The sequence below is a fragment of the Lepidochelys kempii genome, chromosome 5, assembly GCF_965140265.1.
Source record: "Lepidochelys kempii isolate rLepKem1 chromosome 5, rLepKem1.hap2, whole genome shotgun sequence".
Classification (NCBI taxonomy): domain Eukaryota; kingdom Metazoa; phylum Chordata; order Testudines; family Cheloniidae; genus Lepidochelys; species Lepidochelys kempii.
Window position 1 is genome coordinate 109450737 of NC_133260.1, and position 103306 is coordinate 109554042.

Sequence of the window (103306 nt, forward strand, 5' to 3'; positions counted from 1 at the left end):
AGTTTTAGTCAGAGCTGATTTTTATTAACATAGTATTTCTACAAGACCTGTTTGTTTCACACTCAGCAGTTTTACTTACATGTATACTGCATGAGTTTACATGTGTATAAATAAATTACACAGACAGACAAATACCAGTTATAGAATTTGTAAGTATGTGCAGTGCATACACACAGATATATTAATCATATATTTTATATTATACTTATATAAAATACACATGTACTACACATTCTATATCAGCTTGATCCAAAGTTCATTATAGTCAATGGGATTCTTTTCCTTGACTTCAGTGAACTTGGGATCAGGCCCGATATATGCAAGATACATATTCACATGCATACACACATGTAATCAAATTACTTTTACAAAGCTATTGGGGTATAAGGAATATGTTTATGAGCTAGCTCTACTAAAATGGTCAAAATAATAGGAATAGAGTAATTGTAAGTTTGCTGGCTTAGTGGACACAAATATGTAATCAGAACTGAAAAATTTAGGGTTTCACTCAGAACTTGCTGGAGCTATTTGAGCATACTGCTGACAGCAGCCAATCTGAGAGGAAGTAATAGACATATCTGCTTTAAATGTGCAATGTACAGTTCTGTAAGTGTCCAAAAAAAGAGCAGAGGAATTTGAAAACCATGCTTGTGAAGACAAGCATGCACACATTTTTCTTTGGAAAGAATACCCAAATTTTAAACCACAACACAGAACTAATATTAAATGTTAATATTGAAACCTTTGTGAGCAACACCTGCCCCCTAGATAAATGTATTCTGACAGCAAGTTAAATTCCCAGTTACTTTTAGGTTTTCATTTCCTTAGTGAAACAAGAAATGTAACTACCTGAGCAGTGCTGTTATTTGTAATATTAGTATTTTCTCCAGGAACTTAAACAGAATTCTTCTTTTCCATAAAGAACATTAGAAATGAAAAAGGAACATGTATTCAAGTTGCAGCTACGACAGATCTGTGGGCAAAGGTCTCTGATTCAAAGCAATCCAATTTAGTAGCACATATAATTAATATAGTACACAAACTCCTCTATATGTCTATATTATAGACTGCTATATACCTGATTTGATTGACAAATAAAAGGATCTATTCACAGCCTGGGATGGATTTATAAAATAAGATTCAAACAAGTTCACGAGATGGTAATATTTGTAAACCTTTTAGTTAGTCAAACAGAAACAAGCAGTTCCATTGCATGGTTCACATTTGATTTTGTAGGTAAGCATGCACACTGTTGGGATTTGGATTTTTAAGAATGTAGGTAAATTGAACGATAGCTTGTAAACATAACCTTGAGCTACCCTATCCACTTAGCCCGTCTTCCCCTGAAATTTATAGAATGAAAATAGTGTGCTTAGATCCATGAATAAGCACAGCATGTTCAATATGTCCGCTGTTGCATTGACATTTGTTTCAAAATCATTTAATTAAAAGTCATTATTGAGAACAAAGGATTCATTAACAAGTTGCACATCTGAACAATTGATGGAGACGTGTTGTGAATTTCATTTTAATCCAAAGTAGAAAACTGCACAGATCTATTGGTGCAAAATATTGACAGACTGCAACTCCCTCGGAATGTGATGAACAGTTTTGTAAAACCAAAAAGTACATTAAAACGTGGCCATATTATTAAACCTAAGATTGGAATCACCCTTGCACATTATTAATGTTAAGCTATATTATGTCTTTTTAAAGCACCTTATTCAAGGTTATATATGCTATTAATAAAGTCTGCAATATTAATGTTGGGATGATGGCTCTCTTGCAAGTATTTTCTTTTTTAAATTTAAAGTATAGTGTTTTAAGGTGTAAAATAAAGTGAATTCTTGATAAACGTTTTTCAATTCTGTTATGATCAAGGCATTAAATTAAAAGGAAATGTGCAGTATTTGCAATAAATCCGAGCGTTTCAATAACCACTAGATTATTTCATTTATTACTGATCTATGAATTCAGTACCTTTTAAGCTATTAAAAACCATCAATTTTTTAACTCTCTCTCTGATATGCACATACACAATTTTAATATTTTGAGATTAGAGTAAAGATTTTGTTGGGTTTTTTCACTGCCTATTAGAATAGACAACAAATTACCGGCAACATACAAAACTGTATATGGTAAGCTGTTGGCAATACCCTATTAAATGCAAAAATTAAACGCAAGAAGAAGTATTTTGTGTTCAAAAGCATCATAATATTCATGAAGTCTACCTCGTTACTTCATAAATAGAAAAATTTATTAAAACACCAGAAACTCGGTCTTTCTGTACATATAGTACATATAACTCTATGTGTTATATTCTAAAGAGATTGATATATGATTCCCCCATCATAAAGTTATATAAAAAAATAAACACACTATAGAACTAAGATATACACAATATAATGCAATTTTAAAAACCTCACATGTATCTAGTTGATAGTTTATGCTATTTAAAAATATATTTTCCCTTACACTTGTTTATTGCTGCCTCAATAAAAGTTTCTCTCCCTTGTGTTTTAGTAAAACATGCCCATAGTGAAGAACCCACAGATGGAGAAAGTGTATCACTGCTGTTTGCTTGATTTTTTCCTCATCAAATGAAATTTGCTATTTTTGCTGCAAAATAGAAGAGTCTGAATGAAATAGTAAGATAGGGAACCCTTGAACAGTACTATAATACTAAAGCTGGGGACACAGACTTCAATTATTAAAAACTCATTTAACAACAACAATGAGAGAGAGGGAAAGAGAACATTGTTTCCTTGATAATTTTAAAAAAAGAAATTTAAACTTCTTTAAAAAGGTGTTATTTTTAGGCACATTCACACAAAAATTGATTTTGAACATCCATGCTGCATTATGATTTTAAAATACATAGTTTATCCATGAGGAAAGAAGAACATGTTTGTAATAACAGTTTGTTAATTAACTTTTTTATAACTATAAGCAAGGATCGTAGTATAATATTTCATATATATAGTAGTATATATATTTAATATATGTTCTGCATGAAGCATTTGCAGTTCAACCCTCCCAATCATACAGGAAAGAAAACAAACTCATGAAATTTTTTTTTTCACTCAAAACTTCATGATTTATTTATGCTGCATTTTACGGACATAAACTTTGTGTAAATAATGGACATATAAACAAACTCTGGCATTAGTAATTTGTACATAATGAAGTTCAAACATGAGAAATAATGACCTACTACAAGAGAAAATAATCTATGTTTGTATGCACCAATTTGCCTCACGTCCTACAGTTATAAACATATAAATCAAAAACATGAACTGAAATAAAAAGCATCTACCAACAATCACTTGATTCTCAACAATATTAAGTAAAGATCAATTTTTAACTCCTTTTTAAAAATACACATGCAAGACACACTAATGGTATAACATTTACGTTAATTATCTGTATTTTACAGATAAAATACTGCATGTAGTGAAAGTATTGATCTTTTTCCCCCTCTGGAAACAAATTCCAGTTTACTGAAAACTATCCGTAGAGAAACTTTTATTAAAATAAGGAACAGTGCTCAACCCTCCCCCCCCCCCAAACCTTTGAACAAGCAAGATTAATTAAATCTGCTATGCAAACATTTTAGAGTATCTTCCTCTGAACAGCCACTTTAATAGCTCATTTCAATCATATACGTACATACAGTACTAAAGTCTGATTAAAGTTTTAAATATGAACTTAAATATACTACCATAAAGTATTAGTCCCATTGACAAAAGCTGATTCACAAAATAGCTGATCACTCGCTTTCTTTTCCTGAGTAACTACTCTTTTTAAATTAACATGATAGCTCAGACTGCAGTAGCTCAACAAGTAGCAAAGACAGAAAAACTCTCCTTCTCTGCATTGAAAATGTACAGAAATGATCACAAGCAGCAAACATAATTTAAATTAAATACTCCCTTAATATATGGCACCCTCATTGAAGGCTCATAGAAACCTCCACCATTAGAAAAAAGAATAAAGTTCTTGCAAAGTAGAGTAGGAAGGCAATAATAATCAGACAGCTTCCTTCTGTCCAGGCACTGGGATGTGCTATCCACTGGTGCTCCCCATACCCACCGGCCAAGAATAAAGTGCCTATTGTCTCAGCACTGTACTAATTGTGAAAAAAACAGCCCATGCAGTAAGCATAATAATTATCCAGACAAACAAGCAAAGGCAATCAAGGAAAGAATGAAAAGGGTAAAAATACATGACCAGACAAAGCAACCCAAGAATGAAATTAATATTCAAAATGGAATGTTAGCTAGCAGAAGGTCCCCATTCATGGCATAGCTTTTCATACAAGAGACCTTTTGTCTACAAAAATCAGTATATGAAGAAAACTTCATGTAGCACTGGTGAGAAGTAAAGCTTTTCTTTCCAAAATACTTGCTCCTGGCCACAGTATTTTGATCTAAGTAAAATTCTGACTCCTTTAGCCAGTAGCGATAAAAAGTTGTCTGTCAGGGTCCACTCCTCCCTGGATGCTTTCTCTCTCTCTCTTTTTTTTTTTACCCTTCATTTGCAGCTGTATAAATATGAACAAAAAAGCCACGCTTGCCCACACAAAGAAAAAAATGGACTGAATATGCATAGCCTCATTAACTAAATTTAATTATGCCAAGCGGCATATTAATCAGTAGTTGCTCCAGTTACTGTATTCATTGTAAGGGAGGAGGACTCCAAATAAAGGGGAAGCGTGGGGGACAATTGCATACTGATTAGGAAGCTGCTCACAATGTGATACAATACACTTTCTAAATAATCATTCACAGGAAACAGAATAAAGAGGCAGATTTTTCTGTTTTAAGACCAACTCAAGAACAATTAGCCAAGAACATGATGACATAGCTGCTTTCTTTTTCTGTGACTGCTTCTACCTCCACATTCTCACACCAGCCAGCTTGGTGCACACTGTAAAATTTGCATTTTGCCTTTTTTTTTTTAAAAGAAGAAAAATCTCATGCTGCCCTTGCTGCCTTTTTTAAAAGAAGGCCCATGCCCCCGTCACAATAGAAGAGAAACCCTATCTAATGCACTGTGAAGTTTAGGGATTCCTCAGAGTCACTGAACTTGTGTTTGAAACTTTTGCACAGACTCTGAACTTTATAACACGTGAATTGCAACAATGAAGGAGGAGTTCAGAAAAGGGGGAAAAAATCTTTCGGGGAGAAAAAAACATTTTCACGCCAACTTACCATCCACCAGGTCCTGGCTGACATGTCATAACATAGCTGCCATTTTATGGAGCTGTCCGATGCTTTCCCTGCCATTATGCTGTCAGCAACCTTCATCAGATGCAGCTCAATGGAAGATAAGACACCTAATCAAGAAAACATCAGCAGTGCCTTGCTGGGCTACATGTAGGCCAATCCTTATCACACTGCATCATGGGAAAAGCTCCTTTATTAGCAAGAACTCCAACCTCACAGATATAAAGACAAGGATCAGGTTGGTTTCTTTTTTTTTTTTGTCTGAAGGGATTGGTGAAACTAGCTAGCATTCTTTGTGTATCATGTGTACAAGAGTTTAGTATCTTGCAAGTGGGCGGCTAACTGCTTTGCTGGGCTATGCAGACTAAAGTTTATTTGCATTCTTCTGTGTTGTATATTGTTTGACATGGTCCGCGGTCAGCTCTGAGCAGATGGGGGTGGGTATAATTGCTCAGAATTAATATCTCCCCAACAAAGATATAACAGTTTCATTGACACAATCAGGGCACGGTTCAGATGTCACTGCGCTCACGCGCACACACACACTCAGAGAGGAACACACAGGTAGCAGCTGCAGCTGGATTCAGCTGTGGTTGCCAAGGGCTACACACTCTATTCTCATACCGGACATATGGAAACAGTTTAACTCTTTGCAATCAGAGTTTAACAAGAAATCAGCAGACTGGGAGGGTAAGTCATCATGAAGAGTGGGGGTGTGGCCAGGATTTCAGTGCTAGCGATAGGAGGTGATAAGGTGGGAAAAGCTCACACACTGCCCTCCCACTTGATTCTGCATGAGTTAGCCAGGACAAATATGGGGAGGAGAAGGGTTTTGTTCATGCCTTCCTCCCACACCACAGCTTCCGATGATCTGTCTATTATTGTACCTGTCACTTGCAGAAACAGACAGACATTTTTCAAGCAAGATTTCCTCTCTAGAGATGCTACGACTTCTCTCTGCCTATTTAAAGCACCAGGAGGTTCTTGGATGAAAGGTGATATAAAAGCCAATTCTGAAATTAGTTCACATTGTTGAAATACAAAAGCACATATGTACAAACAGACACACATGAAACCAAACACACCTGTATGAAAAAAGTACATTACAGGGGATACGCAAAGCAAATACGTTTTTGCCACATCTCCATGAATCAAAGTTAGTTTTGCACCTATATTGTCAACAACTGGAATACATTGCCAAGGGAGAGTGTGGAATCTCCACCATTGGAGATCTTTAAGCTCAGGTTAGACAACCACCCTCCAGGGATAGTCTAGATCAGGGGTGGGCAAACTTCTTGGCCAGAGGGCCACATCTGGGTATGAAAATTGTATGGTGGGCCATGAATGCTCAAGAAATTGGGGGTTGGTGTGTGGGCAGAGGTGAGGGCTCCAGCTAGGGGTGAGGGCTCTGGGGTGGAGCCATAAATGAGGAGTTCAGGGTGTGGGAGGGAGCTCCAATGTGGGGCAGGGGTGTGGAGGGGCGTGTGACTCCAGCTGGGGGTGCAGGCTCTGGGGTGGGGACTGAGGGGTTCGGAGGGTGGGAGGGGGATCAGGGCTGGGGTAAGGGGTGGGGGTCAGGTTCCGGTTGGCGCTTACCTCAAGCAGCTCCTGGAAGCAGTGGCATGTCCCACTTCTGGCTCCTATGTGGAGGTGAAGCCAGGCAGCTCCCGTTGGCTGTAGTTCTCAGCCAATGGGAGCTGAGGAGGTGGTGCTTGGGGCGGGGGCAGCATGTGAAGCCCTCCTGTATAGGAGCTAGAGGGGGTACATGCCACTGCTTCTAGGAGTTGCGTGGAGCCACAGCACGTGCAGAGCAGGGCAAACCCCCGACACCACTCCCCAGCTGGAGCGCCAGAGTGGGGCAAGCCCTGGACCCTGCTCCCCGGCAGGAGCTCAAGGGCCGGAATAAAACATCTGAAGGACCGGATGCGGCCCCCGGGCCGTAGTTTGCCCACCCGAGTCTAGATAATACATAGTCCTGCCTTGAGTACAGGGGACTGGACTAGAAGACCTCCTGAGGTCAATGTTCCCTCTAATTTCTGACAGGCCATGTGCGCAAAAAATTTCTTCTGTGCAAATTGTTGTGCTTCTGTGCAAATTGTTGTGCGCACGGTGTTTCACCATGTGCACAGGGTTTAGGATTTGTGTGCGCACGCACACGCGCACAGCTTAGAGGGAACAGTGCCTGAGGTCCTTTCCAGTCCTATGATTCTAGAACCCTAAAAATGGTCTCAGTTTGACTGCAGAACCTTCTTTAGATAAAAGCCACATTTCAGGAATAATTTTTAAAATATAGTAAAGAATAAAATAAAAATAAAACCCAAATCATGCTTAAGATACCGTCAGCATATACACAGGTTGTTTTTTCAGTTGATATTGTGCATTTCAATGGTGCACATGCAGAACATTTTAGTCCGTAAATTTCACAGTTGAAAAGCTGCTGCAGCTGATGAACTCCTTAGGGCATTATTTATATTTACCATGCACTACGAGAAACAACACTAAGCTGTGGGAGTACAGGAGGTACCCTGGTACTGTGAAAATAGCATACACACTGGAGATTTTCATAACTGAAACTCATCCTTTTCATGGGACATGTTTGCTTCATTTCCTCTCTCTTTTTGCTTATTCTTCTATAAAAGTTGCTTCCATGGATAAGCTGTCTCTCCGCTGGGAGAGCAAGGGAACAGCTGCCACTGCAGTTTAATGTCCACATAGTTCTTTGGCTGATGAACAGGAGGTACGCCTGTGTGCAGAAGCTGCATGTAACACCTTTGATCGTCTAGTGACCCAGTAGACGCATCTGGCACAAACTTATCACCTTCAGCACACTGCAATCTACAAGAACCACTGGAGCCACAACATATTGGTTGGTTTTACTATGCTTTGGTTCTGAAACAGTCACCGGTCTTAAAATGGCAATGGTTCAAATTGATTTCTGATCTGAACTAGAGTTACCACATCATGAAAAAACACTGTCCCAAAGCCAAGTGCATTAAAATGTTACAATTATTCCATCTTCACAATGTTTTCTGTTGAATTGGTGTCAATTCACACCACCAATTTTCTGCTTTGCAATACACCGATGTGAGGAGTTTCCATGAGGGGGGGCACTGTTACAGCCAGAAGGATGGAGAAGATGGCCAAGAGAAGATGGCCAACAATCAGAGAGTGCAGGCTCTAGAGTATACCAGGTTAGTCAAAGACCTACTGGCCCTGGAGACAGGCATTCCTGTGAGGATCCAGCGATTAGGTACACAACAGAAGGAGTGGACTAATGGAGTTGAGAGTGGTGCAGGGGCACCCAGCTTATACAAGATGACTACACAAGAGGGACAAGTCATCCAAAGGAACAGGAAATACAACACCCAAGAGCGACTACAGAGATCATCACAGAATGGAGAGACAGAAAACCATCCGGAGGCCAACTCCATAGGGAGGGAGAAGACTCCTCAGAGAGATGGTTTGCTGCAACTTGGAGACAAGTGACAGGAAGAAAGAGATAGGTCACTCCTAATGTGGTTGTTTGTTGAGGAAGCCAAACTATCTCAGAGCTGAGTCTGTGTTAAAGACAAGATTCCAAACTGGTTACGTGTGAGCAACATCCGGCCAAAGGGATTTGTGTGTTTAATTATCTGTGTTTAATGTTTATATTAAAATGTTTGTAAAATGGGGAAGCGGTAACATGATCAGTGATGCTGAAGTCAGATGGGACCATGTTTCTTGGAGGGAGTATTATTGAAGAGGCACCAGAAAAAACAGGGAACAAGAGGAATTAGGCTAGAAGCAACTCAGCCACATGGACAGAACAGTTTGCAGGGTTTAATAAAGTTCCACTTTTTCAATTTAAACTGCATTCAGCTTCACTCTTGGCAAATAAAACAAATGGGAGTATAACAAACCTCTGATGCCTAAAAGGAACTTTGCCTCTATCAATCACAAACAGGCTTAACTCCAGCCTCAGAGCCTAAGTTCCAAAGTAAGGAACCTCCTTCCCTTTGGGCTATGGCTAATCCTTAGGTGTGGTGCAGGCTCATGGGAACCATGCATTCGGACTGCTCCCTGGGCCTGTCTCCCAGCTCTTTACTCAGACTCTCAGCATGCTGTGCTCCTGTAGAACCAGGGCATCATGTGCTTTTTCTTGCAGCCTGAGTGCTCATCCCTCCTCCAATCAGAGGGAGGAAACAGGAAATATGGGTGGAGAAAACATCTTCTCCAGTCTGCCAATCAGAGCACTAAGGGCAGGACCAATCTTCATAGTATTGCTGCTGTCCTGTGGAGTGTGAGCTTCACACCATCTGCAATAATAAAGCCTGTCCTATTACCTCCAGTTCCTAGGGGAGAATAAAAGTGTCTCTAGTTTTGCCCCACGACAGCTGTCCAGGGTAATGATCAGGACCCTGTAACCCAGAGTTGGCATCCCTGTTCCTCTAACGTGGATTAGAAGCTGAAGTCTATGTCCTCAAGTGCCCATGGACACAGGTGTCTAGCCTGCAGCAACTCAGAGCTTACTAATTCCTCTTCCATCAACATTTAGGTTCACCTTGAGTTCATCAGGCAAGTCATTACTTTAACTGCATGGGCACTGTACCTTCCTAGGGGATTCTGGACCCTGTGACCTCAGAAAGACATCTGCCTTAGTCAAGTATCAGAAGGGTTGCCGTGTTAGTGTGTATCCACAAAAACAATGAGGAGTCTGGTGGCAGCTTAAACAGATTTATTTGGGCATAAGCTTTCATGGATAAAAAAAACCCCACTTCTTCAGATAGGGTTTTTTACTCACGAAAGCTTATGCCCAAATAGATCTGTTAGTCTTTAAGGTGCCACCGGACTCCTCGTTGTATCTGCCTTCGTCAAAATTCTACATAGGAACAGAACTTTTTTTGTGCTTATGTTGGTCACAGGAAGAGGAGGCCACTGGAGGGACTAATGGGGCTCACTATTCTGATGTGATCAAGTACCCTTCTCCCTTTTGGCTTTCTCCTGGACTCCCTAAACCTCTTTGTTCTTCTCCACCATGGTCTTTCAGTTCTAAACTGCAACCAGGCCATGGTGGTTTCTGTGGTGGCTTAGCCTCTACGTGTTATACCATCTGTTGTACAACCTTTACTACTGTAGATGACTGCTAGTAGCACACCTTAGCCCACAGCTCCACAGCCAGACTCGTTACTTCTCAAGCGCTGTTTTGTCCATAAATTCCTTCTATTGTCCAATAGTCAGGCTTGAACCAATAAGTCAGCCTGTCCCTCTAGTAGTGGGCAAAGGTATGTGACAAAAAATCCATAAGGAAAAGGGCACACTCTGGAACTGCTGTCTGTACCTCTCCTCTGAAATCTTCAGCTGGTCCAGAACGGCAGCTGTGATGCTCTGGTAGTCTGTAAGAGCTTCCTCATCAAGAGCTTGATACACAGACTGTGCCTTTCCCACTAGGAAGGAGACAAATGGATAGTTTAGGACTAATCTCATATACTCAGAAGTGGCCAGGGCACCTCTTTAGATTATCATCTCGTCCCATCTTGGGTAGGGATATCTTGGGACAGCCAGAGCAGTGTGTCCAGGTGGAAAGGGTCTCTCCAGCACCTGTTCCCAGAATGCTTTCTGCTAGGGTGCAGCCTAAGCCTCCTGATGTTGTTGCGGCTATTCTTGCATCCATTTTAAGAGATCTCCCCTTTTCCTCTTTTTTCAGGTGGGGTTTCAAAAGTGCCATGTCTCTCAATACCACATCCCATATAAATTTTAAAAAATTGTTTTCGGACTGATTCTGAATAAAATAAAATTTAATTTTTTTTTCTTTTTTACTTTCTTTCTTTCCTTTTCTTGTTCTGTGTGGAAAGGAAATTCTGCTTTCTGTGCAGCCCTAGTAAAAAACAAACCAAACAAACTCACCCTCTTTCAGGTGTTTATCTCTGTTAATAAAATAAATGCCAGACTAAGCCTTCTGCTCAGTTTTGCATTATTTATTATTATTTGTATTAACATCAAACTTAGGAGTCCCAGTGGTAGACCAAGACCCCATTGGGCTAGGTGCTGTACAAACACAGAACCAAAAGATGGCTCCTGCGTCAAAGAGCTCACAATCTAAGTATCTTTCTAGGGTTTTCCCCTCAGGATTTCTAAACCCAAGACTCTAATTTCCAAAGGGTCATTCCCACAGTGGAATTAATGAGCTGCACCTGCCACAGAGTATCTGCAGTTGGTCCGATGGACATCTGGAAATATACACCCTTGAAACTCAGAGACCCAAACTAAACCCGTAGATTTAAAAAGTGAATTACAGAGGCTGAAATCACCATTTGGATGTGTGAAATCCAGAATGGGAAAAAGTCCTCTGTGTTCTTGGGAACAAAGAAATATTAGGAATTGGATCCCTTTCCCAACAGTATTAAGAAACTTTTTCTATTGTTAATTGAGAGCAGAGCTTCACTTCACACCACTTTTGAGAATAGGGATGGGAAAGGTGGATTGAAGTGTCATGGACTAGAAAAGGATGAAATAATCTACTGCATAAAGTCCATCACCCATTTGTCAGAGGCAAGTCCTCCCCCTGCTTTCAAGAAAAAGACAGGGAGGGAGAAGGGAAAGGGAGTAAGTGGTCAGATGAAGGCTTACAGGCATATGCCAAAACCTGCTGCTGTGCTGAGGAAATCAAAAAGAGGTTCCAGCTGGAGAGAGGTTTTTTTTTTTTTTTTTTTGCTTCTGAGGCCTGGCTCTGTACCTACCAAAACAAACAGGACAAGGAAAACCTCTCAGGGTACATCTACACTGCAATTAAACACATGTGGCCAGCCTGTGTCAGTTGGCTCAGGCTCACAGGACTTGGGCTACAGAGCTATTTAATGGAGGTACAGACGTTTGGGTTCAGGCTGGAGCCCAGGCTCTGGGATCCTCCCCCCTCGCAGGTCCCAGAGTTTGGGTTCCAGCCCGAGGCCAAATGGCTGCACAGCAATTTTATAGCCCCTTATCTCTAGCCAGCTGACCTGGGCCATCTGCATGTGTTTAACTGCTGTGTAGACGTACCCACAGAGACTAAAGGCTTCTCTTCACTACCGGGGAGATCGATGCTGCTGCAATTGATGCAATCGATTTAGCAGATCTAGTGAAGACCTGCCAAATTGACAGCATATCGATCTCCAGTCAACCCCTGTACTCTACCTGATGAGAAGAGTAAGGTAAGTCTCTCCCGTCAACCCCCCACGGTGTAGACCCCACGGTAACTCGACCTAAGGTAAGTAGATTCCAGCTACGTTATTCACGTAGCTGGAGTTGCGTAGCATAGGTTGACTTACTATGGTAGTGTAGACATAGCCCGAGAAGAGTAAGGGAAGTCGACGGGAGAGCATCTCCCGTCGACGCAGTGCAGTGAAGACACCGTGGTAAGTCAACCTAGGCTACGTAGCTGGAGTAGAGTAACTTAGGTCAGCTTACCCCGACAGTGAAGACAAGCCCTAAGAAAAGCATATTTAGCTAAAAAAGCCTGTGAATGTATCTCTTGCATCTGAGTTGTTACTGAGGATGATGATGATGATTTCTTCCCCAGAAGGTCTAAACTTTCTGGCTTCTTTATTATGCAGCCTTTTCCTAGACTCTACTTCATCTTCACAGCTCACACCAGTAGTGGAAACAGGTGGGACAGGCTTGAAAAATAACCAAATCACTGTGGAACAGGATGAAACTTAAGAGAGAAATATCAGCGTTACTTGAAGTCAGAGTGATGAAAATTGGCATTATTCACAAGTGTCTGCCAGACTCTATTTACCCCCTATTTCTGGGGACTGGCACTCTTGCTTGTTGCTGGGGCTTCAAAATATCAAAGATCTGGTGTGATCTCTCCAGTACTGTAGAACACTCCAGATTAAATGCACCAGATAGCCTGGCAAGCAGAACCTGAAACCTCTTGAAATCCTCAACAGAAGATATAAATGATGATTACACGGCCAAATATTTAAGTGATCAGGAAAATTGATAAAGAGATTGTCTTATGGTGTCTTTTTCAAACTCCTCCTCTTTACTGTCACCACAAGAGCCTGACAGATATCCGGACTTAATGTGCGCATAAAAAGATGGAGCATTTGCTGAAGGAACTCATAAAATGACCTGAGCAGGAGCTTTGTGTAAGCTCAAAAGCCTGTCTCTCTCACCAACAGACATAGGTTGAATAAAGATATTACCTCACCATCTTGTCTCTTGAAGGAACTCCTGGCAGTTTCAGGACTAGAACTCTGGAAGCAGCAGTAGGTTGGCCTCTTAAAAAAAATAAGAGCTCTTCCTCTGGAAGGCTGGGCCCAGAGCTGTCCCTCTTACAAAAGAAAGGGCTCTGGCAGACCAAAAAGAAAAAAAAATGTATGAATTATGTTTTAATTTAATGAATACTTAATAATAGGTAACAAAAATGGCTAAGGTTTCAACACAGAAGTTTCTTCTTTAGAGCCAAGCAAAACCACTACCTAAGAAAGCATTACACTTCTACAAAAGCTTCATGTAAAGAATAATAATAGCGGTGTCATGGATAGTTACTGATATCTGTAACCCACCAGCAGGCAACAATAATTAAATACAAATGAATAAAGCAATTAGCACAGTCAAATAGTTAAACGGCAGCCATTATGTTTTCAAATTACAAATCAATCAAAACCAAAACCTTTGAATCCAATATATTGCTTGAATGTAACAGGCATCTCAGGCATCACAAATCAGCTTGCATTTCTGTATGCCACGAGGCACTAGAAAACAAGCGTTAAACCTGTCTGTGGAAGGGGAGGGGTGCATCCAAAAGCTAAGGCATTTTGCACTGCACATTTGGCCGTGCATTCTGAGCCTTTAGCAAATATCTCGCTGTGTATCACGTATATGCTCTCGACACTTGCGGTAAATGTCAAGTTCATGTTTCTTTGAATGTATTCGGAATAAAGATCTACAAATTCCTGTATTTAGTAAAAAAAACTGCTAACGTTTATGAACTTTATAATTTGTGAGTTTCTTAATGATTTTTGTAACCATTTCCATTAAGAAAGGGATAAGACTGAACAACTGCAAATCATGATTTGCAGAAATGCTTTAAAGTGCAGTTCTACAATGGGAAATAACTCTACAAGTGACATTGAGGACCCCATATTTATTTTATCCCAATAATTTTTGTATGATCTGCTGAATTCACGTTAAAAAAATTGTTTAACTGCTAGCCCTGTAAACTCAACTTGGAGCACAAGCATGATTTGTGCATCATTACCAGTATAAAATTAGGCCCTGTATATTCAATGTTGCATAATTTATGAACTCTTTGTCTGATTAGGGATGCAGGAATTTCCATACAGGATCAGACCCATGATCCATCTACTCGATTCCTGTTTCTAACAGTAGTCAGCCCCACATGCTTCAGAGTAAGGTGCAAGAAACCCCAGTTATATGTCTAAAACAGTTAACACTGTTTAACTAGCAGCCCTACAAAATCAACAAGGGATCTAAGTCAAAGCTGGTTTCTTACTTTCTTGGGCATCACCACTAATAAAGATTCTGCAAGCCAAATTAGGCCCTCATTGCCCTCAAATGGATTTGTACAGGTGTAATTGAGAAAGGTTAGAATCCAGTTCCCTCGGAGCTGTGTTGGCTTTGTAGGGCTAGCAGTAGTAAAGAAAACCTTTTCGCTCTACAGCAAACAGAATACACAGTGATCAGATATGTTGAGCAATGTGAAGTACTGTTTACACAGTTGCTTTTCAGCCCTGCATTTTAATAAAAAGCATCAGGTATTGATCACTGCCCTATGTAGAACCTCAGATGGTCTGATATACTGTGATAAAATTATTCAAAACTCTATGTAGTTAATACATTTAAGTACAGGATAGCAATATAAACATTAACAATGTCATCTGCTACCATCTGGTAAGATGCTTAGGGTCATTAACCCTCTATTGAATTAACAAATGTTAGAATGTACCTGGGACCTTTAGCAGTGCAGCATGGCCACTCTACTTGCAGCATTCAGCACACATCATGCACGTAAGACTAGCTCAGTGACACACCAGTTAGAAACAGATAACCTTTGCTCTCTTGTTCACCAGGCTGATAGAGCTCAGATGCATTGTGAAGGTGGCACTGGTCTGTGCTAGGCTGAAAGCAGCAAATGATACAAAAATGGAGAGGGCTGGATATTTCCAACTGTACACCTGCAAATGATTAGCCCTATGAAAACTTTGCTGGGGTCTTTTATTCACATTCATAGCTGTTTTAAGGTCTCTTCCAAAAGACCTTCACACAGTGAATTGCATGGAGCTCGTGAGGGACTGAGTAAATTCTGTCAGGACACAAACTTGGGGTTCTAGGGATTCTAGGTAGTTTAAATGTGAGGTTTCAACGCCTTTGTCACACCCCCCCCCTTAACAATAATCAATAGACACACAAACTCTATTTTATGTTGCTGACCCCCAGTGACCACTGACCATTTTGTGAAGAACTAGCCCACACTTAACACAGTGGGTAGCATCTGAACAGACTTCAAGGGAATGGCAAGATTTGCAATCTGGAAGCTATATTCCTTCTCACAAACTATTTTCAAGCACTTTTTGTAATCTATTATTTGATCTGATAATTAATAGTTCTCAGATTACACAGCCTTGGTTTTCTACTCACCTGTCACTGTAACAAGGTATGGAAGCCTGTATTTATACCTTTATAACTATAATGAAAAAGTTCATTTTTGAAACAGCTGTCAAAACTTTTACCAGACCTAAGAAGGATGACTGAGCATTTAATGTAACAGAACAGACTCATTATTTTAGTCCAACATGCAAGGATATTGATCTACTTTTTGTGTTTGTGGGTGTGGCAAGCAATATATGTCAGACTTCATAGGTTATCCGGTTTCATCTCTGAGCTAGCATTATGTGAGTCAGTCCATGATTCTTCATGAAAAAGTAAGCATGGTACACAGAAAGGGGAAGAATACATTTTCACATAAATTATCTTTTAAAAAATATGCTAGAAAAGGAATTGAAGTAAGATTCTAGGAAATTTCTCCGCTCCCTTGCTCCAAATAATTTTTCTGAGCATTTTTAAAAAAAAACATGTAAATTTGAGGGTAGTCTTCCAAATTTCAATTCTCCAACAAGAAAAAGTTGTGTGGGGAAGACAAAGCACATCAACTTTTCAGTCATCACAGGAGTAATCTGCATGTATATTTTTTAATGACCTAGGTCACTGTTAGTCACGAGAAGTCTACAAACCATAGAAAGGCAGTACACAAGCCATCCCAGACATTACTCTACATACACTGCAAACCATGAGTAGCAATGGGAAAAAACAGAGTCCAGCTATTAGATGTGAGAGTTGCAGCTTGTGGGTAATTTATTTGAGCACTATAAAAAAATACCTTTTAAAGTTGCAGCATGTTGTTTACAAATCGAGGTGATACAGAAGTCCAGTCATTAGAGTTTTACTTCATGATCCTGAAGGCAGAGATACCCATTCATTGATCAGTACTATTTTTCAGAATGAGCCTATTTTCCCCAAGTAAGAATGAGGGAGAGAAAATATTCAATGCTGCTTTGTTATATTTTGTTTGAAGTGTTTTGAAGACAACAGAACAATTCTTTAGGATTTTTTCTAAATATCTGGCAAGTAAAACAGAAGGGCCTTTTCTCTGGTGCAACCACTGTGCTGCATTCCAGCCCTCTTCCTCCTCCTCAGATTACTCCAACTCAGCAACATGGGCTATCATAACAGGGGGGGAAACAAACCATTTTATTTACTGAAATGTCATTTCCGTAAATACAACAAAAATGTCAGATGTCGACATTTATTTGTTGTTAGTAGGGGTGGATCTGAGGCATGGACCCACTTGGCATTTCACTTCCAGAACATTTGGGATTGTTCAAATACCAGGTTTGGTTTTGGGCCCCTCTTTGAGTTAGTCTGAGTGTTTTGATGCGGCATTGCAACCTCTTCTATAATCTGGTTCTGTCTCAATGCACTTGTCCCCAGTCATAAACTGGCTTGGATACAGGGTCCTGAGAAGTCCTTAGCCTCATAATTCTAGATATAGGTCTCTTCCCATTCTCTGTCCACCAAGCACATTCTGTCCAACACCACAGAAAGCCTCAAAACCATCTTCCCTCTAGAGAGCTGCAAATACAACAGTGATCCTCCCGTGAGTAGGAACAGCAGCCAGTCACAGCCACTCAACTATGAATAGCTACCCTTCCTACAGACAGTGGTGAGCTGGAGCCAGTTCGCGCCAGTTTGCGCAAACCGGTTGTTAAATTTTGAAGCAGTTTTAGAACCGGTTGTTAACCCGCTTCCCTGCAGAGGGTGCTGAGGCTTTGATGGGCTCCGGCCAGGAAGTGATGTAATTCCCCCTCCGGCCGGCGGGGGCGCTGCGGGAGCCATGTGGGCTGCTGCCTGGCCCTGGGCACAAGTCCTATTGCTCCTTCTGCTCCCCTGGCCCTGGGACTCCCGATGCTGCCTGGTGGCTCGCTGGCTGCTCTGCTGGGCCTGGGCTGCGTCCTGCTGCTCTCCCCATGAGTACCCACCACCCTGCCCGCAACCAGCCCCTGCCGCACCCCCTGCCCTGCCTCCAGCCACCCCCGCATCCCCTGCCTGCAGCCAGCCCCTGTCTCCAGCCACCCCTGCACCCCCTGCCCGCACCAGCCACTGCCGCACCCTGTGCCTGCAGCCAGCCCGTCTCCAGCCACCCCTGCACCCCCTGCCCGCACCAGCCCCTACCGCACCCCCTGCCTGCAGCCAGCCCCTGTCTCCAGCCACCCCCGCACCCCTGTCTGCAGCCAGCCCCTGTCTCCAGCCCCTGCCACACCCCCTGCCTGCAGCCAGCTCCTGTCTCCAGCCAGCCCCACACTCCCTGCCTGCAGCCAGCCCCTGCCGCACCCCTGCCTGCAGCCAGCCCGTCTCCAGCCACCCCCACACCCAGTGCCTGCAGCAGCCCCTGCCGCACTCCGTGCCTGCAGCAGCCCGTTCAAGCCACCCCCGCACCCCCTGCCTGCAGCCAGCCCTGCCGCACGCACCACCTGCCCTGCCCACAGCCAACCCATCTCCAGCCACCCCCTGCCCTGCCCGCACCAGCCCGTCTCCAGCCACCCCCTGCCCTGCCCGTCTCCAGCCACCCCTGCACCCCTGCCCGCAGTCAGCCCCGCCGCACGCACCACCTGCCCTGCCCGCACCAGCCCCTGTCTCCAGCCACCCCCTGCCCTGCCCGCACCAGCCCCTGTCTCCAGCCACCCCCTGCCCTGCCCTGCCCGGCCCGCACCAGCCCGTGTCTCCAGCCACCCCCTGCCCTGCCCGCACCAGCCCCTGTCTCCAGCCACCCCCTGCCCTGCCCTGCCCGCACCAGCCCCTGTCTCCAGCCACCCCCTGCCCTGCCCTGCCCACACCAGCCCCTGTCTCCAGCCACCCCCTGCCCTGCCCGCACCAGCCCCTGTCTCCAGCCACCCCCTGCCCTGCCCACACCAGCCCGTCTCCAGCCACCCCTGCCCTGCCCGCACCAGCCCGTCTCCAGCCACCCCCTGCCCTGCCCGCACCAGCCCGTTTCCAGCCACCCCCATGCCCCGTGCCTGCAGCAGCCCCTGCCGCACCCCCTGCCTGCAGCCAGCCCCTGATTCCAGCCATCCCCGCAACCCCTGCCTGCAGTCAGCCCCTGCTGCACACACCCCCTGCCCTGCCCGCAGCCAGCCCCGTCTTCAGCCACCCCCACACCCCCTGCAGCCAGCCTCTGCCACACCCCCTGCCCTGCCTGCAACCAGCCCCTACCTCCAGTCAGCCCCTGCCCTGTCTCCAGCCAGCCCCATACCCTCCTGTCTCCTGCCAGCTCCGCACCCCCTGCCCTGCCCGCAGCCAGCCCTGCACCCCCTGCTTCCAGCTAGCCCTGCCCCACATCCCTGTCTGCAGCTGGCCCCAAGTCCACTGGTGCCCTGCAGTTCCCAGGGCAGTAACCCTGCACACCTGCTTCAATGAGGGGGGCAGGGAGCAGCTGGGACCCACACATGTGCACATCCTAGGGTGACCAGACAGCAAGTGTGAAAAATCAGGATGGGGGTAGGGGGTAATAGGAGCCTATATAAGAAAAAGACCTCAAAACAGGGACCCGTCCCTATAAAATCGGGACATCTGGTCACCCTAGCACGCCCCCACGGAGTGGCAGGGACCCACACATGTGAAACAGAGCTCATTTCTAGTTCAGGCCCATCTTTTTAAAAAAGAACTTGAGGCAGGGTTAACATACATCCGTATTTTCCCGTACAGGTCAGGCTTTTTGGTTTGTAAATTGCCGTCCGGGAGGAATTTTTAAATTTTAAAAATTCCTCCCGGGAAAATACGGACGTGTGGTAACCCTGTTGGTACAAAAAATACATACTGGGGCACATCCCTTAAATCAGACCTTTTTATAGGGAACCAGTTGTTAAGATTTTGACAGCTCATCACTGCCTACAGACACATTTGCAATGTGCTACCTGAAATTGCAGCTGTTCTCCTGTGCCATAGAAATCAAAGCAATTCTGTTAAGCCATCAACTCATCCTATGTATTTATTCCTGTTAAAGAAGAGGGGAGAAAATTCTACATTCTTCCAAGTCCTTAAGGAAGTACACAAAAATGTTGACCGATTTTCAAAAGTGCTGAGTATTCACCAGCTCAATGAGACCATTTTTAGGTGCCTACATAAGGTCCTAGGAGCCTAATTTTAGAATTTTTTGAAAAATCTTGGCTTAAAAGTATAGGGTGATAATACATTCATACTGTCATAACCGTTAGCTGCCGCTATCATACTGTCCTCCTCACAGTAGCTAATCTTTCTATTTGTATTATTATGGCAGAACAAATATATTTACAGGACATATGAATAGTATGTTTTGGTCGATATTTAAGATACCATTTATTTGATGTGATATTGAGTCCCTTTATAATATATTATGACAAGGCTGACACATATTGTATACTTAATTTAGGAGTAGTGCCACATCCTGATAGGAGATTTGAAACACATTGTGACTTCATGGTGGACTTGGAACTTTCTTCTTTCTGTTAGAGATTCAAGTGATATAAAAATCAACAAGGCTGAATAGAATGAGAAAGGGAAAGCTTGTCATGGCATCATCAGTTTTACTACTTCTCAGCAGCAGTGAAATTGAAGAAACTCTGCAAGTTGCAAAGAAAGGCATGCTATACTATTAGGACACCATGATGCAGGATTACCCAATAGGCAAACTAAGCATGTGCTTAGGGCACCAACAAAGCAGGGCCCCCCCCCAAAAAAAAGAGACAGATTTCTTTTTGTCTGGTGGCAGTAAGTTTTTTCTCAACAGTCCAGTTACTTTATACATTTTTCTCTGCCTCAGCACACCGATGGGAAGTTCTTAAAACATATTTGGGCAATGATCATGTGTTGAAATCTCTTTCTAATATTCACTGGGAGGCCCATGCAGTGGCAACAAATGCAATTCTGGAGTCCTACTCAAAGATTGTGGATGCATTAGAAAGTATAGCTGAAGACCAATCACAAAAGGAAGAAACTATACGATAGGCAGAAAACATTGCAAACAAGATGAAAGAACTAGAGTTTGTATTCATGTTGACCATGTGGAATGAAATTTTACAACACTTTTACCACACAAGTCAAGCTCTCCGAGAAAAAGAACTGGATTTGAAAACATGTGTAGACCTCTGTCAATAATTAACAGACCACTTACACACTTTGAGGAATGATTTTGAAAGATTTGAAGACATATCAAAAGATATCTTGCCTGATACTAATTACAAAGAAGCCCAGGCCAGCAGGAAAAAACAAGCAAATGATAGCAGTGCAATAGAAACAGCATTGAATCCTGGAGACAAATTTCACGTATCTACTTACTACGCTATAATTGATACATTTGAAGCTCATATGAAGAGGAGAGGTGATGTGTACAAAGTAGCATCGAGTAGATTTTCTTTTCTAAACGATATGGACTTATCTGACGAACAATATTCACAAGGTTCCTAAAAGCTAGTTGACTCATACCCTGTTGACTTGAACATGAATCTCTGTGGAGAAGTACGGCAGTTCCATTGTTATATGCACGCAAAGTTTAATGAAACAGGAAAAATGAAATTCAGTCACATTGATTTTATGAGAATCAGCCCATTTGTTGCAGTCCCTGTTGCAGTCTGTGTTTCTCCGTCAGTTTGAGTGTCAGCCTCAACCCATTCACCCTTCCTCCTTCCTAAGGCCAGCATTTTAAGGTTTAGGATCCTAGGCTGTCAGCCTTGGGAAGTGTACACCACGCCTGGATGGAGCCAGTTAGACAGCTTCTTCCTAAGCAAAGACTCTTGCTGTTTACCTGAAGTTGTTGGCCTCAGGTTTCTCATCTTTGCAATTGTTCCATTTACTGTTGTTTTCTCCTTTGACAGCTTCCCCTTTAATTTAACTCCTGGCAGTTAGATAGGTTCACTTTCAAATTTAATTTTAAATTACAGGTTTATTTTTAAAAAACTATTAACCTATGTCAAGGCCTAAATTTTTCATCATCTATTAAAATAACAAATTAAATACAAAATATAATATTAAGCAGTACATAGTAGCTGTGAAGTGTTAAAGAAAATCAAACTACCAGTGACTGGTGGAAGTCACTGGCTAAGCACCTGGAACTAGAGTGTGCTGAAGTGCTAAACCAACTTTTGATAGCAGTAGCCTCTTCTGCAGGTGCAGAGAGAATATTTTTTTCATTTCAGTTTATTCAACCAGTTCTGAACAATGACGAGTTAATTCAATGTTAAGCAAACAATTGAGAGTTGAAAAAACAGGAACGCTTGTTTTCCTCTTTCAATCTCTGAACAAAAACTAGTTGTGAAAGGAGATCTTCTAGTTCTAAAGTCTTGAATATGATGACCAGAAACAATTTGCTAACTACAAGTAAATACTTCCTCGGCTTAATAATCAGTTAGTTTTAAATTGAAAACATTTTGATGAACTTTTTTAATGCATCCAGCATATTTAATGTGGTATTTAATAAAAAATCCCCAATGCTGTTTTTGTGCATTTTTAATTGAATTTAAATTTTCATCCAAATAGAGCTTGACACAAATTGCAAATAAAAAATTAGTCAACTAGTAAATAGTTAAGCTCTATAATTGCTTAAACATGTATAGATACATTAGACTCTTAGTCAGCAAATAGAAGCACCAAATGTAACGTCAAGGCTGTATTTAGTTGCAAACCAACATGTTTTAATGCTTACCAACCAAGGAGAAACAACCTTTCTTTAGGAAAATAACTAGACAGCACAAATGCAAAACATGATTTAAAACAATTATTTTAATCAAAGTTTCATGCTTGCAAATTTAAATAATGATTAAAATAAGTGATTTAGATCACTCCATCCTGCTCTGAGTTGAGTCTGTTATATTAATTTTGCATCGTTATGTATATGTGACCAGAGACACCATCAACACATTTTCTTAATTTAAATCGACATCCTTGTTTCACAATAGCTAGGCAGTCGAAAGATTTTAATTTTCAGCTGGTGCTATAGTTAATGGTGAAACTACCTATCATTATCATGGTTTATGGGATCTGTCACCAAACCTGAATTAGTCTTTTCCTATATAATTTTCCACGATATGCATCTGATGAAGTGAGCTGTAGCTCACGAAAGCTTATGCTCTAATAAATTGGTTAGTCTCTAAGGTGCCACAAGTCCTCCTTTTCAATTTTCACCAAGATTCCCATAAGCAGTCTAGCCTGATGACCTACACACTGGTGACAGAACAGGTAACTGTTCCTAAGGTGAGCAGGGGTTGGATACATCACAATGGCAATACTGTTGGCCTATGGAAAAGGGAACAGTATAGTGGACATTATGTTTCACTGCCCCATGGCAACTTGAAAGTGGTTTTATAGGTTCACGGATGTCTATCTTCCCTGCCCTAGGGACAAAGTGTGGTAATGCTACTTACCAGTCCATTTGTAACTACCAATGATGTTAAACACCGGCTACTAGGGATAAACATTTTTAAATAGTCAGGCCTGGATAATTTGCAATCAAAGAGTCCTAAAACAGTCTGAAGAGACCTCTGGCCTGCTGATGTTAATTTTTAATAAATTCTGAAGTAACAGGGAAATGCCAGAAGCCTAAACAGTGCTAACGTCATGCCAATATTCAAAAAAAGACAAGCCGGATGACTTAAGTAATTATAAGCCAGTTAGCCTGAAATCAATCCCAAGCAAGATAATGGAAAAGCTGATATAGGATTCAATCATGAAAGAATTAAAGGGTGGGAATATAATTAATATAAATCAATATGGGTTTATGGAAAGCAGGCCTTAACAAACACACCTGATTTAATTCTTTATGACTTTGGTTGATAAAGGTTACTGTGGAGTTGTAATATTCTTCCATTTTTGTACTGAACAGCATCCTGACTAAAATATTAGCTCTACACAATATCACTGAAACACACATTAAACAGATTAAGAACTGGCTAAATGACAGATCTCACAAAGTTGTTGTCAGCGAGGAATGATCATCAAAAGGGAACATTTTAGTGGGGTTCTGCAGGGATCAAAACTAGGCCCAATGTTATTCAATATTTTTATCAATTATCTTGAAGTACATATAAAATCACAGGTGATAAAATTTGCAGATGACACAAAGATTGGCATGGTGATAAATCATGATCAGAGCTGTCATAGAAAAAGTTCTGGATCACTTGGTGTGTTGGACCTATTTGAATAAAGTATGCTTTAATATACCATATGTTTATATTTATGCAAGGCCATACTTTTAGGAACAAAGAATGGAGGTCAGACCCACAGAACAGGAGACTGTATCCTGGACAGAATTGACTAAAAAGGCTTTAGGGGTCATAACGGACAAGCAACTCAAAACGAGCTCCCAGTATGATGCTGTAGCAAAAAGAGCAATGTGATTCTAAGCAGGAGAGTAGTAAATACAAGCACTGAGGTTATTTTACCTCTGTATATGGTATTGGTGAGACTGATAGTACAATACTGTGTCCAGTTCTGGTGTCCACATTTTAAAAAGGATGGTGAAAAAACTGGAGAAGGTACAGAAATGAGCCACAAAAATGATTTGAGGGCTGGAGAAAATGTCTTACAGCGAGACACTTAAAAAAACCTCAATCTGTTTAGTTAATCAAAAAGAAGATTAATAGGCAACTTCATTACAGTGTATAAGTACTTCATGTGGAGAAGTTACCAGGTACAAAAGGGCTCTTTAATCTAGCAGGAAAAAGAACCAATGGCTGCAAGTTAAAGTCAGACAAATTCAATTTAGACTAAGGTACATAATATTTTAATAGACAGTTTGGTTAGCCATTGGAATAAGCTACCCAGGGAAGTGATGGATTCTCCATCTCTTGATGTCTAGAAATCAAGGCTGGATGCCTTTCTGGAAGATGTGCTTTAGTCAAGCATAAGTTATTGGGCTCAATGCAAGGGTAACTGGGTGAAATTCTATGACCTGTGTTATAAAGAAGGTCAGCCTAGATAATTTAATGGTCCTTTCTGGATATAAAATCTGACATTCTATCCATCTGTTGTGATGGAGTAAACAGGGATTATAGAAAATATTGCCTAGGCCCTAGGGTGAAAGGGTGGGCAAGACCTTAACGAACCTTGACTGGCTAAACTAACCCTTTGCTTGAGTAGCTTATGGAGACATGTTGCATTCCTTTGCCCCATCAACTTAAACAAAATAGCTTGAGTTTCAGAGACCATCTGTAGGTAAAAACAAATGATGGTCAAGGGAATGGAGAATTTTGCAATTACCACTCACCACTGATTGTCCGCATCACATATTGCTTCAGTTAGGGCCCGCCCAGAGAGCCATAGCCAGCGGGCACCGTGTTGCAAAGGCCAGGGGCTCAGACTTCCCCTCACTGCCTGCAGGGTGCAGCCTGGCATGGCAGGAGCCTCCGATTCCCAGCTCCTGAGCAGAGGCCCTGTGCTGGCCACCCCACATGTGCTCCGAGTCCTGTCTCTGCACTCTGCGACTGGGAGCCCAGCTCTTCCCCACTTCCTCCCCTGAGACTGTCCCAGCCCTGCCAGTCCTCTTTCCGTGGGCGGCCTGAATGAAAGCCATGCTGCCCATTGGAAGGTGAGTGTGGCATCTCGGCCAGCCAATGGGAGCTGCAAGTTGCCAGCCTCTTCTAAGTTGGTAAGGGAAGGGGACTGGGAACTAAAACTGCAGGGCAAAGAGACCAATAAGTCTTAGGGGGTCCTGACCCTGTGCCCTACCTCCTAGGGGTCTCCCCATCTCTGTTCTCCCAGCTCCCAGCGTACCCTACCTTGCCCCAGCTCCGAAGGGACCCCCCTCTCTGTGCCTCCAGCTCCCAGAGAACCCCTCCCTGGGCCCCCAGGTCCTAGCCCCCACCACCAGCTCCCAGGGGACCCCTCCCTGTGCCCCCAGCCCTCCCCCCCAGCTTCCAATGGCCCTCCCATGCCTCTAGGTCCCAGTCCTCCCAGCTCCCACTCTTTGTGCCCCCAGAGCCTAGGGGACCCTTCCCTGTGCCCCCTGCCCCCCTCCATACCCATACAGCTCACAGGAGGCCCCTCCCTCTGCCACAAAGGTCCCAGCCTCCCAGTTCTCAGGGTGTCGCTCATGTTTTCAAGGTCCCCCTCCTGCATGCCACACTGACCCCACAGTTCCCCAGCTCTCAGGGGCTTCCCCTTTTTCTTACTCATCCCAAAGGGAGGTGCTATTTCGGGAGCCAACCTTCCACCATCAGCACCCACCCCAGTGTGCTGGAGTATTTTAACCTCTCTCTCCCCCAATGACCCATCTTCCCTGGGACTGGGGAGGGGCACTTGAATATTGGGGATGCTCAGTATTGGGATGGGGAGAGATCTGCCCTTCTAGAGCACCATGTCACGACATCCCCCCCCCCCCCCCCGTATCCCCACACCAATGTGATTCTACCTATACACCTCTGGTTCCCTCCCCTCTTTCTGGGGCTCTTAGGTCACAATGCTCCTCTGCCATCACACTCCTGTGGTTCCCTGCTGTCACTGTACCTCCCCTTGGGCTGCTGACCCTCTGGCACTCTAGCAGAGGAGCTGGATACCGTGCTGAGTGGAAAAGTTTGGGAGGTGCAGGAGAGGTACAACTCTGCCCCAGAGCCCGCTCACCCTGTCAGAGTGCGGAAGACTTCCTATTACATTGTCTTGGCTGTCCAGCTCAACGACCAGTTGAAGGGGGTCCCTGAAGCACGGGCTAGGGGAGTCAGTTACTGCTGTGGGATTTCCTAGGATGCCCATCACCATGGCATCCAGATGAGAGTCACTGCAGGGAAAGACTGGCCCTATGTGTGGGTGACATGCTCAGGGGGGTGCTGTGGGTAAAAGGCAAGGAGGGTGGGGCTGAAGTTCAAGGTCATGGAAGGGAGTTTGGGGCAATGAGGGGTGGAGCGGAGAGGCAGCAGGGGCTGGGGTAATGGTGGTGGAGTGGGGAGCCTGGGAAGGCAGCTGGGGCCATGGGCGCCAAAATTCAAGTGTATCCAGGGTGCTATTTTCCCTAAGGCTGGCCCTGCTCTTCTCCCTCTTGACTACACTGTTCCCCTGAGAATGGCAAGCACACACAGTTCCCTGTGGCATTACCTAAAAGACTTCTCCATGCTTCAGCAAGCAGGAGGAATAAGGACATTGGTGTTAGAAAAGCAATGCATCCAGAATATTCTGTAGAAAGGCTGCTTCTCACCAGCAAATGCATAAAGCAATCCAGTAAGCAAAAGGTTTCCTCAATTAATCTTTAAGAAATCAATGTTATAAGCTTGCATGCGAAGCAGCATCCTTCAGAACCTGCTTGAATGTGTTTTTTGTGCTACATAGGCAAAAATGAGACTGTATGATATTTGTTACCAAAAGCCGGCATCTCTTCTCCCACATTCTCTCATCCCCTCTCCACCTGATCCTATTGGCTGGGGACACACTTGGTTAGTGCTTTCAAGTGATATGCTTAGTCCTCCAAATGTCATAGGTTACTACACATGAATGGAAAACCTTAGCCTCCCTTAGGTCCTCCTTTCCAACAGGTTGCCTTTCCTTCAGTGGAATGTGAATACCTATCAGTCAGGTCTGGCTCAGACTTAAGAGAAAATCTTTCTGCTCACGACGCTTATGAATTGTTCTTTATTTTCTCTTGCACAAAGACATCCCCCTTGCACTCTTTTTTACTCAGGCTTTGGTTTTAGTGTTGCCAGTGGAGTGTGGTATATAAGGCTCCCATTGTTTCTATGTTTTGAGGAGCACAATGTGCCTGCTTTAGATAAAAGCCCTGCCTTTTTCTTCATCAAAGCAACATTTATCTTCCCTCAGATCACTTTTTCTTTCTTTCCTTTGCAATCAATACAGCCATCAATCAATAAATACTATATACTAAACAAATACATTTCTTGCATTTTTCAAAATCACTCCTATAATTTCTCAATGTATATTACACAATGTGGGGAAAATATACATACACCATTAATTAAAACGCAATAATTATTGAACCCAAAATTATTATATGTAGCAATTCATTGCCAGAGGTTTTCTAGCTTTCTTTTTAAATAGTAAGACACGATTAAGTAATGAATAAACTTTACTGTGCAATTAGTAAGACATCTGAAAAACCTAAAAGGAATTTAAAGGGGAGTATAAGATAAGACTGACATCAATGATGAGAGTTTGGAGAACAAGTTGCCAATGTTTGCACATTAAAAAAATGTAGATACTCATCCTATCTAAGGCCTCCATCGCCATTATGATTTCTCAAGAGGATAAAGATATGTGATTCCAGGATGCAGCTTCTTTCCCCCATCCCCGACAGAGTATACAGAATCTATACATCAGAACTATATTCCAGAGAGTATTTCTCAGTCCCCTCAGGAAGAGAGTTTGGGATTTTTAGGCCACTATATAGACGACAAATTATATTGCCCAAGGTTTTCAAAAGGTGCCTAAAGCTAGACTCCTAAGTCTATATTTTGGTACCAAAATAAGTGGTCTGATTTACCAAAATGATCAGTTGATTCCACAGTAAATTGCCAATAATTATAATTTACACGGCAGTATGAATTTCTGATATCATTAACCTTTCCTGTTCATATTTTAAAACAAAAGTTTTTTAAAAAGAAAACCTCAAAGCCTGTAAACTGTGCCTCCAAGTAGTTTATTGTCCTCCCTCCTCAAGTACCTTCATTTATTTGTTACGACGACTAGTTAGATCTTGTCATAAATTAGACTGGAAGCTCTTTGTGGCAGCTCCTAAACACGAGGTCCCAATCCTGACACATAAGAGACAAGTGGATATAACAATACGTTGAAGGAGGGAAAGAGGAAAGAAAAGGGTAACAAGGACACAACACATGTTCCCATAGGCTGGTTACGTGCATAATTTGATGGTTTCAAGTAATTTAAAATTGTTTTAAAAAAATAAAAATACAAGGGTAGTATTTTCAAAAACATTCACTGTTTTCCTAACAATTACTTCAATGGGAGCACAAGTAGGCCAACACTGAGCTCTTTGGAAAAATCTCTCCCTAAGTAAATAACATAGATATTAGCAATCCCCACTGACAATCCAACTAGCCATAATCAGTTGGACAAGTTCCCATAAGCAAGAAAAATGTTAAATAATGCTAAAGAGCTGCTATTAGTGGCCTACTAATATATAAAGAAAGTAAAACACCTAAGCGAGAAAAATGGATAAAACTTCATGAAGGAGTTTTTCTTGATAACGGGCAGACCAGGGTGAAAAAGACCATGATTTATGACAAATCTCTAAAAGCCAGTTTTGTCATGGAAATCACATGCATGACAAGCATGCCTCCTTAAATGTAGCTGCCAGCCAAAGGAATGGAGAATAGTTGATCTTGCCATTCTTTTTCTACTCCAAGTCTCTTTAACCAGTGAAGAATTAAGCCTTCTTGCTTTCATGGGATGAGACTACAAAATGTTGTCATCCAGAATTAATGTGTGAGCCCTCTACCTGTAAACTCGCTTTGATACTGGTTTAAATATGGCAAACAAAATATAATATGTGTGAGAAAATCAATTAATGAGCCATAACTAAACATACGACCAAATCATATTGATATGAAAATGCTTTGAAAAAAGTTATCTATGTATCCTTTTGCTCTTTGGACCATTAGATGTGGCCCTGAGCCTTGGCTCCCCCAGGGCACAGATAAATGACAGAGTTTGCAGACATTATATGCTTAAGTAAAATGACACGCGTATCCCATAGTTTCTATGGTTTCCTATTAAAAGACACACAAAACCAACACAAATTAAAACATTTAAAATATGAGGAGGAACAGGGAGAGGTAGTGTACAGATGTGGTCTAACACCACTCCCTCCAAAATGACAAACAGCTCTGTAAGAAAGCAACAGTAGAAAGCGGACACTGGCAAACATTTTGTGACCTACTCCATTGGAAACTTGAAGTCAAAAGAGTGGTCAAATATTAAGGAGTAAGCTTTCTTTAAAGTCTCCACTATTTCCCCTCTCTCCTACCCAAGAAACTTTGTATCATGATATTGATGCCAATGGAGCTATGACAATTTTCACCAGCTCAGGGTCTGTCCACCGCCCCCCCACCCCACAATATGGAACAGTCATGACATTTTAATTATGCAGCTTCATTCACTCTAAACTTGTGAGAACACTATGACACAGATAGCCCTTTTTCCTATGTCACAGTAATGATTTGTCCCCATAATTTTGGTATTTATCACAATATTGTAATTGATGCCAGGTGTCAAAGATTGCCAGCTCACGGCGCACGCAAATCTCCTAAACTCAAGCCCCATCCTAATATCAATTAAAATCTCCACAGTAATCTGTAGAACTAAATTACGCTTACCAAAGGTTTTTAGTTAGCCCTCATTACTGTAGAATCTGAGCACCTCATAATCTTACCCACATAACACCCTGGGAAGGAGAGAAGTATTATTATCCCCATTTTTACAAATGGGGAACTGAAGCTCAGAGACTAAGGCCCAGATTCACAGAGTTACTTAGGCGCCTAATTCCCTTTGAAATCAGCTGAGTTAGGTGCCTAAACACATTTGTGAATCTAGGACTTGTCCAGAGTCATATGAGAATTCTGTGGCAGAGGAGGGAATTGATCCCAGGTCTCTCAAGTCCCAGGCTAGCACTTGAACACTACAGGACCATCCTTCTATTCAATACCTGTTGCTGTTATAAAGAAGGAATAATCATACTTTACATTTATATAGATCACAAACTATATACTTACACCACTTGGAAGCAAGGAAAAGACAATTGGAATCCAACACTGTGCAGGTGGGGATTTGGGCCAAGGACACACGCAAATGTTAGCCTCAGGTTATTAAAAATAGAATCTGTGCAGCATATCCTATCCATATCATCATCAACATCTTGTTGAATGCTATATCTGGGGATAAACTATAATACTGGGGCTTGAAATAATCATTATTTCTCAACAGCACCTGTTCATTTCAATTATGTACAGTTCTATATTTCTGAAACACAAGATTTTGGTTGACTGCATACAAAGTCTATTTCAGAATGTGTCTGATCTCAAACTAATGCTTTGGTAAAGGGAGTATTTTTGAGAAGGGAAGTCTAATGAGAAAAATATTGTGAAACTAGAGGACATACAAAGAATGTGCTGTGACTGATAGAAGTTCTGGTCTGTTTTTTTTTTTTTTTTTTTAAATTAGCTGAGCTGTATTTTATTCAAACTAACACATCCTTCATCCTTCCTCAAGCCTGTTTACTCAGCTGGATGTCCACAGAGTCCAATTTTCCCTCCAATTGCCCTTGTACACTAATATAATTGCTGCTCCGATGGGTAATTGGTCAGCCTACAGCAGGGTTTGCATGCATTTGTTCATCTGTACTACCTGGCAGCCACTCAAACAATTTACAGCCTCCAAGTATTATTGAATACTTTGTTTCATTTCATTCATAAAAGGACTAGACATATCTAGAAATCTTTCAAAAAGCTTTAAGCATTCCAAATATTGCAGCATATATATTCTTCTTTTTTTTTTTAAATAGAAAAGTGGCAAAAGGTCTGTTTCCACATATCAGAAAGGAGAGAGACAAACATGATTCACTTGTTTCTAATTTATAAAATACTAAAATAAAGTAGTAGAGATCAACCAGATTTGAAATTATTACATGGGGAAAGAGCCCAGTAAAACTCCAGACAAGAAAAAACTGACATTACTAGCAATAAGTAGGAATTGTTTTCTCTGGAATATACAAACAATATAGAATATTAGAAGGTGGTTTTATGCTTTTGTGGAAGGATCATTATACAAGTGATTTTATTAATTATTATTATTAATAAAACAATCAGGTTTTTGGTTTGAAATAGAACAAGCAAGTCTTGTGTCATGAAACATTATCAAGTAGTAAACCATTACTCAAGAAGTACCACAACTCAGCCATTTTAATAATTTCCTTGCATATCCGACAATCACCCTTTTTCTTTTACTCATGATTCTTGCTGTGGAACCATCCTAGGAGTTGGAATGAGCAATTTCCCCTCTCCCATCTCCACTATGGCTCTGTCTACTGTTAAATCTAGTTTGTTTCAGGATTCAATTTCTTCCCATCCACATTTTACTTAACAGCTTTATTTTTTTTTCCCCTTTCCTCCCCATATTCTTGTGTAGCCATTACCATATCTCACCTCTCACCTGGATGGCAGAACTGTTGCCATTCCCATCAACTAGAAGGCACATTAATCAAGATAGTGTCCTTTTGTAAAACCAGGCTTCGTGAACGATGCTGGATTGTACAGGCCCACAGTTCCTTAGACGTGGTAAGTCTAATATTTATGGACTTTTTGCCTCACAATGCTTCCACAGCCAATATCTATTTTATAACAGAACAAAATATGCAACTTCTCTGTATCTGGAACTCTGTGACATCAATGAAAATTATGCACAGGGCATGGCTGCAAAATCAGGCCCATTTAAGCAGTACAAAAGAAAAAAAAACAATATTCTAAGAGTGGTACTCCTAAGACCTTGCTACTGCAGGAAAGAGAGTTATGAGAGAGGGAACAAGGTTAGACGCACTGCAGAATAAATAAAAGAAAATTTAGCCATAATGGAGGCAATAAGACTCTAGAATACATAATACTTTCTCTATTCCTGTTCATTTTTGGATCATACCAACATAGAAACATGTTTTACATGCAGAATTGTTAAAGCAAATAAATATGATGCAAATCTGAAACAGACTGAGAAAACATTAGCAAGGTATTTACAGCAAAATAAATAAATAAATAACGCAGCAATTTAAACTGTAAACTGATTTTTAAATGATGGCCAGAGGAGGAAAAACTGAGAATTTTTTATTTTTATTTAAAAATAAAATTTCTAAAAATACAGTACATAATACACATAAATACAAATAAAAATATCCACAATTTAACTTAAATCATTCTGGAAAGAAAAATAGAAATATTACACAAATGAAACAATCATCAAAATGAATACAAATCATTATTTATGAAGTGGATACACATTTCACGTTTTGATTTTTATAAAAAGAATACCAGAGCAAGTGTCCCTGTTTTGGTACCGTTCTCCCATTCACCTCAGACATCATACATTAATTATTTATGTATTTCTTTTGCTAAACTTCAGCACTAGTCATTCTCAACATGTCTAATGTAAACAGTATTAAAGTAATAGTAAACAGTCAAGGTAAAATAGAGAACAAAACAATAAAAAACACCACCATGCAGATTAAGTGACTTACAAAATTTGATATAGTTTGCTACAGAATATATTTTATTATGGCACTTGGGTTGAAAACCATTAAGGAGACAGAGTATCTATATAATCTTCAGTATTGCAGACCTGGGAAAATCAGTTTACGCAAATTCAGAAAAATATTGATTTTTCCCACAAATGTGCACATATCATGAAGTTTGCCTCAGATTTCCTGTATACCTTGTGAAGTGTATATTCTACTTTAGGTCCAAATTATACTTAAGAGGTATACAGGTGGAACTCTACTGAAGTTAATGGGAGCAACAGAGCAGATTTTGAACCTCAGGTTCTAGTTCAGCAAGGGACTACTCATGTGCTTCAAAGTAGTCACATGCTTAAGTATCTGCGGAATCAGGCTCTTATTGTCTGAAATGCTCAGCTACGTTGTGCTAGTTTTTAGTAGTGTTTTGGAAGATGATGCTTTTAAAAATATCCAGGATGGGATAAAGGCATAACAGAACAGAATGGCTGATTTGGGCTTTGAAGGCAGCTCTTGTAATTGTCCAACAGCACTCTCCACAATTTTTTTTTTTTTAAATATAAACAGTAGCATCCCCTGATGCCAAAAAGGTTTTGAGATCTTACCATTTTGACCAGTCCAGATCATAATTAGCCTTAATCCAAGAGAAATGACTATTTTCCCCTTTATAAAGGCAGGGGACAACTGCCAGCATGTATTCTGCACTCTTAACTATCTTCAACCTGAACTACAGACACAGAAAGTAAACATAAGGTGCTTGATTTACAGTATATTGTCTACAATGACAATACTATTTTGATATAAACAACATACAGATGAGGCATCTATTGCATTTCATTTGGTTTTCATATATCTTTGAACAGTACTGAAGTGAACTGTAATCGGTGTATTTTCAGACAGATTACTTTGATAATTTGATTAATTCAATCTGTGAAGACAGAAGTCGTTTCACTGTTGTATTTTTTCAGTTACAAAATGTTTTTATAATAATTTCAAAGCCTAATAGTGTATCTATATTCAACAGGGAAACTGATTACTTTTCGTGGTTTCATTTTGAACAAGTTTAACCATGCTTTGCTTTGCTTGTCTGCCTGGTGTCGTTCTGAACATGCATTTGTTACCTCCTGCTAACTGAAGTAAATATTCCTTATTAGTTCATGAATTGTCTGATTTAACATTATGTATGACTTTCCATCATTTTTAGATGGATTTCTAAACAGATCAGATCTGTGTTTTATTGGCGAAGAGAGAGAAAATAGTGGCCACTAACAGTATCATTGGCTAAAGCTACACAGATGGCAATTTCTTCCACATATCTGGAATTTTTTGTTAAGCTTTCAGAGATTTTGCAGAGAACAATATGAACAGTCTGCATGCTTTACTAAATTATAGCCCTTTAGCAACCAGTTCCTCTTCTGCTTCTATCCCAATCCACTCTGAAAACTGTAACGCTTGCCTAGATGAGGTGGATACATTTCCTGCTTCATAGGAAAGATGGGAAGTATGCAAGAGACTACCCTGGCTTAACCAGGAGATATTCAATGATCTAAAAATCAAAAGAGAGAGTCCTACAAAAAGTGGAAACTAGGTCAAATTACAAAGTATGAATATAAACAAATAACACAAGTATGTAGGGACAAAATTAGAAAGGCCAAGCACAAAAGGAGATCAAACTAGTTAGAGACGTAAAGGGTAACAAGAAAACATTTTACAAATACATTAGAAGCAAGAGGAAGACTCAAAATGTGGAAATGGCAGAGGTGCTTAATGACTTCTTTGTTCCGATTTTCACAAAGAAGGTTGGTGGTGCTTGGACGTCTAGTGAATGCAAGTGAAAATGAGGTAGGATCAGAGGCTGAAATAGGGAAAGAACAAGTTAAAAATTACTTAGACAAGTTAAGATGTCTTCAGGTCTAACCAGGATCTGATGAAATGCATCCTAGAATACTTAAGGAGCTAACTGAGGAGATATCTCAGCCATTAGCGATTATCTTTGAAAAGTCATGAAGACGGGAAAGATTCCAGAGGATTGGAAAAGGGCAAATATAGTGCCCATCTATAAAAAGGGAAATAAGAACAACCTGGGGAATTACAGACCAGTCAGCTTAACTTCTGAACCTGGAAAGATAATGGAGCAAACAATTAAGCAGTTAGTTTTTAAACATTGAGAAAATAATAAGGTGATAAGTAATAGTCAGCATGGATTTGTCAAGAACAAATCATGTCAAAGAAACCAGATAGCTTTCTTTGACAGGGTAACAAGCCTTGTGGATAGGGGGGAAGCAGCAGACATGGTATATCTTGACTTTAGTAAAGCTTTTGATATTGTCTCACATGTCCTTCCCAAAAACAAACTAGGGAAATGCAACCTCAATGGAGCTACTATAAAGGTGGGTGTATAACTAGTTGGAAAACTGTTCCCAGAGAGTAGTTATCAGTGGTTCACAGTCATGCTGGAAGGGCATAATGAGTGGGGTCCCCTCGGGATCAGTTTTGGGTCCGGTTGTGTTCAATATCTTCATCAATGATTTAGATAATGGCATAGAGAGTACACTTATAAAGTTTGCGGATGATACCAAGCAGGGAGGGGTTGCAAGTGGTTTGGAGGATAGGATTATAATTCAAAATGATCTGGACAAACTGGAGAAATGGTCTGAAGTAAATATGATGAAACTGAATAAGGACAAATGCAAAGTATTCCACTTAGAAAGGAACAATCAGTTGCACACATACAAAATGGGAAATGACTGCCTAGGAAGGAGTACTGTGGAAAGAGATCTGGTCATCATAGTGGACCACAAGCTAAATGAGTCAACAGTGTAATACTGTTGCAAAAAAAAAAAAAAAAGCGAACATCATTCCGGGATGTATTAGAAGGAGAGTTGTAAGCAAGATATGAGAAGTAGTTCTTCCACTCTATTCCACACTGATTAGGCCTCAACTTGAGTATTGTGTCCAGCTCTGGGGACAACATTTCAGGAAAGATTTGGACAAACTGTAGAAAGTCCAGAGAAGAGCAAGAAAAATGATTAAAGGTCTAAAAATATGATCTATGAGGGATGATTGAAAAAATTGGGTTTATTTAGTCTGGAAAAGAGAAGACAGAGGGGATATGATAACAGTTTTCAAGTACATAAAATGTTGTTACAAGGAGGAGGGAGAAAAATGGTTTTTCTTAAACGCTGATAGGACAAGAAGCAATGGGCTTAAATTGCAGCAAGGGAGGTTTAGGTTGGACATTGGGAAAAACTTCCTAACTGTCAGGGTGGTTAAGCACTGGAATAAATTGCCTAGGGAGGTTGTACAATCTCCATCATTAGAGATTTTTAAGAGCAGGTTAGACAAACACCTGTCAGGGATGGTCTAGATAACATTTAGTCCTACAGTGAGTGCCAATACTCATTTGCAATACTAGAAAAGATAGGATGCCGCCAACCCTGTTAAGTCTTATACGTTCATTCCACAACAACATGAAAGCAACCGTCCAGTTTGATGGGTCCACTTCGAGCAGCTCTTAGATGAAAAGTGGAGTAAAGCAAGGATGTGTTCTTGCCCCTACACTCTTTGGAATCTTCTTCTCAGTACTCTTGAACTTTGTTTAAGGACATGAAAGATGGAGAGTATCTCCACACAAGATCAGATGGGAAACTCTTCAACCTGTCCCAACTTAAGTCAAAGACCAAAGACAAAGTGCTAATCAGGGAACTTCTATTTGCAGATGCTGTTGCCCTCATCACCCACAATGAAGATCTGTTACAATAAATCATGGACCGCCTTTCAAGTGCCCGTCAGGCATTTGCTTTTACCATCAGCATCAAGAAAATGGTTGTATTAGGAAAAGGGGCTCCACAAGACCTTTCAATTACATTAAATGCAAACCAGCTAGAAGTAGTCCAAAAGTTCAGCTATTTAGGTTCTACAGTGACCACCAACCTCTCACTGGATGAAGAGCTAAATGTTCACATTGGAAACGGTGCCACCACCTTTAGCAGACTAATTAAAAGAGCATGGAACAACTCAAAGCTTATCATCAAGACCAAAATGCTAATGTTCCAAGTTGCGTCCTCAGCACTCTCAGGTATGGTGGGGAAACATGGATAACTTATGCTCATCAGGAGACAAGATTAAATGGTTTCCACCTATGTTGTTTACCCCACATACTCAACACTAAATGGCAGGAAAAAGTCACCAATGCAGAGGTTCTTCGAAGGGCAAACTTACCATGTGTGACAGCCCTGCTCAAGGAAAGATGACTGCGCTGGCTGGGCCACCTGAATAGGTTGGAAGACTGACACATACTCAAGGACATGCTATACGGGGAGCTATCAGAGGGAACAAGAACAACAGGATGTCCCAAGCTTTGCTATAAAGTCACATGCAAGCAAGATAGGAAGGAATTTGGAACTGATCCTGACCAATGGGAAATCTTGGCAAGTGATTGTAACAAGTGGCACCATCATCTCCATCAGGGTATCAAAGCCCTTGACAGAAGCTGCCTCCTACAGCTTGAAGAGAAAAAGACCCCATAGGAAGCAAGCAAGATACATACACTTGCAATAACTGCCAAAGATCATGCAAATCTCGGATTGGACTATTCAGTCACATGGGACATTGCAAACCATCTACATCATAGGCTTCAATTCCCACCGCCTCTCGCAGACGAAAGGATTCCAACAAACATGAGTGCAGGGGACTGGACTAGAGGACCTCTTGAGATCCCTTCCAGTCCTATAATTTTTTAAATGATAGAATAAAGTGTGTCAGTGTAACATGGATGAAATAAATCTTATATTGTGCATAAAGAAGAATTTAAGTGACTGAGATCAGTGCCACATAATTTGCTCTCAAAATCCCAGTTTGTTGAATTACCCTGTGAATTAACTGAATTGTGTTAGAATAATTCAATTAAATGGCAAAAACATACTTTACTATCTGGCATAATTACAAAACCATCCATAATGAACATTTAAAATCAACTATGCCAATAAAGTCTGGATATGGAATTTTGTTAAACAGAAACTGGTCTGACTGAGATTAAATCTAAATTTACAAAGCATATGTATGTGAGAACATAAGTCTCCCAAGTGGAACAAACCATAAAAGTTTCTTCTTTGGTGCAACAGTCAGGATCTCCCGTTACTGAATGCCACTATAGTAGTACCAGGACACTGCATACAGTACATTTTGTCAGGAAATACTGACTTCAGGCACACACAGTTTAAAAATAACTTGAATATTATGTGTGTGTCAAAAACAATGCTGAAGATGAACAGTTAGTTCCTGCTGTGTCTTACTACATCATGAAAAAGCCCTATCCTGAAGAACAACCCCTCACTCTCACATACCTTGGGAAACAGGCCAGTCCTCACTTACAGACAACCCCTCAACCTGAAGCAAATACTCACCAGCAACCACACAACAAAAACATACCTAATGTTTGTAGGTATGACCCATGAAGACACCTTTCACTGAGAGCCTGTGGATAGATGGAGTGTTTGGTCACATTGCTTTTTAGTAGCAAACTCTTGGCTACAGAATGTAGTATAAGGTATGATGGCCTGGTGATTGAAAAAGACTGATACTAACTGGTTTGAAGGACAAATGCAGAACAATAATTTTGGTTCTCAGAAAATTAAATCAACATTTCTGTTCTCTCAGTGGCAGAAGTATGGGTGAAACAGGAACTTCTTATAAGCCTTGGTAAAGCAATTAATTAGTTGATTATTCCATTATACATAACAAGGCAAGAGGTGGGATACGCACTACTTCACACGACTCTTGTATCTTTCAGTATTGGATATCACTGAGGTACATTTAGGTGTTTATTTCACAATAGTTTAAATTGTAACTATTTTAATGCAGATTAAGTAATATTATTTATCCTCAGTGGGATATGAGACATAGTTCTTTTGCCATATATATGTGGAAGAAGTGACTTATTTCGCAGGAGGTCAATACTCCACCATATTTGGAAAAGATCAGTTAGTCTTTTTAGTAGGGGGATGTTATATCCAGTTGGAAAACTGGGCTCAGGACTAATTATAAGCACTGTTTGTTAGCTCTGTCTTGTAATACAGTTGGTTAGTTAAAGAAAGCTACAGTGGTCTCTTATTATTTGTGGTTGGCAGTAAAATCAAGTTTGGGGAAAAGAAGGGTATAGAAATCATAGACATATTAAATGATATGATGTATCTTCTACATGACAGAAAAGTCTGCTATTGTTGTACTGATGCCAGAAAGGCTGGCAGATTATATACAACTTATAAAATAAGCATAAGTTTTGCTGTGAACTAGTGAAGCCATTTACGTAACTAATGTTTCACTGACTTATTACAGCAAATTCTCCGTAGCAATGATGCTCAGATACCATCTTCATGATCAAGGCTCCTTACATAGATAACTAGAGGTTTGCTACAATACAAACTGCAACAACTATTTGCTCATTACTGAAGAAAAATATCATTTGCATATTTACTGAATAAAACTGGGCAGCACTGGATGTGCTTTTTAAAGAGTTCTGTGTCAAATATTATAAGGTGATGAATGGAAAAGAGGGATACAACGTACATATAAATTGTATAGTTCCTGCTGTTTGCATCTTGTTCACAGTTTAGAAAAGCTGAAACAAACAACTCTTTTGGAGCCATCCTAACTTCCTTTTTGCTGGATATGAATCTTTCTACCCCATTCGTCCTCTTATAAGATCCAAGATGCACAGGAGTTTTCCTACTGCAAAGTCTGTCCAACCATCCACGTTCTTACATCGGCACCATAGTCATGTCTATCAGTTGCCTGTTTCTTCAGTGAAATGCAAACCTGATTAGTAATAAGTCATACCCAAGACTGAAAAGAGAATATTTCTTAACTTCACTGCCAGCCAGAACTGTTTTTAGTAACATTTACAGAGAAATTATTGTGATGTGGCTCACTCATTTAAATGCCCAGCACCAAAGATATACTGTTGGCCAACATTTAACTAGGAATCTTTCTTCCATTTAGTTTCAAAATGCCCATGCTGGTAGCTCAGATGTCTTAAGTGCAACTTGAAACCACTAGCTCACGGCAAAAGATGTTAATGTTCCAAATGCCTTACTGTCCAGACTCCAACCAACCCTTCTGGTGTCATACTTCTACTACATCACAACATCCCGTTGCTAAAAAGGAAACAAAATGTTTCCAGAGCACTCTCAGAGCTTGGATTTCCATTTATATGCTGCAGTAAATATAGCTATTATTGTCTCATAGCTAATATATCTACAACAGTCAATTACATGTGTACTTATTAGTAGGCAATCCCTTAGTACTGTTCATATTCACAAGGTTTATGAACTTTATAGCTTGTCTCTATGAGGAGTTATTCTGGAGTTGCTATTCCTGAATAACCTCCTGTGTAGACACTCATTATAGATTAATAATTCACACAGGGAATGAAACAAATAACTACTCTGCATAAAATTAATAAAACCCTACTTTAATCTGAATTAATTTCCCTGTGTAGACAAGCCCTACAAAAGAGTAATAGAGTAGATTAATATTAAAACCTGACCAAAGTCGCAATACAACAGAAAGGGAACAAATGCAAGAAAATAAATAGCAGCTAGTATACAGTACCGTTCTTCTCTCTCCAGGCTACTTTGAAATGTGGTTCTGTCCCTCTTCCGATTTTGATATCATCCACAAATTTAATCAGAATTGAATTGACACCAAAGAAACAGGTAGCTGATAGAAGTGAATAAAACTAGCTACATGGGGTATAATATGAATAGAGTTTTTTTTGTGTGTTTGTGTTGGTTTTTTTTAAGATTAGGTGGTCAAATATATCATCTGAACCACCAGAGCCCCAAATACGGGGCTACAGCTACAGAGAGAAGTGTTACTAACATTACTGCTGGAAGATCCTTTACATCTGTGAGAGAAGCAGCTCTGGAGATCACAATTTCAGAACAACTGCTTTAATAAGTGAATAATATGAGAATGCTCTTGCCCTAAATTTTCAAAGAAGACAATTGATTTTGGGTGCCTAACTTCAGACACATTGAAGAGGCCTGATTTTCAAAAGATGGAAACTCAACACTTTCTGAAAATCAACCCCTTTAAAGATGTCTCAAATTGGGCCCCACAAAATTTGAAGATTTTATAGAAATAAACAGCAGAAACGCAAAATGGGGTAAAAAATGAAGCAGATCACTCATTATTGTCCTAATATTATCATTCTGTATAACTGAACATTACAGTTGCTGTGGGCAAGGTGTGGGAATGGGATTCAGAGGCTGAAAAGGGTAAGGTCTACAAGGAAGTCCATCACTGTGAAAAAGTTTGAGAACCTCTGCACTTTGGCATTACTATGCTCACATAACAGTCAACAGACAAAACTTAAGAGTGTATCATATAACATGAGAATGAGTATCTGGTATTTCAGCAACAGTAACTCTGATGCTTTATTTTTGAACTCTAATGTACAACACATTGCTCAAAAGGAATGTCAGGATTGGGTTATGCAACCTATATTTTGCCTCACTTGACAAAGAGAGTATAGTTATAGAAACCACAGACCTATTCTGAGGATTTCCAAAAGGTCTGACATATTTCATTTTTATCTGAGCCGAGGCAAGACAACAGTGCTTTTGTATTTGGGATATATGCTAGAGCCACAAGAATATAGATTTCTGCAAACCACATACTTTGGGTGTATTTTTTCCATTCTCCTCAACAGTTATGTCTCCAAATCACCATTGTCTGAGTATGAGGCCTCAGCAATCTATGAACCATAACTGCAGGGACATAATCTCTTCTCTAATACAAGAGCTAATGTCATTGCATGACTTGGCCAAAAGAGGGCACTTGGGGAACAAGAGATGAAGGGCTCTCCCTAAGACTTGAGTATATGTCAGCTTCACCACTAGCCCAACTGGCCAGAGTCCTAAATCAGTACGTACTAGGCAAACACACCTGCTAATCAACCAAACTGGATAGCTTGTAAACTGCAGATATGCATATGTGTATACATATGTACAGTTTACAGTATATACATTCAGACTTTGTTTCTGTTTAACTCAAGATCCGTGTCATTTTAGGATAAGGTCACAACCTAGTTATTTCCTCTTATTTGGAATATATTTACAGAATATTAGATTTAGACTAATTGCTATTTTTTGTCTCTAAAGATTTCATGCTCTCATCGTTTCAGGTATAGGTACAGTTTACCAAATTTAAACACACTGTTTACAATTCATGGTCCAATACTGCAACAATTTATGTATTGCAAATGTGCTTTACCCAAAGTTAAGTAACTGAAAGGAAGATGTAAGAAACACAGAAGGAATAAATATACATCCCACAATGAGTGAATCAAGGACATTTAAACTTGTTGATCTTCTCTTTAATCAAAGGCTTCAGTACTTTAAATCAGTGTTTCTCAAGCTTTTTGATACCAGGGACCAGCTTGCTGCCTTCCTAAACTGTATCAGGCAGATCTCAGGGACTGGTGCCATTTTACAGACCGGTAGTTGAGAAACACTGATATAAATGATACAACCTGCAAACTATGCTAATTCATTATCAAGAAAAGTAAAAAAAATAAAATAAAATCCTAACCCTGTATTTATATACGTGTGTTTTTGTAAAACACGTTTAAGCAGAATGAAAACAACTTAATTTCCATCCAGAGTATTACAGAGGATACAGTAGGTGACTTCCTTTTTCTTAAAGGAGATGCAGCAGTTACTTTATACAGTGCCCATTTGTAAATTTCAAAGGCCACCTCAACATTTTCATCACCTCTTGGACATTTTGAACTTTGATTTAAACATCAGCCATAAGATTGTTCTACAGAGAAACTAACAGTGAAAGAGAGAGTGAAAGGAACTTTCACTCAGAATGCTAGAAATCCCAGATATCCTGGATGAATAATTTTCAGCTTATGTCTTGTTTGCTTTGACTATTCACTATTTGTTATTCATGTTGTATGGTAGTCACCTAAGATGCATCCTGCTGTTTCTGCTCTTAGACTGGATGATAAACCTTTTCGGCAGAATAGTGAGCAACACAAACTATGAATTTTATCTTTGTGAAAATTCATGAAACTTTCAAGATTCACAAATACCTGACAATTGCTGAGACATACATGAATAATAAACACAACACAACACTCTAAATCATAGCAAAACAAAGGCAATACTTCTATGTGTGCATCAGTTTACTATTTGACCAGCTCTAATCTTAAGGTTAACATTTCTTGTTAACCACTTCTAATAAGAAGCGACCCTCTTATCCCAGAAAAAGAGCAAAATGGTCTCCTGTCCACACAATACACAGAAGAGGAAGTTAGTGCAGTTCAACGACCCTGTTTACATAGAAATTAGTGCTTATCTATAACATCAATATTTACATATAAATAAAATACTTAAAAAGTACTTTCCATACACATTGTCCATTTCCATAAACACCTGAAAAGTAATCCTAATTCTAGTTCTAGTAGTGACTAACCAAAACAAAATGTAAAGTATAACTTTAGTGACCACACACTACTTTGTATATTCATACATGATACTTTATATTGACTGATTAAACCTGCATTTTTTAAATGTATGTACTCTAATATTCGTACCATATCGATTATATGTGCAATTATTGCAAGTTACAAGGAAATCCTTGTGGAGAAAACGGAAAAACATGCTTTATATCTGCATAGTTTGCCCAAGAGTGTTTGAGCTCATAGCTTTTACTGACACAGGGACAATGATAACCTATTGTATTAAGACTACATTTTTACAAAACTGAGACTATAAGATGCAAGATCTCCCTTTATATCTTAAAAAAACTTCTGGAAAAAAGTTTAGGAAAAAGGCTGCTTCTGTTAAAATACCACCTTTTTCCAGTGCTGTACTGCATGATTAATATCATGCGTCATAAATAAAAGAAGGCATTTAGAAAATTTTAAACACAATTAGCAGACAAAGACCTGTACATAATCTAGATAAATCTACTAATAAAAAACACTAAAAAATTAAATGCAGAATGACACACTTTGTCTGAAATCTATTAATCTATGTAAACTTCAGTGTTTCCTTAAAAAAAATAAAAATAAAAATATCCAGTATCGAAACAAAATTGGGTAACGTATCTCAATCATTTATGTTTTTGTTATTAACCTCAAACACACAAGAAATCCCTCTGGAAAACTAATTTGAAAGTAAATATGCCTTAAACTTAGAACTAGTACTAATCCCACAACAGAATCAAGATCACTATTAAAATAAAGCCTGGGGCACATTATGATGTCTAAGATTGGTGGGTGGATTTTAATTGACTTGAAGACTGTCATAGTTCTATTATCATAAAACCGGTAACGCACTTCCAGCATGGAGGACCCATCTGTGCCCACTATCCATCTGTTTAGACATGATTGGCAAAGTGGTAGGGAATTCGCAGTGGTTGCCGCTGCCTGAAAGGAATAAACCACAGGATCTTCCAGCGAGTGCCAAAAACTTCTGAGAAGGTCTGCTGCCATGGCTTTCGGGGCTTCGATCTACAGAAGACAGCATTATTAGTGAAAGACAGCACTCCCATGGTGCACTTCAGTCAGCTAGAACAATACAGATTGGCTGGGGATCCATTACTGGACTCTGATGAATTGTGTCCCAGCATCACAAATACAGCTTTTCTTTCATTATGACATGCGGCTGAGATTTAACTTTGGATAGGAGAAACTGAATCTGTGTCGTCAATCAACTACAGGCAACTTCTGAAGGGGAGGAAATTCTCAGGAGCAATTAAATACATGTCAGCAACACAGTAGCAAGTGCCTTTTGATCTGTGCTTTCGAGACAACATATAGTTTTGCTTGCTTTAGGTAGGCAGGGAAGAATAATAATCTGTAGCTATTTTATATAAAAACAAGTATAAAAATAGTGAACCACTGCTACAGAAAAGAAGCAAAAACATGATAGCATGAAAAAACTATTACCAGTGCCTTCAGTTTTCTTTCATACACATATAGTTTTTAAGCTCTATTAGGTCTTTATGTTGTACTTACATTTCTTCACAACAGTTTGACATTTTTTCTATACTAGTTGTATCCTGTTATGGGAAAGAAAACATTATTAGAAAATATTTCCTCACATACCTAACTTGCAAAAATGTTATCATTAAAGTATGTAAATAAAGAATGAACTGATCCTTAATGTAGATTCTTTTGGAGAAAATCTAGTAGGATTACATAGAGCTATACCCCATACAAATATCAAACCATTGTAAAATTTCATGTAGAGCAGTTGTATTCAGCCTGATAAATTATCATGCAGAAAAACTATTTTCTGTGTAGACTTTTAGAATGGGACACACTATGGAATGCTAACAACCAGATTAGAACCTTTCTATAGCTAAATTAATCAAAACGTTATTTATCCAGAGGACATTTTAAAATAATACACACAAAGAACAATACTTTTCTGAAAAGCACATTTTTGTCATGCTTTATACAGTCACCTGTATAACGAATGTTGTCACACAAAAGATTATCACAGGGACAAAATAAATTTCCACCACTATTTAAAATGTCACCATCAGCAGAAGTACTTCAAAAAGCAGATTAAGTAGTTTTAAAATATTTACTTTCACAAATAGTGCAATGTGAATAGTGCCACTAAGAGTACATTAACACAGTTTCAGTGATCTCTAAGTAACTGCTGTAGATAAAGGTGATTTTGCTAAAATTAAAGATAATAAAATTAAAGAACATCTTAACTGTTTCTAAAGTTAAGATAAACCCCTTCTATAACTTATAATAAAATTCATAATTAACTTCGAAAACCAATATGGTTTGCTTCATTTGACAAAGTGCTTTAATTGATAAGCAATTTGTTTTAGCTCACAGCATTTCCAAATACATCTTTAAATGCTTCCAATGGTTGTACTTTTGTGTGTTCATATTCCCAAGGTGTGTGTCATAAATGAAAACCATTATTTTACAAGTCAGTGGTACTTCAGTTTTAAACTCAAGCAACATTATAGTACTTTTGAAGGGATAAACATGGATCATTATGTCCCAGAATAATTTAGACCATTTGATCCAAAACGTAATAACTCAAAAAAAATTTTTTTTTCAAGGCAGTTTGATAGGTCTCTCTGTTAATGATTAATTTAGGCAGGTACATAATGTGTCTGTCAGATTATATACTACTTTTTGGATGAAACAAAGGGCCTGTCCCTTCTACCTGGGTAGCCAGTGAAGATCCCATTTTCTTGAATAGTGGTTTTGTCCATCTCTGTCTTTAGCCAAAATTCCATCTTCTATTATTGTGAACTCTACAGATGCCTGAATTTTAGTTTGACAAGCAGTTTGAAAGCTTTCAAATGAGAGGCACCAAATACACATTGCTACCACATGATGCTTCAGTAAGTTCACATCAATGTTTCCATTTTAAATTAAAGCTCCCTCTATAGTTGCAAAGATGTTTCAGTTCTGGAAATCAACCTCTTGATAGTACCAAAAATAAAGCCACTTTTAAAACTAGTGACTAATTAGACAATTTCAGAATGAATGGTGCTGCTGTGGGATAGGCTGTTAGCTCAAACCTCTCCCTCCCTTTCTCCTCACATAATTCCTATTTATTAAAGCTTTGAGGCATCATACTAGCACTTTTGTTTCCAAAAATAACATTCCAAATGTCAGGTTTCAGAGTAGCAGTCGTGTTAGTCTTAGTATAATCTAGTTTTGTAGCATGTTTTTTTACATTGTTGACCCATTAACATTTTTTGTACTCATCTGAAAATCATAACATTTATAACTTTGGACACTGACTGCTGAAAGCAAAATTCTGATTGAGTGGTTGTACTTTTTGACTGAGTCTACAGTTTGGCAGGGCCTTTTCACTGACATTACAGCATCAATACCTATGGAATGATCATCTAAACTTTCTCTCTCATAACCCACTACAGCCTTTACATAAGTGAAAGGGTTAAATAGGAAGAGGGCAAAAGTTTATAGACCTCTTTCCACTCATTTAAAAATACTAAAGATTTTAGCTGGAAAGGCAGTGAAAGCAGGTGGCCATCTCTCTCCCCAGAATGAAAAATTCTGAAGTCCACCTGCTAATGTTTTCAGTTTACATCAACTGAATTGGAAGCACAGAATGCCTTGTTTGTGGGATACCTTTTCAGAATTTAAAGCAGCTCAGCCACTTCTGAAGAGCTGTGAGCTAGGCTGAAAGGAATGGGAGGAAAGGAGAGTTCTCCTTTGAAGTTCAGCTGCTTGAGAAACCAAGTCCCCTCTGCTGCTTCCCTCCCCCAGCATGGCTTCCAAGCAGCTGGGCCAATTTGAAAATTACTTTCACATGAAAGTGAAACTTCACAGCAACCTAAGAAACTTAGCAGCCAGGCTTGGGGAGGAAGGACACAATGGGCATTTTTTCAGTATGCTTCTTAGACAGCTGAAACATAAATATCCTTCTTCCTCCTCACAGCTGAGACAGGTCCAATTCGAACCAATGATTCAAGGGTGAAAGGATGCAAATCCTGTTAATAATATCCTGGAACATCAGAAAGAAATACCATATTTCAGGAAGGAATGCTATTTTCCAAAGTACAAATTCAGTCCTGCTGGAAGGAAAGCTAAAGCTGCCACAATAAAAAACCTTTAAAGACCGACCTGAACACTGGAATGAGCCAAAACAATGTCTTTTTGCCCATAATTTTCTGTAATCTCTTTGAAATTAATTCTGATGTGTGATGGAATAAACTGGTTCTTGTTCACATCCCAGTTTTCTATTCTGCTTCACGCTTCAATCAAGTCAAAAAATGTTTTGGACACAATCTTTTGCTGTGGAAATCAGTGGGTTAGCACAAATTTCACTACTATGACTTCAGTACAGAATCAGCCAAGGAAGAAGGAAGACCTTATTTAGACACCAATATGAACGATCTCACATTTACATAGCATCTTTCATCTAGCTAGAAACCAAAGCCCTTTACAAAGCTTACTGATGGTACAAATGCTTCAAAGTAATCATTTTACCCATCTCTTGGGGTGAAATGTGGCAACTGTTTAACAATAGACTGCAACAATGCATACTAGTTTAGAGCAGAAAGAAGAGAATAATATTTCAAAGGAAAACGCAGGATGGAAACATAGGAAGGCAGAATGTAATTTCCCCAAGTTACAATATGATCAGGTGTCTAGAGTGCCTTACTCCACCAAAAAGGGTCGGGGGAACTGTAATTACCGCATATGGGCAGGACTTACTATGTCTAAGTCTCATCTTAAATAATGCACCTTCAGCAGCATAAAGGCCTTTAATATCACATCCATTCATTCTGTATAGCTCAGAGGAAAGAGTGCCATCCACTGAATCACCAATATCACTTCCTGCTATATCAAAGCTTTCCCTAGTAGTCCCCTATCCTATTGCTGATTCTGGCTGACTGTGATTAGCTCTTTGTATCTGAGATCACAGCTTGTGGTGATATGGCCACAGGCCACAGCTCTTCAATAAGCAAAATATATAGTTGGAAAAGTAATGAACCAGTGAAAGACGAGGAGTGTCTGACTGATTTAAACCTGACTGGTTTTTGTTTTGTTTTCTTTTTTGAGGGAGAAGAATGGAAGCGGGACAGAAGGCATCTGTTTTAAAGTTTTTACCAGGATAAACTTCGATGTTAGAAAAAGAATTCTAAAATCTTATTGAACTAGTGATTTTATTTCTTTATTAACCATGGATATAGTTATCAGGCTCCATGATATCAAATGAAGAAAGGAACCACAGGTTTGACAAAACACTTAGTAAGAGGATTCTTTGACACATGCATCAGGCACTTACCATTACTTCCCTGATTCAGAGCAGAAGCACTACTTCTACTGCTCTTTTTATCTGCTTTCCCCAACCTCCACCTCTCAAACAACAAATCAGCTTTTCAAAGAAAACAATGAAAATGAATTCAATTATATTTTCAAACTTAGGCCCCTAATGGTTTGTCTACACTGCAATTAAAAACCTGCGGCTGCTCCATGCCTGCTGACTTGGGCTCACAGGGCTCAGGCTGAGGAGCTATTTAATTGCAGCGTAGACATCTGGGCTTTGGCTGGAGTGCACTAGGATCCTGTGAGGTTGGAGGTTCCTACAGCTCGGGCTCCAGCCTGAGCTGGAATGTCTTCACCACAATTAAACCACCCTGCAGCCTGCACCTCGCAAGCCGGCACGGGGCAGCAGGCACGGGCCAGCCATGGGTGTCTAACTGCACTGTATACACACCCCAAGTCTTTATTTAGGAGCCTAAAAAATGAATTAATTTTCAAGGGCTGACCACCCAATAGCGCCCAGCAATGTCAACTTTATTTCAGGTGCCAAATGAACAGAATAACCAACATTCTAACGTATGACCTCACCAGAGGACTATAGGTCAGAATATTGTCACGGTTTATTATGCTTCTATGCAAAGCATTAGTTTGTTCAATGTTAGTATTCTGTTCAACCTAAGAGGCTTTGGTTATCTGTATGGATGACCAGCTTCGAGTCCTTGAAATACTAATATTCTTAAGAGCTATTTTTGGTACTGATTTCCAGCTAATTCTGATGTTTAAAGTTTTTAATTTACAAATAACTTTAAAAGTAGCACAAGTATGGCATAATTAATACAGTCCTCTTAACGTCTGCCTTCAAGAAAAATGAGAAGGTTACTCACCTTGTGCAGTAACTGAGGTTCTTTGAGATGGTTGTCCCATGGGTGCTCCACTTCAAGTGCTTTGGTGCCCTCTGCTTGTAATCGGAGATTTGTAGGAGCATCTCGCGCTGCTCAGAGCTGTTACCTCACGTTCGCAGCCAACCGTCCCCCCAGTTTCTTCTCTACCCCAGAGGATCAGCGTTACATTCCAAAGTAGAGGGGAGGACGGGGGTAGTGGAGCACCCACAGGGACAACCATCTCAAAGAACCTCAGTTACTGCACAAGATGAGTAACCTCTTCTTCTCTGAGGAGTGTCCCTGTGGCTGCTCCACTTTAGGTGACTATTGAGCAGGGCACCTTAGTGGAGGGGAGGCTTCGGAGTTGGTTCAGGGATGGTAGATAGCATCATGAGTCCAAACTGAGTGTCTGTAGCTGATTGCTATTATAACATGTAGTGTTTAGTAAAGATATGGACAGATGCCCAGGTAGCTGCTTTGCAAATGTCCATGATGTGTACATTATTGAGAAAGGCCACCAATGTTGATAACGCTCTGGTGGAGTGTGTGCAAACTCCTAGCGGAGCTGGTAGATGGCTGTTTTGGTAACACAAATGGATACAGCCCGATATCCATTTAGATAGTCTCTGTTTCAAAATGGTTTGACCCTTGGAATGTTCTGTGATAGAGAGAAATAGTCAAGATTATTTTCTGAACTTTTTGCCCTTTCTAGGTAGAAAACTAGTGCTATGGAAATGTCTAGCATGTGAAATGAGGCCTTCCTGCGGTCGACATGCTGTTTTGGGGAAAATACAAGTAAGTATATGGGTTGATTTAGATGAAAAGGAGAGGCTACCTGGGGTATGAATTTGGCATGTGGCCGTAAGATCATTTTATCTTTGAAAAATGTGACATAAGGTGGATGTGCCATTAGGGCACCTAATTCTCCCACCCTTCTTGCCAAAGTGATAGCAATGAGGAAGGCCACCTTCATGAATAAGTAACAGAGAACAGGTTGCTAGGGGTTCAAACTGTTTCCCCATAAGACTGCAGAGAACAAGATTAAGATCCCACATAGGAGTTGGGTCTTTTAGTGTGGGATGTGTGTTTTCTATGCCTTTTAGAAAGTGTTTAGTGGTTGGGTGAGCAAAGATAGTGACTCTGTCCACCTTGTTGTGGAATGAGGTGATGGTGTACTCTGATGGAGCAGTTGGATAACCCCAATTTTTTAAGGCCCAGTATATAGTCTAGGATCCTGGGTAATGGTCCAACTGTGAAGAAATATGTTTATCATGGCACCAAATGCAGAATTGTGTCCACTTCTGTGTGTGTTTTCTGTGTGCTTTGTCTGCAACTGTTCAATAGTATGTCTTTCACCTCTTCAGAAGAGTCTTTGTTGACACCCATTAGCCATGGAGTAACCCGTCCTTGAGTTGGAGAAGGGCTAGGTTGGGGTGATGGATGCGTCCTGAGTCAGAAAGTGAGGTATCATTGAAAGGATTTGAAGTGGTTTCACTGCCATCTGTCTCAGGTCTGGGAACCAAGTTTGTCTGGGCCATGTGGGTGTGATGAGAATAACCCTGGATTTGTCCTGCCTGATCTTGTGATGACCCGACTCAAAAGTGGAATCAGAGGGAATGCATACATTAGCGGCGCTTCCTATTTTATGAGGAAAGCGTTGCCCAAGGAGTGGCATCCATGTACAGCTCTGGAGCAGTATTGTGGGCACTTTGCGTTCTGAGCTGTTGCAAATAGATCTATAATGGAGAACCCCCATAGGTTGAATATGACTGTGAGAGTTGCATGATCCACCTTCCACTCATGAATTTGTGAGAAGTCTCTGCTCAGCTGGTCCACTGTTGTGTTCTGACATCCTGGCAAGTAAGATGCCGAAACGTCTATGTTGTTGGTGATGCATCAGTTCCAGAGGCGTATTGCCTCTGTGCACAGAGGATATGATCGTGCTCCCCATTAGCGGTTTATATAAAACATGAATGCTATATTGTCTGTAAGAATCTTGATGGTCATGTTTTGGATTAAAGGAAGAAAGTGCTTGTATGCATTTCTGACAGCCCTTAATTCCAGTATGTTTATGTGCAGGTTGGATTCCGATGGAGAGCAGCGACCCTGGATTGTGTTTTCGCGTAAATGAGCTCCCCATCCCACAAGGGAGGTGTCCATAGTGATCACTGTAGTAAGAGCTTTCTGTTGAAAGGGGACACCTGAGCAGACGTTTTGTGATTGTGTCCACCATGTGAGCGAGTCCTTTACCCTGCGGGGCATAGTGAGACATCTGTTGAGAGACTGTTTGTGTGCTATGTAGACAGTGCAAAGCCAGGCCTGTAAGCATCTCATGTGTAGCCTGGCATACTTTATGATGAACGTCAATGCAGCCATGCGCGCCAGAAGTTGTAAGCATGTTCTGGTGGATGTTTGTGGACTGTGCATGATCGTTGTAATCAAATTGATTAGGGTGAGAAAGCGGCGTTGGGGTAACCTTGCTGTTGCGGTGAGGCAACTGAGATAGGCGACTATAAAATTCCAGTTGTTGGACAGGAACCTTGTGGACTTCTGCGCATTTATCTGTAGCCTGAAATCTGTAAAGAGGGTTATCATGGTTTGTGTGGTGTTTAGTGCTGCCCATTGTGTTGGTGCCCTTAAAAGACAGTTATCTAGGTATAGAAAAATCATCACCCCCTGTCTGCGGAGGTGAGCTGCAACGATGGCAAGAACCTTGGAAAAGACCTTTGGGGCAGTTGACAGGCTGAAAGGGAGTACTCTGTACTGGAAATGTCGGTGCCCCAGGGTGAATTGCAGGAATCGTCTGTGCACTGGATGAATGGTAACATGAAAGTAAGCGTCTTGGAGATCGAGGACCGAGAGCCAGTCTCCTTTCTCTAATGCCAGAATTATTGTGGATAGAGTCACCATTTTGAAATGTTGCTTTCTCACAAATCTGTTGAGTTTTCGTAAATCCAGGATGGGTCTCCATCCGCTGGTCTTTTTCTGAGTGAGAAAATAATGAGAATAAATCCCTCTCCCTGTGTTGAGCTGGTACTGGTTCCATGGCACCTAATAGTAAGAGGTGGTTTATTTCCTGTTGTAAAAGGGGCTCGTGAGAGGGGATCCTGAAGAGGGACGGAGAAGGGGTGGGGTAACACTTCTGGATAATTTCCAGAACCCATTTGTCTGTAGTGATGGTGTTCCAGACTGGGTAGTATGGTGACAGATGGTCTCCAAATGGGCTAGAGATCAGGTTTAGTTCTGGGATCAAAGAATGTGGAGGTCTCATGCCCTCAACCAAAGCTTGAAAATTATTGTCTGGAAGTAGATGGTTGAGATGTGGAAGGCTGGTCTTGGCATCTTTCCTGTCTTTGTTTACAGCATTGGTCATACCGTCTTTGAGGCTGGGTGTATGTGGCAGCTCGAAATTGATGGTTGTAAAATCAGCCCTGTTTCTTTTTGTTCGCAGGAACATAGATACCCAGGGTTTTTAAGGTGGCCCTAGAATCCTCCAGGGTATCTAAAGACACATCTCTGTTTTCCTCAGAAAATTTCTGACCCTCGAAGGGTAAAGTCCTTGCTGTGGCCTGGACCTCTCTAGGGAACCCAGAGAGGTGGAGGCAGGATGCCCAATGTATGATCACGGACGTAGCGGTGGAGCAGGCTGCCATGTCTGCAGAGTTGAGAGAGGCCAGTAGGGCCATCCTGGCGATGCGAGACCCTTCGGAGATGTTAGCCTTATACTGTTCCTTTTTGTCACCTGATAAAAGTTGACATTTTAGTGAATAGGTTGTGCGTGTATTTGGCTAGTAAGGCTGAATAATTAGTTATGCGAAATTGGAGTGTAGCTGAGGAATACACTTTCCATCCAAAAAGGTTTAGCCTTTGCCAGTCCTTATCGAAAGGGGCGGTTTCAGCCCCTTTTGCTAGCACATAATAATTCTTGTCAGATCTCTTACACGAAGGTGGGGCTGTGGCAGGTGTCTGCCAGATTATTTTTGCAGGGTCCATTAATGGCAGCATTAATAGGCAGTGCAATTTTTGCTGATGGAGATGCCTGGAGGATGTCTGTAAGCTTGTGGAGGGTCTCTGGTACCTCTGCTAAGGAAATGTCCAGGGATTCAGCTACCCTTTTGAACAGATCCTGGAAGGATTTGAAATTGTCCCCTAAGTGTGCGGAGGGGTGGGGGGTGGGGGGCAGGGTTGGCATTATTGTTTGGTCTGGCAATAAAGACGAAATGCGGGTCAGTGGCAGGTGTGTCCTCGGGTTCCTCTATCTCCTCCTCCTGCGTCTCTGAGGGAGCTGGGACAGGTGGTAAAGCGAATTGCGTTGTTCTAGAACTTGGTAGATAGTGGGGGTCTGAGGCTCTGGGCCCTATCCGGATCCCAGTATGCTAGTTGGGTTGAAAAGTCATAGGAGGTGGTACCCATGGTTGAGCCTGCCTGCCTCACATATCAGCAGATGTTTGATGCTGAGAGGACTCTGGCTTAGGGGAGAAGTGGCGAGGGGTGTATACCCCTGCCTCAGAAGATACTTGTTTTGAGAAAGGAGGAAGATAAAGCCGTATTCGTTTCCCTCTTCTTGTTGTCTTTTGAAGCTGGAGACCCACCTGGGAGATGGGGGCGGGGGGCTGGGAGAGGGGGAATTGAGGAGAGAGAGAGAGAGAACAGCTAACAGAATTTTTTTTTTTTTTAAGGTTTTAAGTAAACTATAAAATACAGGGTAAATAACAGGGACAATAATACAGGGACAGTCCTTGAAGAAAAAGCATCTGACCAACTCAATAATCTGGTCCTCCGCACTCCAAAACCACCTATTGTCATTAGAATTAGTGTGCATGTGGTTATTCAGAAACAGAAGAGTTATAAGGATCGCTAAGTCAAGCAAAAGAATTCAAGGTTAGATTAGTGTGAAATGCAAAGAAATCTCAAGGAAATAAGTAGAAAAGCTACAGTTAGCTTATAATTTTAAGAGCTGAAGCAAGGGATGCAGCACAGGTGTTGCATTTGGTCTCTGGTGGTGGGGTGCTGACTGTCTTCTTATTTTGGCAACAAGTCTGAAAAAGCAGCTTGCCTGCAATCTCCAAGGAAAAGAAGATGCTGCAATGACTAAGGCTGTTATGAGAGGGATGAAGAGATATCAATGAGAGCTGAGTGAATCCTGCAGACCAACCTAAAGAAGCACTTGAAAAAATGACCCCACCTGGGTGAATGCCGGCTAAGAGGAATACATCTTTCATAAAGATACTTTTTAAAATTAACATAACTGACTACTTGAAGAAAAGCATTAAAAGAAAAGATAATGTGCACCAGACAACAAATTGTGCTAGAAGATGGAATAATCATGAACTAACTTATGATGGAACAAACATATTGAAAGAATATTTTCCCTTTGCTTAGACCGTAGATTTGAGTTTTCCAATCGACAAACACCAATTTGTAATTCTCAGGACTAACTCTGAAGCATGGAGCAGAAATCTCTTGTTCAATTACTTTCTTGTGGCTAGCAGAAGTGATGTCTAATCAACAGAGCTCTACTTAATACCTGAATTATAATGAACGCAAGCATACGGTCATATCTGCACAGTGCATCGTTTCCAACCCTTCAGTGCATTGCAATGTAGAAGGAGAGAGCAATTAAGAAGAAAGAGGAAAAAAACCTTAGTGGCCCTTCTGAACTTGCAGCCATAGCTGTTATCTCAGAATACAAGAGAGCATACTGCTGTACCTTAGTATTTGAACAAAACATCAGTCTTTTATTTCTTTCATCTGTCTACCAACCTTTCACTGTGCATATGGAAATGACAGGTGAGCCCTTGTGAAGTATCAAATATCAACATTTCATAAGGAATGCTAAATATTTTTAAATTAATGTTTCTATTTACTGTTTGCCCAGACAACAAGGCTGGCCATACTGTATATAGGTTATCAGTCTCATTATGATTTTACTTGTGGCCAAATTTTTTAAAAATTATTTTTAATCTAGAATTTTGATGTGATTAAATGTACATGATTAGGGTTTGTTTGTTTGTAAATCTAGCCTGGAAATTATTTGAATAATCTGGGTTCAGGCTAGTTGTTCTATTTCCCCCTCTATCTTTCTTTGATTAAAAAGATTTCTCTGTGTGAGAGATTAAAAAGAAAGTTGCATTATGCTACCTCTGGGGAAATAACCCAAATTCTCCTCAGTGCCTTGATGAATCTGGCTAAGCAGATTTTTTGGCAGATTATGTATTTTCTGCCCAATTTGTCAGATACCTAAAAAAGTGATGTGATGAAAAGAAAGCATCTGACAACAATTTTGGGAACTCATGATAACTGGAGAGGGAATAATAAGAAAAGATCAAGAGCGACTGTCCAATCTATTTCCAAGTTTGTGGTGTTTTAGAGGCAGATATATGCATAATTAGATCACACTATGACATTTACCATTTCCCTTAGTCCTCATCATTACCACCACAAGGAACGTTCAGAGAACAAGGTTTAGCAAATCAAATCTGACTACTCTCCTTTCTCCCCAAGAAGCTGCTAGCTAAATGATCTGATGTATAATTTGACAGAAAATTAAATATTCTAATAAAAATCCTGAACTTTGTAAGAGGTCACACTTTGCCTTATTATTATGGTTGCTTATTTCAGTGTCTCAGTTTTATTTACGCTTCCATTCAGAAAAGCATTTAAGTATCTTAGATACAAAAACTATTTCTTACCGCAATTGCCTAACGGGATTATTTTAATTTCTGTGTTTATTTCCATGAAGAGGATAATAAGTTTTTTACAATATTCTAATATGCAGAATTTGTTACAACTGCAAATTATACTTTCAAAAATAATGCCATCAATTCCCTTTAGTAATACTGTATGTTACTTATTTAAATAAAAATATTTACTACTCATTTTGAAGTTTATGTTGGGATAAACAAAAAAAGATACCTGGTGAGATAGGTGGGGCTCTGATTATTTTTCATAAGTAAATTTGTGAAGATGCAGGGTGTAAAACAAATTTACTCCTTATGCTTTAGACCATGTCATAAAAGGGACTGGATGGTTTCAATCATAATTTTTAAATAAAGTTGTGTTTTTGAAATTACCTGGAAGACAAAATGCTTCAAAGATAGAGTAGGATGTTAACTATATGAAATAAATATAGACCACATTTCTAGAAAAAATAAAATAAAGGGTTTAGCAGGTAATACAGTAATAATTTAGAAATCGAAAAGACCTCTTAGATGATCTAGTCTACTATCCTCCATTCAAGGACTGTGTATAATTGCTTTCTACAGTTTAATTTTCAGAGCTTTATGCAGCTTTCTAAGGGTAGATTTACCTATATTTGGATGGGGGTAGAGAAGGCAGAAAACTGGGGGGAGAGGATGGGGGAGAGAGAGGAATAAGAGTAAGGGAGAGACAAATGGACAGAATGTTGCCTGAATACATTTTCTAATAATTTTCTATTTTTGCAGTACACACACACAAAATACCATAATTATTTTCTATTTTATTCTGTCCAGGTACAGGCGATTGCCTTAAAATACTGATTTCCAACTCTGGCCCTGACTGTTGCATTGGTAAACTTAATTACAAGGATTTATAGTTCTTTGATTACATTTCTGGTGTGTCTGAAAAATAGGTAAAGCCCTCATTATTTGACTAATCAAAACAGTATTTAATAGATTATCTGATTAAACATATGACTGCAAATATTTGTAATGATAAGATACTTAATTATTGAGACAAAAAGCATTTTGGATCAGAGTTATATCATTTGTGTATTGATGATAGCATAAGAAAATATGTGATGTACATTAAAAAGTAGTGGATTAAAATTGCAAAGTGGGGAAAGAATAGCAAAACTGCAATTAAGTATTTTGAATATATTTATTCCTTATTTACAGAATAGTTTTAATTATGTAAATGTAGTATTCTTTATATACTTCATCATTGAGAATGATTATCTGAGTCACCGTTTATACAACAAAAATGCAGGGATTTTATCTGCTGATCTAAATTTCTTTTCTTTTCTTGTATATTTTTCAGTTTAAAATTTTCAATTACCATGCATTGTTAAATAAAATATTAATCTCCTAAATAAAAACTGATATCCCCCAAGGGGACAAGTAAAATCCCCCAAGTGGACAACAATATTACACAAAATTCATTTGGATAAATTCAACTTTTTCTTCATTTCCCTAAGTAATGGGAATTAAAACAATCAAACAAAAACACACAGGAAAAAAAAGGAACATAAACACAAGTTATCCTCTTTTTAAAAGAAAAGCAAATCTAATGAAATGAACAATGTCCCTCTTAATTTGTCAAAGGCAAGTGTTCGTCAAAAAAGCTCAAATACTGATATATAAGAATTTACAAGTTATTTTCAGGAGTTCACTGTTTACAACTAACAACAAAAAGCAGGTGCTGAAAGCCATTTGCCACTGGGTGATGAAACAACACACAATACAGTAAAAAGAAAAGGAGTACTTGTGGCACCGTAGAGACTAACCAATTTATTTGAGCATGAGCTTTCATGAGCTACAGCTCACTTCATTGGATGCATACTGTGGAAAGTGTAGAAGATCTTTTTATATACACAAAGCATGAAAAAATACCTCCCCCCACCCCACTCTCCTGCTGGTAATAGCTTATCTAAAGTGACCACTCTCCTTACAATGTGTATGATAATCAAGGTGGGCCATTTCCAGCACAAATCCAGGGTTTAATAAGAACGTCTGGGGGGGGTAGGAAAAAATAAGGGGAAATAGGTTACCTTGCATAATGACTAAGCCACTCCCAGTCTCTATTCAAGCCTAAGTTAATTGTATCCAATTTGCAAATGAATTCCAATTCAGCAGTCTCTCGTTGGAGTCTGGATATTAAGTTTTTTTGTTGTAATATCGCAACTTTCATGTCTGTAATCGTGTGACCAGAGAGATTGAAGTGTTCTCCGATTGGTTTATGACTGTTATAATTCTTGACATCTGATTTGTGTCGATTTATTCTTTTACGTAGAGACTGTCCAGTTTGACCAATGTACATGGCAGAGGGGCATTGCTGGCACATGATGGCATATATCACATTGGTGGATGTGCAGGTGAACGATCCTCTGATAGTGTGGCTTATGTTATTAGGTCCTGTGATGGTGTCCCCTGAATAGATATGTGGGCACAGTTGGCAACAGGCTTTGTTGCAAGGATAGGTTCCTGGGTTAGTGGTTCTGTTGTGTGGTATGTGGTTGCTGGTGAGTATTTGCTTCAGGTTGGGGGGCTGTCTGTAGGCAAGGACTGGCCTGTCTCCCAAGATTTGTGAGAGTGTTGGGTCATCCTTCAGGATAGGTTGTAGATCCTTAATAATGTGTTGGAGGGGTTTTAGTTGGGGGCTGAAGGTGACGGCTAGTGGCGTTCTATTATTTTCTTTGTTAGACCTGTCCTGTAGTAGGTGACTTCTGGGAACTCTTGTGGCTCTATCCATCTGTTTCTTCACTTCCGCAGGTGGGTATCGTAGTTGTAAGAATGCTTGATAGAGATCTTGTAGGTGTTTGTCTCTGTCTGAGGGGTTGGAGCAAATGCGGTTGTATCGCAGAGCTTGGCTGTAGACAATGGATCGTGTGGTGTGGTCAGAGTGAAAGCTGGAGGCATGTAGGTAGGCATAGCGGTCAGTAGGTTTCCGGTATAGGGTGGTGTTTATGTGACCATCGTTTATTAGCACTGTAGTGTCCAGAAAGTGGATCTCTTGTGTGGACTGGACCAGGCTGAGGTTTATGGTGGGATGGAAATTGTTGAAATCATGGTGGAATTCCTCAAGGGCTTCTTTTCCATGGGTCCACATGATGATCAACATAGCGCAAGCAAAGTAGGGGTGTTAGGGGACGAGACCTGAGGAAGCGTTGTTCTAAGTCAGCCATAAAAATGTTGGCATACTGTAGGGCCATGCGGGTACCCATAACAGTGCCGCTGATTTGAAGGTATACATTGTCCCCAAATGTAAAATAGTTATGGGTAAGGACAAAGTCACGAAGTTCAGCCACCAGGTTAGCCGTGACATTATCGGGGATAGTGTTCTTGACGGCTTGTAGTCCATCTTTGTGTGGAATGTCAGTGTAGAGAGCTTCTACATCCAAAGTGGCCAGGATGGTGTTATCAGGAAAATCACCAATGGATTGTAGTTTCCTCAGGAAGTCAGTGGTGTGACTTGATTATCATACACATTGTAGGGAGAGTGATCACTTTAGATAAGCTATTAGCAGCAGAAGAGTGGGGTGGGAGGAGGTATTTTTTCATGCTTTGTGTGTATAAAAAGATCTTCTACACTTTCCACAGTACGCATCTGATGAAGTGAGCTGTAGCTCACGAAAACTTATGCTCATATAAATTTGTTAGTCTCTAAGATGCCACAAGTACTCCTTTTCTTTTTGCGAATACAGACTAACACGGCTGTTACTCTGAAACACAATACAGGAGTTAACCTAAATGATCACATTAAAATGCTTATAAAGGACAAGAGGTTAGATGGATGGTCAAGGCATCACAAAGAACAATAGACCAAGCTACTCAACACCAGGTGCTAAAATATTTTCTCTTCCAGCCCTTCCCAGAGTAAATAAAGAGAAAATATCTCTACCCCATCCACACAGTATTGATGTCCAATGATACTGGCATATCACTGTACACTGTTTAAAGAATTAATTAACAGGAAAGCCTGACAGCATTAATCAAATTACTAAAGTCACCGCCCATTAAATTTATGATAATATAAGCATCAACATTTAGCAGAGACTACACAATATTTATCAGAACTATGGTAATCTATCCAGTATGTAGCTCAATGACTGGAGAAATATTAAATAGCTAGCATGGAAAACAACATATCATCTGTGTAATACAGCTATATTATGTAATACAGAAAGACATGAAATTGCTGGGCTGTGCTGAAAAACTGAACAAAAATCCTTTAATTCTATATTAATCATTTGTAAGAACATATGGAAAAATGAAACCACATCCCGTTTGGTATTTTAAATAAAAACAATCAAAGGTAATCCTTTAAAATTAGGGTTCAGATTAGTCTCCGCAAAGGATGCAGTTCAATTGAAACATCTGGTAGTGTTATGTTGCGAGACAGATCTTTTTTAACTTTGGAAATGAGATTAGTAGATCCGTTATGTGTAAGTGTCCAAGTAATTTCTAATTATTTTATCTGGGTCACAGATAATCTGCTTTTACTAGCCTCCCACCATGACATCAGAGGATCCTGCTGAAGCGATTATCCTGTTACCTTCCACCAACCATGGGAAGATGGAATTTTCCTTGTGTGTGTGTGTGTGTGTTTGTTTTTATATATATAAATAAAATATATAAAAATGAATGAAAGAGAAGTGGCCGAATGCTTCAGGCAGATGGCTGCCAACTGTCAGAGTTGTGCTCTGGCAATCTTGGACTAATGCTGTTCTAACTTTCATTAGGAGCTGAAAAAACAGCTCCTGCCTAACTCCAGGATTTTGAGAAAGGATAACAGGGAGGAGGCAGCAAGCCATCTCTTTCCCCATCCATCTCCCTCCTTCAGGTGTTCAATAATGACACTCACGTGCACCTGAAGATCAAATACAATATTTTGTAATGGCTTGTAACTTTCTCTTATGACTAGAGCTGGTCATTTTTTAAAATTTTTGTATAAATACATCTAATTTTGTAAAACCAATTTTCTTAATTGTGAAATGTTTACTGCTTTTTCAACAAGTTCTAGTTAAGATAATATTTAGCTCAACCCACAATGAAGAGCAGTATAAAGAGGTGCCACCTCATTCATCTGCCCATTGTATTCATTCAGAGTTTCTCTTCTCAGTGTATTGACAAAAATACATGTTCAGTTGTTTTTATTCCTGTTAGCCTTGTAGAACTGGCATAGCTAAGAGAGCTATGAATTATATTCCATTTGTGCCTCATTAACAAGACTGCTTATTAAGTTCCAATCACTTACACCTTGCAAACCTATTAAAGAGAATGCAGTTGCACCGAATCACTGTGGGTGTAATCTATAAAGACAATGAAGTTGCAGGGGTTTAGTTTGAGGGCCTGATTCTTTATTTCTGGTGATAAACAAGAAGGTAAGAATCCTGCTACATTACAGATCCCATGATGAGTCTGCAGGGTTGGCAGTAAAAATTAATTGAATCTTATTTAGATGAAGTTAAAATTAATCATTTCAGCATACTTGCATTATCCCTTCTCAACAACGAACACGAACTATCGGCTTTGTTTTCTATAAAGTTATAGGACGATGATTGAGCTTTTTTTTAGCAGATTGTATTATGCAGTGGTGCTAGTTTGTTTGGATTATGGAGCAGGTTAGAATTATTTAAGTTTGTAACTCAGTTTTCTTTGTAAACCTGATTTCAGCATCCCTTCTAAAAAAAGGGAAAGAAGAGTGAAACTTTAGTTTGCTGAACTCATCTAGTCACAATTTGCACAGAGGATCCAGCACAAGCATTGGAAAAAGGGCAGGAATTCTGCCTGTTCTGCTTCACCACTCTCCAAAGGCCTCTGCTCTAGCCAATCCCACTTACACCCACTCCTGTGCATCTCTGTAAATCACAAGAGAGCTTTCCAGGGGGCAGATGCTAATGTAGCATAAATACCTTAAACTGTGACTTCCCGTAATTTCAGATGTTTGGGTTTCTTTTAAATTTAGCCTCAGCTCTGAATTTCCTGGCTTAATGATTGTCTCTTGCTAACTACAACTCCTATCAGGACTTTTACCCTTAATTTATTAAAACAGCTCTTTAAAAATAAATTTGTGTTTTATCGATTTCATATCAAATTTGCTCCGTTTACAAGTATTCATTATTCTACAACACTGCCCAATAGCATGCGAGGCACTCCACAGTACAGCTTAGAACACACCAACTCTTTGCTCAAAAGACCTTACAATCTGATTTCACGCAGTGGAATGAAGGGGGCAAACTAAACAACAAAGTGGACTTGGGTATGAAAGAACAAGGTACAGCAAAAAGGAAATTTTCCAACTGTAATGAACAGGAACACAAAATATCTGCTAATAATAAGAAACCAAGCTTCTGCAAACTTAACAATAGAAAACTTCAAAATATATGCTTTTATTAAACATTTAATAAAAGCTTCTTCTACCCAGAATGTATAATTAACTCATAGCCTCAAAGTGTAATTGAGGCCAAAATACTGTAAAATTTTAAAAAGGGTAACACATTTGCATACCTTTTATTGCATTATAGATCCAGAGTTACACTACATAGGAAAAAATTAATGATATAAACTCTTAACAGGGCAAAAGCCATTCACTAACTGATGGAAATAAGGAAAATATTTCCCCTATGGGTTGGTTATTCCATAACTGTTCCACTACGGAAAACTCAAGGGTTTCTTACACTTTCCCCTCCTACAGAGTACTGCCAGACAAAGATGGACTACTAATACAACAGTCCCTCTGTTCATATATTTTTATTGATTTTATATGTGGTCCACATTGCCTGACAGTATGCAAATATATAATTGAGTTACAATACACTGATAAAACTATCTGAAAAATCGAACAACGAAATACTCACATTGAAAATACCCATGAGTTGAGTGTAAAAGAGTCCACTTATTCCACCTAACATTATTATGCCCATGAAGGTCGATATTCTTAGCAAGGCAAGTTCATGTCTAAATACAAAGAGATCCTATGAACAAAGGGAAACAGAAAAGACTGTTTAGTTTTCAAAAATTACATGAAGAAAATGATTCCTGAACAAAGCAATAACATTAGATAAGATGTGATTCATTTATGATAAAAAGAAGATAGACATTTATGACTAAAGCAATGCATTTATATGAGCTTGGTGGTATTTTTTCAATGCATAAATGCTAAAAACTCAAAACCTATAAAATATGTGTTTTCTATTTATACATTCAGACATACAAAAAGGTGTGCTAGATTTTCAAAAAACTCAATCCACTATTTAAGGTTTGGTAGTATAGTAAGCCCTGCTAGTTTATTCCTGGCTTTTCCACAGCAAAGCATGCCACATGCTATTCTGTACACACTTGTCTTCACAAGGAAACTCTCTCTGCTATAAGGCTTCCGTATCTTGGCTCTAGCCATAGTCTATTACATTATTTTAATAACACTTCTTAAAAAAAATAACACTTAGAGCTTGACTCAAAGATGGCACTGTAATAAAATAAAAATATAGAGTTAGGGCTGTCAAGCAATTAAAAAAATAATCATGATTAATTGTGCTGTTAAACAATAATAGAATACCATTTATTTCAGGGTGGATAAAAAAATAAACAGATTTTTTTATTTAAATCAAATTTTTTTGATAAAATGCTTTTTGAAGAAAAAACCAATCTAAAGATAGTTTTAATTAAGATACATTATAGCTCAAAGATATCTCATCATGAAATAGGGACTATAAATTCTAATTCTATAGTATGAGACAATATATTCATGTAATGTTTAAGAAAAATTTTGTAAACGAGTTCCAATAGTTCATGGATTAGGGACTCAATTTTATGGGGTTCCAGAGGCTTCTGTACAGATTATTTAGGTTAATTTTTCTATGTACCCAATGGGACTCAGTGCTCAGTCTAGAAGATACCATCAGAGATGCTTAATTTTGCAGTTCTCAAACTGTGGATTTGTGACTCCAGAGATAACATGCTTGTTAACAGCAAAAATGTTTTTAAATAAATAAATAAAATACAGGGGTGAGAAGTAACCAACCTCAACCCTATTGTCCCTCTGCAAATTTGTGTACACAGAGTCAATCCCTTACCTCTCTCTAAAAGTGCAAAGTTTCAAAAAGTTTAATGAATAGAAGATCGTTGGGGGCGGAATAGATCTGGACAAGGAGAAGAAGTCTGGAGATAAATGTGAGAAGGGAGGGATAGGCAGTAGAAACAAAAGTGAAACTCTTTGAGCAGCAGATTCCAGAAGACTTGAGGTCTTTCTGAGTGTAGTCTTCATTGATTTGAGATCTACCATACCATTCTCTCACTAGAAGGGAAAACCTGTAATGGCAGCAGGCCATAAAAGAGACCCAGTCTGGGAATATTTTAATGAAGTTCCTCTACCTGTTGATAAGACAGATGTGCGTGCAAAATGCAAACAGTGCAACAAAGAAATGCAAGGCCTGGTTGCCTGAATGAAACAACATCATGAGAAGTGTTCCTTTTCAGGAGGAAGCTGCGTTGAAGATGATGAAAGGAACATGTCTGAACATGCAGGATCTTCAGGTTGTTAAACTTTTTTTATTTCATACTTCTTTCTTAATGACTGCCTGTCTTCCTTCTGAACTATTCTTGAATTCTCATTGAGCAAAAAATATAGTTGTTACTCTACAGTACTATCATTTTAGATGAAGTTGTGATAAAAAATAAATAGATGAAATAGGCAGATCTTCCTTTTACAATTTCACCTTTAAAGTAGTACTGTCAGTGAATGGAATGAGTAATACTAAATTAGCAGTATAGTAATAATAATTAAATAACTGCATTGACTTATTTTGTTTAGGAGAATCTCAACATACAGGATTCTGAAGACTATCCACCTTCAAGATCACCATCATTTTCTATAGTTTCAGAGTTATCTGCCAATGATAGTGTTTCAGTCACATCATGTATGTCACATAGCTACAGTATATATCGCCTGTAGCAAAAAGAAAAAAAAATCTCCATCATCCAGAAACAACCATAGATAAATTTGTGATAAGAACTAGCAGATTACAGAAAGAGGTAATTGATGAAAAAATTGCCTGGTTTATTTATGCAACAAACTCCCCTTTCTGTACGATTGAGAACCCACACTTCATTAACATGGTTCAATTATTAAGAACAGGATACAGTCCACCCAGCAGAGCAGATGTCACAGACAAATGGATAAAGTGTTAACCTGAGTAGAGCAATGGGTGGAGCAATGTCCACAATGATCCTGTTGTATGTGCTTGTGTGACAACAGAAGAAGGGAACGTCTTCCTTACAGAAACAACTGATACATCAGAAAATGAGCACACACAGCAGCATACTTACAAAAAGTAGCAGTAAAAGCTATAACAAACTGTGAAAAAAAATTCAAATATGCAGCTTGGTCACAGACAATGCTGCAAATGTATCCAAGATTAGAAGAAATAATTTAGGAGAGAGATCCAAGCTAACAACATATGGTTGCAGTGCTCATTTGATGCATCTCCTAGCCAAAGACTTCAGAGTTCCAGAAATAAAGGTTAATGTTGTTGAAATTGCAAAATGCTTCCGTAACAACCACCTTGCAGCAGCTGCTCTGAAAAAAGTGGAAAGAACCAAGTTAACTCTCCCACAAGACGTGCGATGGAACTCAGTAGTGGACTGTTTTGAGCACTATATCAAGAACTGGCCTAATCTGATGACAGTTCATGAACAAAATCATGAAAAAATAGATGTCCCTGTCCCAAAGTTCTCAACATTGGTCTTAAGAGAAATGTTGAACACATGCTGAGTACCCTGAGGCCTAGTTCTGCAGCCTTGAACAAAATGCAGGGAAACAGCGGTTTTATTGTTGACACTGTTGAAATGTTGGAAGGAACTTAAAAAGAGAAATATGCAATGACAGAGTTAAATTACAAGCACTAAAAAAAACTTATGGAACAAGCACTATCTCCAGCGCATTTTCTTGCAAATATTCTCAATACTCGGTTTTGTTTAACTAACAATTTTAAAATGCTATTTTTGTACATTTTTCACTGAATTCCAATTTCCATCCAAATGTACCTTGACACAAATCAACAGTAAAACATTAATATAGTAAATCAGAAATGTGTCATTCACTATTTTCTAACATAATAAAAATATAAATATCAGCAAGCTGAATAAATGTATAAGCTATATAATTGCTTAAATAAATCACACAGAAACAGTGTATCCTCCTGTTTAGAAAAAAGTTGCACCAAATTTAGTATAAAGTTTATCTTTAATTGCAAAATACATGTTTTAATGGTTATACCACCCTGATAATCAATCTTTCTTTAGGAAAATAACTAAAAAGTACATATACAAAAATTAATTATTTAAATCAAGGTTTCCTGATTGCTAATTTTAATCATGATTAAAATTGGTGATTTAAATCAAACTAAACATAATTTCAAGTTTATTTCCTAATGCTGACACTTAAGACAGACATGTTCTTCCAGGGTTTATAACTGAAGAATTCCAGTGCTGTTTGTGAGATTAAGAACTAGAAAGAACATTTTATTATTTGTGTTACATTAGTACTCAACAGCGGTGACAAGAGCACAAACTAAATGGTAGGACTGAGGCTGGAAGTTCCATGCCCCGCAAAAATATTTCTGATCCCACCCACACAAAATCATTTCTCATCCCAAATAAAATTAACCAACTAAACAAACGGGGAATTCCCTCCCACAAGATCGCCTCTCTGCTGTAACTCTTCCCATTGCTCCACTACTATTGAAAATAAGCAGGCAACCTCTTTCGCTCTGTTCCTTACCCTCCCATCTCTTTGGTTTAGTGACAAGCCCCTCATTTCACATACTGCTCACTGCAAAAGCCCCATGTCCCCCACTCTTCCTTTTATATGCATACATACATATATATTACACACACACACACACACACACACACACACACACACACACACCCCTACCCTGTCAGAGCTTCTTATTCCCTCTTTTCTTGTTGTTCACAGGCCCCTACCCACTGCCTCCAAGTCACAGGCTGGCCAGTTCATCACTCTCTCTGCCTCAGGGTATGTCTACACAGCAAAGAAAAACCGGCAGCTGGTTCATGCCAGGCGGCTCAGGCTTCTGGGGCTTGGCCTGTAGGACTGTTTCATTGCTGTGTAGACTTCAAGGCTCAGGTTGGAACCCAAGCTGGGACTCTCCCACCACTCCAGGGTCCCTGTGTAGACGTACCCATAGGCCTTGTGATCAGTAGGAAAAACACATGTTCTTGCGATGTGGTTAGCGAACGTGGTTAAAATCCTAATGAAGACAAGGCAGTTTGCAGTTTACATATGTTAGCGCCTTGAATGGCTAAAGTGTTAAAACTACAAAATGCCTGGTTTTTAAACTCATGTTAATTACCCTGTGTTCGCTAAAATGCAGTAAGAACACACTTTTTTCTCTATTGAAGACAAGACCTATGATATGCCACTAAAAATGCTAGAATCTTCCCAGCTTTCCTCTCCTGGTTACTCTTTCTACTGAAGAGAAAGAAGAAAGGTATCTGCCACAAAGTAGATGGGATTAGCTCTACTAGCTTCTTTGTACTAGCCATCACTGTTCTCAAGAGACCCAACCAAGATCCATCATTCTAGGTACTATACAACTGAGAGAAACTGACTTAGGGCCTTAAATTTGCAAAGGGATCCACATGGGCAGACCCATATTCCTGCACAGAACCCACTTGTGTCTGCCAACATTGGAACCCTTTGCAAATCTGGCTTTAACAGTAAAAATAACAATTTATTTTCTCTGCCCTTCCTGGAAACAGAAAAACAACAACATAAAGGGAAAAAAGAAAGCCTACACTTTAAAATTCAGATTAAATAACCTAAAGTATTAATAATGTAGTTAGGATTTTAGATACGTAGATTCCCCCAATTTATTTTATTATTTCTTTGCGGTAAGTATGAAGTAACAATTTTTCCAAACAAAACTAGCCAAGATTACAAAATTGCCAGTTTAAAGCTATTCAAAAATTAAAGCAACTTAAAATAAAGTCTAATCAATTTTGGACAGATCTTCACCTCATTCAAGCAGTGGTCAGGACTCTCCTTGCCTCTATGCAACACGAGTACCATGCAACCACAATCTGACCCCAAAGGTTCACTTACCCAATCACATTCCATAACATGCTCAAGGACAATGCTTCACAAATAGATCATGGAGTTGCATAGCTTGTAAGTCATGATCACATTAACACAGTGGCTCCCCAACAGCCTGTTCCTCCCCATCACCACACAGATTCCTATGGTTCTCGGATTCCTTGTGCAAAAATATGGACAAACCTGCGAAGCAGTGGCAAGAAACTTGGGCTGAAAGACTGACAGAACAAATGTCTGTAGGCTTATGCTGAAGCGTATTACAGGCCAAGAGATATTCCTTCTCCATCTTAATAACAGTTGCCAAAGACATTCTGAAAAGAACCATTCAGGTGGTGAACAGCTTCAAACAAGCATGCTTGAAATCCACAGCAGAATCCAGCATCATTCATTGCAAAACAGTTTTCATCCTTTTCCAAGATCATCCACATCTGGGGAAGGAGGCTAGCCATACATGACACACAGTGTCAAGGATATGGCCAGTTCCTTTCCCCAATTCAGCCCAGGCTCACTAAGGAAGTCCCAGATATACTGAGAGAGACCTGCAAATTATACCCTTGTCTTGCCCCTCTTAGATGGGGAGTCTAGAGCAACAGAAACCCTTTTGACTGAGACTGCCAGCAACTCACAGAAAAAAATAAAATACATCGAACATACTCTAGTCTGTCAGTCCCTAAAAAGAAATGTTCCCTGATGCATCAGATCTTGCTAGCCACCACCTAGTATCAAATAGCTCTTCTCTGAGTAAATGTTTGTTTCAAAGCTAGCTAAAAACTGACTCCAAACATCTGTCTACAGGCAATAACTAGATCCTTCTCATTCAGATTTCAAACTGGGATTAGGAACAGAAACAAAAACAGAAATTATGTTTCTGCTTTACCCATGGAAATCACTCATACTCTTGGATCTCTATCTACCAGAGAACACTTTTATCCCACCTTAGAGTGGCAGTAGGGGTCCAGACAAAAAAACACACACACACAGAATCCTTCCTCAAGGGTTGTACTCAGAGTTAATGATTGGCAACAGTGCTTCTGCTATCAAACCCTTGCCTTGAAGAAGCACAGAACTATAATCTCTCCTTTGAACTAATCGATATTTACATGCAGGTGTTTGGAGACTGTAAGATTTGTAAGATTTCAACTGCCAACAATATCCACTGAACACAATTCTGTCATTCACAACCTACCATATCTTCATCGTCTCCCAATTATCCCAGCATCTGGGCAAGATCAGCACATGGATGAGGAAAAACTGGATGACGAGATTATGCTGGTAGACACAGACACACACACACAGAGAAGGCTGTCTACAGAAATGTTGTCTACACTAGGCAAAGACTGACGTCCATATATTGTGAAAACATTCTGCAGTTTGGGGGTGCAGTTTTGACACTATGGCTTAGAATTGGAGTCTCACCTAGCTGCATCTGCACCAAATGAATTCTAACATCTTTAATTGGCTAGGAGACAGTGTCCCATCCTTGTAGATGATGACTTGGCTTCAATGTACACACACTCATTATCTCCCAACCAGATTATTGCAATGCAATTTATTCCAACATCAAAATATCAACTCTGAAAATAACTCAGAGGTGCAGAATGCCGGAGCACGCTTCCACAACAACACTGGTTAGCAACGCTGTTTACTTCATTAGCTTCCTACAGATCACCACACTAAGCAGGATGGCCTCTTATTGTCCAGACAAGCTTACAGGGTCAGGGAGGCACTGGGGTTAAATGGCAAGCAGCTAAAGGTCACCCATGAAAGGTCAGCATGGGTGAGAAGCAGGCCTCTTTTTACTTTGCCTTGCACACAACCCTACCCTCTATTTCTATGATAATTATTGTTTCCATGGGGTATCTATTTCTCATTACTCTGTCTGTATTGCCAACTGTGATAAGGCAGGGTGCTACAGTCCCAGCTCCTGGGGATGCAGCACCTCGCAACTTGAAAGCAATTGTATGAGACCCTGCTATTGGCAAATCCTTGCAGTTGAACAGTACACTTAATTTGTTGATGATTTTTACGATTACAATTTGTAAATTGGCCCTAGCAACATGGATCAGATTCCCCTTTATAGAGAGAAAAATGAATGGGGATTGAATCAGGTAGATAGTGCTCCCAACCCTACAGAGGTCAGGGGTTGGGATAATGCCTTTTTTTGTGCAAATTCAGCATCAGCCTTGGATTTGTAATGAGGCCTGTGCACTGGCACAAGGCCTGGTGGTTGCTACATGCAGTGGGTTGACTGCCTAACCATACATCAGGTCTTAGAAAAATGCAGGCTTGATTGACATAGGCAAGGCTATGATGCTCATCACTTTGAGCAAAGGAGGGAAAGCTGGTGACAGTTCAAAGTAGGAGATATCTTTTCAAAGTTAAAGGTTCAATAAAGTTGCAGCCACTTAGCCAAAAGATTTTTAATTCTTGTCTTGTCTGCACACTTATTTGGCCACTGTCACTCGCAAGTTTAGGTCCTTATTTTTAAGGCTTTGCGTGCTCTGGGTTGAGGATTCCTAAAAAAGCAACTTTATCCTTTGGGGATCAGGACTACCCTCAACTACTCCAATCGTACTTTCAGTATCATGTGTGGGAGACAGAGCTTTCAGAAGAACTGGCCCCAGGCTCTGAGATTTACTCACATAGGTACTTAGAATGAGAACAAGCCTGACAAATTTACAATCAAAATGGAATCTCACTTCTTTGATCTCACTTTCCTGTTAACACATAATATATATAAAAATTAATATGCCAACAGAAGAAAGTAAAACACATACACATGACTTTTCCCTCTGGGGGAGGGATGAAGAGGAAACCTCACATGACACTGCTAGTCTGCTTGTTTATTTTCAATTCTGGAAGTCTCTCAGATATCATGGTGATGAGCTCAATATAATAACCTGGATAGAAGAAGATAGGATAGAATAGAGAACAAAACCACAGACAGTCAGATAAACAAGCCAGATATCTCTAATAAAAAAAAAGTTTACCAAAGAGTAATATAATTTGTCACTCTTAGCATAAAAATGAAAACACAAACGACTATTAATCTAACTGTTTTACCTTTAGCCAGACAGCAGCCTTTCAATATATCCTTTCCCCAAAACACTATTTTCTATTATAGCATATTTTATCTTCTTTCCTAGGTTATTCAGGATTCCTAAATAGTGCTTACAATTGTACTGGAGGGAGGGTTCAGAACTCTTACATCCTGTAAATTGTAATTATGACCCTAAAACAGCCAGTTTCCTATAACACTCAGGGTAGAATTTCACATCTCATTTTCCAAAATAGCGTGGCATAGTCTTAGGATACGTCTACACTGCCCGCCCAATCGGTGGGTAGTGATCGAGCTATCGCGTCTACTGTAGGCTGTATCGCGTCAACTATCGCTCTGCCGTCGACTCCTGTACTCCACTGTGGCGAGAGGCAGAAGCGGAGTCGATGGGGGAGTGGCGGGAGTCGACCCTGCGCCGTGAGGACGCGAGGTAAGTCGATCTAAGATATGTCGACTTCAGCTACGCTATTCTCATAGCTGAAGTTGCGTATCTTAGGTTGATCCCCACCCCAGTGTAGACCAGGACTTAGAATAAACAATTAATAGAGGTAGATACGTTATTTATCCTATTAAAGGGATTTTTATTGAAACAGTTATTTGATATCCCATCTGTTTGGAAACTTAAAGCATGATTTAAACTTACTGGCTTCAGTTTTAATATATTTGTATACTCTGCTCTTACAAACATTAATGTACTGCCTCACAACCCTTTCCTTTTCAAATCCTCTGTGAAGTAATGTCATGTCCTTTTTATGGATAGGGAAAACTGAGGCCTAGGTAGGTCAGATAATAAACACCTTGCTCTTATGTTGTGCTTTTCCCATCGGCAGATCTCAGCACACTTTACAAAAGATGTCAGTATCATTATCCACATTTTACAGATGGAGAAACTGAGGCACAAAGAGGTATAGTGACTTGCCCAAGTCACCCAGCAGGCCAGTGGCAGTCAGGAATAGAGCCCAAGTCTCCTGAGTCCCAGTCCACTGCACTATTCACTAAGGGCATGGCTACACTTGCACATTTAGAGCACTTTGAGTTAAACCAGCCTTTGTAGAGCGCAGTAGGGAAAGCGCTGCAGTCTGTCCACACTGACAGCTGCAAGTGCACTGGCGTGGCCACATTAGCAGCTCTTGCAACAGCCACAGAGAGCAGTGCATTGTGGGAGCTATCCCAGCATGCAAGTGGCTGCAACGTGCTTTTCAAATGGGTAGGAGTGGGGTGGAGTGTGACAGGGAGTGTGTTATGTGTATGTGGGGGGAGAGAGAGTGGATTTTTGGGGGGGCTGAGAGCATGTCAGCATGCTGTTTTGTAAGTTCAGACAGCAGCAGACCCCTCCACCCCCTGCTTCTCTCTCTCTCACTCACACACACACAGCATTCCACAGTAATGGTTTGCTTTGTCTCTGAGCAGATAAGCATGCTGGTTGTCAGAAATGGAGCTTTCAAAGGGCATATCCGCATTCCTGCAGCAATTCCAAAACAATGACAAGAGTGGCCTCTTGACTTAAGGGGATTATGGGACATGTTTCCAGAGGCTGATCAGAGCGCAGTAATGCAACACCTCATTCAAACTGACGCCCGGGCATTTCAGCCAAGGCGCACCATGTGTTAATCTTCTCGCTGAGGTGGAGTACCAGGAGCGCTCTAGCCGTGGAGTCAGAGCGCTCTACATGCCTTGCCCGTGTGGACGGGTAGTGAGCTAGAGCGCCTGGGGCTGCTTTAATGCGCTCTAACTCGCAAATGTACCCAAGCCCTAAGTCACACTTAGGGCTTATCGATGGAGAGTTAGTGCACAGCAAGCTAGGGTGTAATCTACAGCTCCCTAATGTATCACACAAGAACTAGCCATATAGACCCTGCTTACCATGCACTAAAAATTCCATAGTGCGCACAGACCCTACTGTCATTTCAAAGTGGAGTAGATAAAAATGCACTAGGGAACTTTCAGTGCATGGTAGCAGGATCCACATGGTCAGTTAGTGCATGGCATCCTAGCAAGCTGTAGATTTACATTGCAGCTTGCCACATACTAATTCTCCACAGAGTTGCTTAAGATCACACAGAAAGTCAGTAGCAGACCTGGGAATAGAATCCAGGTCTCCAAATGCCCATTACAGCTTTCTAACCACAAAACTATGCTCCTTCTCATACATGTGGCGCATGAATCTTGTCTTTTACTTCTAAAAAATATTTGTATTTTATGTAAACGATGTCTTCCATTTTTCCTCTTCGGAGGCTATACTCTGGAAAGCTGTAATGTCGGGCAAATCCTACTACACCACTACCATACTCTACTCTAGAACCACTAAACATTGCAGGAGGTGGAGTGCAGGAGAGACAAGGAGGAGTAACAGCAGGAAAGGCTTTTAAGACAAAAACATTTTTCTCCAGTACAAGTCAACCTGAAAAGAGAGATGGTTTTCATTCCTCTCTTCTTGCTACTTTGGGAGTCGAAATCTTTCCTAGAAATCATGGATTTATTAAATTCGATAATTTAAAGAAAATACAAAACTAGGAAGATTAGAGTTTTCTATCTTTTGCAAATCATCAGAGCTAGCTGAGGAATTTGATCACTGTCTTATTTGAATTACATGATGCTTCCTGCAAGGGTCTTGCATAGAAGTCAACACTGTTTTCATTTCTTTCCTATATTCAGTTGTTCTTCAGTTTCAGCAGTAATAGTACTCCTCCTACTGGACAAACAGAAGCAATAATTGCAATCTGTCATTCAGACACCACTCAGGCTACAAAGAGCCAAACATGCTACGTAATAAACTGACTATGTACTTAAAGGAAGTGACTTTGGTGGTATCATACTACAATTTCATATTTCTATTCAAGTAGGTGGCTTCTTGAACTATTCCAACTACTGCCCCGCTTAATAAACTGAAGTGAAATCTGTTTTTGGTTTGGTTTCTAAAATCATAAAAATAAAAATGGAGGTTATGCATTGGACACAAAATTTAAAAATATAGTGAGGCTGGTATAATATATACAAAGTGCTGAGGTACACACTGAGCATATTTTCATATTATACTAACAAAATACTACATAGTATTGTGTTCTTCTATACTATTAAAACAGCTTTATTTTCATCCCAATCTTATGTTTTTGTACCATGTATACCAAAGAATAAAAATAAAACAAAGTGAAGGCATGTAGCCAAAAATTTCACAAGTATTCTTAATGAGCCAGGAGAAAACTAATTCCAGATGGCCAATTTTTTAAAATGTATCCACTGTTTGGATTTCATGGTAAATACATGCCCTTACAGATTAAAGAAATGAAACCTCTTGATTAAAACCAGAATTTCTACAAAGAATGGCACTCCTGAGAAAGGTAGAATACGCTCAGGTCTCTGGATTACTGTGGCATTTGAAGGTTAATTTGTGTGGGAAGATTAAAAGAATTTTGCAAGTGGTTTTCTTAAATTCCTAACTAATTGTGACCAAGTACTCTTGATGTTCCTGTTCTTCTGGTGCCCAAAGGGATGGATGTATGATTATGTGGCACACTGTTATGTGACCTGAAGTCCTCAGCAACACTATCAGTAGGGCCCTACCAAATTCGCGGCCATGAAAAATGTGTTACAGACTGTGAAATCTGGTCTCCCCCATGAAATCTGGTCTCTTGTGTACTTTTAACCTATCTATACTATACAGATTTCATGGGGAGACCAGCGTTTCTCAAAATGGGGCTCCCTACCCAAAAGAAGGGGGGGAGGATCGCAAGGTTATTGTGTGCGTTGGTGTGTCTCAGTATTGTCATCCTTACTTCTGTGCTTCAGAGCTGGGTGGCCAGAGAGCGGTGGCTGCACACCAGGTGCCCAGTTCTGAAGGCAGTGCCCCACCTGCAGCAGCGCAGAAGTAAGGGTAAAAATACCATACCATGCCACCCTTACTTCTGCACTGCTGCCTTCAGAGCTGGGTCAGGACCACTACAGTTACAACACTGTGAAATTTCAGATTTAAATATCTGAAATCACGAAATTTACAATTTTTAAAATCCAATCACCATGAAATTGACCAAAATGGACCATGAATTGGTTGGGACCTAACAATCAGAAATCAATCAAATGGGACTCTGATGTCATCTTCCAAGCTGAAATATTGGCTGGATTCCCAAACAAATTATATTTATTTTTCCTTTCTTTAATTTCAGCCACCAATCCTGCAGATGAAAAACAAAGAAGAGGTAAAGACTATCAGCTCAATACTAGCCTTCTGAAAGCAAATCTGAAACAATTAGTAACAGGCGACACCTGCAGTCTCTATTAAACAAATGTACACAAAATGTCTATTTGTTTACTTCTTTGTACTGTATGACACAACATACTGTACCAGGGACTCAATTTTTAAAAAGTACGTGCCTGATAAATATCCTGATTCCACATCTGGGCACTTTATTCGGCACACGGGTGAGTAAAAACACGCTTTTTTGAGACTCTTTGATGATTTAAGACCCTAAACGTGGGATCTGGATGTGTTATTTAGGCAATCACATGAAACTAGACTATGGTTATTGTACCGTCTGTCTATATAAGTCTGCTCCTCATCTGCCACATTGACTGTATATAGATGCATAAATATTAAGGATAAACATGTTTCCATTCATGTGCAGAAAAAAACAGATTGGAATTTATTAATATATTTAATATACTGAACTACCCACGCATTTGAGAATATAATTCTTAGAAAACTAAAATAAAGAGAGAGATCTACTCATTTTAAGATAGATAATTCTTAAAAGTTATACTGTCAGTGTTGGGAGGCCTGAACATGGCAAAATTTACGTAATTTCCCATTACGTCGCCTCACCCCAAAACACAAATCGTTTTCCTTTAAAAAGCAAAGCTGAAAATCCAAGATTTGAGTAAATCAACTAAGTAGAATGCAATTACTTAAAGGAAATTAAATAATTACATTAAAACATTTTGACAACAGCATTTAAAGGGCTCCTATAAATATGGAGGATATACTCAAAACCATTAAAATACATTGTCAGATACATGTCAAGAGTCAATTGTCTGCACCATTCAAAGATTTTATCTTAGGAAAATAAATTCACTTTACTACATTGTAAGGGCCAATTCTGCAGTTCATATGATTATACAGCATTCTCTCTGAAGTCAATGGGAATTCTGTATGTATGAGGCCTTAAGTGAGTGTCAGATAGCTAAGCATTAAACTCATTTTACAGATAATGAAGTGACCCAGTAAAACTGGAGATATTCTCGAAGCAGTCTACATTTTAGGGAATGTGTTTTATTCATTTAGAAAAGCATCTACTATCCAGAAACAAGGCTATATGAGAGGAGGAGACAAGTAACTAGCTCCATATAAGCACTGAAACTTTAAGAATTTTAAAGCATTTGAACTTAAACAAGTGTATTCATGTCTGTGACAGAAAATCCAATTTGATTAATTTAGTTTAAGACTGAAAATCTATTTTGAGAGAACACCCATAACTATATTATAAATAAGGCAAAATATTTTCAAAGTGATCTGCAAAAAAAATCAAAAAATTTCAGTAGAAAGTACTGAATGTCCCCAGCAGTAAGAGGGGCATTTCAACATGTTAATAACTTATGCTTAGCACATTTTACCCCTTCTTGCATGTCCAAAGAGTACAGCTCCCCATATTTGCCAGCTCCTATCTGATGCTTCACCTCTGCATGTACTTCACTAAGGACATCACATCACCATAGATCAAAATGGAAGTATACAAGATGCTTATAAAGATAAGCCCCATTCTTTTCTGGTACTGTGCCTTTTTCAGAAAGTTTGATATTCTTATGTTTTACCATTAATAAGTAAAATAATTATTTTACCAAAATAAGATAATAAAATTTTAAGTTTTCATGTCAGGTACTTTGGATGGAAAAGGTACATATTAAGTAAATTATCTTATGCATGGACTCCCCCACGTAACAGGTGTAGGAGAGGCATTTCAACAAACTCAGAAGTTACTCAGGAAAAAAAAAAAATTTAACATTTGCAGATCACTTTTAAAGAAGTCTAATTGTTTTTCTCCCTGTTTTACAAGGCTTCCATCACAACTAAAATCTTGTTTGTATTTAGGAGAAAATCTGCTCCTCTTTACAATTGTCATTCCTTTACTTACCAGGAGAGTATTTGCCCATTTGTAATATCAGCCTTGATTTTCCCTACTCTAGTATTCATCATCATGTGTATATAAAACAGTAGAAATTTTTTGGCTTTTAGATTTCAGAATAAATTGCATTACAATTGCAATATTAAATATTTACCCTATTTTATGTAAGGATAAGATTCTTACCCAGTTAACTTTTTTCAGGGGCAGAAAATAATAATAGTGGCAGAAATCAAGTATCAATGTATAGGAACTAAGAAGCTGAGTGTAGAAGCATAGCTGCAGAAACAGCCAATGATTGTCTTCACCAACACAATTGTTAATCCTGCAACAAAACAAAGCAAATACACAAGGCTTTTGAAATGTTATAGTTAGGCATGATAAGTACCAAAGACAAAACAACTTAACTTATTTATAAATGCATTGCTGGATACGGTAAGGTATAGGCCATATGCAACTACAACTGAATACCCGCAGCATCCATTCTGCAGAATGATGTGCCTTCTCTATTAAAGCAATAGCAACCCTACTGTCGTTAAAAATTTGCCTGCATTTTCATTTGGTGCATAGGATGCAAGACTGGAATTTCTCTGTTAAAATAGGTTTCAGAGTAACAGCCGTGTTAGTCTGTATTTGCAAAAAGAAAAGGTGTACTTGTGGCACCTTAGAGACTAACCAATTTATTTGAGCATAAGCTTTCGTGAGCTACAGCTTATGCTCAAATAAATTGGTTAGTCTCGAAGGTGCCACAAGTACTCCTTTTCTTTCTGTTAAAATACAAATTTAAGGGTAAGCTCTTCAGGGCAGGAAACATGTTTACCTTTCTGTTTGTACAGCACCTAGCATAAGGGGGCCCTGATCCTGATCAGGATTTGAGAGCATTAAAACAATAAAAAAAACCAAAGAACGAGTTTTGGTTGTTTCTCAAAAGTACAGAATTGTATTAGTTGATTATGTTCATATTTCACGTTACTACGTACACTGATAATGTAGAATTGTACATGCGTCTTCTGAAGAGACTCAAAATGGAAAAAAAATCTCTTTTTGCCTTAAACACCAAAGATAATCCCACGCAATTGTAAAAACATTTCAAAATTATAAAACAGCCTGCAAAAATGTCACAGCAATTCATATTTTTCTACCACTTACTAACACAGATTACAATCTAAAGTGATACAAAATTGACTTTTTTCTATATAAATTCAATTCAGAAAGTGGAAAATTGGGAATGCAAATACTATACATATCGATAAATGCTGGAAACTATGGTTTAACTGCCTTATGATCAGGGAGCAGTCCCCTGACAGAAAAAAAAAAATCTCAAATATGCAAGAGAAAAGTTGGAGGAAAGAGAAGGTGTGGCACCCAACAAAACAAGAATATACCCCAACTTCCTTATTAAAACAGTGTCAAACAATCCTGACAGTTCAGATATTTCAACTTTCCTAATTAACACTTTCAACAATCTACGCTACAAAAGTTTTACTGGTATAAATATATCAGTTAGGAGTGTGATTTGCTTTTTAATTATACTGGTACAAAGACTAGTATAGATACAGTTATACTGGTATAAAAGGTGCCATACACCAATATAGTTTATTTTACTTCCCAAAGCAGAAAGAAGTTATAGTGGTAGAAGCAGTGGTGTAGCTAAGCTAGGAAAACTGGGTGGGCTTTTGGGTGGGCGAGCAATGATGAGGGGCAACGTGCCCCCATGGGGGTAATGGTTTTGTGGGGCCTGGGCCAAGACAATTGGGGGTCCCTCCCCTCCCCACCTCTTCCACCTGCAGTCCCTGCATGCTCCCGCCAGGGAGCAGGGTCCAGGTAAGGGGCCTTGCCCTGCTCTGCCCGTTTGTCTGTCACTCCCATCAGGGAGCTGGGTCCAGGCGTGGGGGCTTGCCCCGCTCTGGCTGTTTGTCTGTCGCTCCCACCAGGGAGTGGGGTCTGGGCACGGAGGCTTAGCCCGCTCCAGGGGCTTGCCCTGCTCCGCCCACCAGCGGGGTCCAGAAGCCATTTGGGTGGGCCTGGATGGTAAGTGGGTGGGCCACGGCTATGCCCCTGGGTAGAAGTACTTTTCTATTGGTATAACTGCATCAACAATAGAGGGTGGGAAGAGAGGTTGCTGCTTTAACTATACCGATCAGTTAAAGAGAGACTTTCTAGTGTAGACAAGCTTCTATGGCCAGATCGACACCAAAAAGTTAGGTTGCCTCAGCTATGTTGCAAAGGGGTGTGAAAAATCCACACATTTAAGCAATGTAGTCAAGCTCACCTAACTCCCAGAGCAGACATCATCAGGTTGACAGAAGAATACTGCCTCTCGGGGAGGTGGATTAACTACAGTGACAGGAGACTCATTATAGTCAATATATGGATAAGGAGCATCCCCACTGAAGTGCTGCAGTGTTTCTAGTTAAGACACAGCCTAATCCATATATTGACTCTAATGAGAATTGGAGCAAGCCCACAGAAATCTAACAAATTAACTACCACCACAAAATATTCAAACTGTTTTGGGGGTTTTTTTGTTGTTTTTTTTTTAAGTCATCCCCTGGCACTTTAAACTTTTAATTTGTAGCACCAACATGAGAAAATGCAAAACAAGCTTTTATATTTCAGTTTATTTGAAAGCAAATTATCTCACCATCTCACAAAACTAAATTGTGATTATCTGATTTTTACATTGAAGCTGCTCAGCTCTAGCAATTTTGTTTTTTAAAGTTGCATTTCCCAACATTAAACATTTCTTTCATCAAAATTTGTGAAAGTTCCAGGAGCATCTCATACTGGCATCCAGCAACATGACAAAACAGTAATGATTATATGTTATATAGCGAACAATTCTCACTATCAATGTTTGATTGCATAGGCACAGGCACATCTCAATGAAAATCCTATCTACCCTCCTGCATTAGATACCTTTAATGATGAAGTCTTATGGTCAGAAAGAGAATGCTTCAATACGAATTGTACTGTAGTAAAAGTACCCTGATCAAAAAACTGCAATTTAAACAAACAGTAAATAATGAAAGTTTCTGTGCAGCAAGAACTTATTGCGTCAATGGATCCAGTCTTACCACGGACAGTGGTGATCCATCCTCCTAACACAGTGTCCACAGCGACTGCAGTGATGGGATCGCTTTGGTCTCATCATATTACATTTATTACATAACTCCCAAAATTCTCGTTCTAGAGAGAAAATTGAAACCAAATTAAATAAAAATGAATGTCCGCTGAAGTGCCACTAGTTTTCAGATCTCAACGGGTACACATGCTTGAGCTTCTGGAAAAAATATATTCTTCCTACGGAAATCAGCATGCAAGAACCTCTCCCCCACTCTTCTTTCAACTGCTCTAGGATAGTTGGCATACCTCTACCATTGTGGGCTGATTTTTACTCCTAATCCCCATCTTGCCCTACTATTTTTCAGAGTCGTCAATACAACATGAAACTGCTGGCTAGGAACAAGGCAAGAACTGGGAAATAAAGAATTTTTGTGTTTCTAAAACTATTTTCAGTTCCACTTGGATTGCTTTTTTTCTAGCACATATCACCAACAGTGTCAGCTCTAAAGCTCAGCCAGAGTATCAAATCCCACTGCCATCCCCAGCTCAATCCAAAAGAACTGACCAGTAAAATAATAAAATACAAAATAGATTTATGAAAGGTCTTCCACTGCAGGATCTCAAAGTGCTTTAAACATTAAACAAATACCATAACATTCAACAAGTAGGAATTTTACGGATGAGGAACCTGGAGGACAGAGAAGGTGTATACTAAGTTTGGGAGCTAAACTTGAGATACGTAGGGACTGACTTTCAGAGGTACTGAGCTCCCACAACTCCAGCTGAAGTTAACATGAGCTAACATTGCTAGCATTTCTGAAAATACAGGTCTTATTTGCCTCAAGTTGGCTATCTAAAACCAGTGGACACTTTTGAAAATTTAGGCTCAGAGAGTTGGCGAAGATCGCATTGTTTCTAGGATGAAAACACACTGACACCTTAGTGCTGTCAATCATTTAAAATGTATTTTACTTAATTTTTTTTTTAAAGGAGTGCAGTAAAGGTGTTATGGAATAAGTCCAAAATCATTAGTCTATAATTTCTATTTGTAACAAGTGCCATCATCCTTTTTATTTTTAATCTGAGAAAAATCAAAACTTATAAAAGGAAAGCTACACCAGTTTTCATTGCAACACATTCTGAAAGTTTACATGAGGAAATGCTTTTCACTATAATCAGTGATGTATGGAACACATTTTAAAATTCAATTTGGCACTTTTTGAGCCTCCTGCAGGCAGCTCCCATCTTTCCCATTTTGCAGAAAAATGATATTTTCACCCTGGAAGTACAGAAGCCCAATACCCAAGATCACTGAACTAGTAATAATGAGAGATGGAAACTGATTTACAATCTGTTCCCATAAAGCCAGTGTCACAAAGGTGTCACTCTTTAATAAGACAGCTACTGTTAACAGGGGGCTCAGAAACACCCGAAGCTAGTTTTCAAATACAAGTTATACTACGCAAAAAATGTATTTCACCATATCAACCTACACAATACCATAGAGCTGAAGTGAAGCTTAAATATGATTTTTTGGTCTCAGTCCTGTCACTAATGGGACTAGATGCAAAAACATGATCACAATTGTCCCTAATTGCCCAGTTGTCAGCTGTATCCGCAGAGCTCACTAAATGAATAAGGCATGGAGAATGAACCAGACTCTCAGTTGCAGGACATGACTGCAATGTCTCAGCATGCTGCCTGGGCTAAGAACAACTATACCTTCCTCCCACTAAGGAAAAGGGTGGTGACGATGGTACACACTCAGTTGGGAAGTATGGCATTTAGAGGTCTGAAGCCCAATGCCAGCAGAAAGGCTAAGACTTAAAGCAAACATACCAGGAAACCAAAGATAGCAACCTGCAAGTCCAGTGCCAGGTAGACTACTTATCCATTCCATGAGGAACTGGACATGATATTTAGCAAAGATCCCACCAATAAGCTAAACATGGGACTGGACAGCAGCAGAGCTCTTAGAGACAAGACAATGACAAGACCTCTGACAACCAGGAGAGCCCAAATCCGGAGAAGAAGTGGCAGCCCCTACCAGTCACGAACAGATCCAGGAGCATGAGCAACCTGAGGCACCCTGAGGCAGAGAAAGTGAATGAACAAGCTTTACTATCATTGCCTGCCATCCCCATCATCTTCTGGGACCCCAGAAATTTCTACCTAATCCTGAGATATGTCCTGACCAGGCTAGAGAGAGGGAGCCAGATGACATAACCACCTCCAGTTAAATCTGGCCTATCACCTGGGATGTGAGACTTTGCCACCCTGCCTCCCCCAATGTGTCCTTTTCCTTCCCCATTTTGTTTCTTCTCTTTCCTATCTCTCTTATTTTAATTTCTGCCTAACAAAAGTCTTCTTAACCAGCCAAGACTGTATATTTTGCAAGCCTGTGACCAGAAAGAGGAAGCTGAAAGCAATGCCGCAAACAGACCAATGGTAGAACAAGTTTACTAGATCTCAGAGTTGCTCATAAAACCATGTGCCATGCCTGTGTTTCTTCAGCAGTGAAGTTGCAAGTGAGAGTCAACGCCACAGACTGAAGCTCCATCTTTGCTCTTTTTATCTCTCTCCTTTTGTGTGTGTCTTGTTTTGTTTTCTAGGAAACGGGATCAGACTTCAGCAACAGCAGCTCTAGCCCATCTCAACTAACTTCTTTTCTTTTCCTCAAAAGGACCTTATTAACATCTTTAATACCATTTAAGAGGTTGACAAAAAAGGGGTTGTTTCCTTCTAAAAACTCTCCATGGCCAAAGTAAAATGCAATACGAAATGTTAAAAATGACAGCCTTACTTAATACTTCACATTTCAAATGCTTTAACTGTTTGTCCTTCTTTTTCTTTAATAAAAAGTTTTAAAGGATTTTTAATGGTGAGTTTGCCATAGTACTAAGCAGACAAAGGTCTCTGTATACCAAACCGTGTTTAAAACTGCTTAATGTTGGACAGTTTCAGGGTCAAGTTAACACCTTTAACTCTTTGGGGCCATATATTTCCAACAACATTAATGCCACAACACCATTAGTGTCATATTACTAGAGAGAAGAGTTCCACTTTGGCCTCTGAGGAAGAGTTACGTTTTTAAAAAGTCCTCACTTGCGTTTTTCCAAATCAGCTGATCTTGATGTCCAAAAATCTCCCATAGTGATACACTGAGGCCTACATCACCAGGGAGTAGTATCCCTTCCCGCTAATGAGCTATGCGGATTGATGGAGTAGCATAAACAGTTACTTGGGTTGCTCTTGATCACATGCCCTTGCAACACAGCGTATGACCTTGCTAACCTCTATCACAACAGCACCAACACTAGATTTTCCAAACCCTGTTTGGTTTTCAAGGGAGTGGTTGCAAACAAGGCTAGTAAGCTTCCAACAGCTATTAAAACTAATATTAGAGATTATGCAAAGCAACCAACATTGTATTATTTAGAAACATCTTGCAATATAGTACCTGTAAGTGGTATCTTTGGTGTTTCAGGGAGTTTTCCTGGATCAGCTATGGAGGCTCTCAATAATGAAACTATACAGAACAATGAGACTAAGTAGTAGCCTGAAAAATAAATACGCAAGTTTTCAGAATATTACATCAAGTACATCTTTGGCCAAAGATTGCATGCAGTAATGGGTCACATTTTAATAGTTCCAGCACAGCAAAAGATTACTTTATAGGAATGAGGCAAGACAACAGAAAATTGCAGAATAAAAGAAGCTGCAATAATTGGCATATTTGAAAAGTAAATCTGATTTAAACTAACATAGCTTAATTAACACATGTAAACCAGCATTCCGTTTATGCATATAAATATTTCATACATATATTACACATAAAAACAACCTTAAAAGAACATATTAAGATTGCAAAGTCAAACACACAAAGGTTAGGAAATACCACAATTAAGGTTGCCTATGCACATCTAATTGGGCTCTTTGTACATAAGCATTATGATAGGCTTTTATTACATGATTGCATTAAATGTTTTCCACAGGACTGCTGCCTCATTCAGCACACAAAATGGACAGTGCTCATTGAATGAGCAGCTACTTAATATTTTGTTTTCTCCTTGTTGTTCAATATGTGGACGCATGCCTCATTTACTGCACATATTCAAACACTGCTACAAAGACAGAATTATTAGCTTCCTCATCAATTTTTCTAATGGTGCTCATCATTATGGCATATAAGTGCATCACAAACATTAATTTATTTTCATGACACCGGTGAGATATAGTGGTATTATACCCATTTTACAGATGAGGAACTGAGATATAGAGAAATTAAGGTCAAAAGTATCCACTAATTTTGGGTGTCCAAACAGAGACACCTAGGACCTGATTTTTCAGAGTATTTAGCATTATATAGCACTTTTCTCTTCCTGAAGTCCCCTGCTTCATTCCCTACACACCTTCCAATTTCTGCAGGAAATGAAGCTGGGCTCTGACGGCCCACAGCCTCTTTACACAACCCATCATGGGCACTGAATGAATCACTTTGCCCATGGGTTTCCACAGATATTTGTTGACTTCACAGGAACAGTGAAATTCAGGAATCCTGAGTCCCATTCCAGTCTCTAGAGGGGAGTGTGCTTTAGTGGACACAGACTCTTCTTCCTATACCCCCCTCTGCCCTCAAAGCTTGACGTCTTCTTCCCCATCCCTTCCAACCTGTCACTGTCCAAGTCCTCTCTCTTCCCCATCCCTGGCTCCTTGTCCCAGTGACATTCTCCTCATATAGCCAGCCTGAGTTAGCCCAACTCATTAACTGCTAACATGACCCCTCTGCCGTGTTGATGCAGGCTAGCTCCACCTGATTGCTGCTAGTCCTCCAATGCCTTTCCACAATTCTACCATGTCCCCAGATGGGACAGGGAAATTCTCTTACAATTCACTGGGAAATAATTTGTAGAAAAACTTAGCTTACTGCACTTCAAAGAACTATGGGATGTGCCTAGGGTTGCCAACTCTGACTGAAGCTATTCCAGATTTTTTTTTCTCCCAACATGACAATGTCATTTGCTTAAAATATCCTATTAAAATTAGACTGTTTTCAATAGTCACCAGGAGATGGATGCGGATTCCAGGAGACTCCAGATCAATCCTGGAGAGTTGGCAACCCTAGATGTGCCCCCGAAGCCTTAAGTGCCACACACGAGTGAGTGCTGTGCCAGTGTGTACGCAGCAGCTTGAATGTTATTTCAAAGTGTAGCTGCTCTCATCAGCATGAGGCTAACTTTAGAGGAGTAGTTCAAGTGTAGAAAACTTAACTGCAGTGAAAATATACCCAAATACACCCACAATCCCCTCTCCCAGCATCAGCTGCTGATGCAAATATAGGATATATGGTATACCTGCTCAGCTTTTCCTGATACTGATATACACTCATGCAGATTGTAGGTATAGACTGGCCACAGGATTCACACATGCGGTGTTGGGAAAAAAAAGCAGATATATGGACATACTGAACTGTGTCAAATGAGTATGTCAGAGCCCAATTACAGTTAGCATGTCTCTGTCTGTAGTTAAGGCTTTAATCTAAAGTAATACCAAAATAAGCTATTTCAGATTTATTGTATTTCAAAAATAAGGAGGAAGTTGGATTTTTAAGAATCAGCATTAAGACCAGTTTTTGCTGGATTGCTCTCCTTCTTCCCCGGAATTCTGGAACTTGATACTACATAGGTCAGAGTAGGTGCTATTGCCCACAGGTACCTTTTTTTTTTTTACTAGATAGGAGAGGGAGAGATTGGGCTCAATGCAACTTACACAATATCGCTGCAGTTGAAGTGTGTCCCTCTTCATAGTGAGGAAAGAGGATAATTTGGGGAATAAAGAGTGTGTTGTAAAGCCAAACGAAGATAATCATGCCCATGCAGCACCACCCCTGCGGGTCAACCACAAAATGAATTTGTAGCCCCATTGTACATTATCTGAAGGCAGCTTGCCACACACAGGGAGAAAATGATGATCCTAAAAAAAGAAAAAAGAAAAACAACCCCCCCCAGTAAGTTGAAGTAGTAACATGAAAACTTCATCGTGGGTTATTAGAAAGTTAATAAATACTAGTAGAATGTTCCCTGTACTTCAAGTAGCATAACTGTTATTTGGTCCATGTGCACAGATTTGGAAACCAGATGCAAGTTTCTAAATGTTTCAAAGCCTCATACACAGAGTTCATGCACTACCATGTGATATACACTTATGGCTTCTTCTTCATTGTAAACATCTCATTGTCTATTGCTTAACTTTTACCATGAAGATGAGTGAAAAGACAAAGGATATAAAACCTGAAGAGGACTTCAAATGCAAATGAAAATAGGTGCATTTACAAAGATAATCAGCCAATCAATGATTTTAGGAAAACTCAACAGAGACAGCCTAGGGGTGGTTAAAAAAGTGTTGATAAAAAAAGAATGTTGATTTTCTCTCTCTCTCTCTCTCTCAAAACTAAGCCAACTAGATGGATGTGGGCTATCACAAATAGCACACAAGGCTCTCTTTACCTATTTACATCTCATTACATCCAACTGTGCAACCCAAATTTTGAAAGATTATTTATATTCAATCTATTTGAAAATTAAATCCTCACATACTTCTGTAGCAATCTGCAGTTGAAGCTCTTCACTGATCAGGTATCCTCTTTTAAAAATGCTGAAAGCGGAAGGAATTGCACTTTCATAAACATTTTTCCAGCTAAAAGGGGTCACAGCAGTATGCCAAAAATTATTTCTATGGCAAACAGGTCAGTCACAATGTGATCTCCTAGCCCCTTTGCTCACCCCTAATTCCCATCATATTAATGATTTACAACACAATCATAACCCTTGTGAAATCATCCTGCAGGCCATTTGCCAGAACAGTGATTTCAGGTTATTTTTTTGGAGGTGAAAGAGCTATTGTGAAGAGGAGGACAAGAGTTCCTTCCCTTCCTCTCACTTCCTTCCTCTCTCTACTGCAAAGCTTCTGAAATCTAAGACCTTGTCTACACTACCGGCTGGATCGATGGGCAGTGATCAATCTCACGGGGGTCGATTTATCGTGTCTAGTATAGACAACCGCCAATCACTCAAATGTCGACTCCGGTACTCCAGCTCAACGAGAAGCACAAGGGGACTCGACGGGAGAGGCTCTCCTGTCTACACATAGCAATGAAGACACCATGGTAAGTAGATCTAAGTACGTCGACTTCAGCTACATTATTCCGTAGTCCGTAGAGAGACTCCCTTTGGCAGACTGTCTCGCTGGGCATTCAACAGTCACAACATCAGAACACATACTAGACTTTTAGTTTATAAAGCAGTGGTAATCCCAGCTCTCTTCTACGGCTGTGAGACTTGGCGGACCTATAGAAAACACCTGAAAAACCTGGAACGCCAGGACCAGCACTTTCTATGGCAGAACCTCAACATAAAGTGGGAGAATCATCGCACTAATGTCAGTGTCTTCACAGAGGACATCTTCTGTGTTCAGGCCCTGATTATCCAGCACCAGCTGAGGTGGAGCGGGCACTGTGTGAGCATGCCTGATGTATGTTTACCAAAACAACTACTGTATGCCCAACTCACCAAAGCAGAAAGGAAACGTGGAGACCAAAAGAAACCCTTTACAGACACTCTCAAGATAAACATCAAGAGATGTGGCATCGACACCACATACTGCGAGACAGCAGCTCAGGATACAGATAACCGGCGAAGACTTGTCAGACAGGGAACGTCCACTTTTGAGGAAAATCACCTTGCTCTGGTAGCAGAAAAACCCCAGAAAAAAAAATGGAAAGACAACCGTCACACAGCAATTGCGGCCCAACCCAGTCTTCCAACACCACATGCAATGTCTGTCAACGAGCCTGTGGCTCAAGGATCGGACTCCTTAGCCACCTAAGAACCCATGAAAAATATAGTTCTGGCACGGAGATGAGATAGGTTGAAGAGGTTGCTGTCAATTTGATATTGGATATCAATGCCCTGGGGTAGATGTCTTGGGTTAATGTTTTCATAGCTGCTAAGAAAGTGGAGAAAAGGGTGGGTGCCAATATACAGCTTTGTTTTATGCCAGTTCGGATGGCAAAGGGCTCAGAGGTAGAATCACTGCAGAGGATGGAGGCAATCATCTGGGTGTGGAGGAATCTTACAATAGTGATAAATTTGGTTGGGCAGCCAAATTTTGACATGATTTTCCACAGCGCCTCACGGTTGACAGAGTCAAAGGCTTTGGTCTGATCGATAAAGGCCATATACAGCTCCTGGTGGTGTTCTTAACATTTTTCCTGGATCTGCCTGGCTGCAAAAATCATGTCAGTTGTGCCTCATGATGGTCTGAAGCCACACTGGGACTCTGGAAGTACTTCCTCTGGAAGAAGGTGCTGAATCCCTCTCATCAAAAACTTCTACCCTGAAGAGTAGAGTTCCCAAGGGTCTGGGAGAAGTCAAGTATTGGACTCCCCCAATCCCACAACAGTAGGTCTTTTTACCTCTGGCTAATAGGTTTATTCCCTTTTAATGGGATTGCTGTAAATTTTTCAAGTCCTGGTTATAAAATATAACCTGTGAAAGAGATCATCCTCCACCTTGAGGGATCGCCGATGACAATGTGAACAACATTCCTGACCTAGACTCATAGATTCCTAGATGTTAAGGTCAGAAGGGACCATTATAATCATCTAGTCTGACCACCTGCACAAAGCAGGCCACAGAATCTCACCCACGCTCTCCTGTAATGTATGTCTGAGCTACTGAAGTCCTCAAATTGTGGTTTAAAGACTTCAACGTGCAGAGAATCCTCCAGCAAGTGACCCGTGCCCCACACTGCAGAGGAAGGCAAAAAAAACCCAAAGAAGCGAAAACCCTCAAGGGTTGCTGAGCAGCATCTCTCTCTTTCAAATCACCTTAGAACTTCACTCTTCAGGTTTATGAACTTTAATTCTTCAATGCAAGTCCTCCTTTCAAAAGTCCTATTTAATAAAGCAATTACAAGTCTATGATGAAACCAGCTTTTAAGTTGAAAAGGTAAAACCGAATGCATACCTGTGCCACTATATACATCGGGGTGGGCAAACATTTTGGCCCAAGGGCCAAATGATATGGCGGGCCATGAATGCTCACAAAATTGGGGTTGGGGTGCAAAAGGGGGTGCGGGCTCTGGGTTGGGGGCGAGGAGTTTGGGGTGTAGGAGGGTGCTCAGGCTGGGATTGAGGGGTTTGGAGAGCAGGAGGGGGATCAGCGCTGGGGAAGGCGGTTGGGGTGTGGGGAGAGGCTCAGGGGGTGGTGCGGCCCCCGACCCAGCACTCCGGCTGGAGTGGGGCTGAACCGCGTGGTGCGGCCCCAGACCCAGTGCCCTGGCCAGAGCACCGGAGCACGGCCAAGCTGCGTGGTGCAGCTCACGCGCCGGCTTAAAACAGCTCTCAGGCTGGATCCGGCCCATGGGCCGTAGTTTGCCCACCCCAGTATATATCATAAATAGCTAAGAATTTCTTGTTTAGTTGGTTCCCCTTTTTCTTGATTTCCTTTTAGTTCCTCATTAAGTCACACTGGATGCCACTTACTTGTTTCATATTTTTTCCAGAAACACTGTGGTAGGAGCTCACGGTTCAGAGGTCTTGCAAATATTTTTAGAAATCTAAATCTAAGCCAATACAAAGTATTGGCATAAACATATAGGCTGGTAATACAGCAAGCAGCAGAAATACCAAGAAACCACTGATTCCTAGGGAATCAGTTTCAGTTTTCGTTCTTAACACAAGAGAACAGCAGACACTCTATCACTAAGGAGAGCATTCCCACAATGGAAAATACTTCAGCCCAAACAAACAGTGCCGGAAGTTAGCAACAGTATCCCAGCTCTGAAAAGTGGCTCCTCCAGTACAGTACATTGACAGCAATCAGTCATTGATACTTTGGAGGAAGTAGAAAATTCCCGCAGTGGAAAATTTCTTCCTAACCCCCATTAAGTCAGTGATTGCCTTATGCTCTACAGCCCAATGTATATACACATATTCAGCTACACCTACATACACACACACACACATCTTAAAGACTATAACTGTGGATCTTATTGTTAACACAGAGTTTTTAAAAATCCTGCTAAACTCTTTAGACAAAATGAAGTCCTGTAGCAGTAAGTTCTATAGGTTCATCATACATTGCGTAAAAAGTTATTTCCTTTTAGAAGCACTGTTTATTGTCATTCAATTTTATTGGTTTTTTCTTTACGTAAAAAGTAAGAACTTGATTTGTCTTCTCTGTGCCATTCTTTAGTTTATATACCAGAACCATATTCCTTTTTATTTATATCTTCTCAGAACTAAACATATTCCTAACCTTTTCATTTTCACTTCATATGGAAGTTTCTTCATGCCTCTAATAATTTCCCCCACCCACCTCTGGACCCTTTCTTTTTTTGCTATATGTTTTCCAAGACAGGAAATAGAACTGAACACAGCATTCAAGGTGAGAATGTTATTACTAATTTATAGAATAGGACAGTATACAGTATTATCCTATTCTTTATACATCCTAAAATTTTTGGACCACTATTTCACACTGAGCAGAGGTCTTCATCAAGCTATCCACAATGATTCTCAGATTTACTCCTGAGGGGATTCTGCACCAAAAAAATTAAAATTATGTGCCAAAATTAAAAATTATGTCCATAATATTTTAAAATTCTGCACATTTTATTTGTCAATAAATAAATGTGGCTCCAGAACGGCAGTGGGGAGCACAGACCATTGGCTACACTAAGGTGGGAGATCACCCTGAAGCCCCCCACAAGTTCAGGGACTCGGCAGTGAGGATGCACCTGACCCTGACACAGTGCAAGGGCTGGGCCTCCTCCAGAAACACCCCGGGGCTCTGACCCTTTGCACCAGGTGGACCACGTGTGGGTGGGCAGGCTCAGCCCAACAGGATTCAACGTGGAAGGTCTTAGTGTGGGGAAATCCAGGTGTGCGGTGAGAGGTTTCTGTATGGGGCAATCGGGGTGCGGGAAGCTCAGTGGGAGATCTGGATGCACAGAGGCTCGTTGGAGGAGGGAGGGGGACCCAGGGGATGGTGGTTGGAGCTCTGGGGGAAGGCCTCACATCAGCGAGGACTTTGGTTGTTGTTTGTGATTCAGACAGAAAACTGTGCGAGCCGGCATAACGGGAAATCTATACAGACAAATTGCATTCGAAAAAGCAAAAAGGGGGAAATAGATTGGGGAATGGGCAATCCCCCCCCTAAAAAACTGCACCCATGGTCACCCCCTGCCCGTCTTCCTACCCCCTGCAGGGAAACACAGGAAAGCTGCGGGGTGGGAGGGCTTTTCTGCGGGTGCACAGTCCCACAGAATCCCCCAAGGAATAAAGATTTATTTCTTCAATGTAGCTATTTAAGAACACAGAAATAAATAACAGTTCAAATTATTTCTTTTAAAATGGATTGCCTTGCATTTGCCAATAAAGACTTTCATCTGTCATTGAACTGACAATTCATCTAGCTTGTTATTGTAGACATGGTCACCTAACTAAAATTGTCCAGTCACAGAAAATTTTAAACAGAAGCCCTGGATTACAATTATTATGTTGTGAAAGTTTGAAAGGCATGGCACTCTATGTCGGAGAGGAAATTTCTCTGCACAACATCCCTTTAAAGGACAGTTATGATCAAACAAATTACTACGCAAAAATTGCACTACACGCAATATATTTAAATCAGTATGAATTCTGAAAAAAGAAAAGGAGTACTTATGGCACCTTAGAGACTAACAAATTTATTTGAGCTGTAGCTCACGAAAGCTTATGCTCAAATAAATTTGTTAGTCTCTAAGGTGCCACAAGTACTCCTTTTCCTTTTGCGAATACAGACTAACACGGCTGCTACTCTGAAACCTATGAATTCTGAGACAGTTTTGCATACTAAATTATTATTTCAGTGATAAAATAAGTTTTTATGGTTTTTTTCCCTTATATTGCTGTTAGCAACACTGCATAACCGGTATGAGGGGCACTCATCACAACAGGAGAGTGAATTGGATTATTTTCTGTTTGTACATGAGTAACAGAATTAACAAGGGGAAAAGCAAGTTTTTTTAAACACATACTGGTGGTGATGCATTAATCCAAAAGAACCCATCTAACTCTTAGATTGCAAGGTGAATTTGCTAATTTTGTAATTGGAAAATCCATATTTACAAGTAATGTGAGAAAATATATAGAAGTCATGAAGATACGCACAAAACACCACAATGTCATTTTTACAGTCATATTGCTCTTTAAAATGCATCAACTTTGGTTCAAAGAAAAATAATTACAATATTTAATTAACATTAAGGATTGCGTATATGTAGTTATTAAAAGTAGATACTGTGTATGCCTACCAGGTTACTAACAAAACCCTTTAGGGAAGACACTTGCTGTAAATTTTTCTAGTGCTTGGGGCTTTCTACTTCTATTTTTATTTTATTATATCTCACCAAAAGTATAACATTTCTCCAAATAATCATGAAGCGTTTCTAAGCAGGGGAAGTTTTTGCTGTGAAAACCACCAGCTACAACTGTTGCAATTTTAGATTTGTAATGAGAATCCCTTCTCTCTCTCCCTAACAAAACTTCTCCTTGCCCTTTCAGAAAGCTGTGTTACTCCGGGATGTGTGCACACAGTAGGGTTGCCAATTTTGGTTGGATGTATTCCTGGAGATTTCATCACATGACATACTTGTTTATTAGAGATTAATCTTTAATTCCGGGAGGGTTGGCAACCCTAGTGCCAGAAGAAAAGGAGTACTTGTGGCACCTTAGAGACTAACCAATTTATTTGAGCATGAGCTTTCGTGAGCTACAGCTCACTTCATCGGATGCATACCGTGGAAACTGCAGCAGACTTTATATACACACAGAGAACATGAAACAATACCTCCTCCCACCCCACTGTCCTGCTGGTAATAGCTTATCTAAAGTGATCATCAAGTTGGGCCATTTCCAGCACAAATCCAGGTTTTCTCACCCTCCACCGAGAAAACCTGGTTTTGTGCTGGAAATGGCCCAACTTGATGATCACTTTAGATAAGCTATTACCAGCAGGACAGTGGGGTGGAAGGAGGTATTGTTTCATGTTCTCTGTGTGTATATAAAGTCTGCTGCAGTTTCCACGGTATGCATCCGATGAAGTGAGCTGTAGCTCACGAAAGCTCATGCTCAAATAAATTGGTTAGTCTCTAAGGTGCCACAAGTACTCCTTTTCTTTTTGCGAATACAGACTAACACGGCTGTTACTCTAAAACCTAGTGCCAGAGAACTCTTTTCCTAACCCACCCTATCCTGCCCATTTCAATTAATGATGCCTTAAATCCAGTGTTTGTTCATTAGAATTACCTTCAAGATGATGAATTGTGATGTGATGAACACTGGATTATAAAATCACCAAATGAGTCAGGCAAGCAGAGAAATCACGTCAATAAATTTTTTTATACACAGTAATCAGAAATGTTTATATGAAATATGGATAGTTTAAGGGGTTTGTAGCAAAATCAATAATCTATTTTTAAAGCTTGCCTTCACACAACAGTTCCCTTAAAACTCAGGTCCCACCACACATTTTGAAAAGTGCAGGAAATAAACTTTGCTACAGTAGTTAGAATTCAATTTCTCAGTAAAAGAGAGAGCATCTAAGGGTATACACAGGCAATTGCCAGGCATAACGGTGACTGCTGTACCAGCACCTAGTTAGGCCCTGAGATAGGGCAAAATCTTATGCACATGCTTAACTTTACAAAGCAAGTAATCCTATTGATGTCAATGGGGCTATTCACAATGTGTGACATTAGGCATGTGCATTAATCTGCACAGAACTGACGTTCTTCTCTGCAAAATGTTTTTGAATACTTTAAGCAAGTGCAATAGTACACAAATCAAAACTATCCCCTTTATTATTATTATTCATTTTATAGCAGTACATAAAGGCCACAACCAAAGCTGGTGCTAGGAATATCAGAAGGGCCATACTGGGTCAGACCAATGGTCCATCTAGTCCAGTATCCTGTATTCCAACACTAGCCAGTGCCAAATGCGTCAGACAGAATGAACAGAACAGGGCCCTGTCGGCCAGCCCCCACATCTGGCAGTCAGAGGTTTAGGGAAACACAGAGCATAGGGATGCATCTCTGACCATCTTGACTAATAACTATCCATGGACCTATCCTCCATAGGATCACAGAAGATTAGGGTTGGAAGAGACTTCCGGAGGTCATCTAGTTCATGAACTCCCCCCCCCCATTAGCTATACTTTTGGCCTTTACAACATCCCATGGCAATGAATTCCACAGGTTGACTGTGCGTTGTGTGAGACAGTACTTTCTCATGCTTGTTTTAAACCTGCTGCCTATTATATTTCATTGACCCTGGTTCTTGGGTTATGAAGTGGTAAATAAGACTCCCCAATAACTTTCTCCATCGCATTTATGATTTTGCACACCTCTATTATAGCCCCTTAGTCATCTCTTTTCTAAGCTGAACTGTCCCAATCTTTTTAGTCTCTCCTTGTATGGAAGCTGTTCCCGAGCCCTAATAATTTTTGCTGCCCTTCTTTGTACTTTTTCCAACTATAATATACCTTTTTTTAGATGGGGCAACCAGAAGTGCATGCCAGAACAACCAGTAATCAAGATGTGGGCATACCATGGATTTATACATATAATAGCATTATGATATTTTCCATCTTTTTATGTATCCCTTTCTTAATGGCTCCTGACAGACTGTTAGCGTTTTTGACTGCTGATGCACTCTGAAAAGATCTTTTCAGACAACTATCCAACATGACTCCAGGTTCGCTTTCATGAGCAACAGCTAATTTAGACCCCATCAGTTTGTATGTATAGTTGGGATTAAAATTTCTGATTTGCATTACTTAGCATTTATCAACATGGAATTTCCTCTCACATTTTGTTCCCTCCCTTTCCTGTACAGTTTTGAGATCCCTTTGTAACCCTTCTCAGTCAGCTTTGGACTGAACTATCTTGAGTAATTTTGTATCATCTGCAAATTTTGTCACATCAACGTTCACCCCCTTTTCCAGAGCATTTATGAATACGTTGAATGGCACTGGTCCCAGTATAGATCCTTGGGGAACCCCGCTATTTACTCTCTCTGCTGTGAAAACTGAACATTTATTCCTATTCTTTGTTTCCTATCCTTTAACCAGTTACTGATCCACAAGAGGACCTTCCCTCTTATTCCAGGACTGATTTCTTTGCTTAAGAGTCTTTGCTGTGGGACCTTGCCAAAGGCTTTCTGAAAGTTCAAGTACATGATATCCACTGGATCACTCTGGTCCACATGCACATTGACTCCATTAAGGAATTCTAATAGATTCGTGAGGCATGATTTCCCTTTACAAAAGGTATGTTCACACTTTCTCAACATATTGTGTCATCTATGTCTTTCATAATTCTGTTCTTTACTATAGTTTCAACCAATTCGCCTGCTACTGAAATTAGGCTTACCAGCCTGTAATTGCCAGGAACACCTCTGCAGCCTTTTTAAAAAAATCAGCATTACATTAGCTATCCTCCAATCATCTAGTACAGAGACTTAAGCACTAGGTTACATACCACAGTTAGTAGTTCTGCCACTTCATATTTGAATTCTTTCAGAACTCTTGGGTGAATACCTTCTGGTCCTGGTGACTTACTATTGTTTAATTTATTAATTTGTTTAAAAATCTCCTCTGACACCTCAATCTGGGACAGTTCCTCAGATTTGTCACCTAAAAAGAATGGATCAGATGTGGGAATCTCCTTCTCATCCTCTGCACTGAAGATGAATGCTAAGAATTCTTTTAGCTTCTCCAATGCAGCCTTATCTTCTCTGGATGCTTCTTTACCACCTTGACTGTTCAGTGGCCTCACTGATTGTTGGGCAGGGTCCCTGCTTCTTTTTGCCTCTGCTTTTTTTAATCTGTTGTTCAGCCATGGTGTCATTTTTTAAAAATTTATTGTTATTATTATTTGGGGTATACATTTAGTTTGAGCCTCTATTATGGTGTTTTTAAGTAGTTTTCATGTAGCTTGCAGACATTTCACTCTTGTGACTGTTCCTTTTAATTTCCATTGAAATAGCTTCCTCGTTTTTGTGTTGTTCCCTTTCTGGAAGTAAAATGTTACTGTGGGAAATTACTAAACACACTGGAAGAGAGGCAGAGAGATTCTTTACAGCTATTCAGAGATGACTCTGGCTGAGTTGTTCAGAGGCTTTGTAGACACTGACAAAAACGGATTCCTATTTATCAGCTATGGAAATATTCAAAAATTAATAGAAGTCTTTTTCCATCTACACAGAAAATATAATGCACCTTTTATTAAACAATATTTAATTCAGGTGAAATGTGCAACATTGAAAGCTCTGAAGAGTGAAGTCATCTATCCAGGAAACACACTAGGGACAGCAACATTTCAACCTTCCCCACAGCATCCTGCTAACATACACTAAGCCAAGGATCGGCAACCTTTGGCACGCGGCCCGTCAGGGAAATCCACTGGTGGGCTGGGATGGTTTGTTTACCTGCAGCGGCCGCAGGTTCAGCCGTGGTTCACCATTCCAGGCCAATGGGGGCTGTGGGAAGTGGTGCAGGCTGACAGATGTGCTGGCCGCCGCTTCCCACAGCCCCCGTTGGCCTGGCACAGCGAACTGCGGCCAGTGGGAGTTGTGACTGGCTGAACCTGTGGATGCTGCAGGTAAACAAACCATCCGGGCCTACCAGCAGATTTCCCTGGTGGGCCCCATGCCAAAGGTTGCCAATCCTTGCACTAAGCCTACCCTGGAAGGGCCACATCTTGGCCCCAGTATAAAATAACTACCTCCAAACAATTAACACAGGCAGAAAGGATGGGGACTAATTACGCTAAAACCATTAAGACCAACATGGGAGCAGCTTTTTGGCACGACTAGCCATGGATGAATTGGAATTAGTGACCTGGAGTACCAGGCTCAGCAGGACTCCCACCTTTTGGAGGCTTTGGGAAACACCCCTGTGACCCTGACCAGTACCCTACCCAGGGGACCCTCGCAACCACCATATCTGCACCCACTGCCACCCCCACACCAGCCAGCCCCCCCACTCCCGCGCTCCCCCCACCAGCCAGCCCCCCCACTCCCACTCACGCGCTGCCCCCGACCACCCACACTCAAGCGCTCCCCCCCCGCACCAGACCAGCCCGCCCCTGCCTCAGCCCCCAGACTCCTCCTGACCACCCCACCCTCGCAGAATCCCCTGGGAATGCCCACAGCGCCCCCTCCTCGCACAAGGCAGAACTGACCCGTACGCGGGGGCTAAACCGTCCCCGCAGAGCCACTCCGACCGCTCCCGCGCTCACCCAACCGCCAGCCGCAGACTCTATCTCTGTCAGTTTCCACCACCTTCCGCTTCCGCTTCCGCTTCCGCAGGAGTCTACGCCTGCGCGCACGGAGGGCGACGGTTCGCTGAGTAGGGACACACTCAGAGCCGCGGCCAAACGCGCTGAGGGCGGGCGGGCGCCCTGCTGGCCCCTGGGTGCGTTCTACTCCCGGCCCGCGCGCGCTCTTTTCGCCCGCGCGCCCTTCCCTGTCCTCAGCCGCGGCAGACGTGGGGGTGGCGTGATATGTGGGGCAAGCCCCTGTGACAAACCGTCCGAGTCAGACGTTCCACGCCCAGCGTTGCCAACGCCCAGCATTCCAGAGGCCGTGCGGCCTCAGGCCTCCCCAAAATAATGAGACTGGCTTAAAAAAATCACAGGATTAAGAGACATAATATAGTTGGGTTTCTTTTTTTATTTGTTTTCTGCCTTTTGAGCCATTTGGGTACATTCAGGTGGCAGTATCTTTTCTCTGCAATCCTGAGGACTATAAACTAACCAGTTTGAAATGAAAGCTGAGGTTTTCATGTAATCACTTGACTCCAGGAGTTGGGGCTTTAAGAAAAACACCAAATAATGTGAGACCTTTAAAATCATGAGGAGCAGGAACAGTCCTACTTCAGGCTTGCAGTATATGCACTCCCACATGAAAGCTATGCATGCACAAATGTCCTCTTTCTCTCTTGAATACCTCTGCTTGTATTCATTGCATTCCTCTTGTGGGAGGAAGAGAAAAAATGTGTTTATTCATGGACAACAAGGAATAATGTTTTTTAATTGTCATGTAGGACTCTGACAGACACGTTACAGATGTGACTGAGAAATAAGATCTGCTGCTTAAGGTAGAACAGAAAAAAGTTTTAACCAACAGCTGAATTAATACACTATAGCAGATCACACTGGGGATTCTATATTTATCTTCTCTGGCTTCCATATTAAGTTTGCTCAGGTTACAGGTCTAAAGATTAATATTCCAACTACCAGCATTCTTGATGTGGAAAACAAGCTTATTATTATTATTATTGTCACTTTTTTGATCACTTCAGAATGGGCTTTACTCACAAAAAATGGGGCAAAAAGGGAAGTGGAAAAACCTGAAGAAACCTCTTTTGTCCAGATTTTGCTGAAATGCTATTTCCCGAATACTGATTTAAATCTTAAATTGATCCTCCCTCCTCCCCCCCATATTAAACGTCAGTAGTACCCTGAAATGTATATACATTCCCAAATTAAAAAATAAGATAAATCTGCATCTCTCCCTTTGCTTCCACAAAGTCACCCTCTGATTTTACAGTGAGATGGCGCCACCTTAGATAAACTCAGTGCCTCAATCTGTATCTCTGGCCAGCATATTGGGCTTGATGAATTGAACAAAGGATTCCCTTATGAGACTGTGGGAGGACAATTTTATTTTTAAAAGTTAATTCTGTCCAGAGATGGATTAGTGATGGCTAATTGCCACAGGCAGCTCGTAATGGACAGCAGTTTCCGCATTCCCATCTGGGAATCATGCCTTGAACACCCATAGCTGAAGCACATGCATGATCTTTTGGCTATCTAGAGTCATGCCCATCTGTTTGAGTGGCAGGAGTCCCACTCCAAATTGGTCTTATTCTTGCCCTAAAGCACAGATCCTACATAATAATGGATGAATGGGCAGCCTGAAAAATATTATAATGATCATCTCTTTTACAGGAAGCTCTTCTTTAACACCACTAAATACTGAGGACACATACCTCTTTAAACTTGATTATTGTTGTTGACATGTATATGCCAAAAAGAGAATATCTGAGAAGTAAAGATGAATTAGAATTCACAAGGATTTCAAGCTTTCATCAAGACTTTATTGCAGGATAAGGTGACCACTCATCCTAATTTGCTCAAGATTGTCGGTCATATTGTTCAGGATATTTTCTAATGTACCAAGTCAATGCTGCTCTGATGTAAGCGTGTATGTTCTTAGCTGGGATTAGGGATTGTATGGTGACCGAATGCAGCCTATTTCAATGACAGTGGAAATATTAACAAGCAGCCTGTACATTTCCCTAAGACCAGGCAATATTGAAAAAGATCTGATTTATGATACAACACTGGGGTGAATAGAGGATGGGCACATGTGTGAAAGAGACTACAAAGCTGGCTATGAAAAATAGCCCCATGGCAAAGGGCCAATATGTAAGTCACTTCCATGTACAACAGACATGGCAGAGAGTTCATGACAGCTGCATAACGACGCAAGGACAGAAAAGGAGAAGGAGGATTTGGGGAATAAAAATGCAAGACAAATAAAAGGGAGGGACAGTCAGACAAATGGCAGCTTTCTCTCTACTGGGGGAAAAAAGCTGGCCGAAGTTAGTGAAAATACATATGAGATCATGGCAAAAAGATTTTCCCTTTTCCGGAGCAAACACTGGAGTATTGTTCTAGTCTGAAAATGACTATGTAAAATGCCACCTTCTTACTCAATAGTTCTGCTTTCTCTTCTATCAGATCTGCTAACTTTATTTACTAAAATTAGTTTTTACTGTGATTTGCTCATTTTAGCCCCAAAGAGCAAACACAGCTCTCTGGGAGAGTGAGCTGTAGTGTATTCTGGCTTGCTCATCAACAGAACTGTAAATTCCAGGTGCAGAATCTTTGGCTGGTGGTGATGTATGAACCAGAAAGAACCCAGCCTAATTTTCCATTTCCGAATTGAATATGCAGGGATCAGAGTAAGAATCACACCCTCTATCCTACTGCTGATGTTTTTACCTGAGTAGATTTGTTGTGCGTGTCATTGAGAAACAATAAATAGATATGGAACCCGCATTTTACATAGTCTCTAAAGTAGAGCTGTACCTAAAGTAATATTAGCTTTGTTGCACACATCTTTCCATGCCTGTTTGGAACTGTGCAGCAGACCAGCATGGATTAGTTCATAAGTAATGTATTTTGCAATGATTATGGAAAAACCTGCAAAGCAGAAACAGCTCATTTCTGTGGTTTCAGAATATTGCACAGTAGTGCAGAACCCTTCTTGGAGTTCCCTGATGTCTGTGTTGTGGTGTTGCTGTTGTTATTTATAAATTACCACAGGAGCCACCAGCTGTCATCATAAAATTTTTATTGGCACTCTGTAAATATTAAATCAGCATGCTAAAATCATGCCATGTGCAGTGGCAGCTGATGCTCTCTTACGGAGGTCACATGCAAGAGAGAGGATTGCATTATGACTCCCATGATTCTTTCTTACTGCCTATAAGTCCTGTGCTTCATGAGGATATATTTCAATATTAAATCTAGGTCCAGTCATACCCCTCCCATCCTTGTGCAGAATGGACTCTGTGCACAGAACTCACTCCTCTCGCATGAAGAGGGAAATCTGCTGCATATACAGCACCATCCTCCTCTTCCTGGATCCTGCTAAATTCTGAATGAAACTCTGCGTTACCACTTCTCCTTTTTGCAGTAACCCCTTTCCTGGTTTCTTTGCAAACCTCATTAACATATATAATATACAGTCTAATATTAGACTGGTAGCCAAATTCCTCAGGACACAAAGTGCCACGTTCTTGATTCACATTCTTGATGCACCAAGGAGGCTTTCATTTGTGACATCAGATGCTAGAAATGGGGCTTGACATTTTCATGGGCGTGAAGACCTGTTGGTCACCATGGCATGTGATGTAATGATGTCACACATTGAGATGTGGATGATGATTTTATTTTGACAGTGGAGACACTGAAGGGAAGAAAAGAAAGGAGCCTGTAGAATTCTACCTCTCTCTGACCCAGGAGCTAGGGTGAGGTGAGGAGGTGAGAGGAAGGTGAGGAAAATACCCCTGGGATGGAATGTGCAGAACTTTGGCTTCTTGCTGGAGAAAATATGAAAGCCTGCTGCCCTGTGGAGTCTGGAGAGGGAGGGCTATGCCAGGCCAGTGGACAGCCTGGAGTTTGGGGGGTTAATTTCCAGCGGGGTTCAAAAGCAGCTCAGGGAGGTATTGCTAGTTGGGCTCTAATTAAGTACAGAGGAGCCTATTAAACCCAAACACTTTTACCTAGGAGAAAGGGGTGAGTTTGAACAGTGTGCTAGTTCATATTTTGTCTTTACCTGTTACATTTCGTCATTAGCTTGGATTGTAAGATCCTTGCAGCAGGGTTTCTCTCTTTCTATGTATGTATAGCACCTAGCACAATTGGGCTTCAGTCTCAGGTGGTGCCCTGAGCTGCTATTGCAAGGAATGCTGCTGGAGACTTCTGTTAAGTTGAAGTCAATTTTGGTCAAACCAGCACACATACAGTAACCTAACCACCGCCCTGAAGAAAATGATCTTATGTTCAAATGTGACTGTCTGCTATCCTTTCTCTTCCATTATGCTGCCTCTCATCCTGCAGCTGCTACAGTCTCCTCTCTTCTTCCGAGCAGCCAGGTTGGAAAGGTATTGGTGTAGCTGATGTTACAATGGTTCTGCATCAGCAGATGGTTTGTTCTCATAACAATGCATTGTTAAACGAACCTAAACAAGAGCAAACACAAAGACAGCACAAAATACTGCATGCAACATCAGATTTCATTAGCTTTGTAGTAGGCGAGGCAGATTTTAGGTATCAGTATAATTTTGTGAGAAAAGAGGATTATGGGCCGGTGTTTGACATAAGACTGTTGTTAATGCATTTGATTATTAAATTCTCAATTAAGAAAATAGTTTCACCATAAGGTAGTGTTTTCCTAAAGGCAATTAAAATAGCCAGAACCTCCATGTGTTTATTTTTAGGTATGTTGTCCACAGTTCAAACGGTCACAAATTAAAATAGAATGGAGAACTTCTGAAATATTTACAAATTTCAAATATGATTCAATGGAAGTTGCTAAGGGCTCTTTATGACCAATGTACACTTGTCCTCTTTCATAGAGCAAAGTCCTGTTAGCATCTTGGCATAACTTGCTCCTAATATAGAATTTTTAAAGACTCTGAAATCTGATCCAATTAACACATTCTTGATATTGCAGAATATAGTGCTAATTACATGCAACTGACCTCTGCGGGTTAATTAAACAGTCACCCAAAAAACTATAGCACTAATCTAATTAGCAGTTACTACAGCTGTCATTATCTCTTTGCACCTACTTTTAAGTGGTGCAAATTCACATCAAGGACCAAATCCTGAAAACTCTCCACATGCTGAACTCCCTTTGACTTCAGTGGTACTTCTGCACACAGAGGACTTGCAAGATTGGGAAGTAGGCCCAACAAGTACAGTGTGCATC

The 103306-nt window shown here is 40.3% G+C and overlaps 1 protein-coding gene across 6 annotated transcripts; it reads right to left on the reverse strand.

The window, feature by feature from the left end:
• Positions 1–32553: 32553 nt before the first annotated feature.
• Positions 32554–98195, reverse strand: ZDHHC21 (zDHHC palmitoyltransferase 21). 6 transcript variants are annotated; one of them, XM_073345421.1, is made up of 9 exons: positions 97981–98195; positions 96277–96994; positions 86461–86664; positions 84152–84250; positions 80703–80814; positions 77812–77950; positions 63200–63316; positions 45002–45045; positions 32554–44494 (listed from the first exon to the last, which is right to left on the reverse strand). In XM_073345421.1, the coding sequence occupies exons 3-9, from the start codon at positions 86612–86614 to the stop codon at positions 44362–44364; spliced, it is 798 nt and encodes a 265-aa protein (XP_073201522.1). In that variant the 5' UTR covers positions 86615–86664; positions 96277–96994; positions 97981–98195; the 3' UTR covers positions 32554–44361. The 6 variants fall into 6 exon arrangements, with proteins under 6 accessions (XP_073201522.1, XP_073201523.1, XP_073201520.1 ...); XM_073345422.1 differs by lacking the exon at positions 96277–96994 and having other exon boundaries at positions 98038–98195; XM_073345419.1 differs by lacking the exon at positions 96277–96994.
• Positions 98196–103306: the final 5111 nt, after the last annotated feature.

Coding starts and splice junctions, on each gene's coding strand:
- ZDHHC21 (XM_073345422.1), bottom strand. CDS start 86,614: ATGGGGCTACAAATTCATTTTGTGGTTGACCCGCAGGGGTGGTGCTGC. Junction 80,815..84,151: donor ACCAAAGATACCACTTACAG/GTACTATATTGC, acceptor TTTTCTCTCTAG/AACGAGAATTTTGGGAGTTA. Junction 63,317..77,811: donor CCCTGAAAAAAGTTAACTGG/GTAAGAATCTTA, acceptor CTTTGTTCATAG/GATCTCTTTGTATTTAGACA.